The sequence below is a fragment of the Rissa tridactyla genome, chromosome 6, assembly GCF_028500815.1.
Source record: "Rissa tridactyla isolate bRisTri1 chromosome 6, bRisTri1.patW.cur.20221130, whole genome shotgun sequence".
Classification (NCBI taxonomy): domain Eukaryota; kingdom Metazoa; phylum Chordata; class Aves; order Charadriiformes; family Laridae; genus Rissa; species Rissa tridactyla.
Window position 1 is genome coordinate 43,396,324 of NC_071471.1, and position 144,179 is coordinate 43,540,502.

General features: G+C 42.6%; 4 protein-coding genes and 1 long non-coding RNA gene across 7 annotated transcripts; 2 read left to right on the plus strand and 3 right to left on the minus strand.

Moving 5' to 3' along the window:
* The first annotated feature begins 7,471 nt into the window (after window positions 1-7,471).
* Window positions 7,472-19,390, plus strand: LRIT1 (leucine rich repeat, Ig-like and transmembrane domains 1). The gene is made up of 4 exons (XM_054206383.1): window positions 7,472-7,898; window positions 10,463-10,929; window positions 14,240-14,545; window positions 17,011-19,390. The coding sequence occupies exons 1-4, from the start codon at window positions 7,777-7,779 to the stop codon at window positions 17,991-17,993; spliced, it is 1,878 nt and encodes a 625-aa protein (XP_054062358.1). The 5' UTR covers window positions 7,472-7,776; the 3' UTR covers window positions 17,994-19,390.
* Window positions 19,391-25,789: 6,399 nt separating this feature from the next.
* LRIT2 (leucine rich repeat, Ig-like and transmembrane domains 2) lies at window positions 25,790-29,339 on the plus strand. Its single transcript, XM_054207078.1, has 3 exons — window positions 25,790-25,899; window positions 26,291-27,072; window positions 28,534-29,339. The coding sequence occupies exons 1-3, from the start codon at window positions 25,790-25,792 to the stop codon at window positions 29,337-29,339; spliced, it is 1,698 nt and encodes a 565-aa protein (XP_054063053.1).
* A 2,287-nt stretch (window positions 29,340-31,626) lies between these two features.
* On the minus strand, window positions 31,627-82,143 carry CDHR1 (cadherin related family member 1). Of its 2 annotated transcripts, XM_054207352.1 has the most exons (18): window positions 82,036-82,143; window positions 81,560-81,719; window positions 79,034-79,129; window positions 70,449-70,594; window positions 69,549-69,599; window positions 68,124-68,213; window positions 67,539-67,625; window positions 65,702-65,818; window positions 63,910-64,053; window positions 61,099-61,177; window positions 58,171-58,271; window positions 56,317-56,520; window positions 53,128-53,280; window positions 48,406-48,570; window positions 46,165-46,232; window positions 43,329-43,557; window positions 42,131-42,385; window positions 31,627-34,428 (listed from the first exon to the last, which is right to left on the minus strand). In XM_054207352.1, exons 1-18 carry the CDS (start codon window positions 82,102-82,104, stop codon window positions 33,877-33,879), a joined length of 2,766 nt encoding a protein of 921 aa, XP_054063327.1. In that variant the 5' UTR covers window positions 82,105-82,143; the 3' UTR covers window positions 31,627-33,876. The 2 variants fall into 2 exon arrangements, with proteins under 2 accessions (XP_054063327.1, XP_054063328.1); XM_054207353.1 differs by lacking the exons at window positions 81,560-81,719; window positions 82,036-82,143 and adding an exon at window positions 79,888-80,342.
* A 12,764-nt stretch (window positions 82,144-94,907) lies between these two features.
* LOC128910820 (uncharacterized) lies at window positions 94,908-102,960 on the minus strand. The gene is made up of 2 exons (XR_008466878.1): window positions 100,054-102,960; window positions 94,908-97,424 (listed from the first exon to the last, which is right to left on the minus strand). It is a non-coding gene; the product is annotated as an uncharacterized LOC128910820 (long non-coding RNA).
* An 11,777-nt stretch (window positions 102,961-114,737) lies between these two features.
* Window positions 114,738-127,134, minus strand: GHITM (growth hormone inducible transmembrane protein). 2 transcript variants are annotated; one of them, XR_008466877.1, is made up of 10 exons: window positions 127,002-127,134; window positions 125,403-125,562; window positions 123,683-123,782; window positions 122,302-122,413; window positions 120,788-120,929; window positions 119,625-119,733; window positions 118,342-118,530; window positions 117,603-117,774; window positions 116,500-117,020; window positions 114,738-115,984 (listed from the first exon to the last, which is right to left on the minus strand). XR_008466877.1 is itself a non-coding variant. In XM_054204614.1 (9 exons), the coding sequence occupies exons 2-9, from the start codon at window positions 125,529-125,531 to the stop codon at window positions 115,897-115,899; spliced, it is 1,041 nt and encodes a 346-aa protein (XP_054060589.1). In that variant the 5' UTR covers window positions 125,532-125,562; window positions 127,002-127,134; the 3' UTR covers window positions 114,738-115,896. The 2 variants fall into 2 exon arrangements, 1 of the variants encoding a protein (XP_054060589.1); XM_054204614.1 differs by lacking the exon at window positions 116,500-117,020.
* Between the last annotated feature and the right edge of the window lie 17,045 nt (window positions 127,135-144,179).

The following is a 144,179-nucleotide window of genomic DNA, read 5'->3' on the forward strand; positions in this document are numbered from 1 at the left end:
TCTGTGGGTCAGTAGGACAGTTGTGGGAGTGAGAGGCTACGTGAGGCGTGCCCTGATTTTCTGCTATTACCTCCCTGGACTCCCCCCTCTTATTTCACAAATAATCATATTTGAAAAAAAATAATTATATAATGAAGCATTTAGTCCAAGAACAATCAGAATAAAAATAATTACACAGGCAATGTAATTCTCCTATTATAATCCCACCACATGCATATGTATACATACATTGCATCACTGAAGATAATAGATTGAGAAGAGCTCATTACTGTGAGAAAAGTAATGTTAAGAAAATAAAATACACCAGGGCAAAATCTTTCCTTTTCCCTTTCTTCCTACCTTTTCTCTCTTCTCCTGTCGTCTTCTTTTTTTCTGTTTTTCTTGGTCCCTGGGTATAAGACTTGACTTGCACATTCCGAGAGGTTTACTAGGACTGCCAGAAGGGCATGTACTTGGCCTGCAAAGTCTTGAGGCTGCAGGCAGGTACATCAGAATAGGAAAGCCAGTGATTATCAGAGTGGAAAGAGGGCAGAGGGTTGCTGTGTCAAACATTATGCTCCATCTGCATTCAGGAGCCACACAAACAGTGCCGGAAGTTTAAATCTTCTTGCATGCCTGAGGAAGCAAAATAAAACAGGCACTGTTTCCTAAGCAGAGGTGACTCTGTAGGGCTTAGACTAATACTATTAAGGTCCAAATCAGAAAAGGTTGTTGCAGTCAGCAATATTACTGCATGACCCCCTCTGTCATGCAGCTAAGGATGCTAAGCCCAAAGTTGGCAGATTTTGTTAAACTGTGGGAACCTTACTGGATTTTAGGGAATGAAGGTACAACAGAGAAGAGGGGCCAGGAATAGAAACCTAAAAAAGTTTTACCCATTCAAAATACATATGTCAGATATGATTATGGTATGTCCAGTCATCAAAATGGACTCCAGTCGACTGGTATGTGGCTGTGGCATCTCAGAGAAGAGTAGTATTTTTTTCTGCGAGAATGATGCTGCTGGACATTACATTTATACTGTTCTAGGTGTATGTTTTGGTAACTGTATGGGCGTGTGCATGTATATACAGACAGTACATACTTCTCCATACTTCTCCAGTCTTACTCACTGTGTATTTGATTTCCCTCTTTAGATGACTTATAAAAATTCCCCTTTAATAACTGTTCTGATCAGAAATCAGTCAAGAGCTTATGGCTAGCAGAGCATATGTATTATTTTTTCTATTCATGATAACTTAAGCTTTAAATCGAGATGCTTATATATATAGATATTTATATGTACAAGTCAATGATACACTGGATTTGTTTATGTGTTTCTTTCTGTAATCTTTGTGTCATGTGTTCTTTGGCTGTGCTCTGTTAGAGATACAGGTGTTGGTCTTTGGTAAAAAATTTTAGAGTGCCTACGCCTTACTAGAGGTTCTGAGCATCGTTTCACTATGGATGTGAAATAGTAAGCACTTTGTAAGTCATACGTTCCAGCAGTGAGAATTTGCTGCAATGCTTCTCTTTTCCTTCTTTCCTCCCCTTTAAAGGTCTTTATGCGTGTTTAACAAAACTAGTCAGAAAGATCAGCATCCTTAAAAAGATTCACTCTGCAACTCAGTTGTGTTTTTCCCGTTCATGTTATTTTTTTTTTTGGCATTACCTTGGTGGATGGTTTTATGGTAGGTAAAGCATTTACTGACATGGAATTATACATATTTTCTGTGCATTTATTGTGGGTGGAAGCATCTTCCAGCTTCCATCTAGGGGGCAAGACAAGTTCACTCTTTCATTAGTGCTCAAGACTAATAGCCTCAAAGACAGCTTTGCAGAGGGCTTTTAGGAAAGAGATAGTTCATCTGCTGTTTTCCCTCTGCAGAGGAGTTTACAGAGAGTTTGTCCCAGAGAATTTTCCTCTGGGGTCCTGCATGTCTGACCCCAGTGGCATTTGCATGTCCCTCTGGGCCTTTGGAGAAGAAGAGTAGAAGAGCCATGGCTGTGGTGGCTGGCTCACTCCTCTCTTAAGGTGAGGCAAGGGTTAGTGTCACCTCCTCCACCCTGGGGCCAAACTCACCTTCGTGGTTAGTGAGGGGATCATTCTCCTGTTGGACCTGGAGGTCCTGGGTACAATAGTGTCATGGACACCCAGCACTTTAAATTTGTGTCAGTCATGATGAGACCTGCCTAGGTGCACGAGTCCAGAGGGAGGAGGGAGAGATGAGGTGGATTGGTGTATGCTTCCATCTTCAGCTAGACTTTGCCTCACGAGGATTGCTGGTTGCAACGTGGCCTTGTGAAGCAGCTTCTGCTGCGCAGACGGAAATGGGTCAAATGCTGCATTTGTAAGGGAGGTATATGCATTTATCTCCTCCTTGGGTTAGAGGTTTGTACTCGCTTCTGCTGCTCCATACTGGCCATAACAACCAGGGTAAATGTATGCACAAAAGAAATACCACTGGTAGACTTTTAATGCTTCATGCCAAAAACTATTTGCTGTTTGGGTTTCTTTCATTTCTTCAGCACGCCTAGAGGTCTATTAATGACTTCAGTCCTGTAAGTCTGGAGGAGCGGCCTTCATCAGCATTAAGTGCAAGATCCAATTTAGAATGACGTAATGCATTAACGTGCTCTCAACTTGCATCAGTGGGAAGGATTTTCCACTTTACAAGATGTGCCCTGCCAGAAGCTTCTTGGAGATGCATTTACCTAATGAAATTGATTTAGTGTCTTTTAGCAGGCCTGTGTTGCCTGCTAATAAAACCTTTCAGACAAAATCATGATAATAAGGTATTTTATGGCCTTCATTTATGATAAAATGTGCTGGGTTATTTGCTTTATGCCATATTTCTCTAAGTATATGGGGAAAATAAATAAAAATGAATTCTGTCCAATGGCCATATTAAAAATGAGTGACTTAGTGGAGCATACTGAATTTGTCACTCGCTTTTGAGCTCGTGAGTAGAATTTGCTGATAAAACATTTCTGGGTTCAAAAAGTCTATATGGGGAAAAAATGGAAACTATAATGTCAAGTAACTAACTTAAGCTTATTAAAAACAAAACAAAACATTTTCTCTAAATTATACACTACTTAGGATAGCTAGGAAAGATTGCCATGGGCTAAACTTTGCTCCCAGTAGACTTTGACCACATTTGCTTTGTATTTACTTACACCAAAAATACAAAGAGGGAATCCAGCTGTTCTCAGAGAACACAAAACAAATTCTTACACTTCTGCTGAATGAAGCTTGCTTGCTGCTTCTTTGTATGTTTTTTTCTCCAGCTGATATTTTTAGCTTGATGCAGAGAAGAAACTCTTTACTTCCTAAGTAAGCAGCAAGGAGCGCTATTTTTGTGATGCAGAATGCAGAATTGTGCCCATGGAAGTGAAGGGCGTAACTCCCACCAGTTTTATTATTGAACAGAATTGGCTGTCATGAAAAAAATGTTTTTACTCCACAGTGGTACCTTTGGCACCTGTAAAAGGTGATATTGATTTTAAAAAGTCTCATATAAATATCACGTGCACCTACAAGAAAATTAGCTAACGAGTGTTCCTTTTATATTAAGTACCATAATATGGAATAACTATTCAGTAGTTGGGAGGAGATACTACACTTAAGCCTTAAAAATACCATGAAGATCCAGAAAGCTGTTGCACTGCAAACAAATGCTTCTGGACAAACCAGAACTGTGTGTAAAAGTGAATACATGGTCTGTTGAACACAGTAGCCAGATTTTGCTTCCAGTTTTATCTCTTCCATCTCACTGAATTAGGGAGGGAGCATGAATGTAACCAGAAGCAGCACCTTCTTGCAGCCCACTCACGGATGCCCCCTCATGCATGCTTGCAGTTCCCGTCATGCAGTCCCTGAAGTACAAGTACTGGCATCTACCCTTATGTTTTTAGGCATCTCATGTCATTGCCTTTGTTGTACCAATCTCTTCTGTTACATCTATTCCCCTGTGCACCAGAGGAACACATCTGCTCCCTGTGCACCAAGGCCTTCCTCCTCCTCCTTTTCCTCCTTCGCCAGCTCCTTATGTCCAAAGCCTACCTGAGCTGGTTTCCTCACCTCTTGATGAACCTCTTGTCATGTTTCCTCATGGTGAGGCCAGTCCCACTCTCTTGGCCATTCAGATCAAGTGTAACATGGGTGTATCTGTGACTTGACGCTTAACCCATCATTTGCATCATTTGGTGGTGATGTACCACTGAAGAATTATAAGCGAATATAGCCAATGGGGAGGAAAACCTCAAACATATAAGTGCTGATAAAACAGAACTGGGTTATTAGTTGACTGGTCCTTTTCCCTCCCTTTTCTACATGTCTCTGATACACTTGTGGATACGCTCCAAGGTGAGAAACATGTTTTTATTTATCTTGTTTTATTAATCTCTCAGCCTACCACTAGGTGTTTCTCTTTCTTGTTCAGAAGTGAGTCTGTCATGTTAACTAAATAGCAGCTTTCTTGACAAAGTGACTAGCATTAGCAGCTGCTAAGGCATGCTTTATTGATTGCTGTTGTTTTTTATTAATTAAGTTTACTTCTACTGCTCCCAGCATTTAGTTGTAACTTAGATGTTTCATTTGTGAGGCAAATTGAGGTTCATGAAAGCAAATCTTACCATACAGTTACTGTCTGCTTTCTACAGGTTTATTATTCCAGAGCTCCAATGGAGGGAAACCACTTTGTCGGCTGCATTGAAAAAAATAGAGGCAAGAGGTTAATTATACTGAATTGCTTTTTCAAGTAGAATTTAACTTCAGTGGGGAGAGAGATGTTTCAGTCAATATTGCAAGTATTGAGCTGAGGCAGAGACTGGTCAGCAAGGCAAGTTGACCAATGAGTGCACTAAAAAACCCAGTGAACTTGGTCTTAGCTTGGAGATCATTAAGGGAACTAAGAAATCATTAAATCTAGAAATGGGACCTAATGGAAGTCGATGAGAGAACAACTATGGATATTTAATGAGCAGCACTGCATCATGTTCTCATCTCCTCAGAAATAAATAATGAGATACTTGAATTTCTCTTTGAACAACAATAAATGTAGAATGTGAAAATAGCATGGGGAAAAAGAATCCTTTGGGCCATCCTCTCAGTAAGTGATTTCTACGAGCCTTAATTAATTATCGGAGTTACTTGTGAAACAAGCTTGTGTGAAACTATGGCACCATAAAATCTCTGTTTAATAGTTAGCCCCAAACTACATCTAGATTACCTTGAAACTCTGAGAGTTCATTACCCAGAATTATTGAAAAATTGCCAGTGTAATTTCATTCTGCTGAAGAACACAGGATGAATTCTGCATGAAAACAGCTATACATCAGAAATCCTGGTAAGCAATCTTTGTTAGGAGCAATGCCTTATATTGTTGCTGTAACATACTCATTAACCTTCAGGTAGCGTGTACGTAGGAATAGGTATGTGATTGCTGCACCATAGGGATCCTCCTCGCAGAGGTGGGTCATCAGCCAGGGCAGGACAGTGGGGAAGCAGTGGAGACGTAAGGGTAGTTACACCATGTAGCCTTCTGCATCCAGCTTAGCTGGGGAACGGGGCTCCCTCTGTTGCCTACAGGAATAGAGGCCAGCTTCAGCAACAAGCAACTCAAGTTGCCTGTGTTACCCTTATTTTGGAACATCCTGTCCGTCTTGACGGCTGCCTTGAACGAGTCTTTTGTTAGGGATCTGAGGTGGCTGCACAAACATGGAAGAGATTTGGGTTTGAGGAGTAACAGCTACAGCAGCTCTTCAAAACATGTCTGTCTCATAGCTGTCTCAGGTGGAAGCTTTCACAGTGAATGGTCTGTGGTGGGGTTTTTTGTTTGTTTATTTTTTTAAATCTTTTCTTCTAACCTCCAAAATGTCTTTTGGGCTAGATTGTTCATATTTCTTCCTTGGCTTTATGGAAGTTCATATTATTTGATTCTTTTATGCATCTCTGAAGAAGTGCAGCTGTAGATACACCAGGCTTTTTAAAAAGGTGCAGAGCTGTCGTTCTCTCCTAGGGAAATCTGAATTTAGCTGGTTATCTAAAAGAGGTGGGTAGAAGAGCTGTGGCATCTTCAAGCACTGACAGAAGAGACTGTGAAAGGCACTTTTTATGATCAATATGACTATAATTAAGGTCCAATAAAACCTAATTTTTAAAGAAATCTTTGGGGTTGTAATTCCTTTCCCCTTCTCTGACCTTAAGTAAAGAAAAGAGAAGCTGGGAAGTGACCGGTACTGAAAGGCCAACAGGATGCCAGGTGTCTTCTGCCTCTATCAGCCACATTTGATCCCACACTCCCATTTCTTTGGGTGAAGCAGATGGCAGAGTTCCTGTTGAGTTAACAGGGTGCAGGATTTTAGTAGAATTGCTCATGTTTTACACTGGAGTGAGGCATCTGGGACTCTCCCCTGTAACACTGCTGGGCACTGAAGCTTTCCTGAGTTCCAGAACTAAAAGAGAAATGTTTTCCTAAAGCATCTCTGAAGGAGTAGTGTCTGGTTAGTGCTTTATTGCTAGCTGTTCAGCTCCATTCAGTAACTCCTCATTTCTGGTAAGTTTTAACTTGTGTTTTCTGTTTTGTGCCTGACACAGGAGTCAATTTTTCTGCCAAAGCTATAATGCAGTATGGCTGGGAAGTGGGGGAGTAGCAATCCAACCAAGTTGAAAGTAATAATCTATTATTTTCTCCAAAGCTTTTTACTTTTAAGGGAGCATTGCACATTTGTAGTGTGAGTGATTTATATACCTTCATACTCAACAGAAAATAATAGTCTGTATAAACATGAGATGCCCTTGCTGCTATGAATAGAATTTTGCTCCTGTCTCAAGTAGCTACTTCTGAAGCTTTATATTTGTGCATATTTGGGTGCTACTTTTCTCTCACGTATTGTGTTCTTTGGAGTTGGATGAAGACTGATGAAAACATGCGTGGTCTCCATCAGCTTTGCAATTATGGCTGCCTTTGCTAATAGATGGGAAACAACTGTCTTCAAGGGGACTGGACAACAATAATTTGACATTCACTCCTGAGCTGTCCTTAAGACAGAGATGAGCTTTTCTTTGCATTCCTGAAGCTGTCCCATGGCCCTGCATCAGGTGGCTTTCCCAGAAATGGTCCCTGGCCTGGGCTTTGCTGCATCAGCAAGTCAGAGCACAGCGCTCAGTCCTGCAGGTGTGTACTAGCCTTGATATAAACTGAAATATGTGCATATTTACTGGCTTATTCATTGTTAATTAGGCATGTTGCCAACAGTTCAATAATTGCTTGATCAAACTGAGTTTTTAAAAGAAAAGAAACCTTTTAATAGTATCACTGTATATATTTCAGTATTCTTATATAGGAGTGTATATACTTATGTTCCATTAGCACAAGAAACTGTTTTTAAGTATTCCCAGTTCCCTATGAGGAAGTAAATTATTGCTCATTCCTGGTCAGATTACAGTTATCTTGCCTGTGATGAAGGTCCCCAAAAAGTATGTTTGCTTTTTTCTTGCATGGGTGCCACAGATTGTACGAGGAAGGTGTTTTGATGGGGCTCCCTGAAGGAAGAAATGCTGTCAGTACGGTTCCAGGAAGCAATAAGCACCTTCATGAAAATAACTCAAGTCCCCATCCTTAATCCCTGCCTATCCTTTTTTATCTGATGGACTCAGTGAGGGCTGGAAGATCACAGCGCGGCTGAAAACGAAAGGGAGTTAACAAGATGTGACCGGTCAATGGATAAAACAATAGGCGAAAACCTCCACGTTGCCTAGTGCCCAGGTGTCCTTCCCATGCACAGGTAGCCATGTGGATCCTGGTGAGTTTGCTCTGCTGCTTAACGCTTGGAGGACTGCCACAGGCGGGCGGCTCGTGCCCATCACAGTGCAGCTGCGCCTTCCACAGCCTCAGCGAAGGGACGAAAGCCAGGTATGCCGATACTCTCCCCAGGGGGGTTGCAGCTCTTTCTCTGGATTTTGGGGATTTTATTTCTTCTCCTCTGTAAGGATGCTCAGAGGAGAAATATTGCATCCAGACTTCATGTCCATTATTTTTCCAGTTGCTTTGTGCTCTAGCTTTATTTGCAGAGGATTAGCTTCTGAAAATGCAGTAAGCTGATTTCAGAGAAAGCGTTTGGGCATCTCCTCTGTGAGAACAGAAGGGACATAATTACCAGTGGTGCAATGGCAAAAAGGGAATAAAATTTAAACATTTTCTTTTTTTTTTACCTTTATGCTGAAAACGCTAGTTTTAAAAAGCTTTATTCTCCTCTACTGGTTTATTTCTGAAGTATAACTAGATGTGGTTTATGTTGCGGTACCAAAAACTGCAATTCTATTTACTTAAAAAATCCTTTAGTTGGAGAGTTTAGGCAAAGCGATAGACTCCAGGTGGAAATGAACCCCAAAAATAGATAATAATAATAATAATAAAAGTAAGATAATTATCAGACCAGAAACTTTCAGTTAAAAAAGAAGACAAGATCAGAAGGGCATCCATTTTTAAATGCAATGCCATTGTACAGACGTTTCTCTGGAGGACCATAATAAAAAAGTCTTTCTGAAGGGTAATCACAAAGTAATGGTCTGACTTAATGAAATACAAGCTACATTTTTATAAGGTCTGGTTCACATTAGAGGAGATTTTGTGACAGAGATACAGTATTTGCAAAATCCTTTAGAAGAATTTTTTTTCTAGACAAGACCACAGTACTGAAATGAACGGCTGTCCCCTGTATTTTGGATCCCCATGAAATAGATCTACTTTCTTATCTCTTTTATGGTACTATAGATTTAATACCAGAAACTTTCCCGGTAAGAAGCGTGGTAGAGACACTAGTCTGCAATTGTTAAGAGGGAGTGCAACAGTGGGAGAGCCAATTATTGCTCCATAAATGTCACAGTTCCCAGGGGAATTTCCTCTCAGTGACTGGAAAAAGCTGTAGTGTGTTTTGGTAAGATAAATAATAAAGCAATTATCCATTAGTCCCTTAAGGAGCATAATGTCACCTTTTTTTTCTGCATTATGATTCATATTTGTCAGTAGTAGGAGGAGATTATCCCATAGATTAAATGTTTAGTGCTCACTGACATAGTTCAGGGACACTATAAGAAGCACGCTGTTTTACTGCCATAGTGTCTCTGTTATTAAACATTTTGTGTCATGCCTACACACACACACACAAATGTTTTCTTGAAAGAGGATTTCTGGATTTTTCTTATTTGATAGATTTTTCTCTTCCTCAAAGTCTCAACTTTCAGATGAGGGTGTGCAGGAGTTAATACCACAATAAGAGTGCTGGATCAGAGTAATGTACTATGCTTTGATTATAAATTAACAATTTAACTGTAGGCTCAAATAATGTGTAACTCCGGGAAACTTGCATGAAGTGTTCAGTGATGTTATTTGTTTTTGTTGATGGTTGAGGAACAATTGCTTTCAGTCAAAACCAATCTACTTCTGGCAGCTGTGTAATATTCTGTTTATCAGCCAGGCAGTGTGACAAGAAAATGTCACTTGCCTAATCACATTACATTTCTTGCGGTATCTTGTTTAGCATGTGGAGTGGGACATGCCTATCTAACCTGTTACCTTTTACAAGGTGGCTTTGCATTTTGTTAAGAACTTGCCTTTCTCTCCTTGCTGATAGGCAAATTAAAGTCCAGTCTCAGAGACCTATTTTGACTCCCTTCATTCCTCATGGCTATCTACTATCCCATATCTTGGCAAAGTCAAAGTCATAATTTTTTGTGTGAAGGCTGTGAAAATGCAGCATAGGGTTTTCATGATTTGACCTCTAGAGATTAGAAATTGGAAGGAACGATTAAGACACATAAATCTGCCTTGCTTTTAGTATAGCATTTTCCAAAGATTTAATTTTCTGCACTTTCACTCTCATAACTCTATGTCCCTGTGGTGCAGTGACTGCTACCATCTGTACACACCTTCCTGACTATTTCATTGTAAAGCAGAGCTTGCTGTAGTGTATTTCCAGTGAGTTCTTAGCTGACTTTTTTATCCTCATTTCATGAATGAAAGATCCTGTGCCGTATTGAGTCTATATTACTTCCTGCCATCCCACACGTCAGTAAGTCTTCTTTTCGTATGCCTTTTATTGTTCAATTTATGGATCCTTTAGTTTTAACATGCACTAGAATCCTCTGTTGTGCATGAATATTGTCACTGCTGTCTATCATAAGCACTCTAAAAAAAACGGAAAGAAAAAAAAAGCAGGAACACTGTATGGGCCAGACTCAGACTCACACCACTCCAGGAGAGGCACAAGATGCAATCTCTGCAGTCAAAAGATACATATGAGTTACCGCAAATTGATGTACTTACTTATGGTGATGATGTAGAGATCAGCAGCAAGTAAGAAACAACAAGAAGGCTTGTGAAAAAAGAAAATCAGATAAAAATCTTGCATTAAAAGAAAGTTTCAAAACCTTTTCAAAATACAAGAAAGTCACATCTGTGTTTGTGTTTCCCCCCAGGACAGTGCTGTGTAATGACCCGGAGATGACCCTCACTCCTGTGAACATTCCTGTAGATACGTCCAAGCTTCGCATAGAAAAGACAGCCATCCGCAGGGTGCCAGGAGAGGCTTTCCATGGGCTCCACAACCTGGAGTACCTCTGGATGCCCTATAATTCCCTGGCCACCCTCAGTGGGATCACCTTCAAGGGCCTCCGTCGCTTGCAGGAGCTGAGGCTGGATGGGAATGACTTAATATCATTCCCCTGGGAAACCTTGGCTGACATGCCACAGCTAAGGCTTCTGGATTTGCACAACAACGAACTTACCTCAATCCCTCCAGATGCTGCTCGTTATGTCAGGAATATCACATACCTGGACCTGTCTAGCAATAAGCTGATGACTCTTCCTCAGGCTCTTATTGCCACCTGGGCCAACCTCCAATCTGTCCCTTACTTCCCCAACGATAACTCCAAGATCATCCTAGGTAAGAGAAGCTCCTGTCATTTTTCAGAGGGGACACAAATGTCAAGAGCTCCGCATCTTATTGCAGCATTTTCACCCACTGTGGTTATCACAGCAAGTACACTGCTGTGTACAATTTAATACCCCATATAAAATGTGGAAATTTGTTTACATATTAACAAACTCACCTCAGGCTCCCCACACCCAGCTTATTACACCATAAACTTCATCACTTGCTCGAATCTTTTAACACAAAACCAATCACTCTTTCTCAAGCCCTTTTTATTTATTGACACTGCTATTTTTGACAGAAATATAAATATGATTAGAGCTCCACAGCATTCATGTTCTGTTTTCTAATAACAGTTACTATGGAATTGATCCATTTTAAGCAGCATTAAATGAAAAAGATGGATATTTATTAGGTCCAAATTAAAGAGGAATAAAGTCATCACTGAGCATAAAATCTGGGTCAGGACTGCGAGTTTTTGTTTTTCCAGAGTCTTGTTTATCTGTTCACCCAGAGTTAAATCCTAGTCTCCCCAAAGTCACCAAGATAGTGCTGCCTTCAAGGGCAGCTATAAGGTTACAAGAATCCACATTTTGGTGACAATTCTGGGCTCCTCAGAAGTACGGCTTTTGGGCATTTGTCCATTTTGTTGTCAGAGGGCATATTACAGATGACTGTCTTGAATCCTCTCAGTTGCAGTATCCCCAGATGAGGTTTCGAGCACATTTACTAGTTCAGGGGATTACTACTCAGCCTTTTAGCCATCGTGCACGGGTTCAAATCCACAGCAGGTTGATGATGGTTCAGAGTTGTTGCCATCTGCTGTCTTCACTTGCGATGAGCTGACCCAGCTCCACTGACTGTTTGATCTGTGGGGTTTTGTGTATCTGCATGTACTGCCTTGACAGCCACGGATGTGAGTTCAGGCACTTGCTGATAATCTCATCAGAGACATTGCAAGTTTTCCCTTGCTCTGGAAAGTGCCCGCTGCTCTTTGTTCTGCGGATAAATTTAGGGTAGTAAAGTTTTTAAAACCGGATTGCAGTGGAAAAAGACATAAGACTTTAAAAAGATTCAAATTACCACCTGCAAAGCTTTTAGTGTCCTTAGCAGATGTTGTTTAAGGTTTCACTAGCATCAGGAGAGGAGCAGGTGTTTTGTCATCTTGTTTTGCCAGATGTGGTATCAAGTTCTTTAAGCCAAAGCTGGCTGTTTGGGATTGCCCATTTCATTTGCGGCATGAGAAGACACTGCCTAGATCATACTCTTTTCTTTATTTAATTTCTAGGGTCGTTAGATGTAAAAATGTTATTCCATTCAATATAGATTAGGAGAGTATTTTGTCGAGAAGAACAGATCATGCCTTGATGCTTGTAGCCAACCTGACTGTTTACGTAGCCAGCTGTGCACAGGTTGCTTGTGCCAGGATCCTAAAAAATTCATGTAGGCAAATGAGTATAATGCTAAGATTAATACAGTAATGCATAGGCACTCCAGCTCCTAGGTCCTATCCCGCTGACACCCATAGGGACCAGGTATATGAAACACACGTCCCTCGCAGGAGCAGAATGGGAGAACACAGCTGCACATTTCCATTTCACTTTGCCCATGGCTGTTTCTCATGGAGGCATAAAAAAAATCCATGAATAATAAAGAATCAGCCCAGTCCCTTCCTTTGTCTACAGTGCATCATCACGACTCCTCTTCAGAGCCCTTGCTTGTAGACTACTTCAAGAAGAAGTACTTCCAACAGTAGCTTGCTGGCTGATAATCTGCCAAGGCTGCAAGCTTTTGCACATGAGGATTGTCCATGTGATCCCACAGGACTGTGCCATGCAGGGCAGAAAAAAGGGCTCACTGGGGCTTTAGGGGTGCTGCAGCATCACCTAGGGCTGGGGCACCTGCCAGGGAATCTGGAATAAATTCTTATCTAGTGCATGAAATCAGAAGTAATCTGCTAGCAAAAATGCCATAAAACAACAAAGCTAAACTCTGAACTTTCATTCTTTATAGTCCCCTTAACTTCCATGCATTAATTTGTAAGAAATGCCCTCCCACCAAGGTTCACCACTTTCAGGCCCCTTCCAAGCCTGGGTAGGATGGTATGCAATGGTCTCAGCAAAGAGATTTTTCAGCAGCCTTTAAAACAGTTTATTTGAGACCTGAGGGGCTTTTGATTGAACCCGTGTTTCTGTTGACTTCTGTTGCTCCTGGTCTAGGCTTCAGTGCATGCCTGGAGTTAGGTGGTATAAATATCCCCAGTGCTAATTATGCTGGGTGAAGTTGTTAGAGACCATGAACTGTCCATAGGACAGGTGATTGTGAATATTTGTAAGTAGGATGACACAGATTTAATCAGAATGCAGTAACTTCTGTTCCTGCATTGCCCTAGCTCGATTCCGCTTTTTCAGTCCCATCTTCACAGGTCTGTTTTTAATAGAGTAATGTCTCATTTTTTCCGAATTTGAATTCAATAAGCACACACTGAGATGACAGAAAAAAGATAGAGAGAAACATTCTGGGACTCTGAAACAGGAGTGTATTCTTCAATATACCCCTTTCTATGTGTATATTCTTAATATAATTATTGTCTATTTATGTTCTTTTATATACCATGACATGTATATTCTTCAATTTACTCCTTAACACAGTTCTTTCATCTTATCAAGCATAAATTAGCATTTCAGGATAAACAACTGATTACTAAAATAATGAAAAAAAACTTAGAATAACAGGGATGGAAGAGAACTCTTACAGTCAAGTAGGATCATCTTCACCTATTGCAGGCCTGACAGTTGGCCTGATAATCTGCCTAATATTTTAATAACCTCCAGTGAGAAGAATTTCTTAGCCTGTCTAGGAAAGAGACTGCATAGCCTCTTCATACCAAAAAAATCCACACCCCAAAACAAAACAACCCTTCCCCATAGCTACTTGTTTTTTCCATCCTGGAACCAAATGTGCTTATAATAACTTCTTGTTCTGCTTCTTTACGTGCATAAATAGCAATGTTTCCATGATATCAGTAATCCTGCTTTGAATTTAAAGAATATGATTTCAGCTCCAGATTTTGAGATACCTTAGCAAGCCATGTTTGTTCCCTTCTACTAACTGGCAACTACGGGATCCATCAAGCTCAGCCAACAGCAGCAAGGGTCTGTTGGGAAAACACCACCCCCTGCGTACCCTGCCCATGCACAGGCAATCCTTGCTGGGCAGATTAGGAGCCTATCACAGTTTGTTCTGCTGAAAAATAGAAACAAAAGTGGCAGAAACAAAAGGTGCTGTTGGAGTGACTTAGTGCTCTGATTTATTTTGACAGGCTTGCAAGACAATCCCTGGGTATGTGACTGCAGTCTCTATGAAATGGTCCATTTCCTAAATTTCCAGTCTCCTAACATAGCATTCATTGAGCCCAGGCTGAAATGCTTCACCCCCCGGAGCCTTGCAGGAGTCTTCTTCAGCCAAGTTGAGCTAAGGAAATGTCAAAGCCCTGTTGTACATACATCCGTAGCCAAAGTAAAGACCATCCTGGGCAGCACTGTGCTACTGCGATGTGGGACAACGGGGGTGCCCATTCCTGAGCTCAGCTGGAGAAGGGCTGATGGTGCTCAACTGAACGGCACAGGTGGGTTTGGTTTAAGCTTTTCTTGTACACAGGGACTGAATGAGGGAGACCTGCACCTTTATTTTCTGTGGACTGTACAGCAAATGGAAGCTTCTATGACAATAGATCCTTATCACTGATAAAGGACCCAAAAAAAGAAAGTCGTGCAAAATGAGATTCACTGTAATTCACAATAGTATACTGTGTAATTCACTATAGCATTGTGATTTTCTATAAACTATAAAATTGCTTACATGTTGATGTAAATATCGTCAGATAAATGTATACTATCATGTGTAAAAAGCTGTTTTTTCTTTGTTTCATAACAATTGTGGTGGTAGTGAGACGAGCCAAGGGGTTTTCTGCAAATCTGTTGGAGCTGAAGAAATTAAATACGTCCAGCTGTAGCAAGAGATTTCTTTAGGTTAGTTATTGAGTTATTCAGTCACTGAAAAGGCTTCCCACTGAATTATTTTATGGGTCTTTGAGAGTAATGATAAGGTACTATTAATCAGTTAGTAAACATTTCTGGCAGAGAGATGTCTGACGTGAATTCAACTGGGATTTGAATCTGCTGTGGCAAGGAAAGAAAAGATTGCAAACATGCAACATTACTGATATATTAAAAGAGAAAAGAGCCACTAAACTGCTGAAGGATAAAATACTTCAGTGACAATGCTTCCAAGAAATGGCTCATTTCTGATGGATTGACAAAGTCTCTTGGGAAAATGCTCTGTGAGAGAAACGCTTACCAGGTCCCTCTTCTGTGCTCACCCCTCTTGTGGGGGAAGCCTTCAACCAACCATTGTTTTTGTAACGGATCATGTTTTCATTTCCATTCACAAGAATGACTGGACACCAAATTGCAATGTTGGTCCTTTAATGTTTGGGGAATTTAGGGAAGAAACCTTTGCTGCACTCAAGGCAGTCATGCTTAGTTTTTTGCCCTCGAGGTTTTAGATCAGGACCTGAACTTTCATCCCTCCAACCTCCCCTGAACGCTACTGTCTCCCAGGCCTGGCCCTGACTGTCACAGAGGGTCTAAATTCAGCAGATAAATTGCTAAGTGTGCAGTCTGATCTTCCAAGGGTTACTGCGCTCCTCAGTGCACAGAAACAGGAGAGCATTTTTCTGTCACAGCAGTAGAACCACTTGTAATAAATATCCTTTTCTGGGATCTGTACAAGTCATTGCTCTGTTGTGCGTGATGTGCAGGATGTAGCAGAGCTGCTCCTCATAATTATAATGTCTACCCGTTGTGCTGCAAATGTCCCTCCTACACTTGAAAGAGAACCAAAACAAAAAAAATAGAAGAGAGAATGCTTTCTTGAAAGCATATGTTGCATTTACTTTGAGCTACAACTGAGAATGATTAAATTTTTGCCCTATTAAATCAGACTTTCGCACCTTTCAATAAAAAGCTGGCTGAAAATATACATTATTTCTCAGCAATGGCAGCTTCTCTGCCAATACGACTGTTTGAAATGTTGGCGTTCTGAATTGAAAGGAGTGAGAAACAGCCCACAGTCTGTATGTATGGGGAAGTGCCATAGGAAGACTGGTAGCTTTATGTTTTCTAATATACCCATTCAGTAAATAATTAAACTGAAAAAGTAACTTCTGCTGCCATTGTATTTCATTGCCTTTGGAACACGCCCTGGTTGCCAAGGCTGGATCCTGACCCCACGAGGGCTTGGGAGAAGTTTGCATCCTGTCTTACCTTTGCCTTTCAGACCTTTAAAATGGGAGAGGGCAGAGATAGTACGTCCTCATCCTAAGGAGGCTGGTTAAACAATGAAGAAGGTGCTTTACCCTTTGGCATGATCTCAGCTCTTTTTTTCTGCACAAATAGAAAAAAGCCCAAAAAAAGAGCTACTTTTAGCCTCCTGGTAAACCAAGTGAGAAAATCAACACTCAGCTGTGTCCATACCATTCAGTGGTAAGTGATCAGACTTCCCTGTGTTTGGCTCAATATGAAAACCTGCACTAATTTAGCAGTAAAAGGGAGATTATTTTTCAGCTATTTTTCTTCATATCCTCTAGACTAGTCCATAAGTGGTTTTTAGAAGAAAATCTCCACAGTTTGTATTTTCTGTTGCTCAGAGGACTGTGTCTAATGTTCAACTAGGTCATGTTACTGCCTCCTCCTTCCACTCTTTTAAGTATTGTACCTACATGAGAGCTTTTAAGCCTTTTTTTTTTTAATGGAAGAAACTTTCCTATTTTGTTTTCAAACTGTTCATCACTTGGGAGGAAATAGCATCAAATGCTTCACATATATTTGGTCTGAAGCAGTGTAAATCCCGACATAACTTAATTTTAGAGTTAATGTCCTTTTCTTGGATTTACTTTGATTTTGTGGCAAAAAGAAATGATTCTACTGTATCAAGCAGACATTTGGTTGATTGAATCTTAATATTTTACAAAGCATGTTCTTAATTCTATTGATTATTGCCTATTTATTTTACATTTTTCCTTCTTTGCAGTTCACCAAGAGATTTCCAGTGATGGGATGAGCTGGTCTATTCTGGGTCTGCCTGTAGTCTCTTATCTTGACTCTGGAGAGTACATCTGCAAAGCAAAGAATTTTCTGGGGGCAACAGAGGCATTCATATCTCTCATCATCACGGACTCAGAAAGCACGGATGACCCCAACTCTAATGCCAAAGGTGCATGGAGCGGGAAGGCAAGCGGGATGGAGGCAGCTGCCTACAATGACAAGCTAGTGGCAAGGTATGTTATCACCACCTCCACTGTGCCTACCCTGGGGGCTGGAGTGGGCACCGGAGAAGGCCTTCTCCCAGATGTGGCACAAGATAGCAACCCCAGAAACCTGCTGGTGAGCCCGCCTACTGGCCAGCAGGAGCCAGAGCGAATTGTGAGGTCCGTCAGGGTGATAGGAGACACAGATCAGAGTATCACCCTGGCCTGGAAGGCGCCTCTGGCAAAGAACACAACAGTGTTCAGTGTCCTGTATGCCATCTTTGGAGAGAGAGACATGCGTCGGATCAATGTGGAGCCAGGGAAGACAAAGGTCACCATTTATGGTCTGCTGCCAAAGACCAAATACATCGTGTGTGTCTGTGTGAAAGGGCTGATCCCCAGGAAGGAGCAATGCATCATATTTTCCACTGACGAAGTTGTCAGCGCAGGAGGGACCCAGAAGCTCATCAATGTGGTTGTCATCAGCGTGGCCTGTGTCATTGCTGTTCCTCTGACGCTGGTGGTCTGCTGCGGAGCACTGAAAAGGCGCTGCAAAAAATGCTTTGTGCGGAAACCCAAGGAAATTCAGGAGTCCTATGTCACCTTTGAAAGCCTGTCTCCTGGGGCCAAGGCAAAAGGCGTGGAAGGAGAATACTTGACTAGACATACTCCTGATGAGTCGAACAGGCTGCTGTCTGCCCGATCCAGCGTGGACTCAGAAGCAATACCAAAGATAGAGGGGCAACCTAATGAATACTTTTGCTGATAGTAAATAGGCTGATTGTCAGCTCGCTAGGTGGAAAGCATATGGTGGAAAGTATGGTGGAAAGAATGACTGTGCTCTAGCACTGCAGGCCACTCTGTCAATGTGTCCATCTCCAACATGTTCTGGAGAAGGATGCAAGAGGGTAGATGGTGCCCAGGCTTCACAGAAATGTGTTGCTCATCCCACCTGGGGTTTGCTGTTTTTTACCCAGTCAAAAGCTTCTATAATAATTGCCTCATTTTCCTGGACCACTTTTATTTTCGTAAAATGAAACGTGCACACTGAGTGTGAGGACATTAAGCAAAATTTCTGAGCATGCTCTGCTCAGTGTTGTTTAGTACCTGCTCTGCAATATGCTAAGTATTTTATTCTCAGGTCTTTTGATGTTCTTTTGGTTGACAAATGGGGGAGTGTTTAGTAATTTTAAATAAATATCTATGAAGGTGAAGATTGAGTCTCACCTCTTACATCCCCCATGTTTGCGTGAAACATGCGGCTTGATGCTTAATAGATCACTAGGCGCAGATGTACAGCAACCATTTCTACTATGTCCAACATAATAACAGCTCTGTGCTCTGAATTCAGAGAAACGTGCAAAGGAGAGAGAAATCAAGAGACAAAACCCAATCCACTCCTAAGAATGCATAATAGAGAGTGTTTTGTGATTGCACTTTGGCCCTAAACACTATTCTTAAGATTTTCTTGAACAACAGTACCACTCAGGTCTTTCAGTATCAGGCCTAGCTGGCAATTTTTAGCTGTATTGTAATTAGTAGAGTATGTTTTATATCAGCTGTGCTAGTTAAAAATCATACAATATCCTACTCTGCAAATGGTATGTGGCATTGTAGTGCTTTGTAATCATACTGAAAAACCTACATTAGACAGTTCTGCAAAAATCTCTCAGACCAGCCCTGCGGTTGCTGCCAGCTCTCCTGACAAAACTGGTGGTGAAGACCAGAAGGCTCAGCCACGCACATGTGGTTTGGTTGTGAAAATGCCTTGCTCCGCGCAGAGCAGGGGGATGTGGTGTGGTGGCAGACCCCTGGCCAGACACACATCAGCCATACTTTCACCATGCCATCAGTGGCGGCAGAGGCTCAGTGCGGACTTTCGGGTTTCAAACATTTTACAGGTTCAAGAACCCTGAAAAGAACTGTCTAATATTCATCTAAATGTACTTTCGTATCCAGCATGAGCTAATCAGTTATTTAAGTCCTGCTGCTCCACTGGAATTTGGATCTGAGTGCTTATCACAAAGCAATTCCCAACTGTGTAATTTTCTACTCCAGTCCCTCGTGTAGTAATACTGTATATAATGTTTTTCTCTTTGTAATAAATATTCTTCGTGAAGAAAATTATATATGTTCTGCCAAATGTTGAATGGGAGGGATCCAGCCAAGTTGAAACGATAACTGATAAAGTTTGCTGAATTGTTTTGAAATGTGTATTTGTAAATGCATTGGAAGGATCTCTACTCACATTCTGCACGGGTACATACAGTGTGGGTTAGCAAAATTTGCTTTTGGAGCAAAATTCAGTTGGAATGGAGCCCCGTATGGATTTTGCAAGTCTTCCTTGTATGGAAGGTTTCAGTTATGTCAGATTACTTGGCCTGTGGAAAAAGCAAGTAATTTGATCTCAACATAAATACTAGCAACAGGGTATACATTACAATAGTTTCTGATAGGACTCCCTCTATTCCTTACATTGGTGATAAAGAGTATTGGGAGAATTTGTCAATGCCTGTATAAAAGAAGGCATGCTACTTCTATCACTGAACTGCATAGATTTTTAGGTTTACAAATAACATTTTGCAAAATTATGTATTTTAATACAACAAGTTAATTGATGAAGTATGTAGTATGTTATAGATCTATTACTTATTTATACAGTTGCATTTCCCAGGATGATTTTTAGAGTCTCTTTCCAAGGTAGAACAAAAATATTCTTCCAGTAGCAGTTTTTGGGATGAGTTACAAGGATTGCTGTATTGTTGAGCCTGATTCCTGCCCACATCTGCAGCAGTATCACTGCACCGTGCAGAAATCAGCCTGACATGGCCCTGGATGGATAAGCTATCCCTGAAGAATCAAGGCTGTCCTAAAGCTCTCCTGTGGTGAACGGAGTGGACCTACTGCCCAAGGACTTTCCCGTAAGTCAGGTTTGCAGGAGCTAACTGGGAAGGAGAGAGAGGTATTTTACCCTTCGGCTGCGTGAAGGCACGAGCTGGGTAATTTGCCACATGCAGCCCTGTCGAGGAGCAGCCCTCGCCTGCTCCGTGGGTGCATGCTTCGACACACGGTCTGTGAGTTGGCAATGGAAAAGGCAGCGGCTGGGCCAGCGCTGTCGCTCTGTGCTTGTGGGGAGGGGAGGATGGAGAGGTCATCCTGTGACATTCACTGTGGATATGTTAAGTTTTACAGACTCTACTGGATATTTTTTTGCACTTTGAATAGATAGTGATCCCAAGTAGAACAAACATGATTTTTCTTTTCTATTTCCTATGGCTGTTTCTCACTGTCTCATAGGTGAGGCATCACAGTTTACCATCTCCAGTGCTGCTGCTCCAAAACAAGCCCCTCTCTCTCCTGCAGTGGTGATTCACACAAGATAGGCAATAGATGGAAACAAGTAAACTGATTTTCTGCTGAATGTGACTTTCAAGGCTCTGGGTCAGATTTTCAGTGGTATGAGGCATATAAAGAAGCAGATAAATACCTCACTGGATTTTTTTGTTGTTGCTGTTTTAACCGAAGGGGTGTTAGGCACCTAGTTGCAGCAGGATTAGCTCAGGCAAGCTTCCCTCTCTGGTCATAAGACATGTGAATGGAGCTGGCTCAGAGATCAGGCAAGGAGAATATTCATACCTGGAAGCCATTTCTTACTTGGTTAAAGTCAGACCTTGGACAAACATGTGCTGTAAGAACCAAAATCAACACCTGAATATCTTTTGTAATTACTGCATTAATAGAGTTTTAAATATTTTTTTGGACACTTTTTTGTGCTTGGTTTTCTTTTCCCCTGGAAAACGTTTCCACTGCTACTAATCTGTTTGTGTCAGGTTTTGACCAATTTGTTGCTTTTTGGGGTCTATTTCAAATGTTTTGGCACTGTCAAACAATATATTTTGGAATCCCTTGGAGTACAGTGTTCCCTACTTTAGTATTAAACCATTTTAAAGTTCATTCTCAGCTGAGTGTTGGATCACTTCACTAATACTTAGCAATAAAATAATTGTTCACTTGCATTAGGCCGGAGGTTGCGCTGGCTGCCTGGGCTGAGTGCTTGGGAGAGCGGTATGAGCCACTCCTCGATGGGCTCGTCATGTGATATATAACAAAGTCAAACTTCTCCTTCCACAGCAGCTTTTTATACTTATTTTGGAAATCAGATAAGTGTAAAATTGAAAAATTAAGGATAAGATTTCAAAAAGAAGGTAATAGTGTTTTAAAAATCAATCCAAATACTGCCCTGAAAAATTGTTATTATTTCTTTTTCTTAAAAGGATCTGCTGAAAAGCAGCTATCAAAATGAAGAAAGTGAGCGGAATATAAATGAAATAATGTGCCCCAAGTGATTAAAAAGGAGTACTGCAAGTAGTTGAAGTGCAAGAAGAAATGTAAAAAACATGTTGAAGCTTTGAAACGTGTTTTTCCAAACGTCTTAAAAAGTGTACTGCTCTGGTGAGTAGATCCAGACAAAGGCTAATGCTGGCTCTGAAATATTTTTAAGGCCACATTTGTATAAAAATTCCACAAATGAAAAATAATGTTCAGGCTGACAAACACCTTATTTCCACAGTGTGATTTAAACATGTTGGAAGGCTATAATTGTGCTAAGTGTAACTTTCACATTTGTTTCTGTGTGCTCAGAAAGAATAAACAAAAATGTCTTTAAATGGTTAAAAAATGTAGGACACGAAAATGTGCACGGGCATATATATGAATTTGTGAAAAAAAGAAGGAAAAAAGAAGAACCCCAAAATGTCAAGAAGGACAGTAAAAGATTTTTCAAGATATTTTCAAAAATGAATGGATATTGAAGAATGACTTTGAAAGCATTCCAATGGTAAAATAAAATCTAAAGGTTAAAAAGCTCCTGAAGAAGCTGGCATCAAAGTCCCGCAATGTCAGAGTGTTCTGGGAATGTCTGAGAAGTTTCAGGATGTATTTAATCAACACTCAGTGCTACAGTACTGTGGCTGAGTGGGACTTTTGCCAGCTTTAAAGTCCATGAATAGAAGAGGCAAATTGTTGCCCAAAACAGAGCAAAAGAATTAACCCCCATTTTACTTTCCTGTTAATCCAAATTAAAAAGAAATAATTTAGCAATTGCCAGTAAAGGTTCAAGCTGATGAGAAATAAGTGTGTGCGCCCCAGAGAGCAGGACCAGGAGTTTCTTGGAGGTGGCAGCGAGCCTTGGAGCAGTGCCCGTGTTTCCTGAGGGCTGGGGCTGCTGGCGGTGACGTGGGGCTGCTGCAGTCACACCTCACTGGAGCGTGTTAGCCCTTGGCCCCTGGTTTCGGCGTGGGAGACAGACCCTGCTCCTGCCCTGAAGTGCCCTGAGCAAGAGATGAAGCCTTTCCTTTCCTTGGAAGGGTGAAAGAGGGCAGGTGGTGCCCCTTTGCCAGCTCTCTGTGGGACTTGCTGTGGTGGAGCTGGAGCTGCCATGCCCCAGGGGACCCTGCCAGTGGCATTGGGGTACTCAAAAAAATTGAGGAAAGACCTGCAAGTTCATACAGCTGCTGTTGTTGTTGAAAGCTTGTGAAGGCAAAGTCTTAATCACCTCTTTTCACGTCACCCTCCTCTTCGTTCAAAGCTGTTTTTTCAAGCCCGTACCATTTGGTGTTACATGCACCGTATCTGAAATACCCAACTGCAGCCTTCACCTCGTATGTCCTCCCCAGCAGGGATTTCTAATGCCGATAGCCCTGGCAGAGGGACTGTAATTGGAAAGCGTCAGCCTGGACTTGATTTCTTACAGACCTGTGTGTGCCTGTCGTTTCAAGATGGAGTTTGACTCCCTCGCTGTTGCTGGAAACATGCAGTGGGTGTCCTTTCGGCGTTTGCTTTGGCAATAAGCACAGTCTCTTAAACTCCACTTCCCATAGATTAGCAGACAATGCCTCTACGGAGATTTATTTTGACAGCTTGGGTTTTAGACAGCTTGTTCTGCATTTTGGCTTTGGCCAGGATGCCACATGACATTAAAGAGCAGCTGAACTGAGTGGACATCTGCTGTCACAAAAGTGACCATTAAATTTACAGGCAGGCATAAACTAGGCTGAATTAAAAAGGCAACAAAATCCCACTCCAGTAGGAAACATAAACATAATGGCTGCAGCTAACACTGTTTGGGGTATTTTTTTTTTCCTTATTTTCCTTTCTTTTCTTCCCTCCCACCCCCACCCGAGAAAGTGGGTAAACTCTCTGCCTACTAATTCATCTGACTTTTGATAAGTAATTCACCGCTAGTTTCTCAGGTTGATACAGGATCTTCTGAGTACAGTTGGGGTTTGGGAATATTTAGAGAAATGGCCTCTCAAACAGCAAATAAATATCCGCCTGAAAACAGCCGGAGCATTGGCCCATGGTACTGACTGACACCGCTCTTTAAAAGGCCATTTTCTGGTCCTGTAGAAGATAGGCAGGACTGGGAGGAGACCTCACATGAGAGAAAGAAAACAACTGCAATTCTTTTTTTTTTTCTGTTAATCAACCAACAAATTTATTTAAATTAATGTATTTCTTTCTAATAGAGAAGCTTAGATGAAATTTTACTTGCTGCATCCCAGGACATTGGGCATTATTAGGCACCTGTACTGTGCCCAAAGATGTACATGGGGGAACCACCAAGAGTTTTCACTCTATATAGAAACTTGTTAATAAATGATGCTTTTCATGAAAGACTTTTGAAGACATAGTTGCCGTGTACTTTAAAACCTACCCTGCAGGCCACGGAAGAGGGATGTGAAGGTGGTAAAGGAGGTTTTTGTAAGGTTGGGCTTGGTGAATCTCTCCTGCTGACCCCCCCCAGTGCTGGAGACAACTGAGCTGCCCCTGAACTAGCAGCCTCGCTGGTGGCATGTGTGCAGCTCACAAAGTGGGCAGTTTTTGGGTGGATTTCCCTTGTGAACCCCATGCACTGATGGGCATCTCCATCACCTCATGAATACTTGGCCAGCATGATTGGACAAGCCAATGACCTGGGTGGACCTCAACCATTTCTCCCATCATGGGAAGGTGCCCCATCACTTCTAATGCTCAACACCACGATCAGGTGGGGGTTCTATAGCTGCTGCATCTGCTGTGCTACAGACCAGCAGCCTTTCTCCTTCACTCACGGCTTACCGACACGTTAAAATGTAGGGCAGCTGTTGAAATATCAAGTACTGCACCATGGACAAATAAGGTACATTTCAGTTTAAAAAAATAATAACCTCATACAGTCATGGTTAGATGCTGGGCATAGAGAGCAGCAGCAGCCCAGCAGGCCCACTACTCATGGCCTGCTGCTTGTCCACGGCAGGCCATCAGGAAGTGCTGCAACAGTCCCCAGTGGTTTCCCCACCAGTTCATTTTGCCAATTCCCCTTGAAATCAAAGCAGATGATGATTTAAAAGATGCAGAATCAATCCTAAATCTTCTGTAGGCTTACAATGGCTATGCTATTGCACACGCCCCCGCACCCATGTATAGCTCTAAGCCGTCACACTATAAATATTTTTCTATCCTGGTCCCATAGGTTAGAGGTTAAGTAGGTTGAGGCTAATCTTGATTTGTGACCCAGCTTCACGTGTACTGGCGGTAAGGTTAAGCCCTTTTCTAGCGGCATGCTGCCTTCTGTGGGCTGTAATGAAACCCATATACACTAGATGGCCCCAGGAGAACGCAGCACTGCTTGGAAATCATAACTGAAAACTGCTATATTGGATTTAAAAAAAAATAAATTAAAATCTGGTTATTCCAAATTTCTTCTCATGGAATTATTTAGGCTGAATTTTTCAAGCTGACTGAAAGGCAATCAGCCCATGTCTTCCAGAGTAAGACAGAGAATTTAAAATATTGAAATTGCACTGACATTTTATATTTATACAATAGAGATTAACTCGAAAGGTATTCTTTTCTCAGAGCAGCCCACAGACTGGCTACAGCTATGTTGCTGTTTTCATTACTAGCACATAAGAATGGAGATGGGGCTGGGGGGGTGGGGGGAAGTTGTTTCAGAGGAAAAAAACCACCATACTTACATTTCTGTGAGAGAGTAACTAAGTTTGGGGAGTAGGTTTCTCGCTCAGCATGTGCAATTGTACACCCTGCACAGAGCTGTGGGCACGTTTTGGGCCTGCAAAATGCACTGCCAGATTATGGCTGTGAAGTCTGGCCCTTACTGTGGTTTTCCGCCTTGATAAATGTCATTAAAATACAGGAGATTAAGACCGATCCCCTTGAAATTAAAAAAAAAAAAAAAAAAAAAAGAGTAACCAAGCCTGGTTAACTACTTGCAAGGACTTGGGAACAGAAGTACTTTTGGCTCCATCTTCATGTTGCCAACCAAATAAATGTGTCTGTCAAAATCCCTGCAGATACAGAATAAATGCCAAGAGTGGTCCCAGGGGTGATTTTTAGCACTTTGACACAGACTCTGAACCATACTACATGTCTTCTTTAGGGTCGGGTCCCCAGCAGGATTTATTTCTGCGTCAAGGAAGATTACAGCTAATAGGATTTGCTTCTTGGAGGCTGTTGGCATGTTTGGTGCACACCCTGCACAGTGCTTTCTTAAAGGAGAATATGGACCCTATTTGTCATATTTTTCTTCTTCTTCTAGCCTTCCACAAGATAAACCCATCTGTTTCATCTTGTGTCACAGGATGCTCTTGTTCTCAAGACAGCTTTGGAAGGTAAGAATGCTAGTTACACTAGTTGTAGCACCAGCGAAGCAGTTCGGAGATTCCCAATATATATTTGCTGATGTTGCGAGCACCAAAAACAAACAGATGGCTGCATGGTATGCCTCTTCTAAGTCTTGAATAGTAATAGCTTGAGCACAGAATGAGATTTCTCTTATTTCTCTGAGATATGTAGTTGCATATGTAGCAATTTTTATGACTTAATTGTAGCCTTTTGGGAAAACGGGTGTAAATCCAAACTGAAGGATAGATGTATGGCTTATGCGTGCACTATATATAATGCCTTATAATTATTCAAGTGCTTGTAGACACGAATAGGGACCGGGTTCGTTAATTACGAATGTGGTGTGTGACCTGGAGAATTTTCTGGTTTCCTCCTTAGGAGTTTGCTCTGCATGTCTGCACTGCTGAGGCAGATCCCTGCAAACATCCCTCAGGACATGCGGAAAATTAGAATAGAAAATTCTCACCTAACAGAATTGCCTCGCGGGTCTTTTGAGAACGTTAGTGCCTTGGAGTATCTCTGGCTCAATTTTAACAACATCACGGTGATGCACATCAAGAGCCTGGAATATCTGCCGGCACTGAAGGAGCTGCGCTTGCAAGGGAACAAATTAAGTTCGGTGCCATGGACAGCATTTCAAGACACTCCAGCTCTGAAAATCCTGGATCTGAAGCACAACCGGTTGGATGTCCTTCCAGAACATGCACTCCGCTATCTGCCCAACCTGACCTATTTAGATCTATCCTCAAATCAGCTTACTGTCATATCCAGGGATGTCTTCTATAGCTGGCCCGTCTATCAGAGAAGCCAGAGGGCGGAGGGACAGATAGAAGCTATTTCCAATGCCGTCCTGGCCCTTCATGACAACCCCTGGATTTGCGACTGTCGCCTGCGGGGATTTGTCCAGTTTATCAAGTCGGTTGGCCCACCTATTATTCTGATGAATTCCTATTTAACTTGCTCAAGCCCGAAATTCAGGGCAGGGAAGTTTTTTCATGAAGTGGAGCTCAACAGCTGCATGAAGCCCTTGACTTCAGCCCTTGACACCAACCTGACAGTCCCAGTAGGGCTAAATGTCACCCTGACCTGCTTTGTGCAAGCCAGTCCTTCCCCGGCTGTCTGGTGGACCTATGCACTCAAACTTCTAAGGCCGTTTAATGGTAAGCAGAGATTTTTTCTTCTTTTTTTTTTTTTTTTATTAAAAAAATTACATTCTGTTATTCTACTAATGTAGGTCTTCAGGCCAACACAGTCACTACAACAGCTCTCAGCCCCTTTAGATCATCACAGTTATTGTGGTGGCAATAATCCAAATAATCTTAATCATCCTATGTGTCTAAGCACGTCTGAATGGCATGAGAAGAGCTGCTTCATGCAGGATATCAGTCATAGATGAAAGGAGCACGGCCTCATTTTTACACAATTATTTTATGTGTGGCTTTTTAGTAGTAGCTCTTTCATCATGACACATGATATAAGAACCATTAATAATACATCAGCCATACATATATAATAAACATGTACTTATCTAGACATGCATATGTATTTACAATATATATTATATGCTATATGTATGTATGTGTATATATATGTGCACATTATATTTGTATGTACATGTGTTTGTAGGAGCATGCACACGCACACACACTTGTATGTTTCTACACTAGTCCCATATATTTTCTTAAGAAATACCCACACACACCACAGAACCCTGCAGCCCCCTTGTCTCTCGGTGTCCATTCATGTTCTGCAACCATGCCCTCCATAAGCCTTGCTTATTTTTATTCTTTATTGAGAGTCCCATAATATGAGGCCTTTTCCTCCCCATCCAGCTCAGCTCTTACACGCCCTCCATTACATTTATTTTTACTAAGCACCTTCAATAAAACAAGTTGCTATTTTCATCAGGTAAGCTAATAACGCACACGGGCACCACACAGGTTATGTGTGTTCCTAATAAGCCAACTAGCCAAATAAGATAGCATTAGCCCTTAATCCTGGACTGATATTTGCTTTAATTGCAGCATTGTAGCAGCACTTGTGCATCTTCCCACAAACACATGCTGAATTAATTACGTACAAGCTTTTCCTGACCACAGCTATGCACCCCTATTTGGGCAGGCAACAGGGTGCTTCATACTGTTCTTAAAGTTGCATCTCGTGTCCAGCCCAATGCTCCCTGCCTCCACACGCTTCTTTTTGGCCCCAGCCTCTTGAGACTGAAGTTTTCCATACTCAGTCCTAATGGAGGATGAAGTGTGGGTCCAAATTGCAGCTATGCCTCCTGCATCTCAGTGGCTTGCCCTGACCTGAGCATGCTGGTGGCAGATAGCACATGGGTGGCTTGGCCTCTGCCTGCAGCAGCCTCCCTATGACTGGATGTACTCCCTGTCCTGTGCTTGGGTGTCCCGGTGCTTCTATTGCCTTTTGTCCCAGAGAACCCTTTGCTGATGAGCTCTATGGGATTCGGCACGCTCCTGTGCCCCTCTTCCTCTTTCCCTGGGCAAGGCAGGACCTGCCTGGCCCCCATCCCACACCGAAGTGGTCTTGGGGCTACACCAAAGACTCCTTGCCTGCTTGCCCCCCCCCAACCTGCTCACACAACTCCCCTCTGCCCACAGTGTCCACGGAGCCCATCAGCGAGGAGACCGTCCGCTCAGAGCTGCTGATCCCAGCAGCGCGGCCAGTGGACGCTGGCAACTACACCTGCACGGCCGCCAACTTCTTGGGCAACACCTCGGTGGCCATCACCCTCTGGGTGGGGGCCCCCTGGGCATCCACCCCTGACCCAGGCTGGGCCCCCATTGGCCCTCCTGAGCCGGGTGCCCACGTAGAAGTGCGCATTGCCAAGCAGACGGTCTACGGCATCACCCTAGAGTGGTTTGCAGCGGCGGCAGCGGAGCCAGGTGAGATCTGGTACACACTCCTGGTGGGACGCTATGATGCTGCCCAGAAGGATGCCATCTACATTGGCCCTGGTGTCAACACCTACTCGGTGACTGACCTCTTGCCTGCCACCAAGTACGAGGTCTGCGTGGCCGTGCGCAACCAGGCACCCCGCAAGGGCCAGTGCGTCGTCTTTGTCACGGGCAGTGACGTCAGCCAGCTGGAGCAGCGTGAGAAGCTCATCCACATCATCGTCATCGTCTGCGCCATGGTGCTGGCCGTGCCCGCCGGCATGTACGCCTGCACAGCTGAGGCTCGCCCTGGTTGCCTGGCCCGCTGCCCTGGCGCCTGTCCCCGCCGCCGCCGTGGGGGCCAGGCACAGGCTGCCGGCAGTAAGGAGAGCACACTGGACAGCCTGCCTGCCGGCAGCGAGGACGGGCTCTGCCGACCCGAGGGCGGCCGCGGTGGTCGGCGGCCCCCGGCCCGTGAGGAGCCGGGCAAAACCCGGCCACCCCACAGGAACAGCGCTGACCTCTACTAGCCCGGTGCTGGCTGTCTCCCGCAGCGGCACCTTTTGCAGATGACCTTGAACCACGGCACATGCTGGTTGTCTAGAAGGACCATGAGCAAGGAAGCGGTGGGGTGCCTGACCGGGATCCACAGCAGGCTCGGGGAGCCCTGGGAATGGGGGTGCCCCGGGGCAGGTGGCCGCTCACGCACCCCCGGGCTGCCTCCGCAGCGCTGCCACGCAGCAACGCACACAGACACACCACAAGCATTATCCAAAAAAATACCAACCCAAAACCAACAGCAATGCATGTAGCAAAAGGCTAAAGGTCTCCCCAGTGCTCACTTTCACCTAAAAGTCTTTATGTCTTTATTTATTGTACCCAGCCCAGGGTGGGTGGGGAGGCTCCTCTGCAGCTCTGCCCTGTGCCAGCTTTGCCTGCGGGCTGCCCCATGGAGGCAAAACAGGGATCCAGGGCAGGGTTGGGGGCATAACCAGCAACAAAAAGTCAGGAAGGATGGGGTCAACGTGATGGAGCTATTTTTATTCACTTGGAAGAAAACTATATTTTTCTGTTTTTTTTTTTTTTTTTTTTTTTTGGCTGTTGGTTTTGGGAATAGAGTTTTTTGTTTGCTTGGTTTGTTTTGTTTGTCAGTTTTTTCCTTACTCCACTTTAAGGTTTACACAGCCCTAAGAGGTTCACAGCCTCAGTTGTACTGCACAGAGGAAGAGTGTGAGTGCTTACTGACCACCAGTGTAATGTAGCCATAATGTAGCCATAGCACAGGGTTTTGGGGGTTTTGAGTTGTTTTGTTTTTTGATTTTTCTTTTTTTATACTAGGGAGAAGGGGAGGGCCTTTTACTTGTGTCCAAAAATATGTACTGTAGGACCTTATTAGTTCACGCTTACACACACACCTAACACATTGCTACACAACTGTTGTGTCAATATATTCTTTTCAAAATTAAGAGCAAGAGCTGGTGAAAAATGAAGTTTGTCTTTTGCAGGCAAACACTCAACTGCTGTTCCCCTTCCACCCTCCCCACCATGCCTCTCCATTTTCCCAGGATGGCGCTGTGGCTGTAGGGTGATGTGGGGGGTGATGGGGATGCTTGGCCTGAACCGGGGTGGTGGGACAAGTGGCTGGGGGGTGGTGGACCTGGGATATGGGAGCCAAAGGTACGAGCCAGGCACCTTCCTCAAATGCAGACAGGCCACCTGCCCATCTTGCTGCTTTGAAACCAAGGCTTGCCTCCTTTCTAGAGGCAAAAAGCCCCAAATATGCAGGTAAAAGCAACCAGCCCCTGCTTGCGGAGCAGCTCACGCAGCATTTGTCAGGGGTCTGAGGACACGTGACATTTTTTTTCTCTTTTGGCCTCGTGCTTCCTGGCACAACCAAAGCACGTGACCAATAGACCCACAGCCCTTGTCGTATGTGTTGTTATAGACCACCTCAAAAAGAAAACTAGAGTAGAAACCTCAGCTGTAGGCAGAGCTAAATCCTAATGTGAGCTTCACTAGGTGGCAGTTTGGTTTTCTAGTTGTATTTCGGTTTTTGCTGTGTTTTCTGTGCTGTGTCTCCTCAGGCCCTACTTTTCCTCCTCCTGCTGTAACTCGCTGCACAGTTTGAACAGAGACCTGTGTTGTCAACCCTGACTCTCCCTCTAATACTTCAAGGGACTTCCTCATCTTGTCAGTCTTCTAGTGTCAAAGTAATAAACACGACGGATTTTCAGAACACGCAGATGTCCTAGGCTTCATTTCTATTCTTTTACAGTTACAGATTGCAAAGAAACCTGAATGCCACAGAGCGCCAGGGCACTGGAGGGACAGGGCAGGCCAGGCAGCTGCAGCGTGTGTGACGGGAGGTCTGGAGCGGTGAGGATGGGGCAGAAGCAGCCGGGAGACAACCCTGTCCTGGAGAAGCCCCTGGGGAGATGGTGCATATGGAGAAAGGCAGGAACTCATGCTGGTTGAGGACCAGCACTGGGCTGTGTGCCAGGGAAAGGGAAAAACAAACCAGTAACGACTGGCCTTCTCCCACCCCAGCCGTCATGGGGGAACGGTGGCGAACTGCAGAGACTGTAGAGAGAGCTGGTGAATTACAGTGAGGAAACAGCCAGGGAAAGGCAAAACATCCCATCACCACTTGTAGAAAGCCCGTGCGGTCACGTAACAAGCAATGAAAAGGCATCGTTGCCAGCAGCACTCCACACACAGAAGCACCTTTTGCAGTTTTTTTTTATTTATATAAAAAAAAAGCCACCCTGAATTTGAAATACAGAGTAACTGGAAAAAAGTGTCACAACATAGTAATAAAACATCTTTTATTCCCTCTTAAATATAATCTCTAAGACTATAAGCCTATAATTCCTGTTAAATCTCACTTAATTGAAAGGTCTTTATAGGCTTTCCTCATTGGAGAATGAAAATTGAATACTGGCTTCAACACAACATCGGGAAAACAGTAGTAACGGGGAATAAATCACAAACTTGGTACCTCGGGAAAGGTTGCAGAACCTGTTGGAGACAAAACCTGCTTGCACAGGGCACCAGGAGCGGGGCCGGAGGCTGCACATCCCCTCCCTCCCACTGGAGGACTTGTGGCTGGAGGACAAGGATGAGGTGACGGCACACAACACGAGAGCCTGGGCCTCACCACGCAGCCCCGGGAGGAGGGATGAGCAAGAAAACGGTGTGGGAAAGGAGAGACATGTCAGGAGAGGCTCTGGGAACAGCGCTGCTGCCACCACCCCCAGCCCGGACCCTGCTGCAGCTCTCAGCTACGGCTCCTGGCTCAGCTGCGGGTGACACAAGCCGTGGTCACCCTCTGGCTTCTAGCTGGATTGAAGTTAAAAAACACAAGATTTTTTTCCCATAAATGGGCAACTTCTCATTCAAACAGCTATTCCCCCCTCTAAGCTGATGGAGTCCTGCTGCAAGCAAAGGGAATCAGAATGGGGTGAGGAAAGAAGAGCCCCTGAGGGCCAGGTCTGCTGCTCCAGCTGAAATGACAGCTGGAGAAGAGTCTCACAACCCCCTTGAACTAACAGTGTCCCGGCTTGTAGGGTTTGCTCCCCATCTTGATGTTCGTGGTGCCAATCCAGCACAGCACAGCTGCCCTGCGGGGCCAGGGCTCAGGCGCTGCTCCCCAGCCAGCCCGGCACACACTGCCTTCGTCCCAAGGGATGGGAAACAGCCAGGCCCAGCTGAAAAACATCTCCTCAGAAACAAACGTGAGGGAGAAACTGTGGGGTAGATCCAGTGAAAAATGTGCTCTGCCTTTGGTGCCTTTCTACTGTCACGTAACAGGAAAAAAAGTGTCAGCTGCCCCCCAACCCTACACCCCCATTAACTGTTGCATAATTCACTCAAAAATACTGATAGGACAAGCCAGAATATTTTATGGAAACCTCCTTTTGCACTCAGCAGTCCTTGGAGCAAGCCAGGAGAGGTGGTGAAATACATTCCCTGACACCTCCTGCTAGCAGTGTACAAAACCAAATGATCTTTCCAGACACCTTCCTGACCGACACATGCGACTTCCCAGCACTTCTCTTTATTTTTCACTTATCGTTTTTCTCTCAGTTTTACCTTGTCTCCCCTGATGCTTTAATCATGGCCTTCTCCTGCTGGCCTCCCCCTCATTAGGGGACGTGGTGTCAGAGGGAGGCAGTATTGAGCGAGCGCTGCTATTGAACTTCTGTGCTTGAGCCTTGCCCCAGCTAGTCTAGGGAAGGTGGAGGTGGCCCTCCTGTCCCCTGATGAGCAGGCAAGTCCAGGGCAGAGAAGCGAAGTGCAGCATCATCTCAATGTACTCTGGCAAAACCCACCACAAGCTGCAGGAAAATTAAGAACTTCTCCAAGCCTGCCCGCTTACCTTTTGGGAACGGAGGTACTCAGGCCACGAGCACATCACTCCACCAGCTGTTGCAAAGCATGTCGCGCCCTGAAGACGACAGATACCACCTAGGGCAGCAGGTACCACCTCAGAGAGCAAGGTATCAGCTACACGCTACCCCCTTGCAGCGTGCAGTGTCACTGCTGTAGGAGACCTGCACATCAACTCAGTGCTGGTGCCACAGCCAGGCCAACGTCTTCAAAAGCGGGTCTAGGATTTGACGCAATGGGTTTTTGGACACCTCAAACCCACCTGCCAGACTGGGTCAGAAGTGGCATCCTCCAGTGCCTTGGCTGCAGAGTGCCTTGTTTGAAAACCAGGACTGTGGGTAGGGACCTCCGAAATGGGGGCAATCTGAATCCCCGTTCGCTTGGGGAGACTGTGGCTGGCGCGAGGGTACTCAGCACCCTGTCAGATGGCTGCAGGGAGAGACCAGCCCGGGGACGTGAGCCAAAGGAACTGCAGTCGAAACTGGACACGGACTGCAGCGTTTGCTATGGGTGGGGTGACTCCGTAGCACGTAACACTTGCAGAAGGTGAGGGGTGGCTATCAGAGCGAGAAGCTGCTCTCAGCTCGCAGGGTGCTGACAGACACGGGGAAGACCACAGCACATAAATATATCCACGCACAGCCACAGTCCGCAGTCTCTGGGCACTGCCAAGAGTGCCTAGATGTGGGGCTCACCGATAGCTGCGTTCCTCTTCTCAAACTTCAGTTTAAGCTCTGACACGAGGGCATTGTGGGCGCTGCCATGACCTCTCTTCTTCAGCTGCTTGTTTATAAACTTGGGAGTGAGGGAGCCGGACACGGTTGGCACCCGCCACCCCGGGGCGTCCCCCCTGGGAGCCAGGGCGGGGGGCGGTGGGGGCACAGGGGCCGTCGGTGGCACAGGGGCAACATGGATGTTGTTGTTGCTGTTCTCGTTGTGTAGGCTCTTGGAGTCGTCCTCAACGACAAACTTCTCCGCAGCATTGCTGGGCCTCTTGAACTTCAGCCACTCCATCCTGACTGCCCGGGGCTGCGGGGTCTGTCTCTTTTTTATGATCCTTCTCACCGGCGTGATTTTGTTGGACCGCTTATTGCGCCAGAACATGGCAGTAGAGATCATGATAGTTATCAGCACCATTATGCCCATGACACCAGCTAGCACTCCTAAGGCTTTCATGGGGTTATCTTTAGTTTGCATCAAAAAGGCGGCCATAGGCCCTTTGTGAAGAGTCTGTAAAAGAGTACAAAGAAAACACATGACTTACTCTATGGGACAGACAGTGACCCAGGAATTTCATTTGTCCAAAATATGTAACAAGCAGGGCTGACTAATGGAAGTTGTTTCTAAAAAAAATGAGAGTCAAAGAGCCAGTCCAGGTCTGGAGAATTTGGGTGGAGCGGGAGACTGGGCAAGCATGACAACATCGTGAGATGGACGACTGCCGAACACAAAAGCTTACAGGAGTATTACCGCCAAATTAGGACGGATTCCTGTGTGTCACCATAGCGTTTGTTTAATTTGCAAGAACTGAGCAAGAAAATAATTGTCTCCAGGCTCTGCAGCTGTATTGTTGTACTACATTTCAGAGTTATTCAGAAATGTACTACATTTCAGAGTTCCTAGGAATAATAGTGTTGAACCCAAACAGAAGTTTATGAGTAGAACATCATCTTTCAAAACCAGTTGCAGGTGATATGGTGAGGCAGTTTACAGGACTATTACTGAGCATGGCATTCAAAGGATTACGAGAAAACTTCACTTCATAAAATTACAGTGTACGAATGAGCAGTTAGCAGGTACGTTCTGTTTTCAAGTACTCTTTTACAGACATGACAAAACTCTTTGAGGTAGGGGACATGAGTAGAGGTAAAGAGCTTTGTTTTAGAAACGAAAGAAATCAGCAATAATGTAAGCTACATATGGCATATTAAGGACAAATGAATGGCCAGTTCACTTTGCAGCTTAGCACACTGTGCGTCTCGGAGGTCCCCGTATTATTTTGCGGATTTTGCCCTGCGGGTGGAGCTTGGATCTTTTCACACTTTTCCAGTACATGATGGTGGAGATCACCATTGTTACAGAAATGGTAGAAAGGACGCCACTCATGCAAATTCCAAATATTGTCCATGGACGCTTCTTGAGGCCTAAAATATAGGATTTTACCCTGGACTTGATCTGGAAATATCAAAAATAAGAGAAATGGTCAACCCTCACATAGTTATATTTGAAAGAGGCCAGTATTTATTATAAATACAACTAGGGAACTAGGGTGAAATGTGTACAGGATGGAGAGCATGTAAAATAAAGGGAGCTAAGTGTTGAACTAGGCACAGGAGAAGAGACAGTTGCAATGACCTGGAACTGAATCCAGAAACACTAAAAGAAGTTGGGAGACATGTATAAACACCTGGTTGGTCAGGGAATAAAGGGTATCAGCGCAGCACAGCTTGTTCATGGCACGGTAGTCCACCCTTGGACTACATTTCCAGGAGAAGTTCATCATGAATACAAGCTCCTGCAAGGGTATCTGGACAGCAAGTAGTGTTGTGCAAGGCCAGGAGATCCTTCAGAAATGGCATGGTCACGAGCAGGTTTGTTTACCAAGAGCTGGTCATAAAGCTACGCATGGCTGTGGAGAGACAGGGCTACCCACCGTGCCCCGCTCCTCTGGCCTCGGCTCCAGGAGGGAATCACCACCCAAACTTTGCGTGTCTAGTAACAGGTTATCTGCATTTTAGTCAGAGGTCTGACTGCATTTTATCTGCATTTCATACCAGCTTTTAGTCAATGGTGAGAAAAGGACACCTCCAAAGTAGTAGTCACCGCATGCTAAAATAGGTATCAAAGAGAGTGAGTATAAGGAGAGCCTTGTGACTAGCTTGGACTTGAACCTTTGAATTTTAGACATTTAAAGTGAGATCAGATGGATTTCCTTCCAAACTAGGATGCTCATCTCTTTACCCTCTCCAGTCTGTGGCGGGACATGACTAAGAGTATTCCCAAAGGATGCTTCAGAGTGCCTCGTCATGTATTACACAAAAACACTATTTTTAAATCACATCCCTAAAGTTAGGGAACATAAATTTATTAATACACACCCCACTGTCTTCACTTCTGCATTTTCACAACCTACCTCAAACATGTTATCCAAGACCTCTCTTCCCTGTCCTGAATGTTTCCTATTGCCAAAGAGAAATGGGCGAAGAAATGGTATTGAAACTCATGGACCACATTACCTTACAGGTAATGACCAATTTTCATAATTTTGCTGTACAAAGACTTTTCCCATTATTTAACTAGGAATGGACTTAAGTTAGAAACCAAAAGCAGAGCAGCCCATGACTCTGGTGGAGTTTGGATTCACATCAGCTTTGCTGTTCTACATTACATGGATTTTGCGTACTTAAATCCCATCAGATAACAGAAATTCTACCCCGCCTTACTTCACTTCATGTGAAAGTCTGATGAATTGTCAGATAAATCCTGCTAAGTAGTACATGTCCTGAAATGAGTCCACTTATTATGAGTGTTGTCAAGATCTATTTTGTAGTGAGGTACTGATGGCTCAACACAAGAAGAAAGATGACATATACGTAAGAAGATGCTGTATCTTGGCAATAATTATTTGACTAACTATTTGAAAACCTTGAATAAATGGGATTAGACAGACGTACATGTCTGTGTTGCCAGAATACAAGTTTCAGGGGTAAGAACTGATGGAAATCATATGGGGAGTTTCAGAACTCAGCTTTGTTCAACTCCCCCTTGTCTCACCAAGTTTGGCACCTGTTCAGAGCTTCCAGTTATGAGGAGGTAATTAATACCAAGACTAAACCTATTAATAGCTAGCTGGCTCAGCCTATATTGTAGTTACCGGGGCTATACTATACAAAGCTTTGCCTAGAATCAGCCTTGGCTAACAACTCTTCTGCAATATCCGCATAAAAACATAAGGCATTTTGCAAGCATACAGTAGGAGAATTTCTGTTTGTCATGGCCATGACTCTCATAGGATGAATACAAGAATAACTCACAAAACAAGCCTGGAACAGCACCATCCTAGCCAGCCTGCAGAGCAGCTTATGTAAGTGCATTTGTTACCAAAAAAGCTTTGCAATCTTGCCTGTGTCACCACTGTGGCCCAGTCGGTGAACGCACAGACCAGGTCTGAGAGAGGTCCGAGCACCCTCTGACAGTGAAAGCCTGGGAGCACTTGGACACCTTCGTGTAAGCGCTTTTGAGCACTACCCTGTGCATTGAAAACACCTTCAAGTCATTGTATCGATTATCAACAGTGCCTCAGAACTGGGTCAACAAATAGTGCCCCCCTGTAATTTATTTAGCGGTTGTTTTTTTCCTAAGAGACACTCTGCGTTTCGAAGAGTACTGATTTTTCTTGTCTGCATAAAACAAAAGCAGATATGCAATGAAATGAAAGCTGCTATGGGAAGCACTGTCATATTTCTGTGGGCCAAAACCTGGAAGAAACACTCTCTTTCTTAATAGCCATCAAAAGAGTTAAAATACCACTGCTCAAAAGAGATGATGCTCTGCTGTTTTTTTTGCTGTGACTTCACAGTTCTAATGAGCACTGGCCCAGAGAAGGGTTGAGGACAATTAGAGGGTTACAGAACTGTGGCAGAAGTTTGGAAGTAGCTAAGCTGTTTGTATTACCGTCGAGAAAAAAGTCCAATCCTACGACAAGAATACAATTAAAAAGATAAAAGCAACTATTTGGATTAAAAGATGCCATCACCTATTTTTTGTTTAACAGGCAGGTATGGTCCCCTGCAGGGAAGCTCCTCAGCCCAAGTCCCGCAGGGTGCTGAAGTGTCCAGCAGTCACCGGGACTCACCAGCTTTAGAGAGACATCGACACATGCCGCTGAAGGTGGTTTCACAAGACCCAGCGCTGTGCAGTTTAAGTGTAGATAGATGTTTTCAGGCTGCACACCTGAAGGGCAGGCTGCGGAAAACACCCCTCTGCAGCATGCAGGGCTTGCTCTTGCCGTCCTTCCTCCATAGTGGCTTCCTACCCAAAAATCTGAGTTTACCAAAGAGAATGTCCACTAGCCTTTGCTACTGAAATGGTGACTTATTTCCTTTGGTAGGTTGTAATGTGCAAACATCCACACCTCCTGGCAGCTTCCCAAGAGCCTTTCATAATGCATGGGTTGCAGTGAGCAGAACAAGCGGGCGAAGTATCCAGAAGTTGGACCCAACAGGAACATGTGGTTGAGCTCTTCAACCACGAGACCAGCTAAGGCTCACCAGCTATATTTAGAAGCCTAAGTAAGAAGGCAAAGCTGTTAAGAGCCCAAGCTATTGCAGATTACAGGCAACTCGGGCTGTGTCGACTTGAGCAAGCGGATCTGTACAACGAACCAGCTGGTTCTGCGCAGCCCACTTCCACATATTCAGCATTGCTGGGGTTTTGCTTCAGATTGCCCTAGCCTGATTGCAGAGACGGACTGCCTGCTGGTGCCAAAGCACACTAGGTGTGCCCCCCAAGCACGTTTTTGTTTGAAAGAAGTCCACCTGGTGTTTTTGGAGCTATCTGAGACATAAGCCATACCACAGTATGCAGGGATGATAAGGAGATTTGCTTCAGAAGTAACTCCTGATCTGAGGTAGAACACAAGCTGCCCCCTCCAGTGCTTATCCCAAAGAGCAGTGCCGTCATCCTATATGAAGGCTGCATTTACAGCACTTTGCAATACAGACCTGAGCATGGGGCCAGACTTCTCAAATCAAACCGGCCTTCTCTGAACAATTTTTTTCAAGATCCATGCAACTGTTGGAGGAAGAGGCTAACTGCTTTGCAAATGTGGCAAAGGATGTTTAGCGACACATGTTTAGAACCACAGTTCCCATGGTTGCAGAGTTATATGAGAGGGGAGGAGATATCCACGTTAGTTCACAGAAGGTATTTGTTGAACCTTTCAATCAGGGGGATCTAAAACTGAGACTCATCAGCTATATTTAGAAGTCTAAATGAGTGGCCAAAGCTATTAAGAACCACAGATTATGCCATCTAAATATGGACTTAAGCCTCAGTCCATGAAGAGAACGTCAGTGGAGTCATGAAGAGGCAGAGGAATCCCCCCGTCAGACCAACCCTCAGGATCAGGAGTGGGAATGAGCTTTCCGTGAAAATCTTGGGCAGCAGGAATAGATTTTTGAGTGAAACATAAGGGTGAAAAAAGAGCGGCTTTTTCAGCATATGTTTCTTATTCTGTTGAGAAGGGATAAGAGATTAACAGATGCCACTCAATACCAATTTTCATAAAACCAGACTCAGTGAAATTAAAAGGCCTCTGGAATTTTTATCACTGTATTATTCCAAGAGCAAAAGGTCCTTTTGATGTGCAATACTGCTGAACTTAGCCACAAGGCATCTATCTCAAAGGGCACAGCCTTGCGCTAATTGCAATGGTAAATGTTAATCAGAAAATATGCCTGTTTAATTACTTGGTGTGATTAACACTGCAGGAAACCTCTAGAGGATGCATTCAAAAATATCCTCCTTATCCGAAATCAGTAATACATAAATGCCCAGAAAACAGCTAACTAAAAGAGACTTTGTACAGCTGGAGCAGAGAGGGATGAAACGTACGTTTGCAACAGCCTGTGAGAGGCCGAGCGTACGCAGCGTACGCAATGTCCCGGTACCAAGGCACTGCATCCTTCACAGTGTCAGCAGTGACCATGCTGTCTCTGGGACGTAGGGAGCGACCAAGGGCTTTGTACGCCGACACGGCACCTCACTCACACGCAAGCTGAAATTTGAGAGCGGTTTTTGCAAGGAGATGTGATGCTCTTGAAAAAAAAATCCAACCCAAATAATTGCAAGCAAAGGAAGAAGTAACGGAGAAATGTACAGAAGCGTACGGAGGATGTGACGCCAGATTAGTGGTGCAGATCCTGCTGAAGAGACCTACTCATGCGAAGAAAGAAGATGCTGTTGCCACCTTGGGGGTCTGTGTTGGGACTTGGCATGCAGGAGAGCATGGGAAGAAGGGAATAGCTGTGTGAGGGGAATCCATGTCACAGCCCTCTCTGTTTCCCTTTATACTTTATCAGGAGGGATGCTCCCTCACTCTGTGCCAAATCCGTACCCCTGGGAGGGGGGGGAAAGGAAGCAGAGAGGGGACTTAGTAGGAGACACCTTCTTTCATCAGGTGCTGATGTTGCTTCATGCACTAGAAGAAAATCCAGGAAAATTTTTCTCCCAAAGCATCAGATGCTCATTTTCCTTCCAGACATCCTTTATCAGCCGGTTCAGGGATCTTTCCCCTAGCAGAGGAGGTGTGGGGCACCCTCCCGCCCCTTGACACCCCTCAGCCCTGTGCCTTAGACGCCACAGGCTAACAGAGAGGTCACCGGCTCATCTGGGAGGGGAGGGAAGCTGGAGGCTGGATGCTGGGGCTCAACAGCGGGGACAGGGCCTGAGGCCACCTGGTGCCATGCACTCCTGAAACATGTGCCCTGTGAGAAGCCTGGAAGCAAGGCAGGGAGGGCGGGCGCTCCCACTGTTGGCTGCGGGTAGCTATTCTTATTTGTTGTATAAAAACCACCAAAAATTATGGTTTCCGTGGGAAATCAAAGTGATAAGCAGTTTATTTCCTTCGTATCAGTAAGAATGGCTAAATCTCCAGACTCGCCACGGAGACGCAGCCCACGCAGTCCCCCAGCTCCACCTGGCAGAGCCTTGAAGCTGCCTGCCCTGCCTGTGGCAGTGCTGGTGAAGCCTGCAGCAGGGCTGGCCGCCCCAGCAGGCAGCCCCACGCCAGGCACCCCCTCTGCTAGGGCAGACCCGGGTCCTGCAGCAGCCCTGGTGGGGCAGGGCAGACAACGGAGACCGGAAGCTACTCCTGTGCTGCTGGTGGCTGTTTGCCTGGCACAAGTGTTCTCTGCAGACAATTCTACCTTCCAGTGGAGCATGAACTGTATACAAGAAGTATCATATAAATGCACCTGGTAAGGAGTATCGGTGGAATAAGAGGAGACGGGAAAAACAGAGAAGGACTGTAATAGATAAGGAGCAGTGAGTGCATTTTGACCAAAGAGAAGGCCAGCTGCTGTCTGTAGGAAGAGATTTGCATCTTTGCCCAGTATGTGTGTGGTCCAGAGACCATCAGGGTAATGATGCGTTTCTCATCTACTTTAAAGCCCATTTCCTCCCTGCTGGTACCTACTTAAAGGCATGGCAAGGCAACTACAATAAATAAGAATCACACAAGCATCCACTGCTCATCATAAATCGCTGCTTGTTCTATGGTTGATGTAAAAGTTGGACTAACAGGAAACTCTGAACCTACATGTGCTATCTTTTAGGGTTGTCTTGTTCCGTCTGCTAATAATACTGCAAGTATTAAACTCACATCCAAAATTCTACTTTAAAGCATTTCTATAAAGTTTTCTCACTTTTCCTATGTCACTTATGTTGACTTGCAAAACTGGTCTGATATACTTCACTCTGGCCCCACTACTTTCCACTCACATTTTGTAGGGGAAAAAGATTGTTTTCTTCTTTTGAATGAAAAGAAAAAATCAGAAATTTAGAAGTCAGGATTTACCTTTACTCTCAGGAGTCTATAGTCCTTAATTTGCATATGTCTCTAACAATCAGATGCAAGAAACTCATCTCCCACCCACATTATCCTCCTACCTTTGTACCTTTGCTATTTCTCTGATCGAAATGTCTTTTACATTTGTGGCTGTAGAATCCAGCTTCACCACAAGGCTCTAGAAACACTCTACAAACCAGAGCCAGCAAGAAAGGAGGACCAATGGCTGGCAACTTTCTGGCTGTTGATTTCAACTCCTGAAGCATTGTTAAAGTAGTCCCAGAAAAGGAGCAGGCAGAGACTACCCTTCATTGCCTCTCAAGGATCATCTCACAGAAGGATTTTTCTGAAATGTTTTCTTACCTCCTCTGTGATATCAATCTTCAGAACTGCCGTGGTGCTGAAGGACGGGGAGCCTCGGTCTTTGGCCTGCACCACCAATGACCATATGCAGTCTTTGTTCTTTGTGATGTTGTGGATGATGTCCAGGGAGCGGATATAGGATTTCAGCTTGATTTCCCCAGTGCTTTGGTCTATATCAAAGACATTGGCTGGATCTGCTTGCATGATGGAATAATCCACAATGTTGTTGGGTTCTTCTGCATCTTGATCTATAGCCTGGTAGGGGAAGTGTAAAGAACAAAGAGGTTATTGTTTCTATGTTTGCCTGAAGACAAAACTCTAAAAGTTTCTGAGCATTCGCTTCCGATAATATCCATGCTGTGAGATGACTGGGCTGTTTTTGTTTCATCTTGGAAACAATTTCCTCTTTTCTGGTATCAGCTGTGCTACATTTTCTAGTGAAAAACAGCAGGACTAGAGTTCTTTTTGTATAAGCGATTTCTATTTGAGATTAAATAAAATCAGAGGAAAAACTGAACCGTAACCTATCTGTAGAATGCAAATGGTCCACTGCTGGGGAGTTTCTCACACAGCGTGGGGAACAAATGTGAAGTGAATAGCGAACAATGGGATTAGCTCCACACGTGTTAAAGTACAGATGCCTTCATTTTTGTGCTGTGATATTTATTCTACTAACATTAGGTGTTGTGTAATCAGGCTTCACTATATGCATTCAAATACGTGTAACATGGCATGTTCTGCTCCTTTGCCTGTGAATTGTTATTGCGGTATTTTACCTCCTGTTTTACGCTGGATCAATGAACACAATTCCACAAAGTGAAGGGAAAGAAGTTGTGTGGTTTAGCACAAAGGCATGGCAGGAAGGTTAAGTATTCAAAACTCTGTACTTCCGTTCACTCATCTTATTTGGGCTTACTATGATCACTGTATAATCCAGGATCCTCTACCAGCTGATGGTTCAAATACTGTAATAGAACTTTATCTTTTGCCTATAGAATTTATTCCTCCTTCTCAGTAGTCTGTAAATACTATCATTCCACACATTAATCAATTTTTTTTTACATAGAAATGGACGTGCAAAATAAAGCCCCAGAAAAAGCCAACTTTCAGGCATTCATCATGATCCCTGTGCAATAAACAGCGGAGCTGGGGCTTTTCCAAAGCCCTCTGCTTTGTGACACACTGTGTAGTCTCTCACCTCTATCTTCACCGGTGACCCGATGATCATCGTCTTTTCCTGGATGTTTTCATTGAACTCTGGAGAGTGGTCATTGACATCTAGCACAGTGATAAACACTTCAGCCAAGCTGTATTTCCCATCGGTGTCCTCTGCCTTCACATAGAAATTATACTTTGAGTTCACTTCAGCATCTAATACAGCCCAGGGCTGGGTGTAAATTATACCGGTTGATGGGTGGATTAGGAACCTGGAAAAGAAGGATGGAAAGACTTTTGGGTTTTTTGATCACATCTTTCTAAATCCGTGTGTTTATGGCCTGGAGCAAAGGTGGGTTCTAAGCACTGAAATGCTGTGCCCAAAGATTGGTACTCTTCACCTAACTCCTGTCTGGCTGATGTTTCCAAATCATTCACTGTACCTATTTTTTCCTAGTTCTTTAGGCTTGAAAACCAGCGAACTATCAGTGTCTGGTGTTTTTCTACATATTGTGCATTTTAGCTACGTTTTCTGTTAAAGCCTTTGTCCACAATAAATGCTTAGTGTGATGGCCTTCTCTCAGAGTGATTTCTTTGCATTAAAACTTTGAGGAACTGCCTATTTTTTTCTTTCTGTTTATAACTACAATGTATTAGATCATGTCCTGCATAAATTAAGATTGATTGATATCACCTCAATAGCTAAGGGAAGTGTGCTGCATATCATATTTAAGCTCTTCACTTCTCAGAATGGGTAAGAAAAATGGCTGCTCTCAAATCCCCCAAAGTGCAGGGCAAATGATCTCCTCCAAAAATGATGACTTTTCCATAGACTGGCACTGGGATGGAGTGGGTGTTCAGATTTATCTGTAGCGAGTTCAATTCTACACATTTGTAATTACTCAGACACTGTCAAAAGTGTCAGCCAAAAGCTTGGATTTATAGAGACAACACCAACACAGTGTCTTTTTAAAATGGACTCCTGGTGTAGGCTCCAAGCAGGTTTTTAACAGATGAAAGGTTTTATATACCCTTTAATTAATGTACAGGATAACAAAACATTTTCTGTATTCCAACTGTGAGTGCAATTGAGAGTGATTATAAAAGGGGCACTTAATAATCCAGAATCTTCAATTGTTTTCATTACCCTGTTAAATGCAAATACAAGGCTCAATGAAAGCCAAGACCTGGAGGTGGAAAGAGGTGTGCAAGCTCTTGGTAGGAAAAAGGGCCTGTGCCGAGTGCCTCCTTGGCACCCAACCCAGCCTAACCATGAATAGAGGGCTCTCATCACCCCCATTTGAGTGGAAGAATAGCAGCACTGAGATGTGAAGCCATTACAGCACTGTACGCCACTCCCACTGGCAGCTTGGATGTAGGATTACCAGCGTAATGGTTTTATCTTCGGCAGTTAACACTATTCCTCTCACTCCAGTGCAACTCATCTTTCTGCCAACGCAACTGCATATCCACTGATGTAATCCCTGAGACAGAAAAAAATTCACACGTCTAATTGAAACTCTCAAATCTGTATCGAACTGTGTGTTCGGCAGATCTGGAGGTGCCAGGGCAAGGAAACCAACCCGGCCTTGCAAAGCCATGCCATTCTAGCACAAGGAAAGGGAAAAAAAAATCATACTTAAGAAGGAAAATAAAAGTCTTCACATCTAATTTCCTCATTCAACAGCATACGAACAGTGAGTCTGAGCATCCCCATAGCTCCAATCAGAATAAAGTTGTACGCACATTTCTTTCTAAATTCTTCATCACCAACCTTCACAAGCTGATACATTTTAAACCGAGGCGGTCTGCCTGCACGACATGACCTTTCCCTGCTTGCCTCTATGCAGTTAGGAGCTAGCTTAAGGACTTAGTGAAGGGCTCAAAATAATCCATCCTGGAAATGCTCCCATATGTGTATCCTTCTGGCTATAGAAGAGGTTCATCCTTAACATCTTGGATTTTGGACCTTGATTGTGCCTCCTAAATGGCTTTCACCTTAACAAGAAGAGTTCATCTTTAACTCCAGGTGGATAATGTACGGAGAAAAACGGATTCTGGGGATGAGTGCCTGAAAAGCTCATTCATTTCCAATATTCTGGCCTGCAGCCCCACCACGTCCAGGAGCTGCATGTTCCAGCAACAGTATCTGTGATGGTCGGTGATGCTAGCCATGGCTGGGAACGCCAACCAATGGGCCAGGGCAACTGCTGGGATGGAAGCAGTGTGGGAGAAAGCAGGGTTTCGGGGTGTTCTTAGCCCAGCACTGTCCCCAAAGACAGGGAGAGGGGGATAGGCATCATTACAAAATCAAGTAAGCACCAGATTCCCCTCTTCCTGATGCAGGACTATTAGGTTTAAATATATCAAATGCTTTGAACACCCAATGCAGTTGGCCTCCAAAGCTAAAGTTTATATTCTTTAAAGTCTTGTCATCTTTGATTTATTTTGACAAGAGTTGAAACTGAACTATTTGTGCAGCTATATGGAAAGGGAAGGGGAAAGAGCAAGGGATTTTTCTTCCTCCAGAATTGACTTTTCACAACAACTAGACCAAAACCTCCTTTCTCTCTCTTACAACTGTTTTTCGAATGGTGATTGAACAGATCCTGAGTATTGGTACTTCAGCTGCCGTATGTCTCTTTAGGGGCTTGTGGGTAAAATTCCATGGGTCATGAAGCAGATGTTTAATGATCACACTAGTTTTTCTGTTGTTGTTTTCACAGAACTCACAGAGAACATGGCATAAATGTCCTTGAAAATGAGCAGGTCAAGAATGAGCCTGTTCTTTTTTTTTTTTTTTAAATTCTTTTAAAACTCTGCTCAGAGGATAGTCAGTTTTCTTTTTTTGTTTTGTTTTGTTTGTTTTTTTTACTTACAGATCTGCTCCTGTTCCATAGACAGAGTACTTGACTTCTCCCCAAAGCCCTGAATCTGGATCTGTAGCCTTAAGAAAAGAAAAGAAGAGAGTCATCCTTTACTAAATTGCAAACAGAAATGCTTCTTTTTTTCTTTTAACAACAGGCCATGTAAAACCCCAAATTCTCTCCCCCCTTTTTTACATCACATGTTTAGGGGGAAATCACATAAACAAATGTGCACCTAGAAAACTGCAAAATCTAACACAAGGAAATGTCACTGGCCACCCCAGGGAAGCTGCGAAGATGCCAGGCTGTGCCCGGGCTCTAGCAGGGAGAAAGCCACTAGATGGCTCCGTCTATTGACATTTAACACGTCCTTCCTTTAAGAGAGAGGAAGCTAATCTCAATGACGCCAATGAACTGCCCGCTCTCAAGCCTTCCTAATTATCAGTGACCTATTAATGTATATTCCCCAGACAAAATTATTTAGTTTATAGAGAGTATTTTTTAAGCCTGCTTCTCTAATTGATTCAATTTAAAGTAATGCATAACAAATGTTTCAATCTATACACAATATTTCAGCTTTGTTTATACTTCAATCACTCTTGTGCCTGTGTGACTTTTAGTAACGCAGATGCTACATCAGATGATATCTTTGTTACAGACTCTTGTTGTTTTCCTTTCTTAGCTCAGGATTAGGAAAGCTATCGATGTGGTAACAGCTATTTCCATAAACTCCTGCTTCTCTGGTAGCTATGAGGCGCTGTTCTATTATACCGTTATATCTAGCCATCAGAATTCATGGTGACAGCGGATGGTTCATTCATCTTCCTGTTTAAATATCTGAAAACTGGAACAATGTCTTTGATTCCTGCATGGATAATGTAACACACCTGCAGCCCTGCTGACAGGTGTTTTTAGGTCTTTGACAGGAGCTTGTCAGCTTCTCTCGCCCCATAATTTTGACTGCAGTCTGCTTTAGGACTGCCTAACTTTTCCTAAAACGCTTGCATGCCTGGGGCTTCTGCCAGAATTGCCATCCTCAGTACTTGGAGTATCTCAGTTCATCAAGTGTATTTGTGAATCTGGGTCAAATACTGAGTTGACAGCACATGACAGTAAATTGTACAGGGAATCCGCAGCTACGCTGTCCTGTGCACAGTGGCTCAGAATGGCTACTTTTGTGGCTTTTGCAAACTTTTTCTAATTTTTTTTTTGTTGTCCACCTCCTAGAATTTGTTATTCCTCTTGCTGGAAAGACAGTGATGTTTGGGAGTCTCTGTTTTCTACAGCTTTCCTATTAGTTTCCTCTAACAACCTTTTCTGTATTGCTTATGTTCCACTTCTTCTTTCATTCTTCCATCCCTAAAATTTTCCCTCAGCACTTTATTATTCTGATTATTTAATTTTCTTTCTGACTTGCAGCCAGCCTGTGCCGGAGATCTCTGGCAACCAGCCTCCATCATCCGTACCCATGAGGCCCCCGCAAGGTGACTTGCATCAGCCACCAGCTGGGCATCAGCCACCAAGCCCCACGTGGCCAGGAGCTTCCTCTGCTTTGGGACAGGAGATCCGTTTCCAGTCCTAGCAGCTGCGTTAAAGAGATACAGCTCACACCAACGGCTGGAAATGCTTCTCCAGCACATAGGGCCCATGTAATACCCTGACTTACTTTCTATGAAAATGTGAGATACTGGAAAATCTATAGGCATTTTTTTCCCACTGCGAGGAGATACTTACATAGGGATTTTTCTTTCCCAGCTCTAAGCATTTTAATGTTATATTCTTGCCTTCATTAACTATCTAATTATGCATTTAGCAGCCAGATTCCTCCCAGGCGGAGGAGACTAATACCTACTAAGCAGCCATCTTGTTTTCTTTGTACTCCTACCTAAGCAAGCAAATCCAGTAAATTCAGTTCCACTTAGTCATAACTGAATCTTCCTGCTGGGCGCTGATTTGACTGGGGCCTTCTTAGTACTCACAGACCATGTGATTTGTCTTAAAAGCAGATGGCCTTTAATTAAAAACGAAAGTAAATTTGTTGTTCTGAAAAAAATTGCCTAAAACGTCTTTTTTCCCCAGAAGTGTTTTTTTTTTGTTGTTGTTGATTCTGGAAAGGAACTGGAGTGCAGTCTCGAAGCAGAATGATGAGTAAGATTTCCTACTTGCCTCTCCCCACTATTTTTAAGGTACTTGAACTGCCTCCACAGACACCTAGAAAAAAACAACATTTCTTAAGAGATTAATGAAACTTACTGTAACAGCAACTACGTTTGAGCCCCCCGGGGAGTTCTCGGGGATCCTGGCAATGTAGTAGTCGGAGGAGAACTTTGGGACATTGTCATTGGTATCCAGCAAGCGAATCACTACGTCAGCTGTTGAGCTGAATTTCTCTGGTGTGTTCACCTCTATTGCAAGAAGCTAAGAAGAGAAAACCAGAAAATTACTACAAAGCAGCTTCCTTACACTACCCATGGCGTATTGGTGTATTTTAGCCTGTTTGGACCAGACAGCTCAAAAACAGGAGATGATGAGCTAGGTCAGTGTGCAGCCGAGGCTTGTTTGTGCATGCTCACAATGGGCAATCAAGGTGTGGAAAGAGGACTTCAAACCCATGTATACATATTAGACTTCAGGTGACAGATGTGATTAGTCATAACTAACCAATGCAGCTCAAAAAGCCATAACAGAAGCAAGCAAACACCCATCCCTGGGCAGCTCCCAGAACTTAGGGAACCATAAGCACTGAATCATTTTGAATAATCACGTAAATTGAATGACGGTCCTTTGTAGAGGAAGCATAAGTTCTTCATCAGGAAAGAAGTCAGGGAAAGAAACTACACCAAACAGGAGATGAGAGACCCGGTGCCCTGAGACGTTTGGAAGCAGCAGTACCCCCACCCCAAATGCATGACAGTTAGGGATCAGTCGTGTACAGTGGAATCCCATTTCACGAAGTCTGTGAGAACTCCTACCACCAGGCTTCCTGGGCCTCTACCCTTCCTGCCTCATGCTAATTAGGGTTTTATCAGATACCCACTGGGACTTTTGAATTACCTCACTGTCTCTGAGGAGGAACAGAGAGCCCTGGCATGACACGTTCTCATAACTCTGCTCATCTGAAAGGGCAGACAACCACCTGCGGCAACACCAGGGATGGGGACAAGCCAGCGGGAGGGATGTTCTGCCTGGCTGTCAGCAGAGCTCAACGCGAGTACGTGCCTATCTCATCCCGCAGCTGAGGGATGGCGCTGCTGGGTTAGCAAGTTGGTTTCTCCCATTGCCCCTTAATGCCCCACTAATTGATGCAGGGGAGAGCAGCTGCCACAGAGAAGGAAGAGGATAACCCAGGCGCCTGGTGCGTGGCAGTTCTCAGTAGACAGCGGGGAGCTCTCAGATCCCCGCTTGGGAACAGACCAGAGCAAGTATTTGGTAAGTCACCTCCAAAGTCTCAGACAGGCACTTTTCTACAGGACTTCAGCTACTTAGCACCACATGTTTTCTCTCTTAGTCTAACACAAAATAGCAGCAGTGTTTCTGCTGTGTCTCTGTTTGCTCCTCAATAGATTAGGGGAATGTCAGTATGAAGCCCGAGCTGGTGGAGCAGCGAGCCTATCGCTCAGGCAGCGTGTGACAAGCAAGAAAGAGCTGTTTCAGCAACAGGTACTGAGAGACACTGAGCCCTGCACAGCCTCCAGCCCGCAAGCCTGGTCCCTCCATCACGCAGAATCAGCGCTAGGACATCAGTCTTGGGCTCGGTAAGGGCTGAACCCAAATGACCAACACGTATGGTCAACTATTTGGTGTTCATGTTTGGGCAGAGACCTAGTTAACACAAAGCAGGAGGGCTCCACAAACCTAGTGAGCACAAGACGGCACTAATGGACTAGTCAGCAGGACATTTAACTGACATATGAAAGGCTCAACTGAAAAATTTAGCTGCGTGGGCTTTTACTCCCAGTAGACATATGTCCCAGGAGCTCCCTCAAGCAGGGTGAAGCTTTGAGCTCCAGAAGGTGGAGCGGGGCTGCCACAGCATCTCCTGCTCCGTTGGCGCAGTGCCTGGCTGAGAGGAGGGCTGTGGGAGCTTGTCCTTCCCATGCCGCTCGCCAGGCGCTCGCCCTCTCCATGTCCCAGGTCCCCGTGGGGCAGGCAGTGTGTGATGGACACCAGCAGTGGCACCACTGCGGGCACACGCTGCGTTCACGTCCCTGCGGCCTTCAGAGGGGTTGGTATCACCTAGAAGTGACAGGGTTTGGGGAGGGTGAGGAGCAGTTTAAGTAGGCAGGAAAAAGGCTATCTCAGTATCAGCCCCTGGAGCTGTTCCTGCTGTGTGAATGTTTATAATGTTTGGAAATAAACAGTGAAAGGCTTCCTGAAGAAATTAATCTCAAAGGTTTGCTTGTAATTGCTATAGGACACATCTGCTCTAAAAGGGGAGTTTGGTTACTGCATGTCTGTGTTAACTTTTGTGTTTCGGAGTCTCAGATGGGGTTACAGCAAAAGAAATTTTTGAAGGGCCAGTCATACAAACGTCAGCAAAAACCTGCTCCTGAGCAATCTCAGCTCCTAAAGCAGCACAGAGATAAAATCTTATTGCTTATTGTGCACGTGGAGCTGTAACTATATTATAACATCCGCAGTGAAATAATCTTTGCTGCTGGAATCAGCCCATCGTAGAATACCTCATGAGGGCTTTGTATTTTTACTTTTTTTTCTACATTCATCTTTCATTCCCTCTCTTTTTAGCAGCCATAGTCCAGCTATGTCAACATGCTGACAACATCTTCCTTCAGGGAGGGATTTTCGTCAGCGTTCTTGCCTGCAATGCCTTATGCAGAGATGTATTGCTTGTTTTATGCAGACAGAGAAAAAAATAGCTTAAAACTATTACTTCACAGGACTATGTATCAACAATTAATACAAGTGCCAGAAAAGCAAACGGAGATATAATCTTAAAAGGGGCAGGTAAACTTTTAAAATAGAGTTTGATTTTGGGAACTGAAGATAACTGCAGCCTCGTCTGGTCCTGTTCTGTGGGAGACGTGTGTCTGCAGAACGCAAGGGGTAGGTACAGGCTCCTGTCAAGGCGGGATGTACTCTGGGCTGAAGGCAGGGGGGTTGGCGCCCAGAGCACGTCAGTCCATGACAAGGTGGGACAGCAACATCTGGCCCCTGTGGCAGAGGGACTTGGGATCTGAGTCCAGGCTGGAGGGATATGAATTACCTCAGCTGCCGTACTTGGGAAACCCACTCTAGCTCTTGGACAGCTGAAAATGAAACAGGGCCTGACTATCAACTGCATTTAAGAGCCAGACCTAAATGGAAGATAGATTTTCTCTAGTAGATGTTCCTTCAGGTAGTTTTTCAGTGCACATCCCAGTCAAATCAGCTTTAATTCCTCTCTGGCATTTTACTGCTCAATAACAAACCTGAAGAGAGAGATCATTGCTTGCAGAAAAAAAACCCCTGAAAGCAGCTTCTCAAAGCTGCTGTGGGATACATGTTAAATAGGAATAAGAATATAGTTAATCCAAAATTCTAACTAGAATGACTACATTGGCAACTAAAACTGGGTAGGAAGCCATTTGAACTTTTCAGGGAGATGGAGACAGCAATGAGGTCTTTATAAAGTATTTGCTGCAATATATTACTACCATATCATCCAGCTGCACCTTCTTCAGTTGGAATCTAGACAAAGGCTCTGCATTTTCAGCAAAGCCTTATGGTCTTTCTCCAGTAGAAATAATTTCATCCTCCAAAAACAGTGAGTAAGCACTTAAGCTAAAAAAATATATGTCCTTTTTCCTGGTAATTAATTCTTTCGGTGTTCATGGCAATCACATTAAGTACTTTGATTTTTATTAGTATTCATGAGGAGGCCATGTGTAACTTCTTTACTGGTCTTTTGGTAGTTTAACCTGAATAAATGTGTGCTTATTATAATTAGTTTCGGTAGCACTTTATAGTCCTTTCAGAATCTTCCATTTTAATACAGTAATGATGCCTCATATTTTTGTAGCATCTATAACCTATGAGGCTCAAAATGACTAAGGAACATTACAAGAGGAGACATGAACCATACTGCAGTAAAACGACTTGCTAAGGACACAAAGCAAACCATGTAGGAAGGGTGAGAACAAAGTCCAGGACACTCGCTTCTGGTCTGTGCTAAAAATGCCACTTTCTGCACAAAATCAAAACTAGTATATGTTAATACTCAGCTAGATAGTTTTGTCAATTTTTATTTTTTTTTTAATTATTAGAGGAATTGTCTATGCCATTCTTTGCAGTCAGAACTGAACCATCTATACTCATGTTCAGAGGCAGCTGACACGAAACCAGACTACTTCATTATCTTGCTGGTGAGCCAATGAATCCATCAGGGAAGGTGGTAATGCCAAGGGTCCAGCTTTTGGATGAAAGTTGGTCCTTGCATGGCTGGCTTGGAGCATGGCTGAGATACCCTCAGATCAGTCTGCAAAAGGCCATATAGATAGATACACTCTGACAAAGGCAGTGGACAATTTGGGGAAATTATCTTCTGGTCACCTGGGGTCTTCCGCCTGCCAACACTCAAAAGCATGATCATGAACCAAATTACGTAGGGCTAAGCAGGTAAAGCTCTGGCTCCAGAGAAATTAGGATTTCATCCTGTGAATTTATTATTGTAAGAACAGAAATAACCCTTAGGGTTCAGTCTAGAATGACTCAGAGCTACCAACATGTGCAGTTTCCACAGAGAGATAATACTCAACACTTTGCACTGACTGGACTAAATTAGTCCACAGATGCATGCATTAAACCTTTGGAACTTGATGAACCAGGGGCAGAAATGAGTTTCCCTTACATAGACTATAATGTCACTGACAACGCATCAGACAGCTCCAGGTGGATTAAGAAGCTAAATCCCATCAGATATATAAACCATCATACACATATATACGCAGGCAGGGAGGACCCAAGAAGCAGAATTACCTTGAAGGTTAACACCTTGAATTTTTCATAGTCAATAGCAGCAGAATTTTCCACTATTATTGTAACCTGAGCCTCATTCAGGACAGTTTGGGGAACCACACGGAAGATGCCACCAGGTCCGACAAGACGGAGGTTGAATTTAGCATTGGCTCCCTGTGAATAAAAGCAGATACAGCATTGTTTTCAGTGAGCGATGCATTTCTTATGGCCTAGATTGGCTTGGTTTCTTTGCACTGCATAAAATTAGAATGAGTCTTACTGCTTAGAGCCCTCTGCTCTCCATCCCCTGGGCAAGAGACTGCTAAGAAGCTTACTTGTATAATCCCTCCAGCCCTGGTCACAAGACGGACAAAGCTTTTCTTAGAACAGATTGACAAGCTTCGCTGTTCTTTCAGTCATGATGGAAAAACCCTGCACCAGGACTGGCTAATAGAGGGACTCCTGTGGCAAACAGCCTTGGGCTTTGTGCCACACACTGTGAGCTAGTGCATGTGACAGAGATGACATCATGTGCACATCGCCAGGCAAGTCTTGCCTCCTCCTGGTTCCTTCCAAGGAAAGACAACTGAACTGCCTGAGTAAGGACAATGGACCCCTCAAGAACCCAGCCCGGTCTAAGAGCTCACAGCCTGGGGTGATGACGCAGAGCCACAAAGATATGCAGTTTACAGACAGAGGTGGCACTCCGTGGTTTGCACTGACTGGGTTAAGCTAGCCCAGAGTTACAGCCACTGAACCTTCTGGAAGTTGGTGCACTTGGAAGGATAGAGGAGCTCCACCTGTGCAGGATGAAATATGACACACATTTGACAGCTCCAGGTGAAGTGAGAAGCCAAATCCCGTAACACAGATAAAACTTCTAGCCAGAGAGGACATGGGAAGCAGCAATATCTGGAAGGTGACCACCACTTGTGTGTGAGTTAGGCTGAGTGAGCCAGAGCCAGATAGACAGACCAATTATTTTAAACCAAACTGGAGCATGGAAGAGAAAAGATAAAATGGGGATTCTCATCTTTCTGCCTCACCGGGGAAGGCATGAAAATGAGCTGAGCCCATTTAACCAACTCTCTGAGTTCATCAGTTTCTCAAACAATGTCACAGATGCACTGTGACAACCAGCCACATTCACTGCCTGGCTGGTGCCATGTTCTCCCCCTAGCAAGAACCTTGAGATGAAGAATTTCTAATAATAACTTTCATACAGGATAACTCTGCTTACAGCAGTATCCCTGGAGGACTTGTTATGAGCAGTTCTTGCTCTAGCTCAATGTCAAAAGGAAAAGTATTCAGCAGCAGTCCCCCAGGGGAACCAGAATGATCTTGGATCCAAATTCAGTGGTCTGCGTTTTTGGTCATACTAACCCCCACAGCTACACAGATGACAACAGGCTCTCTTTCACTGGTAGTAAAGCCAAACACACAAAGCCAGAGGTGCTGGACAATGGAAAATAGTGCTGATGGGGGAAGTGAACCATCTGACCATACAAAGTCCACTGCACTTGGGACTGTACATGACTGGAGGGAGGGTGGCATGGGGGGGGGAGAGAACTGCCTGCCTCCAGCGGCTGAGGGATTTCTGACAGTGATGTCCGCCGAACCCAGATCTGTTTGGAGCAAGCCATGCTGCTGCATGTCTCCAAGCAGACAGCCATGGGACACAGCAATCATAGAATCATAGAGTCTTCATGGTTGGAAAGGACCTTTGAGATCATTGAGTCCAACCATACACACACCGAAAAAACCCACAAACCCACAAACAACCAACCTACAATCTCTGTCACTAGAGCACTGAGCCCTAAGCTGTGTCTGTCGGATGAAGAGGGCTGGGGCAGAAATTTCTGCATAATGTTCTTGCAAGTAAAAATGGCATTTCCATCAAACTGTGGGCCTAAAACAGACCTTGCCCACAGCTTCCTCCTCCACACCTGTACCATCCACTCCCCCAAAAGAAAGAGTCACTAATGGCTGTGACAGAAACAGACATACGTTTCATTTTATTTTATATATAGTCCTCTTCTATGGAAGGGAAAACATTGCATTCTATGCCTTAAAAGAAAAGCAACCCAACCCCCCTTGAATGTGTCTCACACTGTACTAGGAAGCTTCTCGAGAAATCTATATAGTGTATTTAGCAATGTTTTCTGCTTATTTTATAGCCTAACTTGCAGCTTGAATATTTTGTCAGCCTACATATGATACGTATATATTTTGTCTCAAAATAGAAGAGATGGGTTTTGTTTCTTTCCTTCTGCAGCAACATCCCCTGTGACAACAGCAGGATAGACTTTGAAAGCCGTCATTTATCTGCTTGCTGCAGAGCAGCAGGAGGGAGGGGGAAGAAGCTCGTGGGTTTGATAGAGTACAATACCGTCAAAACAGCACAATACTGAGCACTGTTATATAAGAACACTCTTTCCAATAGTAATACAGTTCTCAGATGCATTAAGCTTTTCTCTTGTCACCACCTAACCTCAGGCTAACTCAGATGGATGCCATTCATACGGTATTTAGCTTAGGGATCCCTATAGCAACCATCACCATAGTATCTACGGGCATCACAGGTCAGTTAGATAGCAGGCTGAGATGGATGGAGTCTTCTTTCCCTTTCCTTTATCTAGTTAGAGTTAGTTTGGCTCTGGCATAATTTTTAAGATTACCTAAAAATATCACTCCAGTGGGAACAATTTATTAAAACATGCATTGCAGACTTCGGCTGTAACGTAAGGGCCAGAAGGATAATATATTGTAATAAAACCAATGTAAGGTGTGGACTGTATTGTTTCCAGAAGGAGCGGAGAAGATACAGACGGCAATTGCAATTGCAGTTACTAAAATGATTAGAAACTCTAAGGGAGTACATTCTTGAACATTACACTGACAACAACTGTATGTAACCAGTAGTTAGGGGAAGTTCATAAAGACTGTTCAACTTTAGTTACCACGAGAACTGGGGTGCAGCTTTAGGACCACCCTTCTCATCGACATAGCAGCATATGACAGAATAAGTATACTTCTGGGTCCAGACTCCCTGTGTTAATGGAACCTACAACTACTTTGTCTGTCCTAGGCTTTTGGGGAATGCAGGTGAAATAGTTGAGTTCCTAAAATGACATCCCCCATCTGACAACTTATTCTAGTCTTTGGGAAAATAGGTCAGGAAAACTGAAAGTCCACATAGTTTTGATTTACCTGATCTGAATCATTGACCGTAATCTTCAATCCCCTCAAGATTTCACCCTCTGGGGGATGCTCGTACATGGTCAGTTCAAATCTGTTCTGGGGACCATTTTCTCCGTAGAACGTTGGTGGATGGTTGTTAAGGTCGACCACCCGTATAGTCACCACGGCAAAAGCGTACACTGAGACGTCACCTTCCTGACTGACTTCTGATGCCTGCAGCAGGCAGGAGAGAGACAACAGTGATGAGGGTATACTCTCTTTCCTCAGTTCCATGTTCAGGTATTGTTCTGCGTGTACAAATCACCCTGACACACTAACTTGTACGAAGGTTCACAGCTTTGTATTTCTCTAGAAATCTCAGTCCATTTCACACTGAAGTTTATGATGATTAGAAGATTATGGTAATAAACCAGTCCCAATAAAGCCCCATTGAAAAAATTCTCCTCCTCATTTTGTGAGCTTAGTAACTCACCCTAGGTGAAAACAGTTCTCTAAAGACAGAAAATCTAATAGAGGCAAGATAATTGTTTGCCCAAAGTGTTGACAGAATAGAAAAGGCAGACAATCTTTAAATTTGCTGTGTACCACAGGTAGTTGATTTTCACATTGATGCAAGGACTGCAGCCTTGAAAACTGCGAGAAAAACTGTATGCAGCATTTAGGCAAATATTTGAAAAAGAAAAATGACACTTTTTTAATTTTTTGAGATTTATTCCCTGCTTTGCTGTCTAGATGAGCTTAATTTAAATGGGATATAGTTTGGACAGACAAGCAAACCTAGCTGACATTTTTCTGAACTGAAACATCAGATCTATCTGTGTTTCAACAATTCCAATTCCAACACGCAGCCTCATTCACTGGATCGAACCTAAGATGTTACTTCTGTCAGGTCAGAAACTCCGGCTGGTGTTTTTGTAACAAAACAGCTATCTCTAACATGCTTTTTTGCTCAAAGGGCTCAAAACCAAAGGCACTAGACCTCTACATTTCTCTGAAGATGCTAGTCTGGTAACTGAGGTGCCTGTCACTACCTACGCTGGGTAATACAATACCCTTTTGGTTCCTCAGGCAGATTTTGTAGCCTGCACAAGCTCACAGATATAACTAGGAGATCACAAAAGCTTGCAAGGGTTTAACTAATCCTGTATCTGGGAAGTGCTAGCAGACTGCCGTAAACCACAGAGATTAAGGGAAGAAATGGTGCCTGCGTTTAACTCAGACAAAGCTGCCTTTGGACAAAACTGTCCTTACTATGACAAACTCTCATGGTTGTAATATGCATTTACCGAAGAAAACTGATATAGTCTTCACAATTTAACTCTACATTCTTAAACTCTTGGTCTTTAGAAACAGCTTGAAAGAATGCAGCCTGTCACACTGATACTAGCTCATCAAGGTGTCAGCTCGTTGAGGTGTTAGCATATATTTCTATGTGGTTGTTCAATGATTCAGGAGTGGATACTGATATGACATTGCATGATCTACCCCAGTCCAACTACTAATCATAGATTTGACAGTTACCTATCTCATCACATAGAGGTTACAAGACATTAATTCCCAGTTTAGCAATAAAATCTGAAAACACAGAGAACAGTTATCTACGCACTGTAAAGGATGTTGATTCTCTAGACTCAGAGATGGAATTAGGACAAGATGACTTCCTTTGGAAGAAGTAATTTGAGACACTAAATATCTCAAGGAACAAAAGCAGTTTGTTCTTTTTTATCCTACCTAGCACTCTGCTCAAATATAGGCGGTAGTTTCTGAAACAAGTAAAGTCAGCTATAAATTGAGCTATTTTAGACAATCATGCCTGCTCATGGCATTTAAGACCAATGGTCTTCAAGTGGCCACAGAACATACCTGAACTTTTAGTTCATACACTTCTTTCTTGAGCTGATTTGGGCTTTTTATAACGGAAATGGCTCCAGTTGTGTTGCCGATTTCGAATGAACCTTCACTTCCTGCAATGAAACCAAGATGCTCTAGTTATACACCGTGCTTCCTTTTTCTGAACAAGCATGAGCAATCAACCATGCGCTTCATTAAGCATATCTTTGTCCATATGTGTATCCATATCTATTAGTAGATCTGAAGCTGCTTTTCAAAAATGAAGCATTTCTATGCCTGGTCACAGTGAGATGAAAACACAGATGAGGGCCAAAAAGGGTTTCGTCCCCAAGGAACGGCTCAGTGGAGCTCAGCCCCTATGGGCAGCTGCCTTCACTTTCCTCTTCCCACCCTGGTTAGGTTCTCTTCAACCCTCAGCAACCAGGCATGCAAATCCGGTATTCATATCTATTATGCTGTCTTCTTTATATGCTGGTTTAGACAAAAATAGACATTCCTCATTTTAATTAGCAAATGCATAATTAAGTCTCTGAGAAACAAGAACATTTCTCTCACTAATATCAGCTAAGGTGAGAAGTCTGACAATCTGTCTGAAAAAAACATAGTCACTCTTTCTGCACACAGCATCTCTGGAGAAGCTACTTCTGGCCTTAAACATTGAGTTGTTAAAAAGCTCTCAGCCTCTTGCATGGCTGTCCTGAACAAAAAGGGATTTTGGAGGATCTGGGGTAAAACCCAGTCTGTTCACATTGAGTCTGACACAGGCAGGACAGGGCTGCAGGCTGACTTTGCTACCACCGACCTAACTTCCATTGATCTCGACAGAAGATGAGTTACAGGGCTGCAATCCCTTGAGAGCGGGTGAATTTGTGCTGAAGCAGATGCCAGGTTGCAGAAAGGCAGCGGTGTCTCATCATCATGTCTGCTCCCATCTCTCTCTCGCGGCCCAAAGCAGGCTGGTGCCCAGGGAGCGGATGTGCCGGCAGCTTAGGGGTCCCTGCCCTGCTCTGCCGAGGGGCTATGGGCAGCCCTGTCTGCTGCCTCGCGTGCGATATTGGCCACAACCTACGCTTTGTGGCAGAGCCTACCATTGAAAGGAAAAGAGAGGAAAACCCTTACAATGAAGGAGATCAAGCCTTCAGAAATAAAGGATGATGAACTGAAAGCCCAGTCATTTTTCTTTTTCTCTAACTCAATTCCAATGCTGATTTTTAAGCCATCCGATAGTATCCCGTTTTGCTAATACCTGCAATAACTGCAACTTCATTAAAGTACACTAGACACAACATTGAACAGATATCGACTCATACAATGGTCAATTATTAAGATACATCGGCCTGGAAAGTACATCCTGACTGAGAAGAAGCTTAAGTCAATAGTGGTTTCAAGCCACCATACTTCATGTTATTGCCTAGTTATCACAGGAAACTGGTAACTGGTATGTAGCATTATGTGTCTTCCTTTGTACAGCACGTTCAGAGGAGAGGAGTATTTTCTAAAATTCTCCCACACTCCCCGGATTAAAAAATGCTTATAAAGAATAAATAATTTCCTATTTGCTGTTAGTATTTTCTTGGCCTTTGACAACCCAGCCTGCAAGTACTGGGATAACGGCTTGTCACCAGTAATGGCAGGGTCTGAGGTGCAGGGGCAGAAATCTGTTGTCATCTTTTTGTTCTCTATTTCTTCAACTTTCTGTGCACTAGAAGCATATTCCCTTCCCCTCTTTTCCATTTCATGCTAGCAAAACCCTGTGTTAATGTGCACGAGGAAAGCCTGCTCTCCATTAAGTCCTATTTTGTGCTACTTATCTGTCATCCCCTTTCATCTTCATTTTCCACTCTTTCCTAATCACTTACCTTTTTTACCCCATAGCACCTTTTTTGATCCTACTCTATTTTCTTTGGAAATCTAATATCTTTCCTCATTAATCCTGTTTCCCTTTGACATCTTCCTTGGTCCATCTGCCTTTGCTTATTCTGCTCACTCAATTTCTCCCTTGTCTTGCATATTTTCATAACACTTATTTGTTTTTACCTTTCATTCTCCACCTTTCTTTTTACCTTTTCCCATTTTCCATTTTTTCTCACATCAAGGCAAAACCTCAATTTCAACCCTTTCTGTCCTCTCTAGACCTTGTTGTTTAGATCACGTAACACAATGAAGAACTTACTGTGTAGCTCTGCAACTACACCTCAGATTTCTCTTATGACATTTTGGGATCTCTCACACCTGGGAGTTGTGATGCCCAGTTGCCATGGAAGTCTTGTTTTGGAGGAAAAGAGAACCAAACAAAACTAAAGTTGTAGCTTGGAGTTTAGTTGAGCTAAGCTGTTGACTCCACCAGCTAATGAATCATCAATTCAGCTAAGTCTCACATTTATGCTATTAAAAGACGTGCGACAGACACTCTCAGAATAGCTGATGAAAAGCATTAATCTTCTGATAACATCTACTTCCGTCCAGTGCAGCGTACAGCCGGTGTCTCTTCCCTGGTAAGTATAATTTCTTCCGAGAAACCAGAGGTTTGACCATTTAGCCACTTTAATCACAATATTAATAAAATTATCCCTCTAAATACCACGTCTGGGTCTCCCAATGCATTCTCTTGCCTCCCAGATTAAATGATAGAGATGCTCACTAGCAGTGAATGCTCATCTCCCTTTACACTTTCTGAAATGACAAGCAGGCTACTGATGCCTAACAAATCAGCAACATTAACAACTCCAAGCATAGTTCTGTGAAGCAGATACTAAAACTCAGTGAATTGTATCTTGGCTGTTCTCTGGTAGACAGGGCCCCGGCATTGTTTGAGGTACCTGACATTATTTCCTGAGAGTTTGTCTCAGCTTTATTAAACCCTAGCATATCCTATTCTAATTTAATGTCAGATCTAGTTTCAACTGCCCTTCAGATTTCTCACAAAACAAGTTCACTCACCGTTCACGATGCAGTAATGAATACTGTTAGGCTTTCCTCTGTCTCCATCAAGAGCAACGACAGTAAGGACCTCAGAGCCCTGGGGAGAAATGGGAAATCGCAGTCTGTGTGCTGAGATCAAAGAGCAGTGAAATTGCAACTGCATATTAATAAACAGAACTTCTGTAAGTCTTTCTGCAGTGAGGTGTGGGAGGGGAGAGTGGGTACTTTTGCTCATGCTGTATGGGGAACACAGCAAGGGCCATTGGCTCCCAGACAGAAAAAAATCAGTGCTTGGCTTTGCAGAGCAGGAGCTGAATGCTACCCCTTGGACCAACTCCTTGTTGTTTCGGTTGTTCCCAGTGATGTCGCAGCCCATGCACTGTACCCCCATAAAAAGTGGGGACACCCCCACTGCTGCTCACTGCTGTGGACCTGCTGTGTGACCTGCCATCGCTAGCCTGTGGCCAGAGCCATGCCACCGCCTGCACCAATGGCAGAGCAACCTGCTTTGCTGCATGGGCCTCAGCTGCCCCAGGGGTCCCAGCCGCGGCCAGGGACACCTACCTTGAGCCACAGACTTGGACAGAGGATTTGGAGTAACCGATCTGAGACCTGAGGTTTAGTTTGGGTCACTAAGAAGATGCCGTCTGTGTAGGCTCCTGGCATCACTGCGTGCCCCATGGCCACACACTGTGCTGAGAGACTGGCAGCTGCTGAGGAGTCTGACCTAATTAAGTTCAGACAGGCAGCAAAAGCAAACAGGGGATCACAAAGCAAACTGGCCTACAGAACATTTAGAGCATAAAATTGTGATGAGAATTACGGTGATTCAACTATCCTTACACCGTCACTGTTCTTCTTTCTGTGCAAGTAACGTGGCCGTGAGCCATATGTACAGAACTTGTGTACTGGAGACCATTTGCTCGTACGACTACTGCTGTCAGCTCAGAGGGGCAGTGACTGTCAGCATTAAAATGCTCACCCACGTGGCAACAAGCTGTGCAATTTAGGCCTCTGAACTAAAGTATTACTGTTTGGGGCTCCAAAACAGGGAACATTGAAGTAACTGTCAGTTAATCACAAATGGCAACAAGGAACATTTTCATGACAACCCCTGAATGAATTTTTCAAGCAAGAGCAAGGTTCTGCTAGAGCAACTGGAAATACAGAACTGTATTTATTATCATTTATGCTGGAAGCTGCAATAAAATCTGCCTACTGGGCAAAATGCAGTGCAGTCCCTTTGAAAGTGACAGAGTACTTGTAAAGCCTGACAACTCCACCAAGGAGAAAAGAAGGAAGTTTACAAAATTAACACCAAATATGTAAAAAACACTAAAATCAGCTAGTGCGTCTCTCTCTGTGGAGTTCATTCTAATAGGAAAACCCACACTGGAAAGGACCAATTTGTACTTACATCATTATAATATCATAATGGTGTAAGTTATGAACTTAGACTGGATGTAATTAACGTTTAATGAGTCCCATTTCCATGGTAAACACTAACTCCGGTGTGCATCTGATAGTTATTTCGAGATCTATATGCAACTATGCAGAATAAATCAATATGCATAATATCATTCATTCCAAACATCTGCGAAGTACACAAGCATTACTTTTCTGCCCTGCTGAAATGTAACAGCCTATGCACTGAACTGCAATATACAGTCATGCAAGGGCTGCAGTGTACACTGGAGTTCTGGACAGAAAGTAAAGACATGATCTCTCCTGAAACTCAAGGGAAAATCAGGTGAACAGTGTGCAATCACACTGACAAAGAGATCAATAGTCTAGTGTTGAGTAATTTCATAGAGTAGATATCATTTCTCGTCCTGCGTATGAAGAAAATTTTAATTAAATCTTATGTATCAGGGTGAAAGCTGATCCATACACGCTATCATGCCGCTGCTTAGATATAGAGAAAATTCATTAGTTTGTAGCTTCAAGAATAGTAAATGGCTGAAAGCATCATAGTGGATATAATAAACTGATGTGTTAAGCTGTACACTCCCTTCTAAGCAAATCTGCTATTAGGCATTTCTGAAGTGATGGCACAGCCAGGAGCTCAGTGTACTCCTTGGATTCTGTGTCCGTGATAGATATGAAGTGGTACCTTCAGCAGCAGGTCCCCATTTGTAAGTGGTTCTCCTAAGTGCGTCCCTGCTTGCTCAATGATCTAGGGGGTTTTAGGCCTGGGGGGGCTTCCTGACCAATTTTGCCTATCTAGCCATAACTGAGCAGAAAGTATTCTGCATTTTGGGGGTGTCAGGATTGCTTCTCACAGAGAGAATCCATGGGAGGATCCTCCATGGATTCTCCCTCCTGGGAGAAGCACGTCTCCATGGGACAGAGCAGAGTCTAGAGCATTTGGGCGTAAATTCTCCCCATACCTCGCACAACCAGCAGTTGGTACTAGACTGATCAGCTAGAAGATAAAAGCACTGGGAGACCACACAGCACACAAGCACACAAAGGCTTCTAGCATGACGTGTTCAGGTAAGGTAACTGGCAACCAGCTTAAGCCTTAAGCCAAGTGCCTCTGCAGGTCTCAGCTACAGAAGAGCTCTTAGCCTCTGTCTGGGCTTAGACCAACGTAAATGGGCAGAATCCTTTTGACTTTAATGACAGCAACAGGAAGTCTTGCATGGCAAATTTGCAATGGATGTAAATAAGAACAAGTTTGAGATGTTGTCAGCTCATTTCACCTAGGAGTCATATCAGAGCTTAGGTCCCAGTTTCCAATAAAGCCTGTGCTAGAAACCATAGGGCCATCTTGACTGAGATGTGAAAGATTGCACTTGTTTTCCTACAGGCGAAAACAGCACTTACTGCAAGTGTATCCTCATAGACATATCCGTAGTAGGGAGTCCCGATGAACATGGGAGGAGTGTCCTGAACATCCTCCACATTGACAGTAACTGTTGTTGTGGCTGAAAACACTTTGTTGTCTCCCCTGAGCTTCCCACCACCATCCTAGAAGAGAAATCATCATCAGATCCCTCTGCTGAAACATGTCCACAAATCAGCTTAGGGCATTGCATGCACCTCACAAGCCTTCAGAAGCACCAGGAGCCCCTTCTCTCTCTCAACACACAGATTAATCTCTGTTATCCTACTCTCTTCTCTTTTCCACTTGTCCTGCTCCCTCTCTGATTAGGAAGACAGCTTGCAGTGTCTCAGAAGTAATTTCTTATATTAAAAGTGGTTGTGCCAATATATGCAGTCATACATGATCTTTTATCAACAACACAGGGGACAGGGAATTCAACTTTTTTGTGGGGAAAAAAAGAATGCTAGAAACTGAGGGAAAAAGTCAGTGACTAAGGTCTACAGTTTTTCATCCCACATATAGTCTTGTCATAAACGCAAGACAACGTGCAATAGCAAGGTAGTGTATTTCTAGGGGGAAATTAAACAGTGCGCACCGAGGGACTCTTACCTGATAAAGTGAAAGCACGGAGGAGCTGTGCAGCCAAGAGCTGTTAGATAGCCACGGTGTATAAACAGTCTCTGGGGACCTGACTACAATCAACTCTGTGCTACTCATACAGCAGAGCCAATTAGAAAGATGACTCGCAATTTCAGAAGCTTTTAACACCCTCAGTCTCAGGGCACCAGCTGGAGGTCAGTAGTCATGCTGGTGTATAAGAGTGTGAATTGTTCAGCATGTCTGCTGCACCAATTCCAAAAATTACATTTTTTTGGATAAGATATGCTCATTTTTTTTCCTCCTTACTGCCCCAAAGGCAGCATTTAAGCCAAATTTTGTTACTTCTCCTCAAATGAACTCTGGCTAAATAAATACAGAAAAAGATCCGTATGTTTTTAATAAAACATGAGAAACTCAAAGTCCCCATAAGTACCAGCAAAATTGTCCTCTTTCCACCCATGGGAGTCTGTCTGTGTGACAGATTCCCACAGGATCCCTAGAAACTTCACTCTAGAATCCATGAACTTTTAATGCCTGTTATGAATCCTCAGCTGTGCCACAGGCACAGCACTGCTGAGAATGACAGCGGCAAGAAGGGATGTGCAGCGATATTTGCAGGATTTGAATAAGCTCCTGCCACAAGGCAGCAAAGAAGTGAAAGAAAGAAACATCTACAGATATTTCTGGCAAAGAAGTCAGTCACTTGTGCTGCACTGGGTCCAGCTGTGCCCTCTGGCTAATGCCTGTGACCCACGCTGCCTGCCTGCGGTAGGGCTGTGTCCTGGGGCAGCACAAGGAAGCCCTGGGCACCTGCATTTGCCTAAAGGCTGGTGCTTCCTGAAGCCGGGGCTGCATCCACCAACGCTTCACTTCTAGGTGACTCTCAAAAGGCACAGGTGACTTTCTGCGGCGGGGGTCACTATCCTGGCACTGTTACCTGAGCGAAATGGGGGAAAATCACTCCCCAAATGCCTCTAGATGTTTTTCAGCAGCACACACCAGTCACTTTTCCTCCCTCACTTTTCCATGTTACCCCCCACACCTCCAGATGTTACAGAGGGAGTGTCTCTGCTGCCTCAATGTTATACTTCATGTTTCAGCAACCCTTTAAGTCAGACTTGTATTCGAACTAATCCGTCCTACTCAAATACAACCCCCCACCTCCTCTAGTTTCAGACACAGGCTTTATACCTTGGCTACGACAACAACAAAATGTGTTCTTGATTTCTCATAGTCCAGGGTGACCCCTGTTTTGATGCGCAGGACACCACTGTGACGGTCTATTGTAAACTTATTAGCATGGATGTTCTAGAAGAAAAGAAGAAACAGCAAGACATTACAAGTATGGAAATAAGATTGCCGTAGGGATTCATCTTTTATTTCATCTGCTAAGGGAAAAGACTAGAATAATGATATGGTTTAGGTGAATAATATATTTGATGAATTTCACCTCTGTGTGTTTATGAACAATTCATGAACCAACCACAAGTCTCTCATTATTCAGAATAAATCAGTTACCTGCAATGTAGATTTTTTTAATCTTTTAGTATTTCTTTGTGAAATCTTAAACTTTGGTTAACACAGTTCACTGCACAGAAAGAGGTAGGAAGGCTTAACAGAAAAAAAAGACGAGGGGAAAAGGAAGAAGAAAAAAGGTCTTATCCCTCAGTGTTTCAAAGTTCTACTAGCTTAAAAAAAAGCAGGAAGTTTGCATGCATAGACTACTGTCAATAGAGTGGTGTTTTGGTGATTTTTGCGATATACAAATAAAACCTAAAAGACGTCTGATTTCCAAGAAGGCCTAAAAAAAACCTGTTTCCCTCCATTCTTCTGGGCTGGAGATATCTATAAACACACCTCCATTTGGGTAACCATACACAATGGCCACTGTCAGATAATCTTGGCCTTTTCAGTAGACATCCCCACCTGCCTACATCAGACTTTTGGAGAGGGTTTTCGTCTGTGCATATTGAGAATTCCCAGAGATTGTGCCAAAAGACATGGCAACATTTTTTTCAACAAATACACGTATTTAGTAACCATTTTGCCACACAAACATACCAACTAGACATAAAATTTTGAAATTGCCGTTCCTTGGATTCATAGTCTATCAGCTTACTGGAAAATCCCCTGTGCAAAACTGAATCCTGCACATATTGTATATTAAATGGACCATAATTGGTGAAATCAAAACTAAATTTCAACAAGGCACTCAAGGTGTTCTTTTCACAGTATGCCCAAGCTCTTAACAGGATTAGCTTTAGTGCTATGTAAATATCTCCCAACTTATTTCCATATTTGTACCCAAAGTAAATATTGCAACAAACTGATTTTGGGTTTGGGTTTTTTCTCTGTTGCCTCTTGAATAAGGGGAACTGCAGCTAATCTGGACAAAGCTGCTTATACAGGAAGAAGGAATTTGAAGGATATAATGCAAAAAGTTGCCCTTTTGCCATGCAGAAAGTCTGTAACACAGAAAATTCAGCTTTAAATACGGAGCGCTTTCTGTTCTTCCCCAGTGAGCAACACCTGAAAGGCTGGTTTCAAGCAGGCATGGCTTCATCAGTGAGAAGACTTAGTACTTCACATTTCACACTGTGATCCAGGTCTCAGTTATGTACCAGCCCACTGCACTGAAGTGCATGTTTGGGTTTCCAGTGCATTTTGCTCTCTAAAGAAAGCTATTTCATGCTTTAGAGATCCTATATGCATACAAGATTACAAATTAGACTTGCTCTCCCCATTACTCCAAAGAAAGGGCCAATAAGAGCCCTGCCGCGAGGAGTCCTGCTGGCAAGCTTAGGAGTGGCAGTGGCACCTCCAGCTCGTCCTTCTGCCTGCTGGGCTGCACTTGGCTGCTCGTACTCAGACAGTCTCCATTTTGTCAATGCCTGTTTTCTTGTGCACAGGACAAAATTGGTCCTACAGACACCAGTAGCAGGCTCAACCCTCAACATCTTTTGTAACCTGATTTCTGAGAACTCAGTAAATGAGAGATGATTTTTGAAGGTACAAGTTAATACCTTACCTGCAAGAAATAGGTGATACTTCCTCCAGAACCTGTGTCTTTATCCACTGCCTCGATCTTAAAGATACTGCTGCCAGAGGGAGTGTTCTGTGACCAGAAAGAGTTACCAGAGTCACACAGAAGTGGAAAACCAGGTGAGTTAGAAGAAATGAAAAATGAGCGTGCTAGGAGGCAGCAAGAGAGTGATGGTAGAAAGAATATAAATGCAAACCAAAGGAAACCAAAGAACAGAAAGAAAAGAGGGAAGGGATTAAAAATGGAGGAAACTGGAGAAGAACAAGAAGGAAGAAAACCTTTTTGGAATAAAAATGACAGGAAATCTCAGCTAAGACAGAGCGCATCCTATTCCCACTGAAGTAAATTCTAAAAACTTCCAATGACTCACATCTCGAGCTTACCCACAAAACCAGCACACCTTAAGTACCTACAGACTTATTCCCTAAGTTTGCATAAATATCTACCCAACTGCCAAAACAAAAGAATGCAAGTTAGTCCTGCGCATCATCTTATTTTACTGAAAACATACTAGCTCCTTTTTACATCCTATTGAAATATGCTTCCAGTATGCAAAGGATCTTCACCAACCTCTGGAACTTGGACTATGTAAGGTGTATTGATGAATTCTGGGCTCTCATCATTAGCATCCATTACAAGGATCCTGACTTTTTCAGAAACCTGGAGTAGAATATGAAGAACATATTATGACTCTAGCTGATTTTCAACATGTACCCGTTCATTTGCCTACTAAGGTGCAGTAAAAGGCAATGAGAAATTATGTTGTAATAGAATATCTTTGCACTACCAAAATTGAGCACATAAAAGAAAATACAGAAGAATCCCATAATCCAGAAGAATTTGCTTTGTGGAGAACACACAAATATCTCCAAACTAAATAAGGAGTCTCAGAGTACTTTATAAATTACAGATTGGGGATAATTTTCAAAAGTCTTTCTTCTTCGTTATGGCATTCAAGATACCATGATGGATTTTGTGAGAATACATAAAAGACTGTAAAAGTTGGTACCTGACAGCCAAGAGCATTCATTAATGCCTCATTTGATATCATGATCCTAGGTTAACAGCATGCATAATTTGGATGTGCAAATACGTGCTACTAATATGTAACAATCCACCTTGAACAAAATATGTTTTCTATTTCTAAAAATACAGAAGCAAACATATTTGACCAACTAAACTTCCCAGTTGTTTGCAAGTGGACATGTGGATGTGATCCCATTATTTCCTATTTACAGGGGTTGCCAGAACAGTTGTGCCTATAGGATGCTGGCACCTCCCAAACACTTGTTGTGCCAATCTCAATTAATTTGTTTGAGATGAGGAAGAGCTCAAGAGTTATTCTGTCTTGTGGATTCTGTCTTGTAAGAGGGTCCCACTTTTGTGGCCCTGGTCCTCTTATTGTCAGACTAATATCCTGGCTGTGACAGCATTCATCTGTAAAGTAAAATGCCACGGAAATTTGTAGAACTAGGACTGGATGCCTGTGCAATGCCTCAGATAAGTCCTTAATGATTCCAGATGATCAAAACTTTATTCGACAGAGACAAGAAAACGCCCATCCCCCCTAGTCTAAGGAAATCTTCTTAATGTCATGCTAGAGAAACACTGCAGGTGTGGAAGGACAGTCAGCTCTTGGGTGTCCAACACTAGTTCCTATGAAGTCATGCATTTCTCCAAGAAGCCTCCAGTTCTTCCTTAGGTATGAATCCTACTGAGCTGACAGTGAAGCTTCATAGGAAGCTGCTGTAATTCTGCAGGGCACTAAGTCAGACTTTCAGTTCACACGACATTGTAATTATCCTCAAATAGCTGAGCAAGGAGCTGGAGTGAGACCTGAGTTACTGGGAGTTCAGTGGCTCTCAAAACAGGAGGTAAGACTCTAATGAGATTATGTTTTCTGATAAAATGAGATAGTCCCTGTAAGGTAAATTAATAGGAGGATGTATGTGGGGACAGACAGTTTGACAAGCTACAGCATAATTAAATACTTACTGTACTCAGGCCATCTGAAATACTGACAATAACTTCAATTTCATCTTCCTTCTGTAAATCAAGAAAATGCTTTTGTTAGAGAGATGGTGTGTTTGCCCCGATTGGAGAAGGGACTGCAAGTTTAAATGTATCTCAGCAGATAGATGAAAGCAACAACTAATACCACGAAGCACTCACAGCAGAGGTTACAAAGACCCCCTCAGCTGCGGGGCTCCTTGGACTTTTCTGTGGCTACTGTCAAGAGACAGTTGGTCTGGGAATCCCTGTTGCCCTGTAAAGTGCTAGTGAAAATCAGTCAACTTTTTCAAGAAACGCTCTCTAAAAAGGCACGATTGGTTCAAAATTCTTCTGTCTCAGCACACAGCATTTTGAAGGGTTTACTAAGTACTGTGTGCCCTTCCCTGCAAAGGAGACACGAAGGGTTCAGTGACTGTGTTCCCACAATAAGGCCATTTAGTCCATTATTGCTGCAAACATCTCTAACCCAACAAGGTTACACGTGGGCTAAAGGGTTGTGATGCAACTAGAGAAGTGTCCTGGAACACTGCTTACACAAATCTGTACTTCCTCCTAATGACAGAAGAGTCCCCTGTCTGAGGATCAGAGGACTCTAACTGCCCCTAAACTCTTGATGGGGTGCAGTTGGGGGAAGATAGGAACAAAGAGTAAACTTCTCTTTTGGCCAAAGCTGGACAGACAGCTGCTAAAAAAATGGATAGCAGTGTCAGTGGCACAAGTCAACTGGAAAACAACTTGATGGGTGAAGTATAATGTTTCAGAATTGCAAAGTATATTAGATGTTTCAGGGGCAAATAAGTTGGCGTTGTCCCTCAAAGCCACAGATCAAATTAAACTGAAGGAAATTCCACTAACACTCAGCGCGGTGCCATTTCACTGTACCTCTCTATCAAGCTCCTCGATCAGTGTAACATTTCCAAGGTTTTTATCAACAGAAAAGTAGCGTCTTGATCCAGCTTCATAAGCCAGGCCATACGTCACAGGATCTCCTTCTGGATCAGTTCCATTCAGAGTGTACACGTGGGTACCTGAAAAATTGGCATGCAACAGCATTTCCCTGTGGTTACTTCAATCAGTGAGTATTTCACTGGTCTGTTCCTTAGGAACTTATCTCCGCTGCATCTGGCAAAGCTTTTGTGAGTCAAACCCACTTACTAGGAAATAGGGATAAGTAGACAGCTCAATAGTCCTGACTGCCACTTTTTAGTCTACTGGTTAAACCGAGTTTATCAGTGCTGGTTTCTCTCACTTCAGGCCCTTTCCTGTGGAACCGCACCTAGATCAATACTGTTCACATCATAGTGTTTACACAGATGACAAGCTCTTGACCAGCTCTCAGCCCAGGTGAGAAGTGATGCTGTTGTATGACTGTGTGACAATCTCAGAAGTACCAAAAGGTCCTCACACACCTCTGCTCTATGGGAACAACAGACTTGCAAACTAGGAGGCAGAGGATGTGTCAGCTGAAGGCAGTGCTCCCGCAAGACTGGACCCAGGCTCTGAAGCTCAGGAGATGCAAGGACATTTGCAGACTTTTCCACTTTCAGAACTAATAGATGCAAAAGTCTTCTTTCCTAATTCGCTCCCCCTCATTAGCTCCCGCTCATTAAATTCTCTACTTAACACACCCACTCATGCTCATACCAATGAATAAATTCTCTAAACTCATCAATGTATTTCTTTCACAAGCTGGGGAAAGAGAGATTGTTATTTCTATTTTTAAACATTTGAGAAATTGGTGCCAGTTTTTCCAGTAAACTGACTTTGTTTATCAGAAGTGATACTTCCTGGGGGAGTTATAACACCCACGTTTCCAAAACATGGTGAGGGTTTATTAGTATTATTTTTTTAAACTTACATATCTGTTATTCTACTGCGCATTAATATCTTCACCCAAATAACTTCAAGCACTTTAAAAATATCAGTTAACTGAGCCTGAAATATAAAACACTGTTGTTGTTTCCTTCCAATTCGCTATGCCTTGGGTAAGTTACCTGAGATATCCAAGGTGCAAAGTTTCCAAACAGAAATTCTGCTTTACATCTAACAAAGTTCCCTGAATGGGAAATGGCGTAGCCAAGAGACTCACAGGTTAGTAGTGAGTTTTGCCTGTGCATGGGACACAAAGATATCATGGAAGGATTCCTGCTAAGAAAGTTAGCACAATGTTAAGGAAGAACGCTGTTAAAGGGAAACCAGACAACTCTAGTTTTAAACTACTCTGGCCCTGAGTTTCAGAGATTTTTAATTCTGTATTCAAAAGTTATAATCTTTTTCTCATATCCTCTCTGCAGTGATAGAGGAGTTTTTCACTGACCAGATCCATAAGCTTCTGTTTAACTCTAGGGCTTTGGTTGATGTCCTGCCCACAGCACTGACAGGTCAGCTTCTCAAATCTTTCCTCAGTTTGCAATGCAACCTTCTGCTCCTCATTTGCTTATTCCTTGGCATGCAAGATGTGAAGCAGACAGATCAGCGGGCTTAATGGACATGCAACCTCCAGGCATCAGCGGTGATACTTAGAAAATTGTCTTCTTGAAATGCCTGTCTTCTTTGGATAGCAAGAGATTATGCCAAGCCACGTGGGATCTGCGTTCATGTATGAGTAAACTCTCTTATGATAATTACCAGGGCAAAATTTGGGCAACTTTGTACAGAAAAACGTTCACTCTGCAAAAACCAGTGGCCCCACAGGAGCACAAGCAACAGACCCTGTTACGAGCTGGCCCAGCCAGCCAATGAATAGTCAAGATTTGCAAAACAGGTTCACAAAACTACAAAACATGTTCCACATTTTTCTTGGACCTTTCCCACAAAACAGAGTAGAAAATAAAAACACATCTGTAACTGAGATCCCCCAAAATTATTAGGGAAAGACAATGAGTGGTGTGATGAGACACTTCTCTGATTGTAACAACTGAACAGTGTAAGTACAAAGAAATGCAAGGACAGGAATAAACTGGAGTTGATATAAAACAGCATCCTGAAAGGACACCTGCCTCCTGATATAACTGTCTATATAAGAGACAGAAATTTCTAGACTGTTGAAGGTTCTGCAGCACCAGCAAAAGCTTTGTCTTAACATCACAACCAGGGCCAAATGGAGAATTCAGGTGTCAACTGCCAGCGCTTCACTGACATCATTATCAATACAGTGCTTTTCTTCAGCCTTTTTCAGTCATTAGAAGTTTTTACTTCTTAGTTGCATTTCTGCCCTTCTTCTTCACTTTTCCTGTTCCTTCCACTTTATATACCGCTGGCTGTCCTGCCTGCTTCTAGCTCGTGCGGGTGTCTGCAGCAGCTGCTGAGCAGTGCTGCCTGTGCAGTTGAGAATCGGGATGGACACCACAACCCGTGTCTGGGGTCTCTTGGAACCTGTGGGTGACAGTCAGGCAGACGGTCCAGTGCTGTGACTGGGGCTGCCCCGGACGACCAGCGCCGACAGTGCACGGACTGCAGACCACTCCTCAAGGATGGCAGGGCACGTGCTAGAGAAGAACAGGCTGTGAAAGTTTAGGTGAATACATTTGAACCTGGTCTTGTTCTTCCAATCTCACAATTTTCTCTCCTACACGTTCTAGGAATTTTCTTACAAGGAAAATAGGAACTTTCTTGCTGCTGAATGTGAGAAGGAAGATTGATAGTGGTACAGACTGAGATTATTGAGGTTTCCGAGCAAGTAATGCAGGACATCATTGATCGTTACACTGGACTGTTTACTTCCTAGCTAAAGCTGGTACTTTTTCATTTTTCATAATACAGGACACTTGTCTGCCTTTTAAATTGGATTGTGGATCAAAATTTCTTTTCTGGCTCATTATAATTCCTAATTTTCTCTGAATTGTAATTTCACTGCACAATACTCTCCATATCATTAACAACCTGGGAACACTTCTCAGTGCAGTGTTAATGCCAATTAAAAATCTCCTCTCAGTGTGCTGCCTCCACTTGCTGAAAAGGAAATAAATGGAAAAGAACCCAGCTAAAATCTTATTTGTGAGTAGCAAATAAACAGCCTCTCCCTGTCAGAAAGATAAGGGAATAGAAGAGGTTTTACCCAGGGATATAGGAAATGCCATGTAAGGGCCCTGGCTGCAGTAGCTGGATGCTCCGAGTACCATGGGGATGGCACAGCAGGCTGGGATGGGGAAGTCCCAGGGAGTTACACGCTGCTCCCTGCTACGGCTGCTTCCCAGGACCCACGCCAGGCTTTCACTCCGTTTTCCTATTCCATAGCAAAAGCTCTTTGCTCCTGCCACTCAGGCTGAACGGCTGTCCCATGATGCCATTGCTTCATTTTACTTAATTTCTGACTTCAATTTATTCATGGCCAGCCTCTCTCCATGTGCTTCGGGGCTGGTTTTGCTCTCTCACCAAAGACACGCTCTCCCTGTCTGCTGTGCGACACTCGACAATCAAATCCCCTCCCTGCCAAGTTAAACAAGCCAAGCACATTTTGGACTCATGCTCAGTCCCCACGTCGTCCTTTGCCACCATAGCTGACATCTGTTAACAAGATGCAGAGAGGGACATCCATGGCCATGCTCCCAGGACAGGACACCTCTGTTCCCAGTGTCACAGCAAACACCATCTCACCCAGGGTTAGGCGCCTGCTCTCCACCTGTCCCAGCCAACGGCCTATTTTCCCACCAGGAAAGGTGATGGACAATTAATGCACAGCCCACAGAGGGCTGTTCTATGCTGCAATCACAGGGGAACTGAGGCTCCTGGAAGACATGGACCATACAGCAAGACTACCACAAAAAGGGCTCCTTTCCCACTCACTACCAGCTAGCCTGGGCAGCTCCTGCTCCCTTCCTGCACCCTGGCACACTGCGCTGGCTGGCAAAGCAGAGACACGGCCAGGACAGACAGCCCAAATGCCATGGCTGCTACAGCTGCAGCCAAAACTGGCCCCACAGCTGCAAGCCCCTGCAGCAAGGAGAGGGGGGTTCCTCAGCAAGCGCTCGGCGTGGGACTCGAAACACCACCCCATGGACAGCAGCAACGCGGCCCCAGGGCACCCACAGCAACCAACTCCATGGAGAAGCCGCCTCAGGGCAATTTTCTGTGTCTGCAGTTTCTGTTAGAAGCATAAAACCAAAAGCGGAGGCTGTAACACCTGCGCGCCCCCACTGCATCTCTGGGCAGTGCTCTGCTTGGCGGGGGCTCCCTGCTGTGCAGCGCCAGCTCTGCTGCAGCGATGCAGAAGGCAGGCTCCATTTAACAGCTTTGTTCCGGCATCTCCTGGCTTTCCTAGGGGAGGGATTTTAGTTTCTGTAAAAAGTTGAATATTTTTGCACCTTCAAAAAATTTAGCCTTTCTGGAGTCATATGAATGTCTTGGTGGGTCTCTAGACTTCAAGACACAATTTGGGCTAAATTGTCCATGTCTGTGTCATTTCTAGTCAAAAAGGAATAATAATTTTAAAAAGCAGCATGTTAATTCTTTCACTCTGATATTTTTTGTGACCAGGAGGGCTGGAAATAAATTGTGGTAAGAAAAAATTCCTTGTGGGTTCAGCTACTATGCCTGTGACAGATGAAATCCAGAAACAGATACAGAAAGGTGACAGAGCACCAGGGTGCAATCACTGAGCGCTGAAGGAAGGACCAGGAAACACAGTAGCAGGGACTCTCACCAGTTTGGGGGTCATCAGTTGGATCAGGGTGATAGAAACAGGGAAGGAACGATGGGTACCATAGGGCAGAAGAGGCCTCTCCACAGCCAGCTGTGAATGACGGGAAGAAAGGAGACCAGCAGCATGTAGGAACAACGGGGGAAGCGTGAAGGATGGAGGGGCATGAAGTGGTCGGTCAGACAGTGGTAGGTAGCTGGCAGCTGTAACTGCCGCTGCAAACTGGCTTTTAATGGGGCATAGGGCATACCTGGGGACATGGGGAAAAACAGAAAGGAAAAACACAAGGATGAGAGGCATGCAAAGATCTCCAGAGCACTGATGATGCCTGGCTTTGGGAGAGTAATGAACTTAGGCCTTCTGAGTATGCTTCAATCCCTTGCTTTGCAGCTGTTCCCAGCCCCACTCTGTCCCCGCTATGAGGGCTTACAGGGATTAATGAGGTAAGATGAAACAAACAACCTGAAATAGCATCCCACACATGCCTTAAGACCTTGATTAGGAGCACACGTACATTTTGTATGTACACAGGCAACTCCTTGCAAAGAGCTAATCACCCATCTGCCCTGCCAAACAGCCACACAAGCTGCAACTGGATTTTAGTTCATAACTTTTCCCATTCTTCTAAAATCTGGCACCGTAAGGGGACGCTGTTCTGGCCCTTCTTACCTCGATGGGTCTCATGCTCTGCAGCAATAAATGGGATCTGGGAATCTGTGGATACTTTCAAGCTTTCACACAGAAATAGTATTTGCTGCTTTTATGACTACTTATGCCAAAATGTATGTAACTTGGTATATCACAACTATCTGTAAGTAAGCACAATCGCACAAGGGAAAAGAAGGTCAAGTTAAGGATGATATAAGCATGATAATGTGATTTTCTTGACTTTGATGTGTTTGCAGCTGCAGCACTGCAATTTCTCTTTCTAGGGTTACATAGAGAATCCATTGTCTCCTTTTGGTGCTCCAAAACGTTGCATGTCCCTAGCCTACAGATGCCTGGGAGCATAACTAACATACACCACCTTGCCAACTGTTTGTAATCTCGGTGGGGACACAGACTGTAAAATTGCTGAAGGTTTATTAAAGCTGCTGTTCATGGCATTGCTCAGATCAGACACAGGCTACTGCCAAGAAAAGCATCCTGCCTATGACTCCAAACTTTATGTAAGCATAGGGAAGACCTAATGGCAACCTGCCCATTTTTGCAGCACCTAAGCCTGAGTGAAGCCATCCAGAATCCAACATATAGAAGTGTTAATTCCCCTGTTTTGTCACCGATCATCCTGTTCAAACTGAAAGACGACTGCTGGTGCCATTTGTACCCTCTGGGAGCCTCCGTGCCAAAGCATCCCCGAGGGGCAGCTGTGCTGACACGGGCAGTGGGTAGCAGCAGCAGTTTGCACTGAGCAAACCCCAAGCAGCCACCTCCTAAGGGAACTTCCCAAAGTGCTTTCAGAAGAGAGGACCCTGCACTACTTACAGTTTTTAGTCAAGGTGTTCTGGGAATTAGCCCAAAGAAGCACTGGCAGCTGCATGGCAAATCTACCACATTTGGACTTCTCAAAAGTAAGCTCTTACCTCCTTTTCCCAAGGGTTTCTCTAGGCCCTTTGCAAAAGCCTAAACTCGACGCCTCCTAATCTTTCACCTCAGAAACTGCTTCTCTCTTGTCTTTTAAAGCACATTTATGCGGCAAATTCGAAGTACAAGCCAGCCAATGTAAATACATGTAAACACATTGTGGATGAAGCCAGCAGGCATGAGGCACTGAAGCTTGCGCTTTATCACTGCTGCAACCAAAGCATAAACTCCCCAGGGACCTCTACGTACCTAGTCTGGTTGCTAATGTTACAAAAGCACATGCAAAAGCCCATCACGTATTCGTCCCTATTCTTACTCAGGCTAGTTACAAAAGTGCTAACGCAGGCTTTGATCCCTCACACTGTTGTTTCGCTGGCGTGGCATGCATACTCTCCTTTTCCTCTGCCTGCAGCCCCAGATCAGATGCACTGGGTCTCAGCGCTGGAAAATTACTGCTGTGCTTTGCTGCTGCAGGGAGTGCTGTCATCTGAGGGACCGTCTGGTGCTGCGGTCCTGATAGGAAGAACATTTTTGACTGTGTCGCGGCTCTGTGCCATCTTTAGCTCTCCGTCCCCACGCAGGTGGCTGGAGGCTGCCAGCGGTAGCAGGGAGAGGCCGATGCTCTGTAAATGCCTGCGAGCTGGCACCACACCAGGGGACGGGAGACTGACGGCAAGCGAATTGTGCTGCCTGCAGTTCAAGTGGCGGAGTTGGCAAACACCACCCCAAACAAACAGAGTCGGGGTCCCATTTTGTGGCTAGCTGGCATTAGGAGACTTATCTACACTATTAGACAAGTGGTTCCACTGGCTAACCTTACTCCTGCAATCAGCAGAGCTGCATGGGTTGCCCAGGCTGAGCAAGTGTGGATTCCTTGTGAATCTGGGCAGAAGTACAACAAAAATCACAGCTTCTTGGTCTGCCTCTGGATTTTGCAAGTGCCACTACATTACTGTTGGCCTTCAGCTTAAGTTTCCACTTAAGCTTGACCGAGTTTATAGCAAATCCCTGCTGCATCATAAGCAAGCTCTTTTTAAGTTCATCGCCTAGATGCGTCACTTCTACGCTGTGTGCCATCTTCTCCCCCTCCTCTTCTGTGGTTGAGCAGGCAAAAAAATCACTGCTTCCCAACCACCCTCTCCCCACCCCCTAACATGCCCGGTGTGGATCTGGGCTGGCATTAACACCACTGGGCCAGAAATGGAGACTTTGGGCAAACCCCAGGCAGCTGCTTCCCAAAGCAGTGAGTGACCCTGGTCATGTTTAGGAAGGCAATGGTCTTCCCGAGGAGGCTGTGCCCTCTGGATCCTTCCCTCACCCTTGCCTCCCACAGCTGCCTAAGCCCTGGGAGGGGAGGGTTTTGGGTTCACCCCTCCACACAGCCATCTCTCTCCTCTATGCAGGAGGCAGCTAATAAATGGGTGCTCTGGTACTCAATTTGCAATAGTTAAACACTTTTCTGATTTAGCCTATAAAAGCTACAAACGAACAGGAGCAAATGTTAAACAAAACCTCAGTGCGATGTTTGAAGAAAAGGTGGTGTTCATCACTCTAATATATTTTACATAAAATTTTTTAAATGTTAGGAAATTATTTTTCCCCCATGGAAAAGATTGATTATAAATCACCTTTTTGTTCTTATTTAATTTTTCTTAATGCAACTACAGTTATAAGAAGCATAAACAGACCTTCCTCAAAATGCTGAAAGCTAAAAAAGTATCAGTTTTTGAATTTTCAATAAACCAAAGCTAAACCTTTTTAAAAACCATCAGTTATTTAGACAAAGCAATTTTCACTCCAAGTAGAAACATTTTCTACCATTTGTACCATAAACATGAAAAATGTGATAACTGTTTAAAGAAAATCATGCCTCTGTTACTTTTCAACGTACAGCTCATTTTTACGAAGGCTAACAACATTACTAGCAATTAGGCTTTCTTCTCATAAGCATTTACAGAATTGGTAAGAAGTCCCTCACCACCATAAATTTATTTCTGACCCCAGAGGTCTGTGCTCTGATGCTGTGAATAGGTTGGTGGACCAAGAAAAGGGGAGCTAAAATTCATGTCTTAAATTCGATCTACAATTCAGATATGTAATTTTAAATCGAGGCCAATTAAAAGCTTGCAAGAAAAACAGTAAGACCACAGTATATAACAACAACCTACAAAAGAATATACATTGCTAATCTAAAGACCAAACAGCTTTAGCTTCACAATTTAAACATAGCCATTTTAATACTGACCCACAGGTGTGTCCTCCGAAAGGCTGAAAAGTGCCATGTTCCCATTTGTGCTTCTGGCTCCATTATCAAAGAAATAGGGGGCATAATTTGCCTGAACTGCAATTAAAACAAAACAGAAGCCAAAGAAAAGCATTTTGTAGGTGGCAGTTATTTGGTTTTGTTACCTGATACTCAGTAAACATGAGCTGTTTTGGGAATACTAACAGCGCGTAACATACTCAGTTGCTGCAATGAACTTTCAGAACTATATCTGTACAGATATTTTTAATAAAATTACTTCTACATGCCACTCCGTCAGTATTCACACAGCAGCAAATAGAGAGAGTATATGGGGAAAAAACCCAACCAACGGAAACAAATCAAGTAACAGGATCTCTCTAAAATATCTCAAACAGTTACAGACAGCTTCACTGCAAAATTAACCTTTTCAGCTTGCAATGACTTTACACCTCTCCCCTACTCTGCACATGCAAGTATGAAACTTTCCCAGTGCCTCGGTACCTTACCCAGTATTCTAAGCACATTCTGTCTTAAAATTATGCCTACTGCATGAGCAATTAGCCATAATTAAATAGTTACTTACTTGCTGCCAGACAACAGCAAACAAAGTTAAAAAAAAACAAGAAACAACAAATTAGTTGTCATTCTACTGACTGACTGTTAGAGATTCAAAATAGCCCATTTGAAACAAAACTCCAAACGTATAAACAGAAGGGTAACATTTGCACAGGGATCAGTTGCCACGACAAATATTTCAGGACAACATTACCACATCAGTAAGGAATACTACAGGATTTAAATTTATGCTTGTACCCTCCTATATTTTTACTTAACAAAGTGATTATTGTACTCACCCAGGCAAATGTGCACCAAACTGAGAAATAAGGAGGGAGTGAAACGCCTTACATGCTTCATCCCCCTGAAGAAAGGGCCAATTTCTTCTCTGTTTCAAGGGCTTGGGGTTTGGTGTTTTGTTTTTTTTTTTTCCTCTCTGAAAGGTCCAGGAAAGTGTCCTTCAGACCGATGTGCAGGAGAAATGTGCAAGAGGCAGTAACAGATGCTAAGATGTTAAGCGGATGACACGTCTTAATTTCTGAGGAATTTAAAGAAGCTCCTTCCTACCACCTAATTAGACCAATTACTTTGCAGGGAGCTGTGGGACTCATTTCCGAGACAAGATTTGGAGGAATCAGTGTAACTCTCATAGGTTCTGCTGTTAGTACTGTATTTGTGCTGCTCAAACACATGAGTCAGAGACAAGCGAAAGTAGAAAGTTGTTTTCTTTCTGAACTCTGTCTTTAATTCTACAAGACAGTCCTCTATTTTTGAGAGCTAAAAGAGGTTTCTCTTTATTTTAGCTTTGGTAGTCTTGGGAAACTACAAAGGAAGAAAATCTAATGTTAGCAACAAACAGTAAACATGACTGTTGCTGTTTTAAAGGAAACAATCACATTTATGACAGTAAAAAAATACACAAAATTGCATACTAAAAATGCAGAAGTCAAAACTTTCTTTTCATGAGCTGGCCTGATCATTTAACTCTTAAACTGCATGAATTTCTGAAAGCATCTTTAACGTTCAGCAGGTAATTTTTAAACAACACACTAAAAAGCGTGTTTAACCACCAACACATGGTAACAAAGGTAACAAAAGGTAACAAAGTAGCTTTTTTCCATTGATCGTTTTGGTTTTCTGCATATAAAAGGTGCTTGCACTAATTTAAAATATATTTCATCCGATAAATTATAGGGTTAAAAAAACAGCCACTGTGGGAAGTTGTTCACAGACAAAGGTTTTGGCTGCTTAAAAGGAACTTCATCAGTAGTAATAGGTAGCCTCCAATCAAGAAGATGTTTACATAGTGGCTTAGCTGTTTAAACTTGACCTGAGGCAAAGCCCTTGCCCTTTAAGGACGTGTTAATGCAGTTTTCTGTTTTTTAATTAGCAGCCTGCCTGAAAGAAACGTCTAAGAAATTAACCAGTCTTAGAGTTCTCCATTGCAATGCACTGAAGTGTGACAGGAGCTACACCTCCTCCCAGGGGCAGAGCCCCTTGCTGACTGCATGCAGAAGGCTGCTGGTGGCATGGGTGCCTCCGCCCTGCTAGCCCGTCCCTTGAACATGCTAGCCCATCCCTTGGCCACGCCGAGTGCATGCTCCGTGGGATGCTACAGGTAGGTGACCACCCCTCCCTTAAGGACAGGCCTGGGACAGAGAAAGGAACTGCAGAGCCAGGAAGCAGCGTTAGGTTGGGCAACGGTGGGGATTTTTTGGCTCCCTAATTCATCCATGTGTTTTATTGTTATTTGCTAAGGTTTTGGAAGAGAGGAGACGAGTGTTCCCAGACATGACCTTATAGGCAGAGGCTCTCTTCCCAGCATCTCCTTGCAGGGTGCAGAGCTAAAGGTGGGCAGCGCTCCCAGGCCAGCTTTCATCACACACATAGGGGAGGGACGTGATGGGCAGGTTCTGCATATTTTTCCTGCAGAGGCAACTGGCAGTTAGATCCTGCTGCATATTTACCCACCAGCTGTTGAAACTGCAGGGTGAACGAATGATGGAGGACGCCATGGGAGAGAAGTCTTTGCTGCCAATGCAGTGCTGTCATGCTCCCGCGCTGCAGACAGGGTGTTTCTGCACCTCTGGATTCCCCTGGACCTACGGTGCTGCTGGGAGGACACCTCTGCCTGCAGAATAAACCAACTGTAAGGCTCCCAGAAGGGTAGAAGTAAACGCTTGTGCACAATATCAACAAAACTCACCAGCCATAGTGGAACTTGCCAGAGAAAAGTACAGAGAGCAAAAGCCTAAAAAGGCTCCAAAAGGGATTAGACAAACTAATGAAGATTAGGTTCACCAGTGTCTCAAAAATGTGACAATACAGACACAAACCCTGGCTCAGTAAGGCACTAAATTACCACCTGCCAGAAGCTCGAAAGTCAAACCAGGGGAAGGCTCTTTGTCATTTTGATCTTTTTGTAACCACCTCCCACAAGATCAGACCTTTGGTGTGACTCCATATGACTGTTCTTGTAGAGCAGTGTTTGCAAAGGCTCCATGTGGAACCAACATGTGACTCCAGCAGTGGCCTGTAAAGCTCAGGGGAACCTGCATCAGGCAACTAAGAAAAACAAATGTATTTTTAGTGCGTTTAAATTCACAATATGAGGATCCAAAGCTGAAAATTATGTGGGAGGGGATACACATAGAGAAGACAGATAAAAACATAATCCCTGTTACAGATTTAACCATGCCACCACTGTCAAAAGTAATATTAAACCACTGATAAAAATCACAGAAATGCACCTGCATGGTGCCCAAAAGGAGACATAAATAGCACGTAAATGTCCTCTCGCCTGCCTCCTCAATCTGTAACTAACAACACTTTTTTCTGCAGAGTATTTTCCTAGAAAAAGTGATGGAGAGCTCTTGTCAAAGTTAATAGCTGTCTGTTCCCCTGGTTGCATCCCCTGGGGATCTAAATCTTTAGGGCCTGTAGCTCCAAGGAAGCAAAATGTCTTGCTCCTCCTGAATTTCAATGAGTTTGAGCTCTTAATCCCCTTAGAGTTTGAAAACCTAGCTAATATGCGTCTATGCACACTCAGATACATACCTAACACAGCAACACTCTGACAGAGTATTTTTTTCTGTCAGAAAATATTCTTTGATCAAAGCTAATACAGCTCATGGAGACAAGTTGAGTTTGATGAATTTTCTCCTTGGGAAGAAAAGGGGCAAGAGGAGGTTTCAGGAGGGCAATATATTCTGTCCCAACAGTTTTAGGAATGGAAGAATCCCTCTTCTCCATGTAGAAGAAACTTTCTATTTCATATGTTTTTAGCATATCAAGTAGCAAGAAACATAAAAGAAGAATGAAATATACCCATCTGATCTGAACCAATTCGCTTCCCAGGATATTCTGTTTGTTTACTATTCAGTATGAAAACAAATCTAGAAGGATCCAATATTTTCATAACAAAAATTCTGGGTTTAGGTCACTGATTAGCAATATCTATGAGAGTTTGTTAGACAAACCAGATTTTTAGTAAAATAAAAGTTTAACTGTTGAAGGATGGTACCATAATACAATGAATATTTTTGCAGACTTCACCCCTTCAGACCTCAGCCTGGGTGTTCCAGTGCAGCATGGCTGCAACTGCTGGTTTGCGCACTGTGAAGCCCCCTGGGATGCCCCCAGGTTTTTCTTTCCCCAGCACAAACCCATACCCCAACCTGAAACCAGAACCTTCCAGGGCACAGGGGCCAGACACAAAACTAACCACACACAAGCCCCTGCCATTGCCTGCTCCCTTATCTCTCTGAGCCTTTGAGAATCTTGGAAAAACCTGGCCCCCAACAGGTTTACTTTTCTTAGCTCTAAAGCCCAATGGAAGCCTAAAACTAATAGACGTCTGTAACTTAGTATGGCTGACAAGAAATAGGCTTCCACCAGTACTGAGAGCTGCCCTTTCTCTGTTTCCACATCCCTGAATATGCAAGTCGCAGGCTGTGGTGGGTAGACCCTAGCTGGACGCCACGTGCCCACCAAAGCTGCTCTGTCACTGCCCTCCTCAGCTGGACAGGGGAGAGAAAATATAACGAATGGCTCGTGGGTCAAGGTAAGGACAGGGAGATCACTCAGCAATTACTGTCACAGGCAAAATAGGCTTGACATGGGGAAAATTAATTTAATTTATTACCAATCAAATCAGAGGAGGATAATGAGAAATAAAAACTAAACCGTAAAACACCTTCCCCCCACCCCTCCCTTCCTCCCGGGCTCAACTTCGCTACCCATTTCTCTACTTCCTACCACAGGGGGACGGGGAATGGGGGTTGTGGTCAGTTCATCACACCTTGTCTCTGCCACTCCTTCCTCCTCAGGGGAAGACTCCTCACACTCTTCCCCTGCTCCAGCATGGGCTCCTCTCTCTATGGCGCCATAGGTCCTACCAGGAGCCTGCTCCAGCATGAGCTTCCCATGGTGTCACAGCCTCCTTGGGACATCCACCTGCTCTGGCATGGGGTCCTCCATGGGCTGCAGGTGGATAACTGCTCCACCGTCAACTGCCATGGGCTGCAGGAGGACAGCCTGCCTCACCGTGGTCTTCACCACGGGCTGCAGGGAAATCTCTGCTCCGTTGCCTGGAGCACCTCCTCCCCTCCTTCTTCACTGGCCTTGGTGTCTGTAGGGTTGTCTCTCTCAAATATTCTCACTCCTCTCTCCCACTGCAGTTGCTGTTGCACATCTTAAAATATGTTATCCCAGAGGCGCTACCACTGTTGCTGATGGGCTCATCCTTGGCCAGCGGTGGGTCTGTCTTAGAGCTGGCTGGCATTGGCTCTATTGGATGCTGAGAAAGCTTATAGCACCTTCTCGCAGAAGCCGCCCCTGTATCCCTCCTGCTACCAAAACCTTGCCACGCAAACCCATTACATGGGCCCTACCAAGACAGTTGTCCTTGAGCCCAGTCACAAAGCCCAACCTAAAATGTAGGCCTGACTAGAACTGTGAAGAGAAGCCAACACTAAAACGGCATCTGAGATGCCACAAGAAGATGCCAAAACAAAAACCGCACCTAAGATACCACAGGACCACAGCCCCTCACACTACGCAGCAACACCAATACGAGCTCAGGATTTCCCCTATTGGGGGGGTGGGAGGAGGGCTGCTGACAGCCGGCAACGAGCAAGTGCCCCTGTTCTGTCCCTGGCATCCCAGCTGGCACTCACTGTCACCTGTGCCGGCAGACTGAGCAGAGAGGGCAAAGACTGAGCTGGTACAGAGATAAATTACTCTTTCCACATTGTGGGTGGCCCTTCCACCTCAGGGCAATCACATTAGAGCTGCCTACCTGGGGAATGCCTGCCTGGCATATAAATGTGAGGTTTTCATGAGTTGCATTTCAATCAGTTTTCGGATGCTTACATGCATCCGCAATTTAAAAATGGAGAGAAAAATAAAATTAAAGAAATAAAAGCGATTAAATTATCTTCCACTGCCCTGTTTTGATTTATATTAACTATGTACAGTCTTCAGATTTTATGGCTGCTTCCGTCTGAGTTAAAAACCCCTCTATTCTTGATTCTGGACAGTATTAAATAAGCAAGTTCACATTCATGTAATAACAGCTCAAGCTACTTTTTTTTCCTATGCTCATCCTCCAATTCTGGGTGCATCTGACATTAAGCATTACTTTGGAGAGGAATATTCAGCATTTTTTGTGTGTGCATTTGTGTGTGTAAATAAATTCAACATAAAAAGTGCTGCAAAATTTATATAAACCTCAACATGTGCAGAAAAAGTCCGAATTGCACTCTGGCCTTCCCTCCCTAAATCACATGCTAAGAGGAGCTGTGGGAGTTACCACCGATGCCTGGAGTCATTCTGCACAGAGCGATTCACTCAGAATTGCTTTATGCAATAGCCACGAAGGAGAGAAGCGAAGCCTCAGCCATTTTCAAGACTCTTCTCAAAACTCTCCCTATTCTCACATCTTTGAATATGATAGGAAAGTTCCTATTTAGCTTTGAAAGCAAAGCAAGGGGAGCAAGGGGTTGGCCTGCGACATACACCACAGGTAAGACAGACACCCTAACAACCCTGAGTTTGACACAGCTGTACCCACAGCTGGGCTGTTCCTTATACACCGAAGGGTCAGTTCACTAGCAAGTCCCACAGCATGGCGTGAGCAAGAATTGTCCAAGCTGTTCTCCAAACGTCTTAACAGCAGCAGGACGTGCTAATGTAAACACAACAAACGCACTAGTTGCTTAGATGTTTGCTCTCTGGCTGGGGTCTGGGGGCGAGTCATAGTGCTCTTTGTTTCAGCAGAGCTGAGCCAGTATAAGCAGAGAGTTGAGACAAGGTTAAATGCACAGTTCTCACTGTAAACAAAAGAAAACACAAAGCTCTCACCTCTCCAAACCACATAACTCCTCCCCCTCAGAATCTCCCCCCAAAGCACTGAGAGATTATCTATACTGAGGCACATCACCACTCTCCACCAACTTCCATTACTACAGAGTACAAATGGTGGTGAAAATTCCGGAACAACTGCTGATGTCCATTTCAGGTGACTGTTTTTGGTGGTGAAGAATTTTACACAAGCTATGCTTTGCATTTTCCTAGCACAGCACCATAGCTTCTCTCTGGCTGCTGAGAGAAACCATGGGCAGCGCTGGGGATCTGCAAGAACCTGAGCGAGTCTGATGGCAGGAGCGAAGTGCCTAAAATCCCTCAGATGTCTTCATGGTCCATCACTATACGTTTTGAATTACCAGCTATAAGAGGGAAGTAGATTCACAATACAGTAGGAGGAGCAAAAGAGAAACAGTCCCATGTTTTTGGTGGTTAAATCTAATCAGAGACAGCATGCTTGAGCCCTTGGCCATGATCACCAAATTCTGATCCTCCCTGTTGCCAGAACAAATATGCCACCTCCTAAATAAGAGTTTATGCATCTCTCCACAGCCCACTCCCATCATTTGGGATATGCAAATGTGTTAAAATGACTTTGATTTTTTTACAGTCCTGCAAGATTCAAATACATGCCAATAAACACCTCTTTCTCCCTCTCACTGTGTTATTCTCTTGTTACTAACTGAATTAACACCTTCACATCTAAAAGGAAAATGATCTCATTGTTACAGTTCTGACTCACAGGGGTCTAAGTTCAGTTTTCATCTCTATCGCAGACAGTCTATAAATAATAAGCCCAAGATCATTAAATTCACATTAAAGTCATCAAAAGATAGTGATGTGATCATTAATGATCTTGGTCAAATTTATAAACCTCTCTCAGCTCAGTAATAGAAAGCTGAAAGCAATACTGTACTGCTTGGTTTGAGGAGTTTAAAGAACATGAGTTATAACTCAGCTGTCCACACGCCCATTTTTACACTGCAGCTCCTCTGAGCAGCTACACTAAATCTCAGCAGTGTACAGGAGAATGGTAAAACCCTGGATAGAATCATAAAATGGTTTGGCTTGGAAGGGACCTTTAAAGGTCATCCAGGCCAACCCCCCTGCAATGGGCAGGGACATCTTCGACCAAGCATGTTGCTCAGAGCCCCGTCCAACCTGACCTGGAATGTTTACAGGGATGGGGCATCTACGACCCCACTGGACAACCCATTCCTGTGTTTCACCACCCTCATTGTAAAAGATTTCTTCCTTGTATCTACTCTGATAAAACACATACCATGAATAAAACTGGTAACTCAACTGATTAAGGAAGATACTCCCCACAAAAAAGGAGAAGAAAAATATTCCTCATTCATGGGAAGGAAAACCAAGATTCAAAGGGGTGACTACAAGCATCTGACCACAAGCATTATGTCAACTTGAAACTCCTTAGAGCATCCTATATTGGATAACAAGAACAGAAGCACCCAAAATGGCTGGATGCTTTTGAAATTCTGTGACAAAGTTTGGGTAAACAAATAATTAAAGCTTGCCCACAAACTGCAGTTTCTTCAGGCAGGATATAGCACATTATCTTCTTCCTCGACACAGAAAATCTTGGCAAAAGCCATGTAACCAGAAAGCTTAATTTCCTTTCAAGAGCTAGGTTTTCTGGTACTTGGTTACTTCTCAGTGTCAGAAAGCAATTTCTTTGGTTTGGCTTATTTGTCATTTTTAATAATTGGATACACTTTTAGATTGTACGTGATCTACTTTTGCTCCCTTGTGTTTATAAATAAATTGGAGAGCTTATAAATTAAGACTCACATGTTAAAATTAGCAACTTTTGTCTTGGCCTTTGACAAAGTATCTGAATTAAAAGGATCAGTAAAAAAATTCCACTCATCATCACTTTTTCTAATATAGAAAACAATTTTTGACCTCAAACATTTTCATCTTATTTCTTTGGAAAATGTTCATATTGCAGTAAAACCATATTCAGATTTGAAATATTTTAGTTTTTTATGTAAAAATTGTGCTTAATATTATTCCACAGAGAAACTGAAAATTTCAGGGGGAACAAAAACATGGATTCTGTCAAGACTTTCCCAGAGAGAAAAGCTCTGTTTTCCATCCTGCTGTACAGACTCTTACTGGCAGAACCCCCCGCTCCAGCCATTTGTGAGGAGTGGATATGCTTTTTGTTGCAATGGAAGCAGAGGAGGAAAGAGGGAAGGGGGTAACTTTGTTGGGAACAGGCCAGAAAGCCAGAGAAATCAAGATCACAAACCTTCTCCCAGCTATGCAGTCTCCTGTTTGCATTGCACCTTTCACTCTGCGCATACCCTCACACCTCACAGCCTGATTTCATATTTGATCCAGAGCAAAGCTCGTCTCCATCATCTTTTGGGATGCACCTTTTTCTTTTGGTAAGCACCTCCCCCATTGCCCCGCTGAGGAAGCACTGTCACAGCCTGGACACACCTGGTCAAGCACAATTATGCAGAAACCTCTGTCAGCGAGGGCAGCGGCACATGAGGAGCTGCAGGGGTGTCACACCAGCTTCCCTTCCACAGGCACGCCGTCCCCAGCCCAGGCACCCATGGCTCTCTTATCAGCACCGTACACAGCTCTCCATAAGCCAAGAAAACTTCATACTGTCAGACGCTGATGAAGGATTATTGAATAAATTAACAGAAAGAAAATACATTCCTGAATAATCATAATTCTTCTGCCTTCAACTGTTTTGGAGTAGTCCCATTGCTGAACACGGGATGTGTACTCACATGTACACATATATAACATCCTCATGTTAAATTTCTTTCATACGTACTTACATACAAAGCACTAAATAGAGCAAGAAACTTCTCATATTCTATCTAAGGCTTTCTAAGAGAGCAGGTACACAATCATATCCATACACAATCTCATACCTGTGAAAATGCACTTTATAATCATGACAAAATCTGAGAGTGAGGCTTTCTAAAAAAAAAAAAAGAAGCAAAACTGGAAGCCTACCAGCAGTAAAAATATTTACCTGTGTTCACTCCCACTGCTATGAAAAGCTAGAAGGAAGTCAGATTCTTGTTCCAGTAACTGCTAGTGAAGTGTTGTTGTGAGGTTACAAGACAGACCTTGAACGAGGAAATACTCACTTTATTGTTTAAGCATGTAAAGACCAAGACCAAATTATGGAGGTGTATCTGGTCGGTATCTCATAAGGCATAAAACAATGTCAGATTTTCCTGTCCCTAACTCCTTAAATGGCCTGGTACAACTGAATCAGACCCAAATCTTCTCTTGCTGGGGAAGTGTCTTAAATGCCAAACTCCACACGCATATCTAAATAAAACCAATTTTCATTCTCTGTGGGCCCCAGTTTACTGGACTTCTGATAGCATCTCTGCTAGGCACAAACTGAGAAATGACTCGCCGTACTGCATCAGGAACCAAGACAAGTTACCCGGGTAGCAGAAAAAACACGACAAGGTAATGGTTTAGGAACAGGAAGAACCAAGGGCTCCTTAGGACAAAGTGGTCTTAAAACCTGAATAACACCATTCTGTGTGGGCAGACAGCCCTGTTATTTCACATACCACAATATATTTAAGCCATGCTACAGCTTTACAGAACACTGTCATGAGGGAACCACAGCCGTGACGTTCTTGTCTCCAAAGGAATTAAGAAATGACAATGGGAAGAAAACAGAGGGAAAGCAGACACCAAACATCTAGCGATTTTAGTATTTCCACAGTGACTTTCAAACAAATGTCAAAGTGCTTCCCAACAAACTGTGGTGGGTTTTTTCCAGATAGGTAAAGAGACAGTGCTTTCGTCTCCTCAGAAAAAACCTGCTAGTCTGCAAAGCAAAAATCTCGGAGCACTTGCCTGTATGATTTATCATGAGTTATTGTCATTCACTGTGGGTGGCAGCAGAGAAGGCTTGGTGAATTCCTGGGAAAACGCAGTAACTCTCCCAGTGCTTCATCTCAAATACAGATCTTCCTGATTGTAGTCTGCCAAAGAGTGTTTTATAGTGTTTGCAATAAAGGCGCTGCAGGTAACTGGGGAAAGGAGAACATTTGCCACAGCTGCTAAGTAATTAAAGTTTCTGCTAAGCAATTTTACTAGCTTAGAAGCTTTTAAAGACCGCTGCAAAATCCATTTACAATTCAGTAACCTTGCTTCTTTGGAAGCTACAGATCATTCTCCTCTTTTTGCTTTGACAGGGATAGAAAAAGAACAAATAGTCCCTAGAATATCCAGGTATATTTAGATAGCCTACATTCACTTCAGCAGCATGATCTCTGATGGATGTGGTGCCATGGAGCATGACACAGATCTGTGTGAAGGATGCCATTTAGCAGCAGACAGTCAGTATTTACGGAAGAACTAGTGTTGTGTATTGTTTTGCCTGTAAAAATAGTATATATAACTCAGAGTTGAGGTGCGAATAACGAATGAATCACGAGTTTATAGTTTGCTGTGTGGCTGAGAAAAATAACAAGAGTTGTCAAGGCAGAGGAAGGAAATGCCTGCGTTCTCCCCATAAATCTTCTGGTTGGCGTGCATGCTATGGACATCATTGTATATAAACCCTGATTACAAGGCAGTAACATGACTTGTTGAACCAGTGGACGTATGAAAATTAAAGGTGCTCCTTTCACTGCCACGTCTAACCAAACTCAGCTCTTCAGTACAGGAATGGCATGAATGCAAAGACTGCAGGTGAACTAAAGCCCTCGCTAGAGATCAGCTCTAGCCCACAGCAGCACTTCAGCCACAGGGGCTGGCACACTCTTTGGATTTCACTCAGGTAAAGGTGTGGCACTGTGGTTGCAGCGGGTATTCCTGTAACCTCCCTTGTTGGGAATGAAGGCATGTGCCTTCACCATTTTCAGAAGGGAACCCCACAACTGAGCAACTCTCAAACTGGACTAAGTGCTGAGGTACTTACCTTATTAGGATCTGGGAGGTCTAACTGGCCAGGGCAGTTATCTCAGCCTTTGCCTTTGATTGCTGTATTAAGAGGAAATCTGAGTATCCAGGCCACCTTACACCAAAGCAGTGCTGGTCCTTAACCTAGAAAGCAAGGTATATTTCAATAAATTGAATTTCCAATAAATACTTAGCTTTGAGGTAATTTACCTTACCTCAAAAAAGCGTGGGACTATCACTCTATTCCCTGATACACTTTCCAGCAACTATCTAGCCTTTGTCTGGAGAGATTTCTACAGTCAATAGTCCTGTACATATGTTGGTTCTCAAAACAAGTAGTTTAACCTGGCTAGAGCCCAGAGGTTGACTCTTCATGCCCACTAGCTTTACCTATGAGCACTGTGCTCTTACTGTCTCCTCCCATGCCTTCAAGTACTTTATCTCAAAGTACTGTGCTTGTTTGATTTTTTTTTTACAACAATCTGTCAATAAAATAAATCAGTAGAACCACACAGCAGGAATCTCAACAACAGATGTTAATTTGAGGAATGAATAAAATATCTGGGAACAGACTTCCATATCTGGTAACTGAGATTACATGATCCAAAGTTACTGCAGTGAAGGCTGAAATACAAATTAAATGACAGAAAAATCCCTACTCATACTGTGACTTTAAGGTGATTGCATGGTGCCTTGAAACAGAGGTGCTCAAATCCTGTAACTGAAACTGTCCTTGGTACAAAAGTAATGCCTGGAAACAACAAATGCAATGCAGCACCATTTTACACCATGTCTTTTTGACAAGGTGCGCTCCAGTCAGTGTCATGGACAGAAATTCATAAAGTCAAATGAAAATGATTCAGCACAAGGAGAAAAACTTGAGGACATTCAGAAAGCAGAAGAATTTCTGTGAGATAAGATCGCACATAGACAAATAGATGGGGGACCATCATGCCAAAAGACGACTTCTCTAGTCAGTGAGAATAGCCAATGAGGAAGATGTGGCATCAAAAATGGTAAAATCATGTCTAGGAACAGAAGAAAGCATGGAAAGAAAGTTGGGGAAGAAAGTAGAGAGAAAGTTTTGTTCAATTGACAGGAAAAGGTGCAAAGCACATTTTGTAATAAAATTACGATGAGCAGGTTGACTTCACTTCTCAGACTTAAGGATCTGTTTCTAAAACTGTTGAGCCTTGACTTAAATTGGTGGAAATCTAGGGGACTTTCTTTCAAGATTAAAGGTGGAGTTTACGAGGTTAAGGTCAACCACGCACATAGTGCTTTGCTAGGCGTAACAGCTCAGATTTTTTTTTTAAATGTCCCTTTTCATCAACCACTCACCTGAATATTTTTGCAGAAGAAAGCAACAAGATTGGTATATATGTAACTAAGTGAAAGGATAACGCTAGATTGTTTAACCTTGGTACATTCAACCAACTTCAAGATAAGAGCCCAGGGACAATTGCCATTGTTTATTGTTTCCTAAGTAATAAAAAGTTAACAACTCAAAAGCCAGTGAGTCAGAACGAACGCTTTAAGGAGGGACTTGCAGACACTGCTGCATTCTCTCATCTCATTCAGAATCTTGTTTTCAACCATCTCACTGTTTCTCAGATAGTCTTTGTAAACAGATGGATTTCACACTTTTTTTCTGTATGAAAACATCTTTCTTCACAGGCATATGGATCTCTTGGGGAAAATTCTGGGATGCAAATAGGTTTTAGCATTGCTCAGTGAAAACGCCACACAGCTGGCACTGACTGTGACACAGGGCTCTGCAACAATTCAGGAAGTTTTGTCTGGAGAACCCACCTAGCAAGGACAGCATTTTCCACTGCACTTCAGTTTGCGGAGCTAATTTTAAGAGCACGCTACAGAGATTTGATTTTCAGAGACAATGCAAACTGTCTTGGCTACAGACTAAGCAAATGGTGCCTCAGGAATACGTCTTTTTTTCCCCCTGAGGTTGGGATCAGTGCTGATGACCAAACAATACCACAGAACCCAGCAGAAAACCACTTTTTTTTCACTGACCTAAGTTCTAAGTGCCATCTTGCCTGTCAGGTGAGGGAAACCCTGCTGCCATTTAGCTTTTGGACTTGGAGATCCTATTAGCCAGGATATATTAGTTGCTTTGACTGCACTACACTTAATCACAAATGCAAATGGATGTTAATACAGTTAGGAGACTACAAGTGCCTGGAGGGCAGTTAATCACAACCATCTATTGAACAGGCATTTTTGTGTATACTGAACTTTTGAATGTTTGGGCTTGAATGCCTCCTATATAAGGTTTAAATCTTCATCTGTGAGCATCTGTGCTATACTGTCAGCTGGGGCTAACCAGCTCTTGAACTAACATCTTGGGTGCAGTTTGAGTCTCTGATAGAAACCGGACTTGGTGTGACAGCTTCTTACGACTACAGAGATTTTTGTGATTGCGTCAGACTGAAGAAGACGGACAAGTCATATTTAGTTTAGGATTTCTCATAGGCGCATAGTGACCCGATTTCTCTGCTAATGCATTCAGAGGTTGACCAGATGGCATTGTGAATGTAAGGTGCTTATCCCACAGCAAATCTCTGGCCTTCGCCACTCACTTGGGGAAGATGAGCCTGAAAACATGGAATTAAATCCCCCACCCCTGAAGATATTCACAGTCAATGCATCTGTAACACATAAATAAATGTTGTCACAAGGGCTGAATGATGATTTGGACAAATCCATATCCAGACACTGAATTTTTCTATAAGACTCCCACCCTTGAGACACTGAAAACAGAAGTAGTTTTTGGGAATTCCTTCTGCGCTGATAGTCCTGCTCTAAGATCAAAAGACAGAGCATGATGAAACAGTTGTGTGTTCAAGAACAATGTTGGTCATGCAATGGCTGCCGTAAGTCTCAAGATACTGAAGTGGTACTGGAAACTACAGACATATGCGTGTTGGAAACAACACCCTTGATCATGTCACTTAATGTAAGACTATGGAGCTCTTTGCTCCCCACCAGCATTTAAAAAAACATACTTGATGAGTCCTGCAGAGAAACTCGCTGTGATGGAGACAACTGCTCACATTTAATAAGAACTGGTTGATCCGAGGCAAAAAACCCCGATGTATAAGGGGGTTTTCCCCTCATCTTCAGCCTGTAAGAGGAGAAAGTCATTGCTAAGCTTTGGACAAATTCTCAGAACAAACTTCAGTAAAAACTGGATATGAAATAGATCTGCATTCACCATCTGACAATAGTTTGCTAAAACTATTCATGAGGGGGTAGGCAGTAACGTTGGACAAAATAGAATCAGGCAACAGATCTCCAGACTTGATCCAATGAACACTGAAGTCACCAGGAGTCTTCCACTCAGCTTTGGCAAGAATTGTCTTTAAGAATATATAAATCTCCAACAGGAAGCGTTCATTCCTCTGCTTTTATGTTTCACCTGAATTTATCATTTGAGTTGACAGTGTCCATGAAGGATTTTAGCTTTCCTTGGCAAATGCCATCACAAGAAATCACCACTGAAGTCCATACTTTGGATAAGCAGAACTTCTCCAGAGCTAAAATCCTGAATTCTTCAACTATATGTGGGCCCTTGCATCAGCTGTGGGCCACACAGTCTAGAGGGCTGAAAACCAAACAGCAAGAGTTCCCATTACACCTTTTGGAGTCATATTTTGTATAAAGAACACATAATTTTATTTCTTCTAATACCCACTTTGAAAGAAGAGATACCAAAACCTGCCTCTGCCTCAGCACTCCCTGTCAGCAGCGATGATTTCTCCCATGCCCCTGACAATTCATAGTCATAGCGCCAAGTAAGACAGACCAATTTGGTGTTAGCTGGTGGTACTAAGCTCCAAACAAAGCAAGGGGCCAGCCGGCTCACTTAGCTGACAAGGTCAGACCAGGATCCAACATCTGTTCCGGCAGGCATAGGGATACTTCAGAAACATCTTTATTGGAACTTGAAGGCTGTGCAATTTTCATGCTTGACAGCCGAATGCACACAAAAACACAAGATACAAACAAATGCATTTGTCAGCTTGGACAAGCTAAATTTACTGCATTATATAAGCATACAGCTTGTGTACTTTGAAAAGCCACTAAACAAGTCTGTTTCTCCACAGGTAATGCCAAACAAATATACATAGAAGTGAAAGGAAGACAAAAGGAAGAACAGATGCCGGTGAGTGAAGCCATGATCAGATGGTAGCTCTGTTCTACCACATGGGGAACATGGCCTGGTACATAAAAGTCAAACTCTGTTGAGGAATCACCTTCAGGGGCTGACACATGACATCCCGATACCCCTAGATGAAACAAAAAAGCATGTTTGGGCAGCAGTCACAATTCACGCTGAAATAATTTGAGGATTCCTGCTTTAAGTTTGTTCAGTCAAGACCAGAACCTCCCACAAATAACATTTTTAACTTGAACAGCCCTCAACCTTAGGTTGAGGCCTGTCTGGGAAACAGTAAAAATACTCAGGTGCTTTGGATGATGTCCCCGTATCCCTCCAGACACCCAGAATATTTCTGTAATTGTGCTTGTGGACTTTGGGGCTTATGTTTTTGCAATCAGAGAGAAAGTTTTTCCTGAAGGAGGATCAGAGGGTGTGGAGCACACTGGATGGACTGGATGGATGGTGGGGGCAAAGAGAAAAATCACACAGCATTTTTCAGATACAAAAGAAATGGGCTTAAGCTCACAATAGAGCACAGAATCTTCATACCTTTTAGCAATGCTTTATACAGAGCTGTGAACACACACGGCCATATTCAACAGAGTAAAAACCCTGCTGCAAACACATTTAATACCAAAAATGCTTTTTACATTTACTTATCATTTGTATTCTACAGATTCCTTCTGTGAGCTACAAAAGCCAAAATAGAAATAAAATATATTTGCCTAGTGATCATCAGCAGAACAATCAAACACTGCTCCTTCACCAACCTCCTGACTCAGATCTTGTGAGGAGGACTGGCAGCTCTTTTATCCTCGATAGAAAAATGCTACGCATGGTCAGCTCTTCAAAAATAGGAAGTGGAGAGTTAGGTCTATCTAATCTCAAAAGCAATAAGAAAATAAAGTAATAACAAGCACACAGAAGACCCAGAAATCAGTTCAATTGCTCAGTACGATAGAAACATTGCCAATATGAGAGCATGGCCACATGCAAGTGCCCATAAACTCAACCCTTGGGAATTGCATTTGCCTGTGTGGGTTACAACAGGCCCCTGGCTGTCCCCATTCAACTCCCCCAAATTCTGAAGGGCACCAAGACCACTTCTAGCATACTGAAAGCTATGTTAAGAGAAGCAGTACTTGAGTACTGAAGGAAAAACTACTATTGTCAATCTGCAGTTTGCCCAACAGCAGAAGAGCTTTCTACTCCTCCTCATATTCGCTAGAAGTAAAAAAACCCAAATCTATGAACATCCAAGTAATTCTGGTTTAAGGACTCATCCCAGGCAGAGAAATAGCAGCATAAGTTAGGAAAGGACGGAAGATACCTGAGTGAAGACCCCAGTCACTGTTAACGAGGTCAGCAGAGGGTGCTTCAGTTTTTCTGTTATTCAACCCTTTGGTATTATTCTTAGCACTTACTTTGCACTCCAGTAAGTTTTGTTTATTGAGGTGATCACACAACTCAGGTGCCTTGAAAGAACAGCTGCCTTCTGGCTTCCGGAGAAAGAGATTTAATCTGATTAGCCTTAACACCGTTTCAGTATGTTGTTTAATAACTACCTGATGACAATCTTCTAGGAAGTTAAAGAACAGGCCCCTTTGCTTTTAAAGCCAGATTTAAACCCCTAGATGAGATACTGAAGAGCTTACCACTGTACTTGAATCTGCTCCTTTACCACTATTTTAACAACCTGCTTATCTAGTTTCTCAGCCCTTTCTAAAAGATGAGCTCTTTCTCATTTGCTAGAAATTTACTTCCAAGTGGATTTCAAGCACCAAGAGCAAAGGCTGCAGGAAAAATAATCATGTGCCTAGCTACAAACAAAATCCTTCTGTCAATACAAAATAAATCATTCATAGAAAAGGTTAAATATGCATATATACTGGTAGCTAGAAACAATAACATCATCCCTTCCCCACCTTTTAGGCAATCCAAAAATGCAAAACAAAGTGATTCAGCCAGCTCTCCTCTTTCTCTTATTTGAGGAGCTAAATCCCTGTTTGCTGCGGAGGAATATGCAACCGACACAAAGTCCAGAGGCACCAGACAAGCCTTCCCCAAGTTTAGCTGCCAGACTAACATTAACAAGATGAAGGAGCCTGAGTGAATGAACAAACAGTACTGACTGAAGCCTTTCCCAAACAAAAAATGAAAGTAATATACACTCATGTCCTATCTGTGAAAGGAGAGCCCTCAACCAAGTAAAGCACTGTGAAACGTAGTGGCAGGCAGATGCTTTTCAGCCCGCTCCCAGTCATTTTAACTGCGGAAGGGGTCCAGGAACCATCGGAGGGCCTGGTGGAGGACAACGCTTGCAATATTTCCTTATTTCCATCGGAGTAATTTTGAAATTTATACCTGTAAAACAAAGATGGAAAGGAGAGAAAAATGAAGAGAGGTGTTTAATTGGAGGTGTGGAGAATGACACAAAACTTTAGTACCTGAAGCTGAGCTGTGTTTGTATTGGCAGGCTTACATTATTAGTGATCTGAAAATAAAAAGGGACGTGATGGCAATTTTTTTTTTTTTTTTCCTCTTCATAAGATTGCTGGAGATCACCCATTCCCAGCATCTTTTTTTCCCTGTACTGAGGCTGCACAATCACTGACCATATGATTGCTGCTTCTGGAAGTTTCCACAGTCAGATGAAGGTCTTCATAGACACAGGGGCAGCGCTACTCTCTCTCCAGAGCTCGAGTCCCACAATCAACACATTACATGGTATCTTCTCCTTAATATCATCACATTCACCATCTTTCCTAGACAGAAGCCACAAGCTGGCAGTGGCTTGAAACATTTGCTTTCTGGGACAGTAATTGTTTCTGTTGGAAGAATAACATTCTAGGACATCAATGGTTTTGCTTCAAAAGAAGTAGCCAGTGTGGTTGAATTATCCCCCTCCTTAAGCCACGCTGCATTAGCCTCTGAATGGCTTTGCTGCTTCCCCCAGGCACATGCCTGGCATGAAGAGCAGCGCAGAATAACACCGAAGAACTGTCAGGGTGCCTCGCCCGTAGACTGTATAACGTGCCCATAGAAAAGGCAGCAACATGGAAGCACAAGTCACCCAGAAATCTCACAACAGCAACAATACAAAACCAAGCCAACAGCGTGCAACCCCAGTCCAGAACCGCGTATGAAACAAAACACGGTGTTTCGCTTTGGGCAGTTGCTGCATTAGGCCTAAGCTTTTACATCTGCCTCTCGGTTGAAATGAATTCAGATCAAGCATTTTCATGTAGGCAGATTTGTAACAGAGACAAGCAGCCATGTGCAGCAGACAGGTGCGCCTTGTATGAAAGCAAATAAACAGCAATCCCTGACCCAAAAAAGAGAGCCCCAGTGAGCAGGCTGGAGTGCGCAGAACCAGGGCAGAGTCTAACAGGGGACAAGCCACGATCATCAAGTACTATTGGGTCTGCAATAGAGGAAGGCATTTCACATTCCCTTTGTAGAAGATCTTTGCAGTGCATTTACAGATTTTAACAGAGTGCGCTTCCTTTGTACTTCTTTCTTCCCCTCAGCATAGTACTTTCCCTTGCTCTGTGAGACTGGTATCACTGTATTTTACCCATGGGAAACAGCAGCCTGCTTTCAAAGGAACCTTCTCTTTGGAAGCACTTTTTATCAGAGAGAATTCATGGCTGTTGCATGAGAAAAGCCCGAAACGCCTGCTGTTTTGTCAGACAGCAGAAGGTACCTCAGATTGAAAAGTAACAGCTATGCTCATGGCATGAAATTTCAGTACTTTGGAAAGGCTATAGATTCAGCCAGCTGGGACACACGGTCTGTCTCAGGTCAGGAGTGACGAGAGCCACCTCTGTGCGTTCAGCACTGCATTCCCCAGTCCTTCTGCACGGGCCGGGAACTCACGGTTGTTGCCGTGGATCATTTATAGCTGAAGTCCTCAGTTGCTACTACACCTGCCAATTAAATAAGAAAGGAGCCCCAAACAGCTATAAACCCTTGACCCACAGGCATAAATCTGCAACGTGTTCACTGCCCCTGATACCAATAGGGCTCTGCGTATAAAACGAAGCACCGGGAGACTGGAAAGGATGGAAAGGCACCACATAAAGGAAAACTGCAGAGAAACACAAGGATTTCCACCTGGGTTACCTTAACACAAAAAAGAATAAAGCATTTAAGGTACTTTATCAGTTGGAATGAATTTGCTGTGAACTTCAAATTGGTAATTTTATGATTAAAAGATTAGAAGAGGGTAAATAAGTAGGAAATAGACTATTTTAGATCAAATTCACTACCTTTAAAGTTTAATGAAAGTTATCAGCTAGCCATTTTAATGAATTTAGAAACTTTTAAGATGTAAAATGTTGTTATCCTAAAAAGCATACCTAATCCTTTTATCCTAGACTTTTTCATGGTTTAGCTTTTTTTACTGGGGTCTCACTTAAACCAGGGATACTACAGACATACAGAAAGAAGCAAACTGAGTGCTTTCGGACTACTGATGGTGCCAAATCACCATAATAAGGATACATGAAAGTGGACAAGATTGCCAAGAGATAAAACTGTAATATTTACACAGGGAAAGCACTGATAATGATGGCAGAAGTTCCAATAACTGCTTTAAGAAACAATGATTCTTTCTGCAGGAAATCGTCCTTTTGCTATCAAAAGTAGCTCTAACTAGAACTGGAAAATTACATTAAATTCTTTCATTGCACATCAGAACAAGAAGGTAAGTTAACTCCCAGCTGACTTACTCCCTCCTTGCATTATCTTGTTCCAGAGCCAAGCAAATGAAGCTGGCTGCAGCCTTTTGCAGGTACACAGGGTGTTTCTTCCAATCCAAACACTCAATAAGGTGATGGAGAAGAGAGAACAATTTCTCAGTGGTACAATGAAGATAATACTCACCTGCATGGAAAATTCTGCAAAGTTTGCAGGTGGAAAAACCTCTAAGCATTGTGATTTATCTATAATGATTACCTAATTAATGTAATGAAACTGTAAATCTTATTACCTTTATGCACTTTTTTGTTGAGCTTGGGCAGTTTTGAACAGCAGACTTTTTTAACTTTCCGACCTAAGGGTGAAAAATATGTTAGTGAAAACAGATAGTGCAAATAGCCATACATATACACCAAACAGGTTAGAGTCCACAGACATTTTGATTACAGTTAAAATCTTTGAACAGAAAGATCTGTGAAACGAAGGATAGTCATGACTGATTTTTACATCTGTGCATAGCTTTGTCCCTAGAATGGAACAGGAACGAATTTGTTCTTTTCCATCACTAGTAGATATGCCAGATACATTGTCAAGATGTCATATGTTGGCAGGCAATAAAAGCAGCAAATTCCAGCTGCCTAAACCTCAGAAAGAGACTCTACACTCTTTTTAGAGTTACATCACTTAGTGAAAATATAAAAGATACCAACAGGGAAAAAAAAAAAAAAGAGTATCTCTGTGTCCATATGCACAGGAGGGTAGAATAAATTGCTTTGGACAGGCAAAGCCATTTAATTATTCCCTCCCTACTGGACCTAAATAAGTGAGCTGTTGATTGCACTTGACACATTATGAGCTGGACACATTAAAGTCAGAAGAAAGGTTGACTCTGGACCAGAGGTGGAGCAGAAAGGACAGAGGTAGGTGATTTCTCATCAACAAAATCTCGCATATGCTCAATGTTTCTGGAAATCCCTGTGGCACAGTTCTACAGCCAAGACTAGTGATGTTGGCTGCTCTAGCATCCAAGAGGTTTGAGGTGTCTTGTCACCATCATTTCATTCTGATGTAACAGGTTTTACACAAAATGTCCATTCATCTTGCACACCCAGCCAGGCACTTCTACTTTCCCATAAGCATGTTTATGGATAAGGGACAGTGTCCTTTGCACACCTCCTCCCCACCTTCCGACTCAGTGATGCACCAAACTCCTAGGGTGCAAATTAACAACAAAGAATGTTATTATAGGATCCTGTTTGTATTCATTTGGGTTTTATTTAGTATTGCTGTCTCCTGTCCTTCCTGGACAGGCTTCTGCTATGCTCCTGAAGACACATCTAGATATTCCCCAGCTTCCTTTGCACTGTTCCTTAGGTTTCCCTCAAGGGGGCCGGGAAACATGAATAAATAGAAATATAAAACGCAAAGGGAGCGGCAGAAGGACTTCAGGTACATATATGATGACATTGTTCTAGCATTCATTTCCCTCACCACAGCTTTGGCAAACAGTTCTAAAACTCAGAACAGACTCTGGTAAAGGAGAAAACGGGGCAGCTGACTTGACCAGTTTGAAAGACATTTTCCACATGTTTCTCCACACTCCTATTTACACATAAAGTGATTCTTAGGAGGTTTGTAGAACGTATGAAGCACAGCAAATCTCCTACTCCTGACCTTTGGACATTCAGCTTACTTGTTTTTCCTTATCTCATACCCATTCTCTACATCTTGTGTAAAATAAACACCATAGAACAATAATGGTGAGTCTCAAAGATCTACAACATCAAACATCAAATCTGAACAGGTAACTCTAAAAGTTACAGCTTTGAATTTTAAAATCCTACTAAAATGTCTCCCTGCAAACACAGAATGACATCTCTAGGGATGTGGCTATAGACAGATGGAAAAACCTCTGTTTTTAAGATTTAAACTGCTCTCTGAATTCGTGCGTGTTGGAGTACTGCAAAATCGTAACTGGGTGCTACAAGGTAATACAGTAATTAAAGTGTGGAGTATCAGTGGTAAAAAAAAGAAAAAAAAAGCCAAGACTGATTGAAGGTCAGAAGAGCTACTCTCACCTGTTTCACTATTCTATAAAGAACTTGGCATTTAATCCAGTTCTGGTGACCTGACTGTTTCATATTCCCTTGTTTCATAAGGGTAGAAACTTCTTCCATTAATGTGTTTCTCACTATTCAGAAGATAGATTATTTTACATTGGCAGATAGTTATCTACTGGAAAAATATAACCGGAATTTTTTTCAGAGGTGGGTTTCAGAACACAGATTAACGCAAAAATTAATCATGCTGTACTACATGCAACAGGCAGTAACAGAGAGGAAGCACTACAAACCAAAGCATTGCTACGCAACCACATTCTGCAGTCTAAGTCTTTTCCTAAATTAATTCTCTCCTTTCCAGTCATCTAGCTCTGTTTGTTTTCCTTAATTAAAATCAACATAGAGAACGAGCATTTTGTATCACAAAAGGAAAGAATAGGAAGAGAAAGGAGACAGTTGTGTTAGAAGAATATACTGTACCTTCTGCAGTAAAGGCATTGAGACACAAAAGAAGGACAAACAAAAAGCCACAAAGCATGAGGAGCTTCATCCTTCCAGCTGGCCAGGAGATGTCTTCAAGGAGGCTGAAGCAGTTCTAGTCTGCCTCCAGCGCAACCTTACCTTTTTATAAGATTGGTTGAAAGGAATGCCGTGTTCGGAATGGGTGGAGATTTGGCCTTTGTATTGCACTTCAAGGGATGAAAAGAAACAGCCCTTCCTATTATGAGAAGCAGTTTACTCAACAAAATCAGGAAGCTGCTAGCTGTAGAAGAGAGTGTCCTATCAGTTAAAAAGGAGCACTTGGCTTTGAGTCTTAGCATATACAGGGATGCTCTGATGTAGTGTCCTGTCGTTTACAGCAGTCTCCTTAGGTGACCTTGTGTGCTCCTTTGGGTGCTGGGAAAGGCAGAGAGCAGCTGAAAGGAAGCTGTATGGACATCGAGCTGGACTGAAAAGGTAAACAAAACGCAGATTTAAATCAAAGCAGTTGCCAATGTGTTGTTAACATAATTAACAAGACAGCCAGTTAAGCAGCAGATTGCTGAGTTTATTATTAACTTCTCAGTATCTATCATATCTGGATAATTAAGTCTGTTACAGAGATTCCAGTTAAAAATCAAGATTAAAAGTTCATCAAATTCAACATGGTATCAAGGTTCAGAGAACACGCATTAAAAAAAAAAAAAAAAAAAAAAAAAAAAAAAAGAGTCCTGCAATCAGGGATCAACTGCAGAGCTGAGACTCTTAAATAACACAGACGTTTACGATTGGCAGCATCTAATTCTCACAGTTTATTCTGATAAGATTTGGGTCTCAAATACCAGAACATGCTGTGAGCTATGCAGCCCTATGAGCTGGAAGCAGTACCTGGAAGCGGCTCAGACTTGGAATTACAGCAGGACAGAAGGCTTCGCTCTGCTGCACATATGTTGCCCTTCTTCACCTGGCCCCCAGTTTTCAAAGCTTTCATATTTCAGATTTTGGATTTGGCTTGTTTCTTGCACTGCACCAGCAGCCTTCCAAATCAGGTCACCCCTTTATCTACCAATTTTAGCCCCAAAATCTTATCTCTACATTTCTACCTAGCAATATCCAAATATTGTAAAGATTACTAATGCCTGACAGTCTTTTTTTTGCCAAGGCTGACATTAGTGAGGCTCTAGGATCAAACCACTAACAACCCTTGCTACAGATAGTATTATCTTCAAAGTGCTTTATAAGCAGCCGTGTCTCATCATTGGCATCATCGTTCAGACTGTAGTAAGGCTTTTAGTTCATGTCGCTGCTGAGCTTCTCAGAAGATACTTTTATGGTTCAGTCAATGACGCAGAGATAAACGAACAGCACAACAGAGTGTCCATGTTGGTTTTATGGACTCAGGCTTCTTTTGAGTAGTTGAAACATACAGATGTGAGCCATCATCTTGTACTTTTAAAATCAAGATTTTCGCTGGTTAACACAGAATCAATCCTTTAATTTGTATAGAAGTACTATACTCTATAGAAATGGTTAAAGCTCTCATGCAAAAACTCTTGTTACTTATTCTGACCATTTTAAAGCTTTTTACTCCCCAAACCAATTTTAATTTCACTGATTTTAAGGTGGTTATTTCTCAGATTTACACTCAAGGTCTTCCGTGCTTTTCTGTTAACAAAGAACGACCATTTCCCTCTCCCCAGCCCCCAAGAATGACTTTGTTGATAAAACAAAAAAGGAAAATCACGTCACTGAGTGCATCTCAGCTCTGCCTCTGAAAATAGCAGCTGCCTCAGTCAACTATCCTTCCTCCTTAAACATAAAGGTGAAGTAAAAATGAAAAAAAAAATCCTAAAAAAGGCACATTTAACTCAAACCTACTAAGATTTTATACCTGTGCTGGTTTTGGCTGGGGTAGAGTTAATTTTCTTCACAGTAGCTGGTACAGGGCTCTGGTTTGGATTTATGCTGGAAACAGTGTTGATAACACAGGGATGTTTTTGTTATTGCTGAGCAGCGCTCACACAGCGTCAGGGGCTTTTCTGCTCCTCACCCCACCCCACCAGCAAGTGGGCTGGGGGGCACAAGAAGCTGGGAGGGGACACGGCCAGGACAGCTGACCCCAGCTGACCACAGGGATATTCCATGCTATGTGGCATCACCCTCAGCGTATAAAGCTGGGGAAGAAGGAAGGGGGGTAATGTTCGGAGTGATGGAGCCCTGCTTTCCTGGAAATGGCTGAACACCTGCCTGCCACTGGGAAGTGGTAAATGAATTCCCTCTTTTGCTTTGCTTGCATGTGTGGCTTTTGCTTTACCTACTAAACTGTCTTCTTCCCAACCCATGACTTTTCTCACTTTTACTCTTCCAATTGTCACCTCCATCCCACCAGGGGTGAGAGTGAGTGAGTGACTGTGTGGGGCTTAGTTGGTGACTGGAGTTAAACCATGACAATACCTAAAGAATTCTTAATGTCTTTTTAGCATTGAATAGAACCATCTCCTTCTCTTCCTGTGTGCATGATAAGAAATAAAAAATGGATACAGAAGAAGAAAATAACCAGGTGAGATGGGAGACAAGTTGCATAAGAGAACCTCATCACATGATGGCTACTGATGTTTCTAGCTATGTTCATTTAATTAAACTGGAAAAGTGTTGGAATGTTAAATGCACTGCACTGCTGCCAACACCTACCTCAAAAAAGACATATTTTTCTTCTGAAATATTTACAGCAGAATATTGGCAACAGAAGTGTTTACAAAGACTTATTTTTCTAAATATAGATAACTGCATTGTAACTTTACCATCCACCCCAAGCATGTGCTACTTGGATGCCCTATTTGTTTTCTGCTTGGAAGAGGCAGGCTGCTACTCAGCCTCTGTTGTTACAACAATCCAAGCCTTCCAGCTACTGTGATGGGAAATGAGGCAAACCTGTATACTTACCTCTGCATGCCAAATACCCCTCAGAGGGGAAATGGAGCAGGTGGTGGGAAGCTCTGCTGTCTGCCCAGGGGAACAGTTTTAAATGGTTTACACTCTTGCCTTTCACCTTTTATTTCTGAGTTTGGAGAAGCCAAACCATTGCGCCAAAAAGAGCACAAAGGACTTCACCAGATGAGTCTGAAGTATTGCCCACAAACCTCCAAGTCTGCATGCAAACCAAGGGAGACTGCCATTATCTCCACAGCTTTCTTGAGCAAATAGGAAGATGTTACCTGCAAAGTGTTTTTAGCCCTCGGACCAGAGAGAATCAGTGATCGCTACTTCAAAACACGGCAGAACAGTCCATTCCTGTATTTTCTCCAATGTGTACGCAGCATCTCCAGCCTACATGCTCTCATCCATTCGGCTCAAGACACATCGCCTTCTATAAGGGAAACTATCCTTAGTCTTACGTTATTTGATTCTTAATCTGTATTTCACATAATCTGCCTATAACTTTTGCCATTGCTGTCTGCCTATGTCCTCTACTCAGCATGTCTGTGCCAGTAGCTATGCTCATTTAGGTTACTTTTTAAATATCTCCTCACCTGGTGTTTGCAGACACCTGTAGTTTCTGCCCTTGAGTCTGTTCTATTTTCATATTGCTTTCTTCCCTTCTGTCACTCCCATGCCTTTTTTTTTTTTCCTCTATCATCCACTTCTGTCCCAGTCTCCTATTTTCTTTATTATGACCTGGTAATAGGTGAACAATATTTTTTATTGCAACTGTTTAACTGATTTTATTTCCCCCCGCCCCACTTAAGCTATTTTTTTCCAGGCATGAGTCTGCTTTTTGGCAGAAATATTTTGACTTTCCAATAAAATACAAATGCATGAAAACCTAAGTGTTATTTTTTTTTGAACCAGTCTCAAATCATATACATGCTTAGACTCTACCATCATTCCTCATGGGAGAGAAAGTTCAAGCATAAAATTTCCCACTCATCATGTGGTCTAAATTGTCCATTCCGGATAATCTCTCATACTATGTTGCAACTAGAAACCTGCTGATGCATACACCAGACTGAAACAACTTAGCTTTTGAAATCTTCTACAAAGCAGGAGCTCTGCATTTAGAGGCAGAAAGGTTTGTCCCTCCCTCACCAGTCTCCCTGCTGAGCTGAAGCCGCTCTCGCCTGCTGCCAGGAAGCCCGAAACCCTCCTGTTTCGGTTTCACAGCACACCTTCACTGCCTGGCTATTCATCACAGCGTTCGCCTTGCTGTAGCCACGCCAGTTCCCACCAGTGGCCTTCCCGAAACCCATATATTTCAAGACTACTTCCCTGTCCCTCCTCGTGACTGCAGATTTCCATTCCCTCCTTTTTTGTATAAGCAAGCCTTGTGTTCTGTATATACCAAAAAATACATCCACATTCTTCAGAGTGACATGCCTAGTTATGGCTGGAAGGCCAAAATTGGCTCAAGTTAATGTGGGTTTTGTTGTTTTTTTGTTTGGGTTTTTTTTTTAAATTTTTTTTTGTTTTAACTTGTTGTCTACTCAGGTTTTTGTTAAAATCCCCTGCTTTTCAAGGGGACTTTTAGTATGACAAATATACTAAGGCACACAACTATGGCAGAAATTAAGCCTGCATTAAATTAGCATCTCATAGATCAGGACTACAACGGACCACAGTATGCCCCCACGCACTATGGAAGACATTGATTCAAAGTGCTTTAAATAATCAATTTTAAATTATGATTTTAAAAAGCAGATTTTAATATCCACTCTTAATCTTGTTTCCCCTTTATACACATTCATTATTTCCCTAAGGAAACATTCAAAGTTGGTTGATATAACCATAACTGCCACATCAATTTTTACAAAATACGGCCTTTGCCTACAAGGCACTACTAGTTTTTGCATACCTGAAGGAGGTATAAACACTTCAGAATAAGCTCAGTACATGCTTATTCTGATTTCAGCATTCATAATTTTAATACATTAGATTCACCTACTACAGAATTAGGTAAGTTTCTAATTTGTGATTTTTGCAAGGCTCTGCTCACTTAACTCCTACCTACAGAGCCAACAGTCTCCCTTGTTTCCCTGACATTCATGAACTCCCTGCTGTTGCAGTAGGATGAGTTATTCTTTGATGTTACCAGCTCTACCCTTCCTTCCTCCCTTCATTGCTAAGATCCCATGCAGGTGTTGGTCACCCATTACCTAGGCTAGGATAAACACCAGAAGGTCCACAATTACCACAAAGTCTGATTTTTTTGCCTTCCAATACTTCTCCCGGCTGCTCCTTCGTAAATCACAGAGTAGTGGTAGCAGGGGTGTCCTTGACCCCGTCTTTGTCAGAGCTCTTTCTCTGCCTTATGCCCTTGACTGTGTCACCCTCTTTGCCAAAGGGCACACATCCCGTTTGCTCGCAAACACGCACTACCCAGTCCCATAACTGCTGTTCTTAAAAGCACATTCAGCTCACTTCTCACACCTGCTAATTTTCCATTTCCTTCCTTTTCAGCACTACAGCCAGTACTTCTGTGTTGTTACTTATACATATATAAAAAGGACCACTGTCACACCTAATTATGACCATAAAACTCTGTGGGATTTTTTGCAGGTCCAGGCATGACTCAATGATATGTAAACAGAACATGGCTAAAAATTCCCCACCTTTTACAGGAATTCCTTATTTTGTTATGTGTGCCAAAGAACATTCGAGACAAGGCAATTAAATTACCCTGCAATTAAATTAAAATCTGATCCTAGATACTGACTACAGCAGATGTTTCTAAGGATTTCCATGATGTTTCAAATAATTGTGCTTTAAATCATGATCTAAATAAGCAGCTGCATAATTTTTAATAATTTACTTTAACTTTTTTAACAAACATATAAATCTGTTATTTTCCTAAGAAAGGGTTCTTCGCAGTCAGCTGGAAGAAGGCCAGACCTGACCCCTGTATGTATTTTCAGTTGGCATGGCAGAATACAGGATGAAATTTAGATCTCACCTTATGAAAAATATTTAATGTAATTAGCTTTGCAACTTTCATCCAACTTGTCCCACCTGCAACACTGCTGGAAGCTGAGAGGTAACATGCACTGACATTCATAAAACCTATATAATAGTACACCTATAAAACAGTAACACTAGGTATGCCTGATGCCTTTCTAAAACTTGAATTACTCTCCAAAAGACAAAGATGATTCCTCCCTATTTCTGCTGACATTAAAGAGAAGGACTTTTTTTTTTTTTTTAAACTATTCAATATTTGAAAAGAATCCAGTAAGGTAGCTTATTTATTCTTTGATAAATGACCTTCAGTTTACAGCAAACTTAGAATTTAAAAATGGTTGCCATAAGTTCACTTCAAATTTTGAAACGGACTAATTTTGAAAAAAAAAAAGAAAAACGCATTTAAATAACCCTGCCAGGTAGTATTTAAGTAAGAACTGGATTTTTATTTCAACATTCAATCATCTCAGTGACCTTTAGTCATCGTAATAAAGTAGAGACAGGTTCTTACAACCCAGAAAACAGAGTACCTCAGTCTGTGGCAACCCTCGGTGAGGATGGCTGTTCAGACCTGTAATCTGTCACTGGAAGGTCAGCTGTTACAAAGGCAAGTAACCTGCTGGCACAAGGCTCTGAGAGCAGTCATTAACCCAGCATTCACCCACCCCCATCTTACAGCTTATGAACACACGTATAACACAGAACTGACACACTCTGGAAACACAAGTGTCACATTCACACATACCTAACATATCTCAAAGCGATGACTTTTAGCTCTTAACAACCTCTCCTGTGCCAACAATGAATGGGAATGGGTTCAGAAAGACATGCTATCTTTCTTAATTCCTTCACTCAGCTTTGACCCCGTTTGGTCATCATCATTAAGCTTCAACAAATCTTCAGCACTACTGTAAGACATTTCTTTTTACTAACTTGTACAGAGGAGCTAAGCTTTAACTGCAAGACAGCAGCGGGTTTTTTTGTGTGAATGAGCAATCTTGTAATATATTATATATTTGCATTTCTTGCTAGTGGTCTGAACACCAAAAAGAATTGGTGGAAATCTGTTTTTTAATTACCACAGTTTCATTTAGAAAAATAGCATGACAAATCATCTTCTTGGAAACTGACTTAGCCAAGAAGGAATTTGCCTGGGGCAGGGAAAAACCCCAAAACCAAAACAAAAAGAGCTTCTGACCACTATCAGGAAAAAAAAAAATAATTAAGTATTTAACTGGAAAATCCAAGATTAAATGCAGCTTCCATGAAAAATATTACTTAGACATTTTAATAAAATGTACAGTGGTCTAGGTATCTATGGAAGTACTAGACTTCTTCCTAGACACTAACTGACCACCACTGCAATGGTGAGATAGCAGAAGCATGATAATTTACTTGTATAAACGTAATGGCTTTAAGTTACAGGCCTTCATTTACTGAGTGCAAGCCTAAAATCACTGTACCTGTACTGACACAGGATGGTACACATCTACCATCACTACCAATTCACATTGTTCCTGACTGCGCTGATGGCCCATCCAGAGATGAAGATCACTTTTTCCTCCTAAGCAGTACACAATGCATCCTCATCCATCACCATCTTTTCTAAGAAAAATGATGCCACAAAAAAAAGTAAAAAAACCCAACAACCCCAAACTGCAAAACCAAACAAGAAAAACTGCATTTCTTAAAGCAATACATCCCTTCAGGAGCAAGAGTAACTTAACCAGATTCCTTCCCCCGCCCAAGACAATGTAAGGAAACAAAATTCCAGCTATGTTTGCAAATTACATTTGAGTCCCAAGGAAGAAATATAAGCTGACCTGAAATGCAAAAAACTTACTCTCCTATCGTTTGTGTCTCTTACAGAGATGGATTCAGACACCACTTGGGCTCTCACTAAAAGCTTCAGCAGAGTTCTCCTATCCCATCAAATTTCTAGCTAAAATTAAAACCATTGTTGATGAAGTATGTGGTTTTTTTCTTCCACACCTTCCTAGTCACTTAAATACAACTGCAGTGACAATTAACTGCTTTGGGGGACAGACTGTGTTCATTGCATTGAAATGGTGCCCAGTGAACTGGATCACGGGATTTTAGCTCAGGCAAGCTGATACCAGTAGCTGACACTAAATCAAATGATGCAATATTCTCCTCAGACAAATGTGTCTCTGTAGGAGCTGATAGGAAGAAGCTGAAACTCATACCATTACAGAAATGCAGAGCACCTTAGCCTCTAAGCACCTTAGTTCACATTCTGGACTTCATGTTGCCGACTTCTTTTGGTTGTGTTAAATGATCAGCATATCCACAACGTACAGAAGATCCAGGAAGAGGCCACAGTGGCTCAGTAACACCATTTATACCCACTCAGAAAGGCAAACTCCCCTGCTAGCCCTGAAACCACCTCCTGCCAGAGCAGTACAAACACGGTTTATCTATGTTTTTAAGAAAGACATCAATATGCAGATAAATCACGAAATCTTTCCAGAAGCCCTAGAGGCTGACAGCTGCACAGTGTTTTCTGCTTTGGAGGCTTGCCAGATGAATTAAACGCCTTATCTATTCAGGAAAAAGAACAAGATGCCTGCCCAGACATTTGTCATTGTACCACTTTGTTTCCTCATACTAAGTTTTCTGGAACTAAGTATTGGGCAACCAGACTAGCTATTTTGTACAAAAGACCCAACAGTGTCTTGTATTCTTCTATCATCTTTCTGAAAGAAGGAAAAAGTGCTTTCTCAACAGCAGCTAAGAGTGAAAGAAGGATAAATCTTTTAGAGCCACAGTAAATGGCAAGAGGGATAACCCTCCCTGCTTAGGCGCCTGTGTTTTTCCTCACTCTGGGGGAAGAAGTGACACGCAGTGGGAACAGATCTGCTTCCATAACAAGAAGGTTACACAGCTCCTCTTGTCACCCTGTCACAGAGGCATGAGCTCTGGCAGATCAGCTGTCAAAAACAGTCTCCTAAATCACATCTTGGTTGAACTAGAGCACCAGACCACCACAAGAAGATGATGTTTCCCTCACGCATAGCGTGCTTAGCGCTGTATCCAATGTAAATGTTTTTGGACTGAAGCCTTGCCTCGGCTTAGTGTGCTCTCTGTTTAGAAGCCTACAGCTACCAGATAAACTGGCCCTCATCACATCTAAGGCCTGGAAAGACTAGAGAAAGAATAGAAATCACCTAAGAAACCAGGGGGAAAGGGGACACATCTGTTATTCCATCTTCACCATGTTGCCTGCAGGAGGAAAGTTAAAACCAGGCAAAATATACACAGCTACAAGCCCCACCTTAATAGAGACGTCTGATGAGACAGAAGAGTGAACAGACAGAGCTCAGAGACCACAAACACCACACACGAGACTCACAGGCACGCCAGCTGCCAACTCTGCAGAGAATTTACTCACAGGGCACAAAACAAGGAGTGGCAGGACGCTTGCAAAAAAGGCTCTGTGGAAGATGTTTTAAACCCTGCTCCACGACAGTCTCCTGAGCAATTATCAATTCACCATAAACTGCTAAGAGAAATGATGATCTCAGTCTTGCTCTTCATTCTGGCCTTTGCTAGTTACTATATCCCAGACCCTGTCATTACTGCCTCTAATACAGCGAATACAACCATAGCCTGCAGTTCCTACACTACATACCCTTCCCCTTTGAAAGCAGAGGCCAGCATGTACTCCCAGAGGACTAGGTTGGCTCACCATAACTAGTCTAGGTTGAATTAAATTAACTTTGCATCCTGAAAGTTCTTAACGTTCCCTGCCTTCTCACAGCTCAAAAGCTAGTTTCATTTATCTCTAAATTTAACAAGATCATTTGCTCCAACTGTTTTATTCTCCTTATGCCACAAGCAGCTGCTTCAACCTGGTTAGAATAAATTCTCATATACAAAACACAGATTCTTCTTAGCATGGCATGAGCTTTTAACAAAATATTGATGAATCTTATAATATATTAGCATACCACCTCCAGAAATAATGACTATGAAGACTGCAATTTTAAGAGTTTATCTAGTTTCTTTTTGTCAAGTGCAAAAAGACTCTAGCGCATGCCTTAATTTAACAATGAGAACTCAAACTACTTTTCTCACAATTCTGGGAGACATCCTTTGTGGCTTTTGAACTCTAATATGAATCTAAGGACGCATCCCTTATTCCCCTGGATGATTCTGAAGTACTTACCTCTGCACTCAATTTCCTTCCCAGCCCCCAACTCACCTTAGCAAAGAGCAACACCCTTTTTTCAACTGCAAAGACACAGTACAACATTTGCTGCTCCTTTCATAAAATTAATGCTTTAAAGACTATTGTACAAATGCCTTGAACTTCCAGCTGTCAGACTCTAAAGTTACAGGTTAGCAGGCTATATAGTAATTTGTTTTTTCATTCCATCTCCTGTCTCCAACTACTCCCCTGACACACTTCTGTCTTACAATTCTGTACATTCTTTGACCTATTTTATTAAAGATTTTTCCTTCTTCTTGGCAAGTCTGAAGATGACCCCAGTTCACTACTTCTAGTCTTCCATTTCCAGTTTGCTTAAGAACATTTTCTGCCTTCCCACTTCTCCCACTGTATCTTAGGTGGCATTTACAATGAAGTTTAGCTAATTGCCTGAACCACAGGTGGAACCTGACAAGGGAGCTCTTAGCTTTCTAATCCCCATGTCTCCTAGAAATAATACACTTTCAGCTGGAGGTCTTCATCTCTGTTCTTACACACCCTCTGCCAAGGAAACTAATACTCCCACCCAACACCCACGTCTGCCCCACTGCCCCAGTTAGATGCCACCAACATACACGTACCAGAGTGAAACGGTACATGGGGAAAAGATCAACCATGTTGCTCTTGAAGCAATTCTTGCTGCCTTGGACTACCTGACTTAACCAAGCTGGAAACATGGCACACACCTTTGTCCACCTTTATCAGTGTGAGCTACCAATGCAACTGAATACACTGCAGCCACCAAACTGTAGAGTCTCAATTTTACTGTCTGTAAAGCAAACAAAACAAAAGAAAACCTTTCCCACTTCACTCCGACTTTCTTTGCTTGTAATTCATGGATCTAACCATAGTCCAAGTGAATATTGTTTTTGACAGACTTGCTTCAGTTAACTGATGAGATAGATTAAGTGCCAATACTGTGTAATTACTAAACGGACTTTTACATCTCAAGCCTAAAAAAGGCTGGAACTTGACCATGCAGCCCAACCTCCTGCATAATTTCTACCAAGACATTGCTCCCAGTAACCACTGCACTGTAGCATGAGATCCAAAATTGACTTGGAAGGCTTCAAGAGAACTAACCACAACCCCCATTAACCCATGGCAAGTTTTGAAATTTCCCCGCCCTCGAACTGTGTTCCTGGGTTCTACCCTATTTTATCATGATTGTAATACAGTCCTATTTCTGGCTAATGAAACTTATGACTCCTTTTTTTTTTCCTGCTATGCTTACACATAAATAGGTACTTCTCCTGTATTTGTTGTCAGTTAAGCAGCTGCTTAAGCTTCTCACTAAATAATATTGACCTTCTTAAATCTCACTTGAAAACATGAAAACTGTTTTCTTTAAATATGAATTTATTTACTTGAAACAGGAAACCATGAAAGTATCTGATCCTGGTTGCTTTTGTGATCGATTTCTCTCACTCCCCCATAAAACTTAATTGGTTATAAACAATGAGCAAAACTCTGTAATAAGTATCTTGACTAAAACTCAATGAGGGAATACAACTGTGTATAACCCTCTTCAACCTGACTCCCGGATCCCTCTCTTGTTCATGGTCAACCTCTAAAATTTTGTCCTCAGAACCTAGACAAAAAGAGTTTTGCTCAGATTTTCTTTTATTATAGGCACAGAACCAGAATTTTGGTGTAAGACAGCTTCCTGCAGATTTCAGAATTTGAGGACAAGCACACTGCTGTGTTCAGCTACAGCAACAGTATGCAGAAATTAAGCATATAAAACTGCTTAAAAAGATAAAACCCTCTAAACAGGCTACTTACACTTGTCATGATACACAGATTTCTTCCATTTAATTACTAGATTTTCCTTCAGATGTAATAGTGCCAGGAACTAGACTGTTCTGTATAAACTTTAGGCACAAAGGAGTTGCAACAAGTTTCTTCACAATCCACTGTTTCTTCCCTATAACTGAAGAGATGAAAATTACTCCAGTATATGACAGACACAAAACCAGCACTGGCTGTAGTCAATAGCCAACAGGTTACACACTAACAGAACCACCTGAACCAAGTGTAGATCAGCAGCTTTCATCTGGGAAATATCCCCAAAAACATGCCAGCCAGTCACACTAGAAATCATTTTTGTGGATTTTTTTTTTTTTTCAGAGGAATAGGCACTCTCTTACAAAGGAAACTGTAGCCAAAAAAAAATATTTATAGTACTCTTTACCAAGTTATTAGTGCAGGGGTACTAAAATATTTCTATTAACACAGGGAAAGTGAAAGTAGTCAACTTGTGAGGCTAGAGTTTTATTGTTCTGTAAGTTAATACATAAACATAGCATATTTACCAGAAATTGAAAGTCTGAGTCGTTGACATTAGCTCAAAACTTTCTTGTGCCCGAGAACTCACTTTTTATTCCAACATATGGCAATTCAGTTTGTCAAGTATAAATTTCTTAATGTTAAATCAATTTCACTAAAAGGGAACATTTCTTTTAGACCAAGCTAAATATACCAATTTGGAGAAGAAGTAAGAAGCAGACTAAAGCATACAACAGTACGGTAAATCTATGATAGTTGGGTTTACAGTAGGCCATCCTCAATTCCCTGTTTCTGAGTCAATTGTACAAGTCTGCAAGACATGAGTCCTGGGAGCTCTTTTGAAGGATGGGGCTTCATCCACAATACTGAAATTGTCCCTGGAATAAAGACACACTTCTATTGCTATTCAATAATTTGATACATCTAGTATCAAAAGAACACAGCTATTATATCCAGTCAACATGAAAGGAAGAAGTCCTCATGGGTGCTCCAGAAAGAGACTGAAGTTCCTATGGGACAAATGCCACACAGTTTGCTCATCTTGTCTCCTTTAAGCTTTTTGGTCACCTCACCTGTCAAATACAATGCATTTCTGACAATTGCTTAAACCTTTCTGAAATTTCTGCACAGGTAGAAGTCATCACTGCATTTAGTGCCATATCCTGTTTGTGCAGTTCTTCTTATAGTGTCACTAAAATATCATTTATGCAATCTTAACTGAAAACTGATGCATCTCAACAGCATTTCATGAAGTAGCTTGCATTGCTATCTGCATATGGGATACCAGTTTAGAAATTACTTCTGTTACTACGCAGTAACAGTAAAAAAAAAAAAAGAGTTGAACTGCTGTCAAACCCATTAAAAAGCAGACAATCTTATTCATATATTAAAAATAATTTACTTTCCCAAAATAATGTACAATTAGAAGCAGTTCACACTACTTTAAACACAGAGCTGGAAAGTGTTTGAAGAAAAACTATTAAGTCTGAATCACATTGCACTGAAACAATATGCTGAAATGCTTTATGCTTCTGACTTGCAGCAAAACTGCTTGTAACCATGAATTTTTATTTAATATGTGCACTAGGTACGCTGCCAGACAGCTGCAAAGAGGAGTCTTGGTTTACTTTCTCCTGCCACCTCCACCACCTGCAAGCATGGTGGCCACCCGAATGAAGATGTTCAGTGTATCTGTGTAGATACCCATGCACCTAGGAAAGAAGAAATCAAAGTTAATACTGTTGAACAGAAATAGTATTATTTGATGTTTCACACCATTATACTTCATTTTTAAAAGCCTTCATGAAGCATCCATAACAAAACCCAACTATGATTACCCTCAGTGCCTGACATGCCAAAAAGCCCCCGTATTTTTGCTCTACCATCTCTGCCAGCAGGAACTATTTACAGAAGTCTTAACAAACAGTATACTGTTCTCATATAGTAACCCTCTGCTTTTATGCTGTCCTGGTTTGAGGTAAAACAGAACCAATTTTCTGATTTGTGATTTTACTTTTTAGCTGGGCCTCTTCTAACTAAAGTCTGAAATTAACAGCATATTGTTCAGAAACTGTTCACTCTCAGAGTGATAAGACCTGATTATACCAAGGAACAGTATGCGCAAAGGCTCTTGCTTAGACTTATTGCTATAACAACCAAGGTCAGCTAACTTTGCTGTTTTGCCCCGTTAGAGGGTCGGAAGCAGAGAAGCGTAGAGGGGTCCTACCCATAGGGAGGAGCAGATGGGACAGGTGACCCAAAACTGACCAACAGGGTATTCCATCCCATATGCATCACGCTCAGGGATCAAAGGGGCAAAGGGGGCTCTGGCTCATTTTTTCTTCAATGGCCGATGTCTGAGGAGGACCCTGTCTGTTCGTCTGCCTTTGATCCCAATCCGAGCACTCCTGACTCTAGTTGCGGAATTCAGCTCCTGTCCGTCGCTGACTCCAGTCTGGGACTTTTCCTGCGTCTGCTGGTGACGCAATCATCATCCTGGGAGCTGGATACGGTTTTGTATATATTGTATACTTTTTTTCTTTAATTTTTATTTTCTATTATTATTTGCTGTTTTCTTATTTATTATTATTTTCATTAAAGTAGTTTAGTTCTTCTTCTAAACTCGTAAATCTCCTTATCTCTTCCTCTGCTCTCTGAGGAGAGGTGGGGGGGAAGGGCCATCTGTCATTCTGCTTGGCCAATCCGGCCAAAACCACGACATATGCTTATGTACTTTTATCTGTTTATCTGCAAGAATTTTGAAAAGTGTCAGTATTAGATTCTAAGTATAAGAAACAAGAATCAAGGAGGTAAACAACTCACCTAAGATCAGACAGACAAAATTTACAAGCAAGTTACTTGTTAGTCAGACTTCGTCTCTACCGAGAGTCAATTAATCTTTCTTTCCCTACCTATCACACTGTTGAAGCTTTTTTACTTAGTGACAAAGACTAGTGAATATTAAGTGGCTATGAAAGAGTTAACATTTTTTGTCTCAGCTAATATTGACAGGTATTTTCAGAAAGCAGCTGTAAATTCTCCCAGCAATGCTTTAGAAAACAAAAATATTTTTTAGGAAGTACTGCTGGAAGCATGTGGCACCACACATTCAATCCCATTTCTCTCATTTGAAGCACACGGTTTCAGTTTTAACTCCACTAGTTATTTTCACATTGTATTTTTAAACCCTGTGATTCTTCACATTTAGGAGCAATACACTTTTGACTAGTAAACAAAAGGTCTGTCTATTTTGAAAGCATACTTCAACATAGCTTGAAGCAAACTCTTACACTGACATTAAGATCAGCTGTGTTAACACAGAATACTTACGCATTGATTGGATCATATTTTGTTACTCCATAATATGGAATAGTTTCTGCACGCTTGATAACATGCTGTGTATCGTAGAGCAGGAACATGCCAAAGAGCACCAATCCACCATAAACAGCTACTGAATACAAGCCAGCACCAAAAGCAGAAGTAGGAGGTAAGAACATGGATCCTGGAAAGGAAGGTACAATACTGTTAACGAAAGCTACTATGTATATCTGCTACTCTGAGTTGGGTCAAGCTTCAGTTATCATAGCACGCATTTCCAATGAGTATTCCATTCTCAATTCATGGTGCATTTTTAATACACGAGATGAAGAGGTAACATATACAACCTGATCCAGTTATTTTGAACACCCTAGGGAACCCTGCATACTTTTCTCCATGTGAATACTTCTGACCCTAGGACTACAACAATGCCTAGAAACATGTAAGGGAGAATAACAAGTGGATCAAGAACCAAGATCCTGTTTACTGTCTTCCCTAGTTACTGGCAGTAACTAAAAATACAAGCCACCACTATCATCAGTTTGCCAGATTAATGCTTGCCAGTACTGTAACTTCTTATTTGTTTTCAAGAACAAATTTAATGGGAGTATTTTCTGCTGTTCTAATGTTGCAAGGACTATTTAAGGCAAATCTTAAGTGGACAGACCAGCCCGCAATTAAACACGAGCAGCACCTTAGCAGCTTAAGTTTATAACATATTTTATCTAACAGTATGAAAACAGTATTTTACCAACTGAAGAGGCAAGAACAAAGCCTAAGCCTATTCCAAGCGGTCCTCCCATGTTCAGAAATTTTTCACTCGGAGCACACATGGCCACAGTTGAGAGCCCTCCAACGATTCCAGCAGTATACCAGGCAGCTCTGATCAGCAAAGGACCACCCAAGAAGGCCAGAGGAGCCACCACTGCACCCATGACACCTAGCCAAAGGAAAACAAAACAACACTCTAAGATTTGTAACAGTTCTGGTAAAAACAATACCTGTCAAAACAATTTTTATATTTTTTTTTTTTTTACAGCCAGATAACATGGCTCAAACTAATCTACTTACATGACAAAATACCAACACACTTGATTGTGCACCTATCTAGAAGGGTGTACAATAAATTAGCAACCTTAAGTTCCATGACCTCCTTTTGTCTAGCTCTGGAGAGTACTTCAAGGAGCTGGTCTTTGGAAGAAAAGCTAACAAAAGTCAACATATCAACCTGTTCAAAACAGAGCTGGTAAGAGATACTTAGCATGGACTAATCAGCTACATAATAGTCACAGGAATGCTCAACACTGAAAAGCAGGACATATTTCCGCCACAACAATTAGTTAGACAAGCAAGTCAGACTTTTTGCTAGAATCTTGTATGAAACCTCTATCTAGTCCACCAATATCACATTAGGTTGTTTAACTTAGTAACAATCACTAAAATAAACACAATTTCTTCTTGCTAAAAATAAGAGGCAAGTATGATTCCAGTATCCTTCCTGAACCATAAATTATTTCTAGCAAAACAGATTTGAAAAATGATAGCCCTTGTTATTCATTAGTGAGAAACTGATCTGTACTCACAGCTTATGTACCCAATGGGAATATGTATCTAAGAAGCTGCAGTTTAATACTAAAATCTCATTTTTCTAGTCAAGTTTTCAAATACTCTCCTATCCTGTACAGCTAAAGAATGGCAGGTGTAGGCAATAGTGCTTACAGAAGCTATAGTGCCAGAAAACAGTTATGAAACTAAAGCTGGTATGAAACCTACTAGTTCTATCCAATGCGGCACATACGTATCTCAAGTTTCACTTGAGCATGACTTTTAGAACGTTAAGAAAAATATTACAGTAGTGTTAAGGACACATAAGAAATCTTCCTGACGTTCAGGAGTTCTTATTGGTCTCTGAAAAATTTAAACTCTCCTACAGCAGTATATAAAAATTTACCTTGAAGTCGAAGTTTTGTTAAAGTAAGAATCTGGTGAGACTGAAGCACAGATATCTCTACAAAGAACACTAAAATCACATACCTGAATGCATTGCCCAAGCCAAATGTTTAGCTGCTGGACTATTTTCATAGGATATGGACCTGACCAACATTCCAGCACCAATCATAGCTGCAAAAGTTGCACCTATTGCCTGTAAAAACAGTGTTACAGAGCATTATGACATATGGTCTCTGTTCTAACCTCCTACTCTAAAAGTCAAATAGTGTAATTCTGAAATGAGCAACCTAATTCATAATGGGAACGTTTGTCAGTTTTACTCCTGTAAGGTTAGAGTCAAATCTTTGCAGATGCTAGCTTGCAGAAATCCCATTTTACCTTTACTCACTCTTCTAGGAACCCAAGTTTAGTGGTAAGATGTTGTGTAAGGTAAGAGAAAAAAACCCAACATATGGTTCCGCCCCTTACTCTAATCCTCATTAAGGTACCGGAAATGTTAGCCTTACTTTCTTCCTGTACATTTCTCCATCCAAAGCCAATACTCAGTTCACATGCTTTTACTACCAACGATCCTAAACCTCACTGCCTCCTCTTATTGCTGATTCCAAACAGAATCATCCAACAGCTAGCACACTGGTCAGAAATGTACAACTTTGGTTTATCACCAAGAATGCGCTATTAAATTAATCTCTGTAAAATTATGTAGGTGGTGGCATTTAACTATTAGTATTCCACTCCACTTAACACATTAAATATGTACTAAGCAGACACATTTTGTTAGCAGTTTGCCTGGATGATTTGCCTACTGGTATCGTTTCAGCCTTGGCAAACAAGAGACAGGTTTCAAAGAGCTACACAGAAGAGCACAGGGAGCAGTAAGAATGCATAGGGACCTCAGTTTCCATTTTTAGATAGAAAGAGCGTCATTAGCCTCAGGTAGCTATTTATAACAGATTCTTCCTTGCATATAGCTGGTAAAGACAGCATAGCATTTTTTTTGCTCGTGTAGTTTGTCTTTGACAAACTATCAAAGAAGTATAGAAGGTGCCTGTCAGTATATAATTAGAATCACAAATCTTAAATCACAAAATATCATTAGGATACTTAAGTAGCCTTTATGGATAAGGACACTAGTGTAAGTGAGTTTTACCTTATTTTTCACCAACTACTTTACATTTCACGTTTTTTATATCAACCATCACATCTGGGGGCTTTTCTCAGTAAATATTTTTTTACCATAAGCTTACCAGCCAGGAGCCTCTTGTCATAAGGCTCATGAGTGCTGGAGTTCTGCTTACAGCTACAGCAGACAGTGCTGTCAAGCCAATGCTTCCCGCAAAGTACATGTAAGTAGTATGAATTCTGTCTTTCACATACTGTGGCCAAATACTGAAAAATAAACAGTCATACATAGGTGCGCAATTACCAGTATCAGAATGAAGACCAACAATAAATGCAATCAAGCTCTTAAATATATTTATAGTTGAGAATATAAAGGAGGTTTCATAGCAAAGGTGCAGTCTAGCAACTTCTGCCATAGGTCTACCTTACAACAGGGGGCAGAACTTTTAAATCTTGCTGGTTTAACATAACTTAACTCTCTAGAAACACTGCAAGTTACAAATAATGCTAATTATAGTTCAATTTTAGGGAGGAAGCATACACAAGAAACAGAGTAATGAATGCTTTTTAACTATGAAAAAACAGAATGGTGTACATATAATATATATTGGTTTAAGGAGAAATGTCTACAGAACGTGCACTGGGCCTGCTGAGCTGTGCAAGTAGCCTGCTGAGCTGCTCACAAGCTGCTGAGTCACAGTGCACGTGATTATCTGATATCACAAGACACAAGCATCATTTTGAGAGCTCTAACAATAGCAACAGACCTAGACATGAATGAGAGTTTTTGCAGTATGATTTTGTCATACTATGGACAGGAAGCTTTCCCTGCTAACACTAAATGTAAACGTAGTGTACACGTTTTCTCCCATTTTACTCTTTTGAGCCGTTACTTCACGGCTTGCAGAGAAAACAATTTACAGATAGCTGTATCAGTGAAAAGCTTCTCATAGATACAACTAGCAAGCACTCAATATAGAATGTTGAAATTACTCCAAATATAAACACAGATTAAGTAAAGCAAAATGTCTCCAGCACTTATTTCTCCTAAGCCCATGCTTATCACTAACAACCTTTTAAGTCTAAGTAACTACAGGGTTTTGCCATCACAGTCAGGTTTTTGTTGGCCAAAAAGCAATATATCAAAGTTTTAAGCAAAACATGTTTATTAGAATAGGGCTTATACCAAGGTAAACAGCGCATTTAAAGAAGCCTCTCCTTCCAACATGCTGTATTAAAGTTTAATGAATAGTCTCACAGGAACATCAGGTAAAGCAGTCTTAGCAATATGTTTTACAGAAGACTACCCTTCATAAATTCTCAGTGGCACACCTCATAAGACATACTAATATACTCTTCACAAATAAATTTCAAATTTAGCAAAACAAAGGAACTCACTTAAGTCAATATCCATTGAAGTTTCATTAATTTAAATTTTGCTTTCAGTTACACACTTTGAAATCCTGCACAGACAGAGGTGATGGCTTTTTGTTCAGAGCTTAAAAAAAAACCCCGTAAGCTACGTGTACACTGCATCATACTAGCTAAAGAGGAGACAGGCATAAAAAGGAGGAAGAGTCGCTCAACATACTCTTTACTTAAAACTGTAAGCAACTACCAGTGTTATTATCTTACTTACACAGCTTTTTCAATAGCTCCAATCTCACTGGACATGCCCAATCCATAGTAACAGAGGGCCCCCAGGCCAACAGCAGCCCCACCAGCAACAATAAACTTCCCCAGACGATCAGCTGTATAAAAAGAATAAATTCACGCTCTCATTAATGCTTTTTCTTAGATAGTTAATAACATCCTCACATGAGTTTTGCTGTATCTACAACAGCTGATCCATGTTAGACTTCTTTCTTAAAGTTCCACTTCAAGTCACTGTGTTACTAGTTCTCAATGAGCTGCGCGTAAAAAACTCTAGATTCAGCCTATCAACGCAATATAGCTTCATAAAACAGAGTAACAAATAACAGACCAGCTAGTAACATGCCACATTTACCGATCTTCATTACAGTGACAGAAATTCCAACACAAAACCAGTTAACAGGTTCTCCAACAGAAGAGTTCACCTGTCAGTTGATTTAGTATAGGATTTCACTAGCCAACTCACTATAAAACAGGAGAAAAACTAGACATTGTGTCCTTTCCTTTTATTCAGCTGCCCTTAATGCTTGCTCCTTCATGAGCTCTTTGGTAGCAACTATATCCAAATCAGTTTAAAAAGGGACCTCCAAAGCTCATGGGCAACAACACATGACTTAGTATCAGTTTCTATCATCTGTATGCCACATACCAAATCACTGCTCAAACATAAATAACAAGCATAAAACATTGTTATAACTGACGTAAGAGCAGCCAGGACCAAATAAAGAGAGAGTTACACAACTCAAGGTAAGAGTACATTGTTCCCTAATGCGTTATGGCAAAAACACTATCTAGCCAATCTACACATACGCTGTTTGTCAATTCAATGCTATTATGGGACATTTACAATCTGTTCTGCTGAACACTGCTATCTAAAAAAATCCCTTTGTAACCTACTGAAATTATGATCCGCACTAGATGTACAATCAAGCATAGTAAGCCAATGCCTTACATAAGCGCAGCACCAGAAACTTTCTGCAAACTGTACACACTGTAGAAAAATCCTTCTCTTAAACAGTATACAATGTAGATATAGCAAAGTGAGTGTTAGTATATTTTTTTTTTTTAATATCTGCAACCAAGTCTCCATTAAGAGGCAACAGTTTTTGACTTAATAGTTCTCAACAGCAGCTGAAAGTAGAGACAAGACGACATTTCTCTACACTGTGACATATTTGCAGCTTTAACTTTACAAGGAAAGACAGGCAGAGAAACTGCCTCCAGTCGTTTGAGGGAGATCACTAAGCAAAATTACATAGGAAACCATATTCTCAGTCTCTTCGTTGGTTTGAATGAAACAAATTCCTTCGAGGAAGTTTTAAGTTAAGCTTCAAAGATTCTCAGTATTTAAAGCAGAGCTACTCTACCTTTAAGTGCTGTTTCTGCAGATGGCTCAAATGCTGCTTCTTTAATTTCCTGGCCAATTTTTCCACGCCTGACACCCGTTCTTACTCTCGTGGCATAACACTGTTAGATTCAGAAAAAAAAAAACATACAAAAGATTCAATGGAATAAAATAGAAGACATTTCTTAGCAATTTACTTGGTACACTTCAAATTGCTACATAGTCTCTTCTTTATCTATGCTTACCTCCTTAAGACATGAAACAACTATACTCGAGGAAAACAACTGAACGTTAAAGTTCAGGAAGCTTTGTGAGTAACATGCACACGTTCTGGAAGTACAGAACCAATGCAGTGCATTTCAGAAGCTGAAGTTTTCAGTTTGCATTTCTTCTGCTCCAGTCCCACTGTACTAAACAAGGCCATAAGGCTTTTATTTTTAAACGTAAAAACATACTCTTTACTTTTTTATTTTGCAAAGTTACTTTGCTTTCTATGTAAAAACACTCTTCATATAAACATTTTTACGTAAAAAGATATTCTCGCACAATATTTATACTTTACAGACACTAGATCTGGAAAAGCAGGACAAATTCTTTGCTTTCAACCCTAGCCTTGATTTAAGAAACAAACCTTAAATGAAGGCCTATAAACATAAGATTTTTAAGACTGACAAGTTCCAAATAAATACAGCATGCTGCTCAAAGTCTTAGTAAGCTGCAAGAACAAGGAATAAACTCATATTTAAGTTCAGAAAGCACTTTTGAAGTTTCCTTACTGTTTTTTCCAGGAATTTCTAAATTATTATGCAGGTAAGGGCTCACTCAAAGCTGTGAGTTTCTTTTAAATCCAAAACCTGAAATCTACAAGCACCACTGTCATCAGCCACTAGAGCAATACAATTCAGGAAGTTTACCACAGCACATAAGTTTTGTTGTGCTTTGCAACAAGACCTATCACAACACTGTAACTATGTAGCACTTACCACAGAAATAAAACTAAAATAAAAAAAAAGGAAAAAAAGATGAAAACACACACATGCAAAATACCTAATACACCTAAAATTTTAGGATGCTTAAAACAGTTTTCTATGCTTAAAAGAAAAACACAAAGAGGGCAAAGAATTTGCCATTGTCACTTTCACCAAGATGATGACAAAAAAGCAATGCCTCCTAACAGTTGTGAGTTACCTGGGCAGAAAGCAGAAATGAAACATCTCTCAATGAAAAATAAACAGACAGTATCTTAGGATAACAACAGTCCAGTTTTTAAAATTGCTGGCAAGACCCATGGTAGTCCTGCCATAGTTCAGAAATTGCTCTAACCCAGGCAACAGCTCTAAACGCGCAGAAGGACTAAAGTATTTGAAAAAAGTTTCTACTTTAATACTGTATTTAAAACTCTTACACACAAACTGGGCACTAGGAAGAGGTCAGACAAGAATTTCTGCGCCTCCCACCTTGCATAGTAAGGCTTGTCCATCACTACCTACTTCCTTCAAGCCCTTTTTCTAGTAATTTCAATGAGGAAACAGTCATTAGAACAGAATATGTGATTTCAATTGCTCTTAACCTCCGTTCTTTGACTGAATAACACTCTTCCTTCAGTAAATTAAAGCAGGTAACTCCAACAAGCAGAACGCTCATAATAATTCAAAACTCCATGCAAAAGCAATTCTTTTAACGAAACACTTAACCCTTTAAAACATCAGCAGTTAGAACCATTAGAAAGAGAATTAGGTTACCTGGTTAGGCTGCCACAGCCTGTATGCTTTTATGTTGGAGTTCCTCAAAGCTGGGGAAGCCTGGGCAACGGTGGGGCGGATAGTCTGGCATGATAATGCCCTCAGGCATACCAGCCTTGCAGCCAGCATGGTTGCTTTGATAATTTAATGCACTGTGTTCCTGCAAGTACATAAAAAAAAGTTTTACTGTTTTGTTACGTAGTTTTCAGACACAGTACGCCTATATTACTCATTCTCAACTACACTACAGCCTATAATAGAAATGGTATTACTACAGCACTGTAATAAGAACCAGAACCTTCTTAAATATGCAGTTTACCTCTATTCTACCTATATTCGTCTCCCATTTCCATCAGAGACTTCTCTCTCGCAACTTACATGATAACAGGACATATCACTTTGCACACATATAAATTATATCAAGAACCTTTATGTACTGATGTGTGAGTTACTTTGGCAACTAACTTTCATTTTGAGACATAACACTGCGTGAGTACTCTGCCCTTCAAGTAGATGTTCAAAAAGATGCTCCAAATTTATATAAAATTCAACTAAATATAAACCCAAATGAGTAAATAGCATTACATGCAGCGGAAAAGTTTTAGAGAGGTTTTAAGCTATTCTTTAAAGAATTAATTAGCTTTATGGACATGTCATTCAGTCAAGGTCACAGCCCAGAACAGAGGTCGTATTGTGCAGTTTTGACGAGAGAACAGTGACACTACTCATAGACGGCATAAGCAGACACCAGCCTATGTATTCTATAGGTAGTATTAAAACTGATAGCTTACTTCCACAAGTAGCGTATATGTTATGCATAACCCCTCCCCAGACATTATAAGTACATGTAGTTTAATTATCACTATATACAACCCCTGATATCGTGTGACACCCCAACTACCGATATGTTTTTTCAGACGACTATTCATAGCTTATGCATACAGCTCCCAGTATAGTTTAAGAGCATTCTAAATAAAGATAACTTCAAACACAGACGAGAAACGAGCCCCACAGAGTCGGGCGGCAAGCATTAACCACAAAGAAGTGAAAGCGAGAGCACAACCCCGCTGCCAGAAGTCAGTTTGCTTTGAAGCTCCGTTATGAAATCCTGCTTTTGTAAGTGGAAGTACTTTCGGAAGCACATCCTGTTTCCGGCACTAAACCCCACTCTTCCACTGGCACGATACAGTTTGCAGGAATTTAAAGTGACGGCTCTGCAATTTAGACTTCAATTTTTTTGAAACTAGTACGTGACGCAACACAACTTCAAGCATTAGATTAGGAGTAACGACGAGTGACAGCAGAGCGTTAAAAAAGAAACAAAACACCTCCAGCACATTAACCGACAAACACAGCAGCAGGGAGCACTGCGAGGTCGCTCCCGCACCAAAGCAGGAGGCCGCCCGCTCCGGCCCAGGCAGGGCGGACCGGTTCCCCTGAGGGGACAGGGGGCGGCCAGCGCCCGCCTCGGGCCTTGGCCTGGGCCGGGCCGGGCCACGGGCCCTCACTCGCTTCCGGACCGTTCCCGGGCCCCCACCGTTCCCGCCGCCGCGCCCCGGCGAGGCCCCACCCAGCGGCCCCCTCGTCCGCCCCGCGCACCTGGGTGGCGGCTCCGACTTCGCTCCCACCGACCCCGCGCGCAGCGTACAGCCGGAACGACGCCACAGCAGCAGAAGTGACGTCCAGCCGCGCCGCGCGCGGACGGTGATTGGCTCGCTCCCTCCACGTGACTGCGGAGCACGCAGGCGCCATTGGCTCGAGGAGGCCGGGTGAAGTGACGCGCCGCGGTCCCCGGGACAGGCGCGGGCACCATCTTTAGTAGGGGCAGAGAAACTTCTGGAAGGCGCCTGAGGCCGGACCCTGCCTTGCGCAACTCCGCCGTGTCGCAGGCCGTAAATCAGGCGTTGCCCGCGGTGCCGCTGCCGCTCCCGCCGGGAGGCGGAGAAGAGCCGCTGCCCTCCCCACAGGGCGAGCAGAGCTGACCAGCAGCCATTTCAGCCCGCGGCACCATTTCGAGGGGGTGGATGCCTCTGCTCCCTTCTGCAGAGGAGAGGAAGCGAAGCCGCCCCCCGCGGAGCGGTCCGCGGCTGGTCAGCCCGGCCTCAGCTGGAGCCCCAGCCCCCCGGGAGGTTGTAACCGTGGCGCCCCCGGTGCGCCCATGCGGAGGTAGAGGGCCCCGGCTGGGGATCGTCCCTGCTGGCCAGGGAGGGCCTGGGCCGCGGGGCCGGGCCGCTGCTGCTGCCTGCCGGCAGGTGGCATGAGCTGTGTGGAAATACCCGAGCGAGGCCTGCCAAGTGCACTTCGCCTCTGAGGAGTACAACCACACGCCTTGTTCTCCGCGCTTTCCCCCCTCCATTTTGTCAGCAGCTCCGTTTGCCGAGGCGGAGTTTAAAATGGCAGGGAGGAGAGGCTTGGCGGCCAGGGCACCCAAGCTGGCTGTGGTGGTTGCAGCAACAGTGGCTCAACCACGGTGGTCCACCAGGCAGCAGCCAAGGGCGTGCTGGACTCCTGATGGTGTCTGTGCCTTGGCTCTGCTCGTGGCCTTTTTGTCACCTTTACCACTTGCGTGTGAATTTAAGTCGTGCCCTTCTCGGGTGTCAGAAAGTTCAATCCCTTTACGTTTCTTTCCTCTTACGGCAGAGCAGTCTAGTCTGAACGGGAGGTAAATCCCCTTTGTTAGCTTTTCAGAGTTATACCTCTCTTCCATGAGTATGTATTGCCTGCTTTAAGGCAGGTGCCTGCATGCCAGGTGAGCACAAAATACAGTGTTGTTCACATAAATTACAGAAATGGATGCTTCCAGGCCTAATTCTAGTCTTTTTCTGGGCAGAGCCTTGCGAGAGTACTCAAGGCCTTCCAGGGGCTAAACATTCTCTGTAGGCACCTTCTGGGCTCACACCAACTGGACCTTTGAGCTTTTTTCCAAGCTTAACCTTAAACTGAGCCCTAGAAAAGACAGTAGCACTGCCCTGGACTAACAGTTCCTCAGGGGAATTCATCTTTTTGCAGCCCTTCGTTTCCTTTGGCAACTCAACTCCAACCGGAGCTCCGGCTTTTCCTTTGCATCAGCCTTAAACCTAAGTCTAGGCTGAGCCAAAGGCTTGTGACATGGTTCTGTACACAGCCTTAATATTACCGGGAGAAGAATTTATTTGGCAGACCAATTTCTCCTTTGCCAGCCCCATCCCAACTGCATATCAGGCTTTCTTTTCTCTCAATGCTAGTGATAATCCTAACCCTAGTTCAAACTATAAGCCAGGCACTATTGAGAAACACAGTATTCTTCAGAGGAGAACTCTTGGCAGCCTTATGTTTGCTTTGGCAGCCCCTTTCCAGCCCCACTCTAGCTACAGCTCTGTAGTTTCTTTCAGCCTTAACGCTACATATGGGTATGGTTCTTCACAGCCAAGTAAAACAGACTGAAAGCCTAGAACAGGATCAAAGACACATATAACAAAAAAAAAAGGTGTCGAATATAGAATTAAGTACAGAAATAGAATGAGAGTTACCGGTACACTTTGGAGGATTGCGAGATTAGCCTTTCTATATCTTGGAGCCTCCTTGTTTAAACTATAAGAAAGGAAATATAGTGAACTGCTGGTTTGCAAAATGAATGTCAGCTAAGAGAGATCAGATGTGTTAGAGGTCTAAAAGTGCACCAGCACATAGAATCTAGAAGAATTTGAGAAGAATGAAGCAGAAGAATGCATGACAGAAGGGTGGAAATTCCATCAAAGGGGGGCAAATCTAATGGGATTCAGGGTCTGATTCTTACTTACTCTGACGCCTGTTTGCTTTCCTTTGGAGTAACTGAAAATCCAGAGCTTTGAAGTCTATTGCCCCAAGGTCTCCTACAATGGAAGAAAAAAGCCAGTTTCAAGCCACAAATATGTTGTTTATTTAGAGACTTCTAGTGTTTATTTCAGAGTTTGTAACACTGTAATTGTTAGGTACTAAAGGATTCATTATAATAATTAATTTTAAATTTATAATTTAGTTATTATTAGTCATCATTTATGCACGGAATCAAACTTATCTCTTTTACTACAGCATGTAGTCATGTAAAAAAAAATCTCCTGGAACTTTCAAATAAGATCCTCAATCCAGCTCTGTCCCGAATTGTTTCTTAAATAGTTTTGCCAGAAGCAACCCAAATCCACACAGGGCCCACACTGGAGCAAATTCAGCTGTTGAGGCCTTTTCACAGAAACTGGTCTGCTAAAAGATACTCATTTTCTACTAGAGAGATGTTCAACACATGTAAATGCTCTAGCTAGCAAAATTGGTGCACAAGCGGGGAAAACAGTGTCCTGTTCTGTAAGCGAATCCCAATCCATCTAAGAGTTTTTGAGTTAAAACCAGCAGGCTGGATGCGCCTGTTGGCGCCGCTGTAGCAGGACCGTTTCTCCCAGGCAGGAAGGCGATAGCTGCAGTCGCTGTGCCACCTGCAGTTGCTGCAGAGCTTCAAAGCAGCTGTCTGCGCCTTTGCAGCAGTCGAAGCCCATGCTGACAAAAGCAGGGATAACAGCATGACAGCGAGGCTCGCTGATGAGATAGCAGACAAATACACACATTAAAATTTGCTTTTTAACTCCGATGCATTGTTCCTTCATGGGATTGTGTTCAAGTGTGCTGTGCGTTCAACACCTGGATCTGGGTCCAGTGCTGTTTAGCATCTTCGTTAATGACCTGGATGATGGGACAGAGTGTGCCCTCAGGTGTGCAGACGATACAAAACCGAGAGGGGTAGGCAATACACCAGATGGTTGTGCTGCCATCCAGAGGGATGTCAGTCGGCTGGAGAATTGGGCAAACAGGAATGTCATGCAATTCCACAAAAGGGAGTGCAAAGCCCTGCACCTGGAGAGGAACAGCCCCATCCCCAGCACAGGCTGGGGCCACCCAGCTGGGAAGCAGATTGGCAGAAAAGGCCCCGGAGGCCCTGGTGGGCACAAGCTGAGCCTCCAGTGTGCCCTTGCGGCAAAGGTGGCCAGTGGTATCACGGGCTGCGTTAGGTGAGCATTGCTAGTCGGTCAAGGGAGGTGTCTCCTTCCCTCTGTTCGGCACTGGTGAGCGCTCCACACCTGGAATACTGTGTCCAGTGTTGGGCTCCCCGGTACAGGAAAGATATGGGCATAGTGGAGAGAGTCCAGCAAAGGGCTACAGAGGGGATTAAGTGACTGGAGCATCTTTCACATGAGGACAGGCTGAGGGAGGTGGGACTGTTCAGTCCGGAGAAGAGAGGGCTTAGGGGATCTTATCAATGTGTATAAATACCTGATGGCAGGGAGTAATGGAGAAGGAGCCAGACTCTTCTCAGTGATTTCCAGTGACAGGACAAGAGGCAATGGACACAAACTGAAATACAAGATATTTTGTTTAAACAGAAGAATTTTTTAAATTATTACTTTTTTTCTTTTTTTTTTCTGTAAGGGTGATTGAACAATAAAACAAGTTGCTCAGAGCGTTGTGGAATCTCCATCTGTGGAGATTTTCAGAAGCTGACTGGACACGGTCCTGAACAACCTGCTTGTGCAGGGGAATTGGCCCAGATGATCTCCAGAGGTCCCTGCCAACCTCAGCTATTCTATGAGTCTACGAAGTATTAACATAATGATCATTCCTGAAGGGTCTGAAGCACTTTTGGTTTTTCAGGACTGATATGCACCGATAAGAAGCGTTTGGAAAACAGTAAACATTTTCTGTAGGCAGTATGTAAAAAAAAGATATTTCCAAAGAAACAAAAATACTAAAAAAGAAAAAACACAAAGATACTGTTTTTTGAAAATAGGTGAAGAATTCCTCAGAAATCAAAAGTATAAACAGGAAGACTTGTACAGGCATAAAAATTGCCTACGATTTTAATTTCAGTAGGCCGTGTTTTCATCTACAACATGTTTTGCATCTGCTGGAAATCTAATAGTTCTCAAGGCAGGATCAAGTACAGTTTGATATTAAAGGGTTAATGTCTAGTTAGAAATATTGCAAGATCAGCAAACACCATGGTGAAGGGACTTGACTATCCCGACGGGATGTGTGAAGTTGGGGTGGCAGGCAGCAGGGCAGCCTCCAAGCCCTGCCTCTGCCGGGCAGAAGCCAGCTGACGGTGCAGCCCTTTGCCCACTTCCCAGCCCTTTGCCCGCTTCCCAGCCCTGCTGCCTCCTGGGAGGGACATCTCCTGCAAAGGGCTGCTGCCAGGGCTTACCGGATGGTGGTCTCCGGCTGCCATGCCCGAGGGGGAAAGCTGGCCTGCCTGCCTGACTCCCAAAGAGACTCCTCCAAACTCCCCTCCTCAAGTATTGTATAAGAAACATCATATATTTTCAAACAATAAAGTCAGTCTCTTCTTACAGATAAATGGTTTCTTAAGGGATTTTGTTGTCTTGCCATGAAAGTTAGGATGGTGAGCAATGCAGTCATCTTCCAGGAGATAACATGTGACGTATTTTCAGCCGCATGCTCTGCCTTTTCAGCCACCTGAAATGGGACAGTAAAAAACTCTTATTTTTAGCCCAGTGCAATCCTGGAAAGCTGCATGAGCCACAACAAGCACATTATTGTGCTAATAAATAGGGTCAGTGTCAATTTTGAAGCTTAAGCTTTTAACTCTGCAGCTCTGGCGTCCTCCTGCAGAAAAAGACATCTCTTGTCAGTTGTTCACATGGCTGTGTTCATCGTCAGAAAATAAATAAATCTGTGGTTAGCACAATTTCTCCTTAGGGTCAACTTCGCCATTGAAGTTTTTCAAATTAGAGCTGAAGAAAAATATTTTGAAGGTTTTCTGGCTGTGCTGACTCTATCACTCCAGATAGCTCTCCCAGCACATTACAGGGGACTTTTAGACTTAATCTCTTCCTGTTATTCATGTAACAAACACATATTCATTAAGCATCATGTTCTTATTTTTGATTAGATATCAGAAGACAGTGCAGTGCAGAGGGAATTTTGGGAAACATTACTGATATCTTTCTCACAGCCTGGCAAGAAAAAAATGCCTCGTTAGTTTTAAAAAGCATTGTACCGGAATTTGGACTGCAGTTTGTATATTTTGAGGACTTGCATGCATATTTCCATTTAGCAAAAGTAACTTCAATGTAGTAATACCGTATCTGGAATTGGAGAAAAGGTTTGTGTGTGCTTGTGAGGAAATTCCCCACGCACTGTCCTAAGAAGCATCAGCTCTGAGGAATTTCATGTTTTGTCGATCTTGATAAAATAAAATGAACGCATTACGGCAGGCACTTCTGGTGTAAAGTAATGTCTTCTGGGTTAAGAGATGGCTGGATTTTCCTGTGTGTGAAAAATGGTGTTTTGAGCACAGCAAAAATAGTCAGCCTTCTATAGTTACTGTAGACATTAAAAAAATTAATTTATATATACACATTTGTGTAAAAAAATACTTTATGAATAGAAAACAAACAATATATGTTTGCAACCTCAGAAACAGCCTGGAAAACAAAACAATACATCTCGAAGAACAAAAATAGCCGCTTTGTTTTAAATGTGTATTTTCATAGTGCTAGAGGTGTTCTGCCTGTCATCGGCACTTTTCATGAAAAACAATGCTATGAGCACACATACAAGTTTGCTCTGCAAATACTCCGCAAACTTCAAACTTACTAAAGAAAAAGTCTTTCGGGTAGAATTTATGGAAAGATGCATGGCACAGAGGAGCTTTATGGGAGGAAGTGGTTCTGTTGGTGTTTTTTTCAGTCAATACGATAGTGCTTTCCTTCTTGGGCATACTAAAGAAAGGTTGTCGTATCAAGCTGTGGTGATAAAGAAGCTTTCAGTCTTCAAAGCCCTAATGGGGAAAAAAATCTAAATGGCCAGATCTTCTACTGAGAAATTCCTACATCCTTTTTTTTTATCATTCATATTTAGGCCCTATTTCGTAGAAATTACTTTGTTTTTATATTTCTGAGAGGAAACACGACCCAGGTTGTATTCAGCATTTTTTAGGTTGGACTCCCTACAGCCATACCAATACCGATGAACTCCTGTCTCTGTTCTGCATCTCTTTCCTTAGGGAAGAGGCAGAGCTACCTTTGCTACAGCCTTCTTAGCAGCACTCCATTCTTGGACCTAGCACAGCCATTCCCTCTTTCTTGCTCTGGAGCTTTCCCTGGTCACTGCAAGTGCCCAGGCCTTTTCTCGCTACTGCTTGTGTTCTCCCAGGCTTCCCCTGGGTCACAATTCCGACACTCTTCGGTCTGCTTCCGAGCTGGCTATGCTTTATCCTTGCTTTCTCCCTGGGCTTCATCAGCCCCTTCCCTCTTCTGTTCCCTCTCCCATACCAGCTGCGGAATGTAATCAACTCTTGGTTAAAGGCAGTTGTAGTCCCTCCCTTTATTTTCTTAACAAGAAGTCTGTTTACTTTTTTCACACATTAAACAGGGATTTTGATACTAAAGAGAATTTTCTTTCAAAACATATTGTGGGATTGATTCTGGCCTAGACAGTCTACAGCCATTTAAACAAATCTCTTTGCCCTGCCAAACGTTAATGCTAAACTTTGTCAACTACTAAAATGAACTTCAAAAATCAGAAGTTTGATATCAAGTCTTATATTTTCCATTAATTATGTATTTTACATCTCATTTGGAAAATGAGGGCTAGAGTATTCATTTCTATTCCTGAATTTAACCAAGGTTAAAATACCTGAAGGTATATACACTTGGATGTCAAATCCCCAGTTCAGTAAATCGCATCAGGTTGTGAGTAACTATGCTACTACTTGGAAGAGCACTCTAATGTATTTTACTTAAAGCACATGCTCAGAACTGTTGCTTTAGTTACTCGGGAGCAGTGCGTTGGTTACTCAAGTGCTCAGAGACAGACGAAGATGAGTGCTTTGGTGAACAAGGACCTGACATTGTACGGTTATAAATGAATACGTAAGATAGAACATTTTGTTCACTGAAGATTCTATTTGAATAAATTGTACATAAAAGCACATTTCTTTTTCTTGATCTATGTTTTAGAGTCTATAGCATGAATTATTTATTTACATCAGATGATAAAAAAAGCTAAAAAAGTTACAAATATTTTTCAATGAAAGGGTGAAATCCACATTTACAGCATGAGACCTCTCAACCTCCAAGAAATTGCTATTCATTTTGTTTAAATACAACAAATACTTATTTTCCTAAATGCCTGTGAACTCTATACTGCAGCAAAAAATGACCTGGGGCTTTTTCTAAAATTGCTGTTTGTGCTTTCTAATTACTTTTAACATGCAGGGCACTACTGTTCTGCAACTTCTTGAAACGAAAACCTCGTTGAAATTCACTAAGCTTTGATTTAAAGTGATTGGTTTCCACCTGGATGGAATGAAATTTTCTTCTTGGTGAGTTTATTAGTACATTAAAGGATGCAAATTAATTCATAATTCTTTCAGCTCGTTCTCTTGGGAACAATTACACAAGGAAATTATTAATGTACAAGAAAACAACAGTTAAAAATCTCAAAGGGCAACAGAGGTGTGGAATATATGAAAACATTTAGACCTAGCTAATAGCAGAACTCAGTTACAATAATAACAGTTCATAAACCAATTTTAATTTTTCTTTATTTGTAAACTGATAGCAGCCACATGGTGAAGACAAGGAATCAAAGACCAGGCAAAATGAGTTTAGAGTCAAAGGCCCCGTTCTCAGTGAAGTGCTGCGGAAACACAGTGTGAGGAGTTGAGCCCACGCTACCAGGGCTTCTAGGATCACAGCCAAACGTAAGGCTTCAATCAGTTCACGAGTTTCACTGCCTCTGATGTGTGCCATTCCATGATGACTGAATACAAGACTATCATTTCAGCGTAGGCCTCTGCACTCTGATAAACAAGCCCAATATTTTCATCTGGATAATGAAAACCCCTCAGGATCCAGTTAATATTTGATAAAAAAAACAGCAAACAGATTTGCTGCTTAGGCTTCTTTGATGCGCTTTTTTCCCCCCTTTTAGTTGAGGTGTTAAACAACTCGGCCGCTTTCCTTTCCATTTTTCTTTTCATAATTTATCTGACATGCTTTTAATGTAACATATCTGATGAAAATTTCAAATATTTTTACGATCAGAGTCATAAAACAGGCTATCACCAGGATACCTGTAATTACACTCGTCTATCTGCTTCCAGCACTCCCTGACATCTGGCTATCAATGAAAAGACTGAGAGGGAAACACATCTTCTCAAAACGTTATAAAACAAGCATCACTGTTGAGGGAAGTTTGCCCATAACACAAGCATTATCCTGTCTTAAAGAACTAGCCCTTTTTTAAAAAGCTTTAAGCACAGCCACATAAACGTAATATACATAGATCAAGCCTCCGATGACCAATACCTGTTTCCTTGAGGTCTCCACACCAAAAGTCTGATCATACCTTCATACACGGGGGCAAGGCAATAAACAGGGACGTCACCTGAACTGAGAACAAGATTAGGGTATGGATATGCAGCAATAAAATAACTTGTGTTGGACTCGCTCACATATGCCTTTCTCTACAGACTCTAAGGAGTACTGTTTACAAATGAAAGATGTTTAAAATTTGGAAAAAATAAGGTGCACTACAGATACTTTTCTCAGTTTTCAGAATAGCATAAGAACTGAAATAATAAAAATCTAAATAACATAGATTGACAAAGAAGAAGCACGGACACAGTAGAACTGCTGTACATACAAATCACCCAGACAGAAATCCAGGTTTTAAATACAGCAATATTTATTGTATTTTCCAGTGATAGTGGGCCACTTCCAAAACTCACTCCCTCAAAAAAAAATAATCCCAAATTCCAAATTGGAGATGTTGTTTTGGCAATGTGTATAAAAGAAAAGAGAAGTTTCTACATATTAAAAAACAGTACTGTTGAAAATGTTGATCGAATTCCTGTTCTGTCCTGCTCCTGCGGTTGCCTGACTGGATGAATAGATTTGCTTTTGCCAAGCTAAAACAGGCAGTTTCCTTCCAGAGGAGCAATTCTATCTCACAGTTCAGTTAAGGCTACTGAGAGAAATCAAGCATTATTACCTATCTAATACCATCATTCTGTATATTTAAAAGAACATATGGACTTATTGGAAAAAAGGGAGTAGACACTTTATGCATAATTGATTTAACATCCCTATGCAACTCAAATTCCACTAGCCTCTTTAGCTAGTTTGTGCTCTGCTGGTTTCTGCTAGAGACCAAAATCCCCACCAACTGGGAGAGAAAGAGATGCCAAGGAATCGGAAGAACATTTCTGAGTGAGAATACTGACAAGGGGCCATTATGGTTAAACAGTTTTGAAATGCAAATTTAATTATATGAAAATGCAAGCACAAGTTCTTTTTGCTGAGGGCAGGAGAATAACAGTTGTTTTTCACGTCGTGTTTATTTTTGCCCTTAAAAAAAACCCCAAACCCAACAATATAGAACACTTCAGAGGAAGGATAGGCTATATGAAGGGTCTGTGATACGCTGTGGGCAATAAGAGGGTGAGGCCAGACCAGGCTTTTTATAACCAAAATTTTCATTCTGCAAGACTTTGCTTCAGGCTGTTAAATGTGAAACAAGCTGATGGCATCAATTTGATTCTGAAGGGTCATGTGCCTATATGAGAAAGCTTTGATTTAACTTAAATTGGGATGGCATTTCTCTAAGGACAAAATGGACAGAGATATTCCATGTCACCAATGAAGTGATTTCTTATAAGGTTAGCACCAAGGTTCAATGGCTGAGATCCCTCAGCTGTTGCCTCTGTGATATGCCTCTTTGGCAGCAAACCAACAACGTCAGCCTAGCATAACTGTAAGTGCCAGATCCATTTTTTCTTCCTTTGAAGCGCACAATCTTAAATGATCAGGGTAAAGCCCGGGAGAAAACAATATTCAAGTTAAATATCATCACTGTTCTTGAGAAATTACTTTAGTAGCTGTTCTAATTAATCATGGTCATTCCCTATCTATATAGGCAGCAGACAGAGAAGCGTCATGTAAGGACAGTCTTTCAGAAGGAGTTTCTCCCCTTTAGACACAAGGTTAGAGGCCTGGGTTAACACGAGAACTCAGCAGGCTACAGATAAAAAAGGGTGAGAGCTCCTCTAAAGGTGAGGGTCTGGTTTGGTTACTGTATTTCTGGGATTTGGCCCTTAGTATTATTGTAGTCATTCAGAAACCAGTTGCTGATTGCTGCGAAAGCAAAATCTGTGATATAAATGCATGAAACTATGAGACACTAAGAGAAATCACTTTGAAAATGCAGCGATGCCCCATTGATCCAGCAAATTCACTTCGGCCCCTGAAGTGTTCCCATCCCCGTTATCAAAGCGTTGCTCGCCTACCGGAGGTGGCCAGGTGAGACATGCCTCAGGTGGTGCAGTTTCCTTCCCAGTGACCAGAAAGCAAATGAACTGGAATTTTGAATCTCAGCATGAAAAATAATCTTCTTTTCTTTGAAATGGATATTGTTTCACCTGAGATCAAAAATGAGAATGAGTTGTGAGCAAATGCCATAAAACCACCTTGGTTTAGTTCTAAATATATTTATGGGAAGTCTCACTTTTTGCTAAATGATGGAGAACAGTTATAATCTGTTATAGTTAATTTACTACTACATAAGTAAAAGTGTGCTAAGAGCAGCACACTTGTTAAATTAAAGCTCACTTAATGATTAGAAAACACTTGGGAATAACATCCAGTTAAAGACTAAGCAGTAAATTGATGTTTTCTTTAGAATCATTCATTTTGGGAAAATAAGTCAATCGGAGCCCTTTACATTTTTGCTTGTTATAAAAAGAAACAAAGTATCAGAAAGTAGACTAGGAGAGATTTCTTCTTGTGGTGAATATGGGTGGACGTACTACAGCTGATGCAACTTCCATGAGGAGTCTACTGCCTCCAATTCTCCACCCCATTACAGCAGGTTGAGCTGAAGTCAGTACCATTATCTTGCTCTATCACTCTTACAACAGACTGAAAAAAATCAGATAAAATACCGGTCTGGATACTACCTAGTACCTGGCCTCTTTGTTGTTTTTTTTTTTTTCTCGTCACCACAGTATCTGAAAATGTGATGTATTAAATCAATAGTAACAGCAAAATCCCAAGCCTCTAAATAAAATCTGGTGTTTTCCTCATTAAGGGAGTGAGGATTTTAGCTGAATCAAGGGTTATTTTTGGGTAGGGAGTGACGTTGGTAATCCTGGAGTGGTGATGAGAATGGTGAGGATAAATAAATAGTAAAGAGATGGTACTGTAAAACCCTTTCCGGTGGAAAGGTGTTCTCCAAGGGCTAGACTTTGGCATGTTTCATTGAGAAGCAGGGAGGTGATCTGTCTGATCTCTTCTGAAAGATCAACAATAGGAAACACTTCTTGCCTTCATTCTTGTGCTTCAACCTGGGTTTTTCACTTCTGTTCAAAGCTATTTCTGACCCAAACATACTAAGAGAAAAGGACATTAAGGCTAGATGATCCCTAATTTAAAAGTTGAAAGTTTAAAAATATTGTTGTGGCATCGTTCAATATATTGAAAAAAAACAGTTTAATTTTGAGATGAATCACAAAATTAATTGCTAAAGTTACATTTAAAAACAATCCAGTCATTCATAAACAGCTGTACCCTCATTTCTCCTCTTTTCCATGGTATACCTGTTCAATAAAATATGGCATTTTTTGCATTGAGTACTTTTGTGAAAGTAATTGATTAAAAAAAAAAAAAAACTTAAATGTGAAAAATCCTCTACAACAATCCCAGTATACCAGTTTTAGATAATTTTTTGTCAACATCTTTTCATATAGGGGCTTTATAAAAGTATTGCTTCAGTAGGTCAGGGGCCATGTTGTGGTCACCCCAGGTACCAGCACGAATAGGTGGTGATGGGTCAAAGCTCGGTCCCCTCTGGATGTCTTTGATAGAACCCGCTGTGTGACAGCTTTGGCTAAAACGAGAAGGATCATTTGGGACTAGCAACCCTTCTGGTGCTAACGCAGGATGAAAAAGGCAAATTCTGTGGAGCTTACCACATCCCCTTCAGGCGTGGCAGAATAGCTCCATAGTAGAGGCGCCGTGGAGGACTGGGGTGGGTCCCCCCTGCAGATGACAAGCCGCTGAGTCATCTCGACTCAGAGCTATGAACCAGTGCTTTCATTTTGTCTTTGGCTATCAGAAACCCCCTCCCTGCACATCCAAGCTCCAAATGGAGCAATGATAACATGCGAGGTGGATCTTGGCTCACTTTGCGCATGTATGTCTCCAGTACTGATGGCGATGCTACAGCCTCAGATCATTATTTTTCGTTTTATACACATGCTGTAATTGCATGATATGGGCCAAGGAGAGTTACAAATGTAGATATATTCACTCATTTTTTAATGATGGTTGCATAATTGGTGGCATATGGGATCTTAATGAACACTACATGCTGTATGCTATTTGTCTAATAAGAAATTTAAAGTACATCTTTTTTGTGGTTTGTAGTATGATCACTAAGAAGGCTGGAATTAGTGAAATTACTATATGATTAAGAGAAAGGCATTCTAGCATTTTCGACTCATTAATAAAGGAAGACTATCTGTATGTAGAGCAAGATTGATTAGAAGTTTATGTTTCTTCTCACAGAAACACCATAGGTAAGGACTCAGCACTGATCAAAATGAGAGTTACTAAAAGTCAAGAAATCATTGTCTTGCACAGAGAAAAACCTTTCATCCATGATAAATCATAAATATTGAAAACTTGCACTGGTTGTTCAAAAAAAAGTTCTTAATGGTGTCTGCTTATGCAAGACCCATGCAAATCTTTGTGTGCAAAAACCCGCTTCTAATTGCAGAATTTTCTCCTCGGACATTATAGGTATATGCTGGCTGTATTTGTTATATTCTGAAGTTCTTTCAACTCACTGTAGACTTCTGCATATAAGATAAGGCCCAGGGAAGACAGAGACCCTTATCCTCCTGTCCTGAGGCTTACGACGTTTTACCCTTCTTAAGTGTACTGGGATAAAAGCTTTGCCTTGGTGAGGGAATGTTTAATAGCATAGCCCGTCAGGTGCACACCCTCAGGAACAGGAGTCTGGAAAACGTCTTTTGTGTTCAGTTTTCAGCTGTAGCCATTTACATCTTTCTTAGCATTCCTCCATGCACAGGCAGGAATGCCAGCCTTTCTTCGGCAATGACAGCACAGAGTTCTCAGAGCCATTTGATGGCCTCATCTTCTTTCAGAGTTGTTCCAAAATAAACCTCATTAAGTCAGCCCCACAGAAGTTTTTAGAACTCCGTTTTAGATTAAGATATGAGGAAAAAACATTGGAAGAACATTTAAAAAGAAATTATTTTTGAGTCTTATCTCTTGAAAAGCACTTTGCCAGAAATCATTAAAATTTGGCAAAAAACATTTTAACTAGTCAGAGACCAGTTAAGCATAACTTGAAGTGGAAAGAGCTTTTTTGATAATATAAAGGGGGCGACGTTTATTGGGTTTACGATGGAAAGTATGTCTCAGCTGTAACTGTGGAGCAAATACAACCTCCACATAACAATGCTGCTATGTAGTTTATTAATCTAAATTGTTCCAACTTACTACAGATACCCATAAAATCATATTGGTGAATGCACAGGCTCTGAAGGGCATATATTATACAGAAAAGCAGAAGCTGCTCCCCATGAAGACTTAACATAACTAGATAATTTTACAAGTGCTGAATAGTATTTATTTGTTAAAAGCAAGCTCTGCAATTTAGATCTTAAAAATCATTTAGCATGTACCCAGAAAAGCTGAGATATCCTAGTAAAAAATAAACGCGCAAAATACTGAAATACATAGTGCCCGTAGTTTTTGAACACGAAGTAAATGCCAAAATGCAACTTTTACATAAGCTATCTATACCTTCTGCATCTGTTCTATAAAACAAATCTATTTTCCTAAAACTCTTGACCTACCCTTTCAGCAAAACACCACAACAGACTGGCAAAGGTCAAAAGCATGTTTAGGTAACCATCTTATACAGGTTTACTGAATTTTAGCCTGGAAGCAACTTGTGCACAACACAGGCCCTAAGGTCTCAAATGATTTCTGCATCAACTTAGGGAACTTCTGATTGAGGTGAAATCTTGGGATTTTCCTTTAGGAAGACACCCATTTTGTTAAAGGGTAGAAGACCACATCCAGGCTGAATCTGGTTCTGTGGCTAAAATCATAACTGTGAAAAACATACAGGTCCTTTCCAGTCTGCATGTCTCCACTTTGCACAGGAGATGCCAAAACCACCCTCCCACCAGAGTGCCTCTGCCTTCGACTCACTTTCTCTCTTTCCCTATTCCCAGGGAAGCTTGTAAATACTTGATGGTGTATCTTTGGGACCTCGTGGTGTAATACAGAGTGATCTTGCAGAAAGCTACTGAATTTTATTTGAGCAGCAACAAGGATCCTGATTTCTATTACAGTCTTCTAGAGTAATACTGAGAAGCTTGCTTGAGGGTGGAAGTTACCAAAGGAACCCAAAGGAATTAGAAGCTGTTAAAAATCAAGGACAATGGGTTGTATCTGCTTCCTTTGGCTGCCTCTGTCTCACTGTCTAGCACAGTAAAAATGGGTATTTAGTGGTACTTCCTTTTAGCATGAACAGAAATAGTTGATTGTAAAAACAAACCCAATGAAATATTCAGTAATAAAATGGTCAAGTCACTAAATAATGTATTCAACTGGCTCTAGTGGTTGACCTTTGCAAAATTCCTTGGAGGTGAAGTGCAAACTAGTTTTTTTTCAAGGCTGTATTCCTGGGGAAACAGTGCTATGAGAACACTATATTTCACAAAGAAAATAGCTCATTTTTTAGGTTTAATTATGCATGTTCTTCAGTAGGTGGCCTTCTTCCTTCTTAGTAGGTACTGAATCAATACCCCGGCATAATGCTAATGGGCACTGTGCTACTTGAGGTGCCATCTTTCAGAAGAGAGGCTGAAAGCAAGGTCTCGTCTCTGTGATGTTGATGACTGTAGTGGCATTTTTTCCTTTTTTTTTTTTTTATTTTTTATTAATATAGGTGTTAGCATCAGTGCCTTGGCCACATTCCAAGTTGGGTAATTACATTCTGTCTCCCTACATTTTGCTTTATGCAGTTTTCATTTAATATGGTGCTCTTCTCTTCCTGCCCTAAGTTGTTTTGTGTCATTGCTGGGCACTATTAAATAACCTCCGTATTTCCCCTGAGACAGCTGCATTTAAGCTGTGGGTAAGGCAAAGCCTGCACATGAAATTCGTGAACCATTCCCAGAGAAGGAAACACAAGCTCACTTGCAATTATTACACGCCAATATCTACCTGGACAAATTCCAGCTTTCCTGCTCCCCTCCAGTAGTTTACTTTCATTTGGAATTACACTACCCAAATGAAAACAGCAGGTGCAGGGAACACCATCCCTTCTCAAGAGGTCACAAGGCTCATGCCTGGGAGGACTTTTTTGGCAGGCAAAGTAGTTTTATCCTCTGTTCAAGAACATAAGTTGCTACAAGCAGCCTTCCTCTACGACAATATCTGGTATTTAGCCATGGACTGCAGAGGGATGTCGGGGCAGAGTTACCCTGTCCCAGTCGAGCAACTGCCTTCCCCCGTCTCATCCCTCTTGGAGGGTCAGTTTGTCCTCCCAGGGCAACCAAATGGGGCCATGGGCTCTCTCCTGCTCAGCCCTCAGCATTCACCCAATGCACACAGGGCTACCCCTCCCAACAGACAAATACAAACAGGCAGTACACGAGGCCAGAAGTGAAGCTAACACCCAGCACATTTCTGGATTTAATTTTCAAAATGACCTTCCTGATGGTCTTAATTGTACCTAAACTCAACATGTTGAAGTTTAGTGTTATGACTCTGAGAAGATTCAAGAACAGCACTAAGGAATAGCTGCTATTAGAATATAACAGGTAGGTCGGGCTGGTACAGTGGGAATCCTGAAAGAGCTCCTTATAACAAGCGGTGTAATGTAACCTCTGCCATGAATACAAAGAGCTGGACCTGCAGCTCCCATGGATGCCAACAAGGAGACCTTGCCTACAGCACAGGAGCTGCCGTCCTTTACCTGAGTGACCCCAGAGCAGCAGGGGCCAGATAGCGCTGTGCATTGCTGCGGGCAGCTCCCACCAAGAGCATTTATATATAAGAATTCTGTGGACTGAAGAGTCTGTAAGAAAGCCTGGCAGTTCCCTAGGAAAGGCTCTGGATCGGAGCCTCCTGGAACCAGGAGAAACAGTCTGCTTTTGGCATCCCACGGAGAGGGGAAAGTCCAAGTCCTTATTGAAACGGTTTGAGAGGCAGTGATTGTGGTCATGGTGCAGCTGTTGGGTTTGCGCTCGTGGCAAGGAGACTACCTAGAGCTCCAGGGCAAATGCTCCATGTGCTATTGCCAGTGCTTCTCTCAAGTATTGCGTATTGAATGCTTCTATAAAAATGCAGTATCTGGAAGTAAATCTAGGAGACATCTACGCTAGAGACTATTAATCCAGAGAAGCAAAAGGCTTGAATCTAACCTGATTTTTCATTGGTATGGAGCCCTTCTTGTGTAGATGTTGCTGCTGCTCAGGACTGAAGTCAAGCAGTTGAGTATCACTGACCTGAGATTTTCCAATTATACGTGTTTTTAGGTGCTACAAGGCAGGGGACGGGGGCGGGGGGGGGGCAGGCAGGATCATGTTACAACACAAAGCACTAGGGATCTTATGGCACAAATCCTTCTGAGGGTGTAAATCAAGGTAGGCAGGTCTTCATCAGCTAAAAGTAAATATTAAAAATATAAAACTTGAGGTGCAAG

Bases quoted from the DNA above. Each gene is read 5' to 3' on its own strand.
- CDHR1 (XM_054207352.1), bottom strand. From the start codon at position 82,104: ATGTTGGTTCCACATGGAGCCTTTGCAAACACTGCTCTACAAGAACAG. The intron at 70,595-79,033 runs GTCAGTATTAAA...CCAATTTTTCAG, and splicing joins TTCGGAGGACACACCTGTGG to GTACCCACGTGTACACTCTG. The intron at 58,272-61,098 runs GTGAGTGAACTT...GTTTCATTGCAG, and splicing joins TCATTACTGCATCGTGAACG to GAAGTGAAGGTTCATTCGAA.
- GHITM (XM_054204614.1), bottom strand. From the start codon at position 125,531: ATGCTGGCTGCAAGGCTGGTATGCCTGAGGGCATTATCATGCCAGACT. The intron at 120,930-122,301 runs GTAAGTAAGATA...TTTATTTTTCAG, and splicing joins GGAGCTATTGAAAAAGCTGT to TATTTGGCCACAGTATGTGA. The intron at 117,775-118,341 runs GTAAAATACTGT...CTTCCTTTCCAG, and splicing joins TGTTCTTGCCTCTTCAGTTG to GATCCATGTTCTTACCTCCT.
- LRIT2 (XM_054207078.1), top strand. From the start codon at position 25,790: ATGGACCCTATTTGTCATATTTTTCTTCTTCTTCTAGCCTTCCACAAG. The intron at 25,900-26,290 runs GTAAGAATGCTA...TTTCCTCCTTAG, and splicing joins TCTCAAGACAGCTTTGGAAG to GAGTTTGCTCTGCATGTCTG. The intron at 27,073-28,533 runs GTAAGCAGAGAT...CTCTGCCCACAG, and splicing joins ACTTCTAAGGCCGTTTAATG to TGTCCACGGAGCCCATCAGC.
- LRIT1 (XM_054206383.1), top strand. From the start codon at position 7,777: ATGTGGATCCTGGTGAGTTTGCTCTGCTGCTTAACGCTTGGAGGACTG. The intron at 7,899-10,462 runs GTATGCCGATAC...GTTTCCCCCCAG, and splicing joins AGCGAAGGGACGAAAGCCAG to GACAGTGCTGTGTAATGACC. The intron at 14,546-17,010 runs GTGGGTTTGGTT...CCTTCTTTGCAG, and splicing joins TGCTCAACTGAACGGCACAG to TTCACCAAGAGATTTCCAGT.